Genomic DNA, 144,179 nt, shown 5'->3' on the forward strand with positions numbered 1-144,179 from the left:
GAGACTCCATCCAAACCTTAAAGTGCTCTTTGATTGCATTTTCTAGTTAGAAGTTCTTGTGCTCTGTTATAGGCTTGAAGACACTGAGTGAAATAATTTAAACGTATATGTCCGCTGGAAAAATCAGTAAAGATTGTGAATACACAAACCTGCATCCTTTTTCTGCTTTTTGAGGCTGTTGTTTGTTGTGTTGCTGTTTTGGGTTGCATTACATGGCAACATGTTATTTTTGTCCACCCGATGCAGATTCACTACATGCTTCCCCAGAAATGTGCATTGTTTTGATGTCTTATTCCAAAAGTCACATTTCCATATAGACCATAGTTGTTTTTTTTGTGCACATGCTAATTTTTCATTTTCATGGTATAACAACAGGGGTCCTCCGAAAAGTTTGAAAACTACCAGCACAGTGTTTGTTTTTTGGATTCCCTGTGGTTTCAAAAGTTCTTTTTCAAAAGAACCAGTTTGTGTTTCATGGGCTTTATGTTTGCAAGCAACTAATTAGAGAACTGAGATTACAACAGCAGCAGAAAAATAGATGCTCAGGGGCAGGCGATGTAAGGAATAAACAGACGAAGGGTAAATAAGTAAAGTCAATGCAAAGAAGAAGGTTTTATTGGTACTTTATGGTCTAAACAGAGGACACAAAAGAAGTGCCTCATAGATACTGCTACTCTCTTTCTCCTAGACTGGGATTCCTGGCCTAGTGACCTCTTCATGGGAATCCCCATTACTCAATTACACTCTGCGAGCACATGACCAGAGTGTCTAGAAATCAATGGAGAGCATCTGTCCCACTGAGATAACCGTTTACCCAGGAGATGCGTCATGAGCTGTCAAGCTAACGTCTAATTAATTAGACTTAGACCTCAACCACACTGATCTGACAGCATCAAGTCACAACTGGCGGTGTTATGTACTGTAGGTAGACCTCAAATGTCTGGAAACCCAGATGGTTGAAATACGGTGCCTATGTGGCCTATTTCTTTACAGTTGCACTCCCCCTTTCTGCTTTATGTAGTCGGACCACTGAGAGGCAAATCATTAGGCCGCAGCCAAGAAATCCTGACATCTGTTTTTTCCATTCTGCTCTTAGCCTTAGCTCATTTCGTCCGTGCTGTAACTCAGTAGCGCACGTTTTGCGAGTGTGGGCTATTCCCAGCTGACATTACACAGCTGGGCTGGCTTCTGGGCCAGCCGTTAGAAGTTACCCAGAGGTGCTTCTGGAGTTACACACAGAGAGGAGAGAGGGAGAAAGAGGGACTGAACTGATTAATCGCACCTTTTCAAAAATACTTCTGTTCTGTGTCGCTGTTCTTCACACATTTATGAAAACACACAGTCCAGTCATGATTTTACCGCAGCTCATCAATGAATGTTCATTGTAGTTGTTACTCAGTTGATAATGTTTAGGATGAAGACCTTGGTTAAAGTCTGCCCGTGTTTCCAATTAACCTATATTCAGTATGAGATTGCACACTGACTCCATTGTTTACTTTTGGCTTTTCTCATCTCTTCTTGGCAGGAATACATGGACGCCAACAAATGCATTGACGAGCTTCTCAAACAGCTTGAGGAGGAGCGCCGAAATGTCCGAAGGTAAGGAGGTTCTTAAGATTTTTGGGCAGATGTTTTAGTGCCTCAGGATTTCAACAGCTGCCTGCAATCCATTCCCAACCAGAGGCAGCAGAACAATGTTGTTGGTTTTGAGCGCGAGACAAGCTTTGTACGCTGTTCTTGAGAAATGCTTTTTGTGTTGGAAGCACACTAAAACGTGGCAGACAAAGGGGAAACTCTGGTCCCAGTGTGGGGCTGACTGGGAGCATTTCTCATGGAGGTCCTTTGGAGAGGATTTGCCCAGACAATGGGAATGAAGAGCTTATGGAGATGCCAATTTAATGACCTTGTCCCCTCGATGCTCCTATCGTCGTAGCCCTTCCAGTGATGCACTGCACCCACAGAAAAAAAGCCACAATTTTTTAAACTTCACCCTCTTTTGTACAACCCTCTCTCCATCTCAATGGAGCTGTATTCCCCCGGCTCAAAGTAATTTTCCCCATGAGTGAGCAGAGAGGGGCTGGGGGTTGGACACAGGGGATAGGGGTCTCAGGGTGGGTGGTTGGGGGGGGTGGATGACCACTGACCATCCTCTTTACTAGGCCAGGGCAGCCCCTTAATAAAGGAAGTGATGTGTAAAGGAATGACCCTCCTGTCTATGTCATCCCCACCCCTCTGTATAAGACAGGGGAGTCATCTTTGCTGACACCCAGAGTGACCTAACCGCCACTGAGAAAGACCGAGATGCCTGACCAGTGTTTGGGCCAGAGGACCAAGTGGTTTCAAAGCCATGAACTTGTACTGACTGTCTTAACCACAGTCAGCACGGGAGTTGATGTTTTACATTTGATAAATCGCTTACCGTTGTCATATTAACACACTACAACAAGTTGGTGAACACGTCATTGTGAGGGTGTTAGCGTTTAGCTCAAAGAGCCTCAGAGCTGTTAGCATGGCTGTAGTCTGGTTGATTTGTAGACTGTGGAAAATTGCTCATATACTTCATGAGCTGGAAGGCTTTTTTGGGCACAAATGTGAGTTTGTGGAGGTACAACATGCTGCTAATCGAGAAAGAAGCGTGAACGGAATTAACTTTTGACTCTAATGTGGAGTAAGTAAGGGTTGATCTGAAATGTTGACTACATTTGGTGCTATTTTAGTTGACAGGACTCCCTTCAAACTCTTTAATGTGCCTTGTAGACCTAGAGAGTATTGTACTCACAATGAAAGCTGGATTTACTTCCATGGTGTAAACTTACTTCAAACTTGAAGTGGGATTTGCCATTTGAAGTGCATCCTTTTAAACTGATGATCAGATAAGAGTCCATCACATGCTGGTTGGTGCAGGGTTTGTGGTTCATGTTTAGCTGAGGGCAAGTGCTAAATATCCTTCTGTCTTCCACAGGACACAGTGAGAAGAACGTCGGCACCTTTGTAAAGAAACCACCACATATGCAGCTAGTGCTTTGAAAACCTCTCGTTTTTAGAAACTACATACTACCAGGCAGGATTTGTACACATTTCTTTGGCCGATTCAGAGTGGCGACAGTGATAAATGACTTCACAAAGGCTTTTGTTCAGCTAAAACATAGACCGCAAGTCAAAAAAAACCGCCTCTTTCCCCTTATTAGGCAGCATCTCACGATGCTATAGATGTCTCCCTCCACCCATCAGAATATGGGGCCCATCAATCCGTCAGGAGGAGAAAGAGAAGCCCTTACATTCCTCTGGTTCTCTGCATCCCTACTTCATGACCCAGTGACCCACTGCATTCATGTCACTCATTGTACCATATTATAGGGTAGTTTCACACTGGTGAAGTACACAGATCGGACAATTATGACTTCTTTTTAAACCAGACCACTTTTTTGAGCGAGTAAGGTTGTGTTGTCACTCTTAAAAAGTTTGTAGTTTACGTTTTTTTACTGAGGACAGCAGCTGAAGTGAGCTTGGATTAATGCCAGCGAAAGAAATGAATGTTTGGAACACAGTTTTACAAAGAAGAAGTCAACTATAAACATCTCAGAGCCACATTTCAAGCCTACAGGTGGTCAGCATTTGTGGTAGATTTTTGATATCATTTAATACATGAGCTAAAGATCATTTTCAGCTGTTTATGTGTCAAAAACTGCTGCATCCTCAACATCCGAAAGCCCTAATGCATGCACGCACAGACACTCACACACAATCTCTCGCACTCGGTTGCAGCATCATTGCTCGGCGGAGCACAAAACCCCAGTGGGATGCTGGCCGGGCTTTCCTGCTCCCTCTATTCAATGTGACCACGTCCTTGACAGACGGAAACAAAAGCTCTGCGGCGCAGTGTCAACATCAGATGGCGCAAATCCAAATTTGGCAACATTAGATGCAGCGTACAGTAGGACGCTGACCCGGAGTTTCCAGTTATTCATCATGTGTCTGCAGCGTACTCTCATTAAATATGATCAAATGTCTTTTTAAAGGTTTACGATGTAATTAGGGGTGGCCTTAAAATGCTGGTGACACACAGTTGTACGTTAGATGTGTTGAGGAAAATTGAGTTCATTAAAGACTTCTGCTGAGTGACAGACATGTGTGGGAGGGACATATGGATGTTCTGCAGCGTTAAAAAGCATGACGGGCGGGGAGTGAGTTTGCATGACCTCTTTCTGACAAGCTGCTGTGTCAAGGCACCGTGACTGTGTAATCTTCCCTGTGGATTAAAACAATGTAGATTAGATTTTTTTTTTCCGCTCTATCTCTGCTTCCACCCATTCTCCCTCTCTTGATTTGTCACTGTGCTGAGCCGGTGTTTGTTTTTCCCTGAATCTTCTTTTGACCTTGTTTTGTTAGTGGGTTGAGCGTGACCAGTATCAGGTCACATGGTCCGAAGCTGGCCTCACCTGCCATTTTCTGCCTGCTGGAGCAGATGGCGCTTGTCGGTGACCCCTTCCACACCTTGGAGGACAAGGAGGGATGAGGAGGGTGGCCGGCAGGCAGGGGGCCCCCACGCAGAGCGACTGGGAGGTGTGGAGGGGGAGGCAGGGGACTCAGCTGGAGATCCACGGGGCTTAGGACAGGTTGCGTGAGCAGGCGGCTGCAGCTGCAGCCCAAGCCGAAAGGACATTAGCTGCGACATCTGCTGATCAATAAGCTATTTGTCATGTTCATGCAGCAACGGCGCTCCGAAGACGGCAGAGTTAGAAAGTGGAGGTCAGATCAGCTGTGCGCTTAGCTGTGCGATTATAGGTAATGGGACTTTCTTTTCTCTAAGTGAATTTGCCTGTGGGTAGAATTGAAAATTGACCAGTTTTGTCCAGCAACTGCTCAACATTCATTCCAATTTGCGGTCGTCTGTTCAGACAACGATGGATTTGAGATTTTGGATTATCGAAGACTGACTGAATGTGTTGTTCGTGTAATTTTACTTTTAAATGTCTGTCCTTCATCAGTATAACTCCCTTTGTGTCAGTCAGATTAGTTCATTCCAAATTTTCCTAATTGTTTAAGCTGTTTAAGGTGACAGAGCCACTCGTCACTTAAGTCAATACAAATGGCAAAAGTTGTTTCAACTGAAGTTTAAGACTTCAGAAATCTCTCAAAAAGCACTTGGAGAGACTTTGAGTGCTCCATTAATTAGTCAATTAGGGAACAATGATGGAGGAAAATGTCCTTGCGCTCCTACGAGGACGGCAAGGTCAAGTGAGAGAAAGAAATGTGTGAGTGAACACACGCGAGAGAAAAAGACCACAGGAGCACGAAGCTGGGAAACAGCTTTACAAATCTGGACCTTGCTGATGTTACTACAAGGCATATCTGGCCTCAAAGACGCCTGTGTGCTGCCAGCGGTCTGAGCAAGATGAAAGGCCGTAATCCTCAGCTGAAGTATGTGGCGAGGCCTGTTCTGTCGATGAGGAGGTGGATAGGGTTCAGCCTCCCGCAAACCCACCAACGCCCCAAGGATCTGCCGTCTCGCTTGGGCGAGAGCCATGCGTTTTACAACTTTAATTGGATAAGTTGTCCGGTCTAAAGCAATAATTTGATCACGCTAAGCTCCAAAGAGATCTAATGCACTCCCAAAGTATATTTGTGCGCCCTCTGAAGTGAATGACTTAGCCTAATCCATCCATTAGAGGTCACTTTACGGCCCAGGAGTCCTGACTCCAAAATATCTCAAAGGAGCAGCCAGTGGGTAAATAAATCAATCCATGAAACCTTCATCGGAAACCTTCAGGCACTGGAGGAATTTGGTAAACAGACCTTTTTGAAAAGAATCTGTGGGTATTTTGCCTCAAGATTTTATTTTCGCAATAAGAAAGAAGTGATTATAGCTTGTGGGGGGATAACGCTGAAAAATATGAGGCTTAAATAGGAGATAAGTGCGTCTCTTGTCCCTTGTGCTATGTGTAATTAGCTTGTTAGCATGGAGTAGCATCTTGTTGGTCTTCACTATGCTTGTCAGTGAGTGAGGAGTTAACTGCGAACTCCCCAAAGCAATTAGTTAAGGAGGTGACACTACTGGCGCCCCGTGACACAAGTCAACGCTTGCTAGTTTATCCCGGCGAAGATTCACTAAGTCTGTCTGGCTTGGGACAAACTCGTCTCCGGAGCCCTGTAAACGCCAGACGCTCCGGCCCTGATTCATGTCCAAAGTCCAGGCCCCGGCGAAAGTACATGCATCAGTTTTATGGAGCTTATGAGAGAAAGAGGTTAATCGAATGGGTTAATGAAGCCTTTTACTGACGCTGCCTCAAGGTCGTTTCGTAGCCGGTCGCCGTGCTGCATTCCCATGCACGCTGGGCAAGACTACTTAAGCAGTGATATGCTATGCCTGCCCCCCCCCCCCCCCCCCGCATTGCCTGCTTCTCCACATATCATTCACCATAAGCCTTCACGTTTCTTTTTTGGTGCATTCAAGGTTAAGTATAAAGCTAAGCAGCTGTCTACTGCACTTACTACTGCAGCTATAGTTAGCATAATGGATCTAACCTTTCCCTGCAGATATAGTGTTGTAATAAACAATTTTTGTTATTGCCAGCTGGGATGTAGCGGTTTCACAACATGGATATGCAGTGTTTTATAGGACTTGTGACACGTATTCTTGGCGTTTGGATTGAATGGGGGTATTATCTGCATTCCTCGAAGCAATTAGCTGTGTTTAAGAGCTGAGTCTTTTTCAGTGGGGTCTTGCATAATGGCTAATTAGCGCTGTTGTTTGTCTAAGTGAGTTCTCAGACACTCATTTGAATGCCTCGCACTGTAAGAAAAGCACTTTAATTATGCACTGGTTGAGAATATTGCTTTTTTTTATCTGATTTCAGTCACTCTGGCATTGTCAGTTGTAGGTTTCATTAAGTGAAGGTTCGCACAGCATTCAGGTCTGTTAACTTCACTTGAGCTCCTCTCCATTGTGCAAGTGAAAAGACTTTCATTATCAAGATCAGCTTTGGGAGAATGTGCTAGGACTCCTTTTGTGCTCATGAAAGCGTGCAGTTATTTTGTCTAATATGCATTCTGCACAGCGCTTCAGAAAACATCCTCGCATTTAGATAAGAGGTGCGATAGATCCTTTTTATTGTTGGTAGATCCTGTGTGGTTCGGATTGTTGATAGATCCCTCGTGGTTTTGGCTGGTGGAAGTCACAGTGGTTGCATCCACGCTATTTACCTCCAGCTCAGGGCACCTTTGGAAAACATCCTCTCATCTCTCTGGGGAAACAGGAAGGGGGTGAAAATGTGTGAAATTCACAACATTTCAGTCTTAAGAGGGTGTGTCCTTTTGAATTGTGAATCTTTATACAATCTGATTTCAAGTAAATGAAAGAAAGACACCGCTGGAGTAAGATAACTTCATGCAGTGCCATTGGATTCATAACATAGGTACAACATAGGTATTGTAGAGCAATCCAATAGATGTGTACAACAACTAACAGCCCCACTGGTGAGATAGAAACTAGCCACGGTATAACAGTCCTACTTGTTTAGCGTAATCACACGAGGAATGTTGAAGTCATTTGTTAAGATTTACTGAAGATTAATTAAAGATTAACTCCATCAGTGTTAATCCCGCTCATTCCCGTCCTGATGACTTTAAGAATTCCCTGCGTTGCACGAGGAGGAAAATCTCGCCTCGCTGGACCACCGTCCTCACTGCCGATCCGCCCCCATCCCCCTACCTAATGAAACATGACGGAGGTGCATTATCGCCTGCATTGTATTACACACTTCATCTTGCCACACAGAAGTTAAATGACACACATGCAGACGCTCACTAACACACACACACACAGTCTCTGGAGGGGCTCTCGCAGCGTGACCCATCATGTGATTTGCATCTGTCTGGGCGTTTGCCTTTTTGAGCGGTGTAGATCCTGAGCTTCTCGTGGGCTTGTGTTGAGTAAACAAACACGCTGCCTGTCTACAGCTTGGCATTTCCTTTGCTCGTCTTGGTGGGGAAAACACCCCAACCCCCACCCCCCCCTCCCAAAAAGAGTCTAGCCATGTTGACAGCTAAATATCTCCTGGATGGATTGCAACCATCCATAGTACCTCTGATGTGTTTCCAAATTTTACACCCGTTACTTTTCCTCAGTTGTATCAGACATTAAGTAGCTGTTCTCGGAAGCATGTCTAAGCTTAAACACCGCATACATGCTAATCGTCTTTGGGGTGCTGGAGAGACGGGAAGGAAACAAAGTTTTCCTTCTTCTTCTCCTGTGTGATTAAAGTCTGTCTCGGAACACACACCTAGACGGCGGACTGGTCGGGTAATGAGCTCGAGTGACGCATCCCCGCCTCCCCCCGGGCCGCTTCTGGCCACTCATCTGTGATGAAGCTGCAGGGGATTAATGTCATGGAGGGAAAGTGTGGCTGATGGCTGGAGCCTTGGACATTCCACTGACAGGATGTTTGTACATTCATGTACACAGAGTAACAAAGTACATTCAGTCTTACTACCTGGGTATTTCCTTTTTTTTATTGCATTTTAGAGAGAAATATTGTCATTTTCACTCCCCTACATTTATCTGGTGGCTGGAGTTGAAGATTTTACATTCAAACTGATATGATAAACTCATAAAATCTGATAAATTGCAGTAGATTAAAGAGCTCAGTTAGTTCCATCTGGACCAGCTGCAACATTAACATGCTGCTGACATGTTCGTGCATCAATAATTTAACACTCTGAAAGGGGAACTTCTTCAGAATTAGTATTTTTAGGCCATCTTTAGACCAAAGACAGCACTTTGATGAAATATGAACAATGACGTCCGGTTTGAATAATACATCCATGAATTTGAAGTCTTATCCGATACCAAAATACAGAACTTTCCCTTTAATAATTTTCTCTTTAATGTTGTTGATTGCGAGGCTTTCCATTTCATTTCAGTATTCTACCTCAAATGTGCACTTGCCCATATTCGATCCCCTGCGTCAGTACCCCCAAAACCTCAAAACCAAGTACATTTAGGTGACAGTACTTCTACTAAAGATGTGTATTGTCGCCGAAGGGAAATTCTTCTTGAAAGACTTGAAAATAATAAAAAAAATCTACTTGCTAAAACCCACATAAGCTCCCCACAATGCGATGTACATAAAGTAACAGGATGTGTACTTGTAATAGTATTTATACATTGTTAAATTGCTACTTTCACTTCAGTAAAGGATCTAAATACTTCTTCCACCACTGCACACATATTACCACAACCACTAGCATCCCTTTAACCCAGGCCACACCGCAGTTCAAAGGTGCTTACGCTCATACGTTCCCTTTGTGTGCACACGCACAACCACGAGCATCCCTTTCCCTCAGACCACCCTGCACCCCATTACAAATCCATATCGACCCGCCGTCCCTCGAGCCACTGTCCCAGCACCGTCCTGTCTCCCTCCCTACACCCCCCCTCCTCCTCCTCCTCCTCCTCCTCCTCTTCCTCCCTGTGGAATGCTAACCTAGCCTGAGTGTGTATGTGTGTGTGCACGTGTGTGTGACAGTGGTGGAGCCAGGCTGGCTGTGTGGGCGGCCGAGTGTTTCCAAACAGTGGAATCTGTCACTGACACCCCTGGCAGAGCAATAAGCAGCGCCTTAATGAGCTCAGCAGATCACTCAGCACACAGAGCCGACACACACACACACACACACACACGCTCATAGGCGCATGAATATTACAAATACAGACACACCAGCACATATATACACACACATATAATATAATAAATGGACTGACATGTATGTGCATATACTGTATGAACACAACCCCAAGACTGATTACGCACTTAAAATGGAAGAAAAGCGAAGCTAAACAAACAAACATGGCCTGTTTCCTGATTAGAGGAAAGAGGTGGGGGGGGGTTTAGAACTATTTCTGACATCGAACCCCGCAGACGAGAGCCGTCGCTCACTCTTGATCGAATTAGAGAGGAACACCGTCTTCAATATTTCTTGATTACGCCGCACATGTACGTGTTAGTGCTGACTCAGCCGTCCATTTGTCTTTTTAACCCAAACAGGACAAAAGTGTGTAACTGGTGACCACCTGCTCTGAGAATCGAATCACGCTCGCTCTATATTCAGATTTCCCTGCGAGACAGCTGCGCTTATGACAAACACAATTACCCCCTCTGCTTGACATTTCGGTCATATATGCAATAATCAGGCATCGTGAATCTTTCGCAGTTTTATGATGACAAATGGGAACGTGGCCGGCGGCTTTATGAGACATCTGATAACGAGAACCTGCCAATTTTTTTATGATCGCTGTTGAGTGAAGCCAGATTTCATGAAATATTCTACCTCCAAACCCTGCAAGTGACAACTGGTAGTGTTTATCTGCAGTCTTGCTCCACCTTCCCTCAACTTGAAGCCCCCCCCCCCCCCCCCGTGCCTCCACTCTCCAGCAAACTAATTTTCTCACATGGTTAGTGTCATTGTTCATTTAGGACATTAGTGACAGTGAATGTGGGGCAAAGTGGCAGCGATGGCCCCGGCTCTAAGTCAGCCCCGTCCTTTCTTTCCCCTCTTTAACTGAGCTCCTGTCACCGGGACCCTTTTAATTCCCCCTTTCACCCCTCCGGTGCCCGCCCCCTCTCGCACTGGTCCTATTGGGGAGCACACAATAGAGAGTGTCCCCCCCCCTCCTCCTCTGCCTCTTCATCCCCCCTTCTCATCTCCCTCGGCCCTTGCAGGCGTCCTGCCTGGTTGAGGTTGTGGGCTCCAGGCTGCAGTTTGTCACAGCCATTCAGCTGAGACTGATTGTGATTGCGGCAGATGGGCTGGAGCCTGGTCCGTCACTCGGCCCAGGCAGACCCAAGCACTTCTCTCTCTTTCTCTCTCAGCCTTTTTTTTTTTCTTCTCTGGCTTTCAGATTCTTCGCTCTCTTGATCTTGATTTCTTCCTCGGTTGTCCCTGTATGTCTTTTGTCAGCGCCTTCTCTTTCTTTCTCTGCGTTGTTTTCCAAAGGCTCTGTTTCCCCTGTCCAGATTAAAATGTGCAGCCAGTGTTTTCAGATTTAGTATGGATGGAGGGCCAAAACTGAGTGACAAAGATCTGTTTTTAAATGAGGGCCTCAGTAATCTTCAGACAAAGTGCTTGTCATAATGTTTAACAGCGTCTGAAACCCCATACCTTTCTGACAGTGGAATTGGGGGGCTGACCATTTTTTTATTAACTTTCCGAAATGAACAATCCAACAAGCGCAGCCATATTACGCAGTGATTGGCCAGGCGGAGCAGGATCTGAACTTTTGAGCTTTTTGCCCCACCTTCGCCCTTGGAAACAGGTATAAACACTTGGACGACACATCATACCTAGTTTGTGTGAAGCTTACTGAGACCTTCATTGTGGAAGACCTCTCTTTTTGTCATCCTTTCTGCCTCTGTCTCTAACTAAAAGAGCCCAGTTAGTGGAACATCACAAGCCGGCTGCCTCTTGCCTGTTCACGTCTCCTTGTTGGAGTTAAACCCCCCCTCGACACTAATGTCCCCCCCAAAAACCCCTCCTCCTCCTCCTTCATACAACCCCCCACCCCAACCTCGCTTCTCCTCCCCTGAGGAAAGAGCCACCTTCAGAGAGGCAGCAGAGCAGCCGTCTCCCTGAACACATGTTAAACGTCCCGCAAGCCTGAGGAGGAGGGACGCAGTCAGAGAGCTAGAGAGAGAGAGATAGAAGCAGAGACAGACTGAGGAGAGAAATATTCTGAGGAGAGATAAAGCCTGGAGGCGGGGTGGGCGGGGGGGAGGCACACAGCGCTGAGTGTGTGAAGAGGAGCCTCCGAGCGAGTGTGTTAGTGAGAGAAAGCATAGCGCAGAGGGAGAGCGTATGTAGCGTGAAGGAAGAGGAGAGGGAGGAAGCAGCGTCGGGAGAGTCAACGCATGTTGCCAGATTGAGAGAGACAAGGAGGGTAGAGGACAGAAGCTACGAGGAGTAGGAGGAGGAAAGGGAGGCAAGGATTTTGAGTGCTTGGGGGAACATAGAAAAGAGGAGAGAGAAGGGGTAGAGTAGAGAGGCAGGCAGGCAGGGAGCAGTGTAGAGCCGGCAGTGCTGCATTGTGGATGTAAACTTTATCGTCTGCGAGATCAGTGGGTCGCAGCTGCAGAGCAGGAGGACAGCGTGCTGGTGGATTACCATGTGTGTCCTCTGAATGCACCAGGATGCTGCATCTCCACCAGGGTAAGAAGCGGACAGTCGTCAGCATACATGACATAACAAGATTGCATTGTTTCTTCTGCAACTGCAGGGTTTTACTGTCTTATTCATTAATGTAAGTTGTGCTTGTTCGGGAATTCGGGGTATTTATTCACATGTACCATACTTGAATAGAATGCATACACACTCAGCTTTTGCTAGTGCATAAATCAAGAAGGTTTAATGATTTTTCCCCCCCGACTGCACCTCCCTCAGCCGTCTTTACTTTGTCCTGAGCTGCAATTTTCCTAATAATCCCCGGAGGAGGGAACATATTTCATATAGCAGCACTGTACACATGTGCAGGGGATGATGTCTGATTTGCACTGAGCCCGTTTAGCCAGTTGCAGGGGGAATCGCGTGTCCTGTTGCTAGTGGCAACAGCATGGGGCCGGGGTGCTGCGTAAACCTCTTTGATTCTGATTGATAACAGAAGGAAACGGATACCCGTCGTTTAAGCGGAGGTAAAACAATCGAGCGTTGCAGGGGATTTGTATGTGCAGGAATGCATGCTTTTTTAAGCAATGCTCCTTTTCTTTCTTTATCCTCGCTCTCTCAGGCAGATTAAGATTTTCTCCCACTAATCCCACACTGAAAAGACTGGTGTTGAACTGGGTGTGGATGCAGCTAAGTGGTGGAGAATATGGATTATGGGTATATATGATCAGCTTCTCTGCAGCTCCTTATTAATGTGGTGTGAAGTGCTGCAGCACTAGCGTCCATATGTCAATGTCACGACAGGTCAGGGGTCTTTCCTCATAGTCAGCTATATTTACAGTACGCAGAAAGAGGCTTGGATGCCTGCAACCCAACACACCAAGGATGCCAAATGTAGGATTGTGGACACTGGCTTTATATTTTTAGTTGGATTTGTTATCTCTAAAAACAGAACTGCAAGGGAACATGAAAATGAGAGCATGGGAGAGTATGGGAGGTATCATCACTCTCTAGCTGGTGTTGTCAAAATGCCAGAGAGAAATGCCATTCCATGTCTTTTTTTTTTGAGTTTGAGTTGAGGTTTTTGGTTTTTGCCCAGGGAACTGGTGCTTCCCAACACGAGAGCAAAAAATAGCATCTGCCATACAGTGGATGCTTTATAACTGGAAACGCCAACGGTTGTTGGCAGTCTAAGTGAGGGAAAGAGGCAACAATCGTCAAATAAGATGGTAAGCAAAATGTGTTTCCTCGGACGACTTTACAAATCTAACATTGCCTTATAGAGACCTTGCACCAAACCGTGAGATGCTCAGGCATCTTACAAAGTAAACCGAACAATCTCAAGATGGCCTGTGTCATCTACAACAAGCATGTGACCAACGACCCCTTGAGCACTAGTGTTTTGATCTATGACCTGAGGGAAATTCCCCTCTTCCATGATTGCACTACATGCAGCACATCATGCACTAAATGCACTGCTTGCAAGCATTTTAAGTTTGAATCTGTAATCGAGCAGCCAGGGCAGACACGCATCAAATATTTACTCAAATGTTCATGTTTTTGGATTGCTTGTACAATAACAATCACCATTACTGTACTAAGAGAAGGCTACAGTTTAGCCATTTGGTCCAGTGTCTATTCAGACAGTGTCCATTTAAAGCCTTCATTGGGAGCAGAGCAGCAGCCGGTGATATCAACCCGCCACCAGAGCAGATGTGTTGCTGCACTGGGCAGTGTGAGCCTGCTGCCCTCTGAAACCTACCTGGGGATTACTGGATAAGAGGATTGCCAAGTGGAGGGATTTGATTTTATAGAATTAAAACTGTAATTCTCTCCAACCCGACCGTGCTGCACTTGCAACCATTACTCCACATTATGTTCCCCCTGCTGCCGTGTTCTTGTTTGACCAACATGTTCCATTACTACATCGTGTGTCCTACATTTAAGCAATTTTGATTTAAAAGTCACGAGACTTTCGCTGTATGTTCGAGTGGCAGAAGTTGGCCTACATGTTATAGTAGGAAAGATGGATGTGAGAAGTTCCTCACTTTAAGTCAGTTGGTTTTACTACAGTGATGATTGTTAGCCTGAACACCGGCCCAGCAGATCATACTCACGTGTGCTTTTGTGTTTCCTTTCACCCCTCCATCTCTTGTCCGTCACTTTGCCTCTCACTCCTCCACATCCGACTTTCCCAACTTTTCCTCCTCCCCGTTCGTCTCCTCCCTGTATGTGGCGCTCTGTATTCGGTGACCCTCAGCTAACATATTGGGTTCAGGTCAAACTGAATTACTGAGGAATGTTCCCCTGTTCAATGGCCGGCCCAGTGGGCCTCAGCATGGGAGCACTTCCCCTTCATTGACAGCCAGGGGACTTTCATTTTGCAGGAGGAGGGGGGGGGAGCTCCTTCCAGACAACCAGACAACTTTCCCATATAATTCCCACTGTCTCTGCAGTGTTCACTGGTACCGTGGAGCCGTGAGCCAAAGCAGCCGCTTTAATGATGTGTACGTGTGAGGCACATCTCAGGATCTCGCCAGCCCGAGCCTTGTTGAGACGCTCTGCTCCTGTGACTGCAGGCCATCCAGCTCAATTAAGGGTGCTTTGAATGCATTCCTCCCCTCAGCCTGCTCTACATTTATCTCCCCCCACGAACAGCACGTGGGAACTCTAAAAACAGTCCTGCAGAGCTCTCTTGGGCTGGTATGAACCTGTTTTTGCAAATACAGCATCTGAAAAAAAAACCCACAATTGCTCAATAAAAGATTTTGACATTTTGCCAGGCTGTGCATTTGTGCATTCCCGTTGAAGTCTCATGCTTTGTGTTTCACTGAATGTTAACAAGTTGGAAATCCAGAAAAATGGGACTATCAGATGTCTTTTCTCTGTGTCTCCTGTTGGCTCAAGGTAGAGTAATGTCACTCAGGAAAAACATAAAGTTTAATGGTCCGACACAATTTATAACCAATAAAAGCCTTTTATTTGCTCGCTATCAATGGCTTATTGCATGCACTGACTGTTTTGCCTGGAGACAACGTTTGCCCAGACACCCTCGCTGACTGTTAAGTGATGTCATTAGAGCTGGGGCATTTTTGTGGTTTCTAAATGGATGAACTCGCTCCATGAGAGTTCAGGTGCGAAGAATCGTGGGCTGTTTTTGCGTTTACTGTTTTTATACTGCCTGTTTTCCAGTCAGAGCTGTTTTAAAATATGATTTCTCTTTGAGTAAACTTTTGTTTTCCCTTCATAAAAGCTCTTGCTTGTATCTGTCATATTCATGCCTTAAAAAATCCAAAGTGTTTCAGTTCTTGGAAAAATAAACAAATCCCTAAATTGGATTTGTTTTTTAGGTCATAGTGCTGCATGCCAACAGTTTACAAGATAATATGGTGTTGTCCTTGTTTACTAGACGGGGCCTTCCTGCTGACACACTTTCACAGTCGCATGCATCTCACAAGTTTTTAGATCAAAGCAGTCAAATCCCACTTTGTGAGCGTTCCCTCTTGTTTCATAATTCTTTCCCTGTCACGGTGATGCTTTCAACGGAGCAAGCTGTTTATGAGGTTGGAAAGGGGGTCAGTGTCGTATTTGAGGTTGTGCGGGGCGGGGAATGTCAACAAACTTCAGCTCCCCGCTATCGTGGCTGTAAATCATCGGATAATAGTGGGAGAAACATGCAGGACCTCGTCCAGTGGCTGGAGGTGTTGGCGCAGCTGGAAAGGAAATGGATAGAGGCTGCTGGAGAAGCTCACCTTCATGCAGTAAAACTCTTTTCCAAACACCTCTTTTGTTGTATTTAAGCTATTTAAGCCATTTGGTGCAACTCTTTACTTAGACTGAATTACAATGAGTGCTGTAACTTCTAATTACTTTATTGCCAGCATGCCAGAGTGCCAGAACGGGAATGCTATGGCAATATTCCTGAGACAACTGTAGGAACATGGAGGAGAGAATCACTGGGACCCTTTATCTCTATCTGTATATGTCTGTAATTGTTTGGGCAATTTTCAGGTTGTCTATCAAGTGACTGGAAGTTATAAGGCCAATCAAAATGTACTCACGACTTCTTAAAAAGAACTTTCTGCAGCACAAATTCAGAACGCAACAGCTGGCTGCGCTGGGCGGCAGCAGAGATGGCAGACCCGTGGTTTGAGTGCTCTTGTTTACGTACCTTTGTTTCTATTGTATGTGCACTGGCCATTTGTCTGCCTCTGTAAAGGGCTACTGTTTGCCCGCCTCTCTGAAAACGATGTGTTGACAGCAGGTGTAAAACACCCTATAGCCTTTGCACAGTCTCCATGAGTCAGCAGAACCTTCTAGTATTACAGTACAGTTGTAAATGTGAGTCCCTGTTCCCCAATTATTTCGACGCAGGCCAGCCAGGGTGTGAAACACAGAACAATGGATGAAACGTGTCTGCCTTTTTACCACTGAACCTGTCAAGGCGGCTGAATTTTATCAAATATATACATACGACAAAGCAGTGACTTTCTCCCAGAGTCTTGGCGGGTGGAGAAGCCTCTGAAACGGGCTGACGGAGAAATTATTAAGAGCTTTGACAGCAGATTGGGTGGGAACTTAAGGTGTGTATGTCGCCACAAGCAGCGAGTTCAAATCAGTAAAGACTAACAAACAAACAAACATGCAAGACCTCCGACCACGCCTTTCTGATGCTCTTGTGTGTTGGCAGAAGTCCTCCTGAATCAGAGAAACAGGCTTTGTTTATCCGGTCTGGATGCACCTCGCAGAACACAGGTAAACTCCTAAATCATGAGGTAATTGTAGTCCAGTGTGAAGGGTGCTTCACTTAAACTCAATTATGTGTCAGAGTGTGTGACTCAAGCGAGACAACCATCACTGGAAAAACCTAAACACACACACACACACAGAGGATTATTACCTGCTGGAATGTGAGGCTGGGAATGCCTTTTGATAAGGTCGATTTCAAAACAAGGTTTGTATGAAAGGGTTCAGACTGGCTCTACCTCTTGCTCTCTTGCTCTGTATCAACACATCTTCCTTCTTCCTCATATCTGGGGTTGTTCAGGTCCAGCAACAGCGCATCTTTTCCGTTTAAAGTCATCTCTCTTTTATGATTTGGACATAAAAAATTCAAAATTGTGTGTGAGTGTATGTGCATGTCTTTGCCAGTGTGTTTGTACATGTGTGTTCATGCATGTGTTCATGACTGCCCCTTGTGTGTTGGTCGTCGAGCTCCAACCTCATTCTTCATGAGCCGTGCTGGTGAGTAAACCCACCCGGCAGACAGACAGGCGGGCGGGTGCTGCGGCCATTTTTAAAGCACATCTGCTCATCCGCAATGTTTCGTTTCGTCTGGACAGGAATGCGTCTGTGGCTTGGAAACAATTGAGGTCAGGCCCTGCTCGCAGAATAAGAAAACATTTAGGGAGACAGACAGTCAGGCAGGGGTAATCCACGCTTGGCGAGCGCATTCCTCAGAGCTCAGGAGGAGTCTCGGAGGATTCCTCATGTCTGATTTCTGCTGCTTCAGAAGTTTGGAGATGTAGCGCACGCATTTGATCTGATCTTGGCCAACAAAATGATGCATTTAAATCACTGCACTCGCTCTGATTTTGTAGATAACTCCCTGAAGTTGTTTACATGTGCAAAGACAAATCATTTTAACACTTCCATCCATCATGCCCTCTGAGATGATGTCAGTCCTTCTTGTCAAAAAAAGGTGTAATTAAGAGATCCAGAGCTGAGACTCTGGTAAAGCACTGAAGGCTAGATGTTATCACAGAGGGAAAACATAAACATCTCAGGGCATCCAACATGTTGTTGACTCTTGCTTATCATGATCATCTCAACACCCAGTGTGGTGCACACGTGTCCAAACAGAGCCCAAATCCCGACTTCATACATTAAGAGGAAGTGTGAGTAAGGGTGAAGTTATGTCAGGGTGTTCAGATGTTTGTCAGGCGTTCTTGTGTCCAAATCCACGTAGGAAAACAGGTTTTTGTTGTTTAGGACTGTCGTGTCAAATGTATTTGTCTTAAAATACCGTATTTTGTAATCTTCACGGTAATGACGTGCTGTAAATGTGGTCCGGCATACAGTTTGTGTCCCCATACTGACGTAGTCCCCTAGAAAGATGATGATTTTTCTTCACAGCACACAGAAGAGAACACGTTGTTTAGAAATGTCCCTTTTCATAAAGTAAAGACATTTCAAGGCCACATGGCAGCATGAAAAGGCGTGTGTTCTTTGTGTGCTCACAGTAGAACCTCATCACATTTCACCTCGTCAATAATTGATGGTCTGCCGTGGTGAGGTAAGGCTCATTGTGCCTGGCTGGCTGGGTGTGTGGGGTGCTGACATGTGGCTGCTGCTTTTCCGCTGCCCTCCGGTGCAGACGGGGGCCGTGGCGGGAGACAGGAGGTCAGGAACCAGCTGTGGGTGAGGCGGTTGGAACAGGCCGCCGTTCAGCATCCATGATGACGCTTCTTGGTGATTGATTGGACCTGCCTAATGCATTGGGACCAATTGAACGGTCGCAGATGTGCGAGCCCCACCCCTCCATCGCCTGAAGCAGATGAAAGTGTTTACACTGAGGGCTGAAGCTGATTTTGATGCCATCTCGGTATTGAAAGGCTCATGAAAGTCTTAAGGAAACAACACTTTGATGATGTTGCATGTGTTATTAATACAAGATGGTGAGGCGGGACACCATGTTTGTTTAAGGGTGAAACCGAATGAGAATTTCCTGTAAAATCTGAGACATTGGAGCTGTGCAACGTGTGAAAATGGTCAGGTTTTGATCTAAAAATATAAACTTTTTAGAGCCTGAAGTTGACAAAGCCATTTTTCATCCCATGTCCGCTTCCCCCTCCTGGCAGTTGTAACTCTGTTTTCCTGTCAGGCTGGTTTGGATGTTATAACTTATCAAACGCCTCGGTAAGCTCATTGTCCCGCGCTGGGGGCTCGGCCGAAATTCTGGATCGGTACAGAAGGTTACATAACACGGCCGTAGGAGGATTAAGGATGGGAATGACCAGTCCGGAGTCAGAGCCAAAATGTAGCCTCTGAGCGGGATGCCCTATCTGTGCCACCGGGATTGCGTGCGTGTCAGAGCTCTTAACGCAGCAGGAGTGCAGACGCTAATACATAAATGCATGGCAGCTCTGCTCTCATCCAAACATTTATGCATCCCTGCCGGCCGCTCTGTGTACGTTTGTGGCTCAGAACGATTGAAATGTTCAGCTCCCCGTAAGCCTCGATGACAATATTGGAAAGACGGTTTATATTTATGCATCTTTTATACGTCCTGATGCGTGTGTTTCTGTCAGTCTGAGTAACTGCTGCAGGGAAAGAGCTGAAGCGTTATGTGGTGTTTAATCTGTTAACATCTTTCTCTCCAGAGCAGAGATTAAGCGCACTTGATAATAAGATGGTGTTCAGTACTCCGAGGGAAATAGGAAACCAAAACGCAAGAGACAGCACTTTTTTCCCCCTCTTTCATTATGTGCTTAACAACAAACAATGTACAATGGATTACAGCACCTGTATGGAGGAGCCGTGATAGCAGTGATGAAAACACAGCTAAACGTCTGTCTCCCACAATGCAGTTCAAAGCACATGGGTCCAACATGTCAGCTCAGGTTGGCAAATGCTCTCCGCTGTGATTGATCCTCCCTCAGCCCTGACAGATCGTGTCTTTGCATGCCGCCGCTGCCATGACGCTCTGAAGCAAACAGTCGGTGCGCTGTCTCAATGTGAGCGCTGGTGGGAGGGGGGAGGGGGGGGGCTGTATGTGTAAACAAGCAGCGGCACAAACTTACCGTATATTCATGTATAACTTTGATGGACGTATGCTAAACCTTACCTTGTGTCTCTAAAGTGTCCATTTTTAAGGAACTAGGAAAATCTGCCTTGTTTTAAAGGTCCAATCTGTATGTTTTGACCTTAAATTCCAGGTGTTATCTCATATAGTTGAAGTTGATGAAGGTCTCCGGCCTTCTGCGTCTTGATACACGACAGTAAACTTGAAAATGTGTGTGTGCGGAAGAGTTGGAGATTGGGGTTGTCAGCTGGTTTGGCCTGCTCCACTGAAGCTCGGCGGGACTCCCCTCTGCCGGTAAGGCCTCTGGTGCTATCAGGTGATTCCAGGTCACTGGGAACTGCTGGAGGTCCACGTCGACACTGCTCACGATTGGCTGCTGCCGAGCTTTATATTGGGGCTGAAAGAGGAAGAAAAACAGCGGAGGAGGAGGAGGAATGTATACACGGTCAACTGTCAGCTTGTGCTTTCATCACATGCTCGGATGTACAGGATGAAGGCGTGGACTGCGGCCTGGAATAATTCCCTTTTAGTCACAGTCAAGTGTGAAATATATACAGCGTGCACAGCGTATAGAGCCTGGAGATACATTGCTAGTGAACTTCCTGCCACTGTGGAAGCGTTTCTTCCTCTTTGTCATGTAAGTCAGCAGCATCCTTTTCTGGTTTATTACAACCTGGATCTTATATTTGTAGTTCTGGCCATCCACATACTACTCAACAAGTTTATTTCTGGGATCTAAACATGTGGCATAAAGAAGCCCGACATGGCAAGAAACACAAGCAGTCAGGTTGTGAACACTTGCCATAGTTGTGTGCTTACTTTTACAGATTTTACCTCCATGTAAAGTTCATATAATGTGGAAAAAGCACATCGTCTGACCGCTCATGTTTCTCGCCCAGTAAGACTTTTTATTGTGTTCCTAGATTTCACTAATTACTTTGGTGAGTGCAGTGTTTTCATAACCATTAGAAACAATGGCCATAACTACAAAAACAAGACCAGAGTTGTAATAAAGTGCAATTATCCTTTAAGATGAGGCATTCGACGACGGGAAACTGTGCACTCAAGAACATGTATGCTTTAGCGGCAAACGAAAACATGTAGACACATTAATTATGATGTTATAATGTGGCTCTTTGCATATCCGACAACAGCCCTTCTACGAGAGATGGCTCGAGATAAACTTTCCTGACACAACAGCCTTCGGGGGTCTGGCTCAGCCTTCGGACGCTCGCTCAGTCTGACTATTTCGAAAGGCCAGTTTACACAGCTGGTAGAAGTTCACGAAGTGAGCGACTGGCAAAACATCTCGATTCAATTGGGATTGAAATGACGAACTCGGAGCAGAATACGTCACTCCAAACATCTAATTCAGAATCTAGCAGACTCCTTTCTCGTGCATTGAATGCTGTTACATGTCATATCATTCGCTGGTGAGCATTTTGCACCAGAATACTGTTTTGACTACTGCGTGTGCCAGCTACTATAATTATGTTTAACACAGAATGTCAAATTGCTCTATATTTGGCGATGATTTTTCTCCGGGCGCAGTTGGCTCATGCTCCGTTGCTCCTGGAACATGCCTGTGCATAAGTGGCCTGAAACTTAACCCCTTACAGGGCTGACGCTCAGCCATAACACAGACTGGAGGAATGCCAGGCTGGTCGTGTTTAACAAAACAATATCTGCAGTGAGGAGTTCCAGAGACTTTTTGTTTTTTTTACCAGTTTTCCCTGTTTTTTTTTCTCAAGGTAGCGTAATGCTTTTAAGCTTGCAGTGTGTTGTAATAGGAAGAGACACATTGTGTAACAGGAACATGGGTGTATTAGTCAGCCTCAGGTGTGGAGCACGCAGTCACACACTTTCACACACACACATAAACAACACCTTTAATGAAGGCATGTCCCCACTCCCACACCCACATTTATGAGCCCAAACACACTAATGCCATCACACACACACACACACTAATACACACCCAAACACACCCCCTTGTCTCACAGCCTCGGCACTTTGCTTGACTTCCTCCCGGGGTTGTCACCGCCGCACCGTGTGTTTCACAATGCCAGGCTCGGCTTTGCCTAACTCACTCTGGTCCCATTAGAGGAAACGCAGTGGTGGGAATGGCTTCCAGCAGCAGCAGCAGCAGCAGCGTTAGCTGGTAGCTCAGCACACTCTTTTCAGTCCAGACGGTCGATTCATCCGTCAACCATCCCCCAGCTGTCTCTTAATCACCAGGGGTCCCCCCCCCCCCCGACAGGTAAGCAGCTCAGAAACAATGATGTCTTGTCAAAGGAGAGAAGACATTAGTCATTAGTTATTTTGGGGTTTGGGGGAGGTTGGCGAGGGGTTTGGGTGTCTGCTCCACTGAAGAAATGTGAAAAATGTGCAGGTGATTGTGATTACTTGTGGCTGTCTGCTGTATACGCTCCTTTATTAGGTCCCATGGCCCCATATTAGGTGGCTCTGAGTATGTGTGATGTATTCTGGTGAACACGGAAAGTCAAGAACAATACTTCAAACTTACACCTCAGCTTTACTCTCATACACAATAGATGCCCTGATTTTATTCTGGAGCATACTGTTTCCTATTTTGTTGAAATAGCATGTTTTAATACTTTTTTTAAACTTTTTTTTTATCGCATTTTCTGTAATATTTGTACCTCATATTCTTATTTTTTGGAAGCAGTATGTGAGCAACACCTGAGTCCAAGGCAAATTTCCTTTGGGACAACAAATGTCTCATCCTACCTTAAATATTTGCTAATTAAAGCGTTAATTAGCTTAATTAGCGACTTGATTAGCATTCCTGGCTCATGTGCCTGTTGACTTGTGTAGTACAACATTCAGAGCTCTGTATTTACATCCTCATGAATGCTAATGCAGAATTTGACATTAGAATGAACGGTTTTAGTCTTGAAGCAGCAGATTGTAAAGATTCAAACACACGTTTCGCTGCGTTTTCCTCCTCAACACATGTGTTGCACTTTCAGACACTCACAGAATGAGAAGCTGCCAACAAACAGCGTATATCTGTCGGATGCGGGCCGGGTTAGTCCTGCAGCGGTGTTTCAGTTGTTGTGATGCCTCAGGAGAGGCCATAAAACAGGCTTCTTTATTATCCATGCTAGTGTGCCAAGATTTATCCCATTAAAGTCTGGAATGCCCTCACGTGGGAGACGGATTGGACGCGCACAGTCAATTTCTTTGTTTAGCCTGCTTCACGTGTGTGTGTGTTTAAGGGAGAGTGAGTGTGTTATGAGTGTGTGTCTGCGTGTGAGGATGCCCTGCTTTTTGTTTCCTCTGAGCTATTTTTGCCTGGACAGAACTGTAAGCTCTCTGTTTTGCTTAGTTAGCGGACAACCCCGTCTCCTCACTGTGTGTGTGTGTGTGTGTGTGTGTGTGTGTGTGTGTGTGTGTTTGTTTGTGTGTGTTATCTGCTGATTTGCTGGCAGGCCCGTGAGGTTTCTCCTCTTAGGCAGAAGACAAAGACGGAAGTGTTGGTTTCTCTTATATTCAGTTGATATATTGACCTGTGATTAAGTATCAGATGATTGATGAACTAACTCTGGTGGAGTTTGATTAGTGTGTGTTTTGATGGAAAGTTTGAGAGCAGGTCTCTGACCTGACTGCCTGTGTCACTCACTAAACAACGATCACACGTCGACTCACTCTTATTTTCTCTCTTCCTTCCTCCCCTTCCTCCCCCTCCTCCCCTCTGTTTAGGGAAAAGCTGGCCGTGGCTCGCCTGCAGAGGGAAGTCGCACGGAGCAAGAGCGAAGGAACAATGGTAAAGTACAGTGGAGCTGCTCGTCCCCTGTAATCTGCGCAAAAAACAAGAAAGCCGCAGTATGCTCACTTCACACACATGCACACACACACACACACACACACACACACACACACACACACACACACACACTGTCAAGCTCTGCCAAGTCAGTGTTTAGTCTCTCAACACTTCATCAGTTGATCTTAGAGGAGACAGTTCTGGAGAAATGCTTTCGTGAGCAGGTATTTTTCAGCCAAACAATACCAACTGTGCAAGACATTTGCCAAAATCAAGTACAGTCTAAAATGATCAGAATTAATACTTAAAATGAGGAAATATCTGACAGAATCCAAGCAGTCAATGCCAACCTTCTGTGTTTGTCAGTTTTCGCTAATCTGTGCTGTGGAGAAACATTTGTGGAGATTGAATGTCCTGCAGGAACAAGAGGTATTCAGATGCATCAGGTTGTGTAACATTATAAAGCTGCAGCTGGGGCTTAATCTGTCAACGCTGCATTGTGCTGGGAATTGCTGATATTGTGCTTTCACTTCTTTTTTTTTTAAGAGAGCTGGTGTAAGCAGGGGAAAGAATTCAGGAGGTGGAGAACTGCTTGCACATGTGTACATAAGTGCAGATCTTTATTTGTGTTTACATATCTGTCTGAGCGACGGTGTGCTTACAGAACGTGTGTCTAAGGGAGGTCAGAAAGTGAAGAGTTGAAGCACGTGATGAAGCGGAGCTCAGCTGATTGCAGCCTCCGAGCAGAGGCTCTAACCACAGGCCCAGCTGTTTGACTGCACCCCAGTGACGCCTCTGATTCTCTTTATGGCAGCAGGCCTAAAGCAACAGCACACAAGGGCCGATGCACCGCGAGGTTTTCGCACTATTTTGTGTGGTTCTCTATTGATTCCTGAAGGAGGAATGCTTGTTTTTTTTCTTCTCGCCTCTCCCCCACAGTCGAGGAGGTCAGACCACGGGGTCAGATACAGAGCGGCGCCCCTGGAGCTCGGCAAGGGTTCAGCGTGTTGCTCAAGGGCACTTCAGCACAGCAGATTCTTGCTGCCATTGAGGCTTGACCTTGTGTACCAGAGACATGTTAAACTGTATGTTATGGCGTGATGGAGAAGGGAATTTACCGCGTGAACGCTGCTCGTGGAAAATCGAATTAGTTTTGCATCAGTTCATCAATGTAAACGTGACAAATGCAGAGTTAAAGGAGATAAGTGCAGCCAGAGATGGCCATCACCTCCAGGACTTTCTTGAACAGCAAGACACATCTGACTCCTTTCCCCCACTTTCCCCCACCTGCCCTCCTCTCCTGACCTCTTTGTGACTCTTCCCAGTTATGCATGTGCATGTGAAACACGAAGGTTCAGTGCTGATTTCCACTGTGAGGTAGATTTACTGCGGATGAATGGAATGCGTGCATCTTCCAGTAAACCCTACATATCACTGCATGACCATCCGTCATGTGAGCAGGGTAGTGTTGGATTCCTGGAATAAAACTGATCATTTTAGGTCACCTTCACACCTGTAGTTTGGTTCACGTGATCCAGACCAAAGAAAGAAACTCTACATCGTAGCCGAAGTCCAATAAAGCGTTTATTCTGGTGACTGACGGCAAGTCATGTTACACTTGACTTGCTTTATGGGTCCATTTGTCTTCTCTCGTGGTCAAAAAGAGGTCACACAGAATATAGGTGCAGCCTGCAGCTAAGACCCCGTATGTCATAAATAATGATGGACAGCTACAAACGGATAGTAGCTGTCAAAAGAGAGCGGGGTCTCTAAGTTTGAAGACCTGCCAAAACACATGAAGTAGAGCACGAGCCCGAGAGCGTCTTTTAACCTCTTTTCACCTCCAACTTGTGGCATTTGTGTTTCCGTGGTTACCAAATGATCTCCCTTGAATCACTTCCTTGATACTTCCCACAATTAGCAGATGAATGGATGACATTTTGTTTAGGATATAATACAAAAGTCTTTCTGCAGCACATGGAACAAACACAGGATCCAGTTCCACGTCGCTCTCGATTTGTGGTGAGGTTTTTCTTCTCTTTGGTACCTTTGTGTACATAACGTAATTCAGTCCACACCTCAAGGCTACGCCTCCGTGTGTCAGCACCTCCTCCTGTAACACTAACCTCGCATCCTCTGACCTCAACGTTGCCCAAGAAAAATATATCATTCTCCACGCTGTGAGGCTCGACTGAGGGCCCGGCTCTCAGACTCACGCGAGTGGATGACATGCTAATTATTACTTTAGAGGGGTGTGTCTGCGCATGCACAGGGCTGCAAAAGAGGGATGAGTTATCTGTGCCAGACAGGAGGAGGGTGAAGGGGGGGCTGGAGGAAGAAAGGGAGGAGGGGGATATCACTAAGCTCCATTTGAAATTGGGATTATCCCCGTTGGAGTCCCCTCGCACTCTCTCTCCGGCATTCCTGGGAGGCTTCGGAGCTCAGGCACGGTTCTTCAATGGAAATGAAAAAGAGACTGCTGCATCAAGGAGATAATTGTCAAACTGCTGGCGGTGTGGAGTGGGAACTGCTCACCAGCCACAGCCTGTGCCCCGCAGACCCCCACACCCTGACGCCCACTTCTATGCCCACTCGCTTCCCCAACCCCCATCTTCGCCTGCCAGGGGACTAACCTAGAGAGACAGATTAAAACAGCCTCACACTTTTGAAGTGGCTCTCCCCCTCCTCTGTATCTTTAACAGCCTCTGTTGCCTGCCTGGGTCTTCACTCTCTACATCCATTAGTGTCTTCTGTGTAACGCGATCAGAGAGGCAGAAAGCGGCAGTGCCACCCATCGCAGTCCTGTGCTGGTTGCCTCTGCTGAGCGGCTCCGCGGGGACGTGTTCTGCAGCACCATTACTAGTGCTTTGTGCGGGCGAAGAATGTGAAAGGCATCTTTATGATTGTGCAAGGCGCTGATACACACTGCTACAATTGTACGCCTCACGTCTCGCTTGCACAGTTACACAGCCGTGAGTGTAAATGAAAGAGCATTAACAAACACAGTTTACTGAGGAGCGTGTGTTTTAATTGGGTCTCCTGTTGTGAAACATGACGGCTACTGGCAGCGCAGAAGTACGACACTCTTTTGTTATGGATCTTTTGGGAGAATCGCATGAAACCATTTGAATAATTTGCCGGGCAATCGGCTCAGGGTTGGAATCGCAGCCTCCGCACAGCATTTCACCGCAAACATGACCACACAAGATGCAGCGGTGTGGTCCGACAACCACCAGATCTGTCTGTCCTCCACCACTGTTTGTTTCTTAAACTTTATATGAGGGCTTGGACATGATGCTCTTGGCCTGCTCCGCAGAGCGCCATCTTTAAGACTCTCACAAGAAAAACAGTGGATTTCCCGTTAGGTGTTTGATAGAGCACAGGTCATGGTTTATTCAGTTTCTTTCCAACAAGCCTGCCCTGTCTGTCTCGAGTCAAACCGCTCATTCACAGCCTCATCGCTGCTGTAGGTTTTCCCAGGAATTCTTCGCACCCCAACCCAGAGGCGTGGTGCAGGGCAGGGCTGCTCCCTGTCTCCCACTCTCTTTTGATGCCACTCTGAAGTGCAATCTAAGTCCGTCAGGGGCAGGATGCCGGGTTTCCTGTCAGGGAGAAAACAGAAGTGCACATGTAGGCTCGTAAAGGCAGCACTGCTGAGACTGCTGAGGGGGGGCTGGGCTCTCCATTAAAAAGGCATTTAAAACTGTTGGGTAAGATTATGACCACTGGAAACGGCTGTCTAAACAACATGTGAAAATAAACTACCTCGCTTTGAGAGAAACTGCCTTTATTTTTCTTTGGGTTTTGTGGGCGCTCTGTGATATCTGAGCTGAAACAGATACGAGTCTCACACATACAGATTCACACGCAGTTGATTACAGTGTTTGATTTGTGAAGCGCACGTATGAACGATAAAGGGAAATGTTTTTGCCTGAACTTAGCTTAATTGTGAAACTCACTTATTTAATAATCTGATTATTTCATGTGGGAAATGAAGTGAAGATAAGAATGAAGCTGGCTGTGAATATAAAATGGGAACGGGTGGCACAGTACGGTAAAATAGGCCCTGGAGCCAAAATAGGAATCAGCTATTTCTGTCCATGAAAACAGATTTCTCATGTGCTACAGTCTGCAAGATTGTATGTGACACAGTTTGTAACACGTCAAGTAAAGTGAGTGAAACTGGCTACCCGAGACGACTGAATGCAAATCATCTGGAGTCACACGGCCTTTCTCCTTTTATTAAATCAGACATGCCTGCTGGTAGGTCAAGGTGATTTCACGTCTTCTCAATAAAGATACAAATGTCTGAGGAAACAGCCCAGCGTCCCGACGGATTATGCCCATCTTGGACTATTCTTGGCCTGTTATCGGGGTGGTGGACGATCTTGTAGCGTGTAGCGAGATTTCAACATAAAAATGGTTTAATTAGTTTCTGGTAATTAGACCAAGGTATCACGGTTTATTTGACAATGATTTATTAATGCTTAAACTACCACAAAAAGCACCTTCAGGATCTTTTATAGTGTGCTTTCCGTAGATAAAGAAGGGTCGTGAGGGGCTCCCAGCTTTAAAAGCCTCGAGTCCTCATGGAGATCCACGGCTGAGGGACCTTCACAGAGTCTTTCTGACAGCTGTTTGGAGGATGTGTGACAGCGTGGAGGTTTGGGGACCAAGGGGGACTCAGGTGTTGTCTCTGCAGATTGGCCTTATCAGCCACGGACAGGGGCGAGGGCCGAGATGGGGGTCCCCCCAGCGCTCAGCACATTCACCGGGTGACGAGCGCTGACAGCCAGGCCCAAATCGCATCGTCTCTTTCACCCACTCTCCAGAGTGTGTTTGTGTGTGACTGAATGACTCGGGAGTGCGTGGGTGGGGTGGGGTGGGGGCTCCCTTGGCAATGATAAATGGGCCACTCATATGATTTAGCATATTCCTGGGGTGTGTGTATTATTTGCTATAGTGCCCGGGGCTGTCTCCGAGAGAAGTGGTTCACTCTAGTGTAGTGGCTCTCCATGATAATTGAATTGATGGAGCCCAGAGGGACGCAGGACGCAGATTTGTGGTGAATAAAACACAGTTTAAACTCAACCTTATTTCTATAATAAGTCATCTCAGAAGACACATGTTCCTGTGAGTTTCTCCTCGTGAAGAATCGTCTTTTTAATTACTCCTTGTCAAAGTAGACCAACATAAATGCACACTCTGCCTTCAGCGCTTGGTTTGTCTTGAGGGTGGCGTAGCTGACCTGGCATTTCACATACATTATGTGTGCCATGTGGCCAAATCCTCCTCATGCTACACTTTCATTTGAATTCAGGCTTGCTGATGAGCACACACACACACACACACACACACACACACACACAGACAAACAGCCATGTGCCATGTTTTATTTATGAATGAAGAACCTGCGCGGTGTATTGTGTCCCTGATGTTTGCTTTAGCAGCAAGCCAGAGATCTGCTCCCGGGCCCTTTGATTAGGCAAAGAGCTGCATCTGAGGGGGTTTCTGTGTAATGAAGAGATTATTGAGCCCCCCGAACTGTACCCCAAACCCTGCATGAACACACACGCATATACAGTTGCAGATGGATGACCTACAGAATCAGAGCCACAGCGCACATACACTTAACCTGATAGCATTACACTGCAGCTTTTCTTTTATGGGAGACAGCATTGCAGGCACAACAAGGAGAGGCAGAGGTCTCTAATTAATTTAGAGTCCTCTGTGGATCTTGGAGGGTATCAGGGGGGTTCGAGGCTTCTAGTAATTCAGCTCGGATGAATACCATTACCATCTAATGCTGTCCAATTACAGAGGCAGGCTTCAATATGGGCTCCACTGCAACTAATACAATTTTAGACATATGACTCGATATATAAATATATGGAGGAGGCACTCTGGGCTGCAGTACAACCTAGTGTATGTTAGAAAACTGCACACACACACACACACACACACACGTTCGGTGTTTCTTTTATCCCTGGTTTTTCATTTATTTCACCACATTTACTGTATTAAAATCAATAGCATCTCGCAGTCCATTCAATCTGTGGTTGATGTGAGACATGTTGATGGTGATAAATTCTGTCATATCCAGATGAATGCATCTTTTTATCAGCCAGGAAATGCAACCAGCCTCGCCTGTGACAGAGGTCAAATTTAATCCCGAAACACCCAATCTGGGCTTGTTTCAGATATATGGCTCAGTAGGCCGGTATAAAATCCTGCCTGTGCCATTTTATAGATTACTTGGCCTATTCCATTTGATATTGCTTTTTCCAACCGCTGTATTGTTTGTCAGAGCTGGCTTTGTTCGAGCCACCAGGTTTTATTCCAGGAAAATGTTGCCCTCCACAGGAGAAACAGGGTGGTGCATCTCATCCAGCCGGGGCCTTGACAGACAGTCAAGTGAGAGGATTATCTCCTCAGTCGTTGGATTAACTAAAGTAAATGTTCTCACAGAAAGTTGCCAAGCGTGTTTTCATCACATCCCATCTCAGTGTTGACTTTGGGATATCTTCCCAGGGCATTGCTGAAGGCGTGTTGCCTTTGGAGCTGGAGCTAAGGCTTATTAAAGAATATGCTTTCAATTAGCATACTCTTTTCCACAGGGAAGAAAAAGCCATGAAGTTAGTGTAGACAATAAACATTTCAGCTGAGAAAAACTGTAATGTATTGCTCGGGATTTCTGGCCACATAAAGATATGGTAATGTTTGATTTAATGGCTGTAGGCCTTGTTAAATTGCTGAAATTATATATTGAACAAAAGCAATAGAGGGCCTTTTACTACAACGCAGACCATAAATCTTGTGTTGTTATTGAGGTTGTTGGCGAGACTGTCAGCAGACACGTAGTGGTCGGTGGTTTATGCCTGGGGCGTTCGTTAGGCCATGTGGGCAACAAAAAATCAGGACTAAAGCTACTGTGCGAGAATCCAGGCCTGCTGAACAATACTGTACACATTAATACATGTGGTGCCGCCAAGAAAAGGCCTTCGTGCTTGTTTGCATTAAGGTGAAATTCAGCTGAACTGCTGGATGCTGGAGGTTGCACTTGTAATTAGCAGCTTTTTGCCATGTTTGTATCATTAAAAACATATTTTCCATCCTTAAGGAAAGAATGTTTTGTTTGCACTTTGCCATGTAAGTAAATATTAGTAATATGCTTGCAACATGCTGGAGGGATGACCTCCTTTACATGTTGCCTTTCTTCATGTCTGAGCTCATTTTTCCTTAAAGAGAGAAGGTGAAGAAGAGCCAGAAAGTCATTGGTTTTGGTCCAGTTATATAGGTCCAGCTCTTGGCAGGGGGATGCACTGCTTTATGCTTCTGTACGGCTGGATTTACAGCGGCCATTACTCCTGACAGGGAGAGCCTCCCCGTTGTGTAAAGAGCCGCTCCACATAGTAGCCATGAATTTATGGCCACGGCGAGGGCCAGAACTGGTTTTAATGGTGACTAGGGTTTAATATTCTCTCTCCCCGACAGATTCACCCAGTTAAAATCTGCTTTTGTGACAGAATTCCTGCCAAGTAACAATATGCTGTGATGAAATATGGTTGGTTGCATTCAAAACAATATGGTCACAATAAAAGATGGCAATTTTCTACAATGTTAGGTGTGTCCTCCAGTTGTTTTGATATTTTATTTTATTATTTTATTTTATAACTTCATAGTGATGATAACTGAGCAAAAAGACAAACATCTTGAGGATGTTTTATCTGTATGCCAATTTCATTACAATCAATGTCCCTTACGCATTCACACCACTAGATGTCCCCATAATGCTTGTCTGTTGAAAAGCACTGCAGCATCTCTGTAGTCTGAGACTGAATAATGACACGATCAGTGCTTAGCATGGAGAGGACGACTTAAAGAGCTCTAGAGTCAGAAAAAAAGTTATTCATTCTGTAACAGGCATCTCTGGGTTTTTATACGGACATATTCTGTATATAAATCTTCTGTGGCAGTTACTGATCTCTCCTTTCAAGGCAGATGATGTGTAGTATTTTACCAAGGACAGAATAATCCTCTCCTGAATTTAGAGCCAGAGAAGGACTTCTTTGCAGACAGCATTACAGTCACAATGACTTAACAAATGTCTCTTTGTTAAGCCAAACAAATAAGATGAAGTGCACTTCGTATTAAAGTGTCTTATTCAGCAATAACTGCACCTTGGTTTGCAAAAGAAGCAACTTTTTCCATTTTATTCCCCAAATGACAATCCAGTTAGTGTCTTTCACCTCAAACTCGTATCCAGTTATTTCACAATCTCGTGTTTCCGGCTGATATTCCTGACAAGATCGTGACAGATGGCTGATCACTTAAACCATCAGCTAAGAAAATGGAGCCAATTGCTTTGTCATAAATTGTCAGCGGCGAGAAGCTGCCAGGCTTCGTGTGGAGACTGCGAGACTAAGAGAGCGATCCTCACTCGTTTGCTCTGTCAGCTAAAATCCTCAGCCTCGCTGGTGGCGGTCGCTCAGAGCTCCTCCGCAACTTTGTCACTGAAAAACTCACTCGCAATGCCAGACTTCCCCCTCTGAAGGAGGGGACGTGCCAGCACAGAGCCCCGGTCTTTGAAGTTGGGTTTGAGGCGAGGACGGTTCTCTCTTGTGGGAGCAGATGGCTGAGGCCATCAGACAGAGAAGAATCCAATTAAAGAGAGAAAAAAAGAGTTTTCGTTTTGGAATCGTCTCTGGTGAGAAAGGACAGATAAAAAAAAACGGTTTTGTGATCTGTAGAGACCTTACACACAAGCGCCTCGTGAAGATGACTGGGTTAGCTCACACCAAACCAAACTTCAGACAAAAATATCCTTAATTCCTTAAAATATCCTAAGCACGACTAGGCTTTTCCTCCATGATGGTGTTGCAAGTAAGCCTCTCACTGATGGATTTTAAATACATCAAAAGTTAAGTCATATTCAGTCATAAAAACTACTTTTTTTTTTCAAACACCAACCAAACAACACTGTAAAAAAATAACATGCAAAAAACAGAGTTTGTGTGTGGAGGAAGAGAACAGGGAGCTGCTGCTGGTGAACAAGCTATTCAGAGTTACAGTAGCATTGGTGAGCACTTTCTATGGAAAGTGGGAAGGCTCAGGGGCCTCGATGACGTTAATGCGCCCTTAATGTGGCCGCGTGGCACTGAAATGAAATGAAAGGTAAGAGCAGAGAAAGATTGAGGAGACTCTGCGATGTTGTTTGACCTTTAGTGTGAACTTTCTGTCCCAGCGACAGACAGAAGAGGAGCTTCATAATGAACATTTCACAGTAACAACAAACTACGGAAGTAATGCCAATCTGGCAACTTAAATGTCATCGTGCTCTTATTCTTTCATTTTCTTTCACCCTTAAAGCATGAAAAAATCCAAAAGGATTGGATGTTTTAACCAGGATGACCTGTTTTGGATGTTAGACAAAAGAAGGATGTTTGGGGACTTTTTGTCACAGATGTTTTGAGGATCATGTCGAAACTTTGGGTTTTCACTTACCCTTTTCCAGTCAGAGGTCAGGGTCTGCAGCTAAACAGGGATCCCCTTTGAGCTGTCAGGTATTCAGGGACTTGTACTCAAGTATGGCATTTGACTTGGATGATCTTTTTTGAGCCTTCGGGCCACGCACCACGGAGAGATAACCGCTCTTGTTCTTGTGTCCACAGCGAGAAAAGCTGATCCACGAGCTAGAGGAAGAGCGACGTTTGCGACTGGAGAGCGAGAAGCGTCTCCGGGAAGTGACAGAGGAGTCCGAGCTGGGACGGGCGCAGATGGTTTCACTGCAGCACCAATTCTCCAGGTAAAATGGCCCGAACGCCCCGAGTGTATTTGACATTATTATAGGAATACAGTGACCCTTTAATCCTGTGCTAAGTTGTTTTTAATATGATACAGAGGATCATCTCATCCAGTATATGCTGGGATAGGCAGCCCTCTCTAACCCTGTGTAGGTATACTTACTCTAGTACTTGAGTATTTTAATGTTTAGATCAGATTTTAAATAACAGTCTACATATTAATGCATCAGTAACAATATTCCAGTCATATAATATATCAAGAGTCCAAGTCCCCTCAATGCCCTCCCTCAAAGATTTCACGTCATGATAATGGACATTGCCGCTAGAACTAATGGGGTGCCCTGGTGGCCGAGGGGTTTTTGCAGAGACCATGAACCACAACGTCATATCATTTCCAATCTCTTTACTCACTAAGTTATTAAATAAAGGCAAAAATAGGGACAATACATGTACATGTAGCATAATCACACAGAAGTCAGTGTTTTCTTAAAAGTTTCTGGAACTTCCTTCTTTTCTTTTATATTTGGCAGCAATTTAACTGCCATCAGCACTTCTGTCTTTATAACCTTAAAAATCAATATGGCGTTCTTGCTCTCGCCATTCCTTCGTTTCTTTGTTCTTGCCATTTTGTCTGAGTACTTTGGTGATATTTGTTTTGGCCACTTGACCTTATCATCAGCAAAAGATAGGTTGATGCATTACTTCTGCTTATAAAGTGTGAAGTGCTCAAACAATGCTCTTGTCATAACTTTAGTAACCTTTACTTCATGAATTTGTCCTCCACCTCACGGCTGCTGAGGTGTGACAGAGCAGTTGATGCCTTAATTAGGCGATAGGCTTTCAGCGCTTTACTTACCCCCACCCCCCCCCCCCCCCAAAAAAAAAAGAAAAAAACGAGTCCAGAGGATTTCACATTAACTGCTTATCTTCTCATTAAGTTGGTGCAGAAAATCCCGTACATTTTAATGGTCCCAGTGCTATAGTGCAGAAGAGGGCAGAGTCACCGCCAGGGGAAGAATCAAATATTTAAGAGCCGTTCCAAAGATTTATCACAAATTTGAAATGTTCCATTGATGCCTCTGAATTCAACTCAGTGGCGTTTCTCACTTAGGTTCAGCTGCCTAACATCCCTTTTGTGAAAGCCATTCCCTGCATCGCATTCATGCAGCCCAGATACAACCACAGCCTTTTACAGTTGACAAGGGAGCAACTCAGCTTTTACTACAGGGGTTAAGTGTCTTGCTCAAGGGTCCTTGAGCAGCGTTTTTTAAGGACATTTACATCCACTTTTCCTTTGTTTGGTACGTCAGTAGCAGTACATACAGGAAAGAACCTCTGAAATGATGATTTATAGGTAGTTTCCAGTTGGTATGACTTCCTGTTCACTCTGAGGTATATAAATCATCATGAAATCCTGTATAAACCTGTCTGAACCAATTTCATATTTCCAACACAGCTGGCTGCACCTGTCCACCTCTTCCGTTCGTGTTTTTTACTGTGTAGGATTGGTGGTTAGACATAAGTATCTCCCTGTCTGACCTGTGTGTGTAGACTCATTGTGTTCCCCGCACACGTTGCCAGGAAAAAGTGATAATATTTGTGGAGATACAGCACACTCCCTCCTGGAATAAGATTCTTTAAAGGGGGTGGTGGTGAATTAGTAGATATGGGAGCAGCAATATGAGAGTCGATGCCTTGCAGCCAGAGCAAGAGAATGTACTATTCTATTAGGTGGGAAATATATAAAGCTTGTCCCTGATTGGGTACTGCACAGGTCCCCACGGAGACAGATGAATTTGTCGCCATGGCAGGGGTCGCCCGGATGGATGGTCCTCATTGGGTGCCAGGCGACTGCTGGTGCTTTACCGAGACTGTTGCTCTGCAATATAGACAAAGATTCCATTATGTCCTCAAAAAGTGCTTATCGAAGGGGGCACGCTCACCCAAACTCCCCACCTCACTCAGCTGTTGCCATTCCAGCAGCGTTGCTCATTGTCATCATGCTGGATTGCTGTAATTTCCGTGCGGCGCGTCGTCAATGGTTTTGCGACTCCTGGGGGAACACGGGGTTCAGCTGCTTCCCTTCCACAAGTTACAAAGATATCTCCCACCGCCTCCACACAAACAAGCTAACAGGATTTCAGTCTCACTGTCAAAGTCTTAATCTTTGTTTAAGCGTTGCTGAGTGCTTATCTGAATGTGAATGAGTGAGCGAGCGAGCCGCTGCTCCAATCCGCCAACCTGTGAGCGTGGAGTGTGTTTACTCGCGTACCTGGCCCTTCAGTGGATTAACATGCTTACATGGCAGCCAACAATCGGTGGCTCTGCGCCCTGGTGGCAGATGGGACATCAGTGAGGTCACTTTAATTAGCGATTTACAAGCCAGCAAAAAAAAAAAGAAAAAAGGAAAAAGATACAGTAACTCGGTCATCCGGCTACTGAGAAGTGTCTTCCCATGAACCTTTGCCCCACTTGTCTGCTGCTTGCTCTGCTGTTTCCAGTTATTGGCTTATGGATATACCTCATGCACGGCTTCATATGCGTGCACGCTTACTGTCGGCCAACGGACGACTATTATTCGTGTCTCGTGCGGCTCGTGTTCTGCGAGACCTTCACCCATACCTCCTGATTGATTTCAGCTTATTTGTTGCGCATTAGGGGAATAGAAACCTCAGTGCATCAATGTGTCTTTTGAGATAACACCCGCAAATCATGTTAAGTGGACATCCAATCTTTTAAATAGACTGGGATCTGTTTGACCTCAGGCAACAATTGATTTGCGTGTTGCTAATTAATTGAGGTTGTGCTTTGAATCATGACGATGGAAGTGAAATCAGGCTAGTAACAGGCGTAGCAAATTGAATGATTAAACCCAGCCAAATATTATAGAAAAGATATCAAACATATATGCAAATGAGTGTTTTAAATGGATTTTTCAAACCTTGCCAAAAATAGGGTCCAGTCCGATTTAACTAAATGTCTTTTTTTTGGTTGCTCGGGGAGACAGAGGTGTTCTGTGATGATATGAGACAAAAAGGTAATGAGCTGCTTGTTAGAGTCGCACTTTATGGTATCACACACAGAAACACACACATGAACAAACAGGCATATCCTCACCAAACAGGAAAGATCAAACAGTCACTCCTGGAGCCAGACGAACTCCGGGGAATCTCAGCGTTCTTACAGGCTTTGTTTGTGTGTGTGCTTTGCCTCCGTACGTCCCTGTAACGAATACACTTGTTTGGCAGGAGTTGAATGTAAGGCAGGAATCGCCCAAAACTGGAACAACTGGCTTTTCTTTTTCTACTTTCACCCACTAAAAAGCTCAATTTGCCTGTGTTTTCACGGCTGAGATCAGAAAGTCTGCATTCCTCAGGTGACTGGCCATTTAGCTCCAGACGTAGGTGTACACACACGCTTAGATCCACTCCTCCACACACACACACACCCTCCCCCAACTAGCTGGGTTCTTAGCCTGGTGTGGGTCACATGCCCAGCCCCTCCTGACTTGGGTCAACCCCCCAGGGCTTCACCACCACTAACATGGCCTGCCGTCATTAAACTCCAGCGGATTAGTAGGAGACTCCAGCCCACAACCCAGCAGCCTCCTGGGCCCACCCTGGACGTCCCACAACTCCGTATGGGCAAGACATTTAAGAGCCAGGACAGGACTGCGTCAGGACTGGAGGAGAGAAAAGATGGAGTCACAACTGGGAGCAACACTTAAAATTCTGTCTTCTTGCCCTTCAAACAAATGAGAGCAGAAAATGAAATGAATTGTAGAGACAGAACTGTGATCCATCGGGTGCATTTGGACGTCTGTACAGCAAGGACGCTCTGAGGCCTTCTCCACATCCCCTCCCCTTCCTGTGTGGCCACACTCAGACAGGATGGCCAGTGAGCAGACAGGAATATTGGGGCCACTTGGGGCCCTACATGGCCTGAAGATGAGGGAGGCAGTTTTCAGGTAATGAGCGGGACAGTTTCATTTTGTCTGCAAACAGAACTCTTTTGAGGCAGTTTGTTTGATGTCACTCCTCTGCGTTTTGTTTTGCTTGCCATTCTTATCCTCTTAAGGTCTTTATTGTAGTCATTCCTCTGCCTGTAGTGCAGATTAGACACTTCTAGAAAGGGAAAAAGAGAGGCCCTTTGTTGGCTGCTGCTCATAAGTCTCCTCACATACATACCTTGGCATGCACAGAAGCTCAGGTACGATATCTTGAGGTTTGTGCTGCTTGCTTATTCTCGGATTTATCTTGTTCCTTTGTCACCTTTGTGCTCTTTAAGGCATTCAAGTTAAACCAGTTTGCAGAAGATAGTTTGGAAATAAATTCCTCTTGACTTCATTTGGCTCAGCCGCCGGATAACAGTCATTGTCACCCTCATCACATGTGCGCTCATCGGCAAAACCAGGGCGTTTACAGCCGCCCCGGTCCACTTGACTTTGAATCATTGCCGTCTTGAAGGGCCCTCTTCGTGGCAGGATATGGGAGACTTACGGCTAGACTAACAACAACAGCAGACGATGACTGGTGCCTGCAGATTTATGGCTCAGCAGCGTATTCTTTCTGCACATTACTCAGTGTGAGAACATGTGTGCATATGCAATGTTTGTGTATGTCGGCCGATGATGTAAACAGGAAAGAATGCCAGCGTTTTTTAAGTCTGGACGTGTTGTTTGGACAGTCACGCTCAGGTTGAGATCCCTCCACGGTCCGCAGAGTAAAGTTTCAGAACCCGGCGTGTGTGTGTGTGTACTGCATGCATTCATGTGCTACTCTCATTACCACCGCACTACTCTGGACTGCACAGCTGGACCGGCAAACACTAATACGCTCAGAGAGGGAGCTGAGTGATTGCACTCTGTTTGCAGATCAATGCCCTCTCTTCTAATCATCCAAGCATCCAGCCACGCCGGGACCAAGTGTTTTAATTTGGCGCATTTGAAATGGCCCCCCTGCAAGCCTTGGCGGCTGCAGGATTTCGCCAGATGAATCAGGCCCCTGTTCAGGACAACACATCTGGGGTCATTAACAAGATGGAGGGGGGTCAGTCTTTTGAAGTTACTTCCTTACTCCTGCCCAATGGGGACGAGGGCTGTTAAATAGATAATAGGTGTCTGGACTATTTTGGGAGCACCTCATATTTAAAGGATTTATTGGTCCATTTCAGCCACTCTCTATAACTTCCAAATTTGAACAGGGAATTATGTCTGATTGAACTTAATTTGGGCCGTTCTACTCTATCACTTGTACTGAATTACCAGCCCAAAAGAGAGCTTTGGTACCAAACTCCCATTTAAAAAAAAGCGTCAGTTTGCTTAATAAGCACCACGCTGGGTTTGTGTGTCAAAGTGCGACCTATGACTTGATTGTAACTATGTCAGACAATCACAAACACTTGTATATGCACCCTCCGCCCCGCTAACTTCTGCCTTGGATTAAACCTGCTGGTTATGATGTTTATAGGCATGCTGAAAGAGGTCAGATTACAAGCTTTTGCAGAAGTAGGGCATCTATCATCACATCATGATAGCTCGCCTGTTCTCTCTGGCTTGTGGAGCCGGTGCTCGCAGATTGTAGCCTAAAGCCAAACAGCATGTAATTCAAACTGACCTCATGGTTGCAGTATAGATTTGGTTGTAGGGCAGCTGCTCTGGTAGGCACATATACACAGCGGCTGATACTAAACTCTATTTTTTATAAACTTCTTCTTTATCTGTGAGTTATATAAGCAACAGAAAAGACATTTTAACAGAAAATGCCTCTCACATCTTTAAAGGGTCAGTTCACCCACCTACCTCTAATGGAATTTTGTTTGTGCTGCTTACAGCATTGAGCAATTACATTTACCATTTACCTGCAACATTTTCGTCCTGAAACAGTATCCCTGGATAGTCCTCAAACCTCACTATAAACAGTTTTAATTGGAACAATTTTCTGCCAGAGAAATAGTCCCTATAGAAACCATTCACTGTGTGTTCTGCAGGTTATTGCTGCTATTTTTCTATGCTTTGATCACCACAAACTAAATTCCTTTGACCTCTATTGTATTGGGGTGGAGGCAGAAATCTCAGAGATGGATACCTCAAAACCTGGGCACATAAAGCCCAAACTATCTGCATGGCTAGATACCACTAGGAGTAAGAAATTGAAAAAGGAAGGGTGGGCTTGTCAAGTTTGGTCTCAGTTGGTATAAAAGTGACTGGCAGTTGATGGCACCCAGTGTGACCTTCCAGTAGGGTTTACCGAAATTTGCCTACCAACATCATATCATCAATCAGATCTTGTCCCTTATTTTTGATAGTCCATAATACTCTCCATCTTGACCCACCTCCTACTCCAGCTTCCCAGTTCCCAAATGGCCCTGCTTGTGTAAGTAATGGTCTCCATGCTGTCATCATGACTAAGGTTCCCACTGGGATGTCTTCCTCAGTCTGTATCTCTGTCTCACATGTGGAGCACACATGCCTGTAGCCCACTGGGGAGATACAAGCAAAGGCTCCAGCGAGATGCTGTTGAGGACCAATGGCTTCCTCATTGCTAACTGCTTCCTTTGGCCAGAGGTGAACATGTGGGATGGCCATCATGAATTTGCACTCTAAATCCTTCCAAATGTAGTGGGACTGCTGGAGGGATGAAAGAGGGAGAACCTAAATCTGGTTCCCTCCATATGTCCCTTTTAATTCACGCTCTTTACAGACTAAACCTCAACTGCACCCTGTACTTCACTTCTGGTAAAATCATGTGATGATCCTGGAAAGAAGGCGTATTTAATTTTTAAATGTTATTGGAGAGAGTTTTCCTGTTTCAGTGAATTTTCTAATATCTTATTAGAAATGAAACGGTATTTAATATAAAAAAGGTCAATAAACCAATATTTATATGAATCATTTAGTCGTGAGTGTATTTTGATGAAGCCCTTTGATGTTAAATCAGCATCCTGTGCAAGAAAACAACCAAAAAAAAGCTCTTTGTCACAGCAGTTGGTCAACAAGTATTGGAATGAAATATGACTTTCAGGGCATACTAAATGCTTTGGCCTCTTGATCTCTTTTTCTGTGGCATGTGTGTCTTGTTGATAAGGTGAAAGGTCGCTCACGAGAGTCAGCGGTCATGAGGGCTAGGACCTTTGTAATGCTACCCTGTTGTAACATGCATGACTGATGTGCATGACTTTTATAGCCCTGAACTGTCCTCAAGGCTCTAAACTGGACCAAAGGGTTAAACCTAACCCTTTCACCAAAAGCATCTAGTTCAGTTCCCGGGAGTTTTCCTCTCCTTCATTTAGGTCACGTCTAAGAAAGGGTCTCCTTGCATGTTTTCTGCAAAACAGCTCTAAGAGGATAAGAGTGGCTTAGCGTTGGGTTAAGCTAGGCAATCACCCGGTGGGCGTACATAAGTGATTTGCTGGAAAGGAGTCTGAGAAGAAGAATGGAATATTCTTGTGCCAAAATGGACAGTTTTGCAGGGGCTCTGTGAGGTCAGATAAGGCGATTGTCGCCTTTCGATGCAGCAGTCACGCGAGGGCCCCCGACGGCCTCGATTCAACTGCACAACCAGGTGATTGTTCTCCCTATCATTTCAGCAGCTTTAGGATTTTCCAATCGTTCACCGGTCAAATCTGATTAGAGGGTCTCGGTCAACCTGAGCTTCTGATAGCACTGATAAAGTGAGAGTGTGACCAGAGTCAGACAGAGAAAAGCTGAAGCATCTCCACTGATCTCTGGCACTTTTCATCATTTGGCATTTGAGCTTCTCTCTTCTTAAGGTGAAATGTTAATAAGTATGTGTCAGTGTCATAAGCTCACATTATGCTGAAGCTTAAGCAAGTTACCATGGATTCTACAATGTTATCCTCATCTTGAGTATCAAGTCTTGTTTCCAAGTGATGTAGAAAATACAACATAGCAAAGGAGTGTGTACAGAAGGCCAGGCTTTTTAATTCAAAATATAGGAGCAGTGTAGCTGATATGCTGCTGCCAAGGAATGCTGGCAGCCCAGATATCCAACCATGGCAGGGGGGATCAGCAACTCCTGCTTGGTCCGAGCTGTGAAACATGCAAAGATGCAGGCGGTCATTGGCAGGAGAGTGATTACTGAAATAAACAAATGAGCGTCTAAAAGCTGTGTTAATGAAAAGAGGCACATTGGGAGAGAAGATGATTAGGACAGCGAGTTAGAAATATGAGATGGCACGCAGAGATCTCTGATCATGCCGGGAGTGTCCTGGCATGCAGCCTCTGTATTAGCTTTTTCTTGCACGGAAAGTGTTGATTTTAGTGAAGCCACACGCCTACATGCACACACACACACACACACACACACACACACACACACACACACACACACACACACACACTGGCTGACAAAACAGGGGGATCCCTGTCCTTAGTCGTGCTTCATCCCTGCAAGTCCATCCCTGATTCCCGTCTGATCCGAGACTACCGGCCTGCTTGGCTCTCAGCAGGGGCCCTTCTCCTTTGGAGAGGGCTTAACATGGGACATATGGGAAAGTCTTTGCCTGCCAGATCACTGTCTTTGCACAGGGCTAGTGTCGGATAATGACACACTGGAGACACGGCAAGTAGAAAATGAGAACAGGAGATCTGCTGTCAGGCTGACTCGGTAACCCGGCCACGGGACTAACCATGCTGTCTGTCGATTGTGCGAAAAGCACTCAGGCTTATATGATGACTGCATGGCCTATTTTAGCCTAGAGACCCACATTTCAGCAATAGTGTCTGGGTCACTTTATAGCGCTGTGAGAGCAGAGTGCTGGCTGTGCATTCGGATGTCTCTGCATATGGAGCTCAGGGACGTCTGCACAGTGTTTCTGGCCTTATTCCGAAAAAACGGCAGCGGTAAAAATGGAGAAAAAGTCAAGATGGGGTAAGTTTTGAGCTAAAATTGTCAGCTTTTGAGAGAGGTTTGGCGTCCTTTGATCATTTTCAGGTCTGTGAGGGAATGTGTCATTGAAGGCTAGAGCTGTGTAAAGCCACTGCAGTTCCAATGAATGGAAAGACTTTTGAATAAAACGCTCCTTCGTTTGAAGTGTTGATGTCATTGTGACTTTTGACAGCTAAAAGAAGAAGAAGAGAGAGGACGTTTCTCATATGTTAACCGCAGGTTTGTCAACCATTCAGCCTGAGACGACACAGTATTTCACCTCTAATTGCCCCGGTTTGTTCTGATGATGCATCACTTTGGCTCACCGTCACATCAGAGCTCTAGACAGCCGGCGATCATGAGTGTATTCTGTGTGTGTGTGTTTTGCGTTGGCCTGAAGATCGTCAGACCTCAGGCTGAAAATTGATTGGACCCTTAATTGTATTTCCTGGACTGCTGATGAACGCCGCGTTTGAAATTCAGCCTGTGCTGCGTGAGGGTCAGGGAAGTCAGAATTTGCTTGCGCCTCCACATACGCCCCTTATAACACACACACACACACACACACACACACACACACACACACACACACACACACATTCGTCCGTCCTTCCCTGAATGATGTTTTCAATAGGTCGTTGGAAGGCACTTTAAGATTAATCTCACTATCACACTGTGTTTTGAGTATAAAGTAACACTCTGTCGTCTGAGAGTTATATTCCATCCATCATAAGCATTTAACAGACTCTCTCTCACATATAAATACGTTTTAGGTGCCTGAATTTATGGTAATGACAAATTACACTGTTTATTTTATGGGATGTTTTGCTGGACGCTTGTCCCATTCTGTCCTTGGCTGAATTTATTGCTTTGGACTCGTACATTTGATTATTTAAATGTACTTTTTTTCTGCTTTTGGAATCACAGCACTTTATAACTGGAATTATTAGTGCTGTGCTTGAAAAGAAGTTGTATTCCTCAGTCTGTAGCTCGAAGATTTCCTGATGGTTACAGGTCTGAAAATAGCGATTGCAGAGCAGAGAGTACAGATGAGATTTATTTGTTTTATTTTTAGAGTAGAATAAATCTTCCTCCCAAATGGATCCTCAGAACCACCACTAAACTTCAAAGACTTTGTGAGATGCCATACACCTGAGCCTTCTGTGACAGGAAACTTTGAAATGGACGCGGTATGGAAAGCGAGGGTCAGTTAAGAAACATAAAGGGTCTCTTTCAGGTGTGCAAGAACGCCAGACCCTTCCCTCCTCCTCCTCCTCCTCCAGCCACAACATGAGGACGCAGGCAGGCCAAGGCTTCAAAGTGTTTTCTACCATCCTGCCACTCTGTAAAGCGAAGGTCAGTGAGGCCTTGGTCGTCACAGCCAGCATGCTGGGACGTTTGTCTGGAAGTTATGCGTTTTTGTATTTACGGCCACATCAGTTAAAAAGCAAGTGCGGATATCATTTTATTTAATTTTACATTTATTGCTTGGCACATATTTTCATTCATGCTGCATTAGAATCATTTTGTCACCATCTGTCGGCTCGCCCAGTGATATTTCCACTATTTCTCATTTCAGGTTTAATTTTAAAACTCCCACCTTTACATATTTATCCTGGCAGCTCGTTTCTGGACCAAATCAACAAAACAGTTAACAGGAGGGCAATGTGTGACTTTTGTAACAGTGAACAACAGTGAAATTGGTTAAAATCTTTTTTTATTGTGCAGTACAAAGTAGAAATATGTTTTGAACGAAATGGACAGAAGTGTGTTAGAGGTCTTAAACCAGAGATAAGTGTTTTTTTTTTATCTTTCAGGAAAATTGATGCTTAGCTCTGTGACCCGCATGTCATCATCATACACTTGAGTCACACACTGTGGCTTTATCTGTAGGTGGTCACCTGCCCAAATCCCCTCAGTCCAAGAGCTACCCCTACTTGCCATGCTGATCATGCCTGTCAGCTAGTCCTTGACCCGGTGTCAGCGTCTCCGGACTCCAAAGCTGTCTCTGTCACGTCCTCTTTGCTCTATAGGTTGTGCTGATTAAGGCCAGCATTTAAAGCAGGAACTGGAGCAATCTGCCACCAGCTCTGCCTGCCTGCCTCTTCAACTGTTCAGTCAGCAGCTAGCGGCCTGATTACAGCCGGCTTTAGGGCTCAGCCTGGACAGATGGTGTGGCTAGCACCGTCGTTACTGCCTGCGCTCACTCTCACCCACTGTCATACAACAGCCAGGGCTGATCAGTGGAGAACTACCAGGAAATTATTACAAAGCGTGTATAAAACATATGCATACCACAGTTGGTATGAATATACCATATTCTAGTTCTTAAAAATGTGTACAGCACCATGAAAAGTCCTAAAATAACAATAACAACTGATTTCTAACTAGTGAGCTTTGGAGATGCTGGTAGACAGATTTTGTTAGCTTTGGACAGAGCCAGGCTAGCTGTTTCCCCCTGTTTCCAGTCTTTATGCTAAGCTAAGCTAACTGTGTGAGAGAGTGGTATCGCTTTTCTCATCTAATTCTCTAAAAAAAAAGTGAAATATGAGCGTTTTCCAAATATGAACTTTTCCTTTGAGGTTAAGATTAGGCTTCCCATTGTCCTGGTAGTCCACACATACAGTTTCTGAATATTAGACATTCTTGTTTTGTACAAGTACATACACATTATAACTTTTGTAAATGAGTACAGGTTGGTTAAATGACGAGTACATAAGTCATGAGTTTGGGACTGGAGAGGAACTGACTGGGTGAATCCCACTCTAAAAATGTGCGTTTTCAACCATGATTGCCCATTTCAACTTTGCCGTGTGAGCCATTCCTTTGTTTTCCTTTACTGTGAATCAAACCAGTAAAAGAAGAAGAAGACAGTGTCATGAAATTCAGATGATTCCCACCTGGCATTGTCAAAGCCCTTCTTTTGTCAAGATGCTCCTTTCTAACAATGCCTGGCTGTCGCTCCTGTCCACCGGTGCTCCTGAATGTCACTTTTATCTTTTCATCATTTCGGTTAACATGAACCCAGCTGGGTCCGAGATCATCTTACGTAGTTTATCTGGTGCTGTGGTAGTCTTTCTTTTTTTCCTTACAGAATCCGAAACTTTATACATGTAGGGTCGAAGTTCACCCCACAGCTCGAGGGATAAAGATGACATGTGGCTCTTATTCAGATGGAAATAGGCAGAGGCATTTTCACACGCACTCTTTGGCACCTGTTTTGCATGCAGCCTGCAGTGTTAGCCGCACAAAATAGGAGCGCAGATTGTTTTGAACGGACCAGGCCTTGAAGGTCAAGGTCACTCGCGCAGTGTTTGCTGCTGTGATTGCACTTAATTCAAGCCATCATCAGACACACACGCCGCCGCACGCAAACACGCGGCAACACAATCACACACAGTAAGTCAGTAAGTACCATGTTTGCACATTTTGTACTCGATCTAGTCATTTGGATAAAGTGTTTTCCTGCATAGTGAACTGAGCAGAAGTTGGGATTCAATCCAAAAAATACCACTCATCCATCTTGTGACTCTGGCACTGATTCAGTCCCATTCTCTTTTCATTTTCACTGTGGGCCCATTTGTGGGTGTATGTGTGCATGCTGATGGAAAGTGTGAAAAAAGAAATTGCAATTGAAGGATGCAATGATCCATTTCAAACAACAAACATCTTATAAAAATTGTAAAAAAACTGCTTGAAAATAGATCCCATTTTAGATGTTTGCAGTGGTACCTTTGAAGCAGCTGATGGCTCATTTCACACTTTTACCCAATATAACCTTGAGGTCCTGGGTCAGGTTCATATTGGCTGTTCTACAGTCGAGATTAAAAACAAGGCACGTTTGGATCTTGCCATCAGGGTTACTACACCTTAGAGCAATGTGCCTGAGGAGTTCTGGCTGCCTAAAACAGCTTCTGGCAAAGCAGCAATATCTTTCAAGAAATAATGTCCCCGTTATTCCAGATAATCCACAGCTTTTGTTTTATTATCTGTTTGTCTGTTCCCTCTAGAACAATGCATGGCAGCGTTTTCTGATCTGACGCCACCATTCACTTCCAACACATTCGTATGTTTTATGGTTAAGTTTGGTTGGGTTGAGGGAAAGATCATGGTTTAGGTTCAAATAAGTAGTTTGTTAAGGTTAGGGGAGGTTCTCATGAGAAGAAGAATTGAGGATTTTGGGCTCTAGTTTTGAGTGTTCATGGGCATATACAAGATTAACAACAAGTAGGAGGAGGAGGAAGGGGATAGTAAAGTGCCTGAAGTGCCATTGACTTCCACTTATCTTTCGTTAGCTGCTACTCATCATAGCTAAAGAGAAAAGGGTGTCTCTGACAGAAATGCCACATTGATTGAGCATTTACCACCAAAATGTCTGCAAAGTATCTGACACATTATCTTCCCCTTGACTTGCCGTTTCATGTTTAACTTTAACACGATGCGTAACTTAACGCGCTGGTATGTGTTCCTGTGTGCAGGATGGAAGAGACGGTGCGGTCGCTGCTGCAGAATCAGGGCGTCCTGGAGCAGACTGCTGTGGACACGGTGGACATCATGAAGGCCTACAAGGTAAAATACCACCGCGACGTCTAGAGAGAGGGAAAAAATGCAACCTAAAGTTGGTTAATTGGTCAAAAAGGAATTGAATTATCACAGATGACAGAAAGGAGTTCACTCATGACATACAGCCACATCGTCCATTTACTCACTGATATGTCAGTAATCTTTTTGCAGGTGTAGATATCTTTGTTTGTATTTCACTACTCTTGTTTTTCAGCTCAGGGATCCACAGTGTTGAATAAAGCTAGACTGAGCCAAGGTGAAAGCCGTTCTTTGCTGACCCTGTTACATAATAGAAATAGCTGCTGGGATTGAACAGAGAGGCAGAAAGAATAAGAAGTACCACATATTTCTGAAGCACAGGGTCACCTTTGGGGTCGCACTCCACAATTTAGAGCTCAACATGTTTACACGGTGTTGTAGCGCTGAAATGCTGTTGCCTCGGTCTGTTTATCATCAGTGTGATGTTATTCACTTCCCCGTCTGAGAGCTTTAACTGTGGAGAAAATTTGCTTCCATGTGATGCATTCATTTGTAGACTTTGTGAAAATACCTCTCTAAGAGTTCATCCAGCATCTATGTTGCTTTACTGCTGCAGACTAATCTTTCTTTTATGTCACACGAGAAGCACATGATAACTTTAGTGCCCATAAAGACCATATTATTGTCTTTAATATCCAGCAGCTAAAACAAGAGCGAAATGCCTCCGGGGAGTGGAAGAAAAGGGCATCACTAATTCAGCAAGTGTGCAATAAAAAGAGTGTCTTCATAAATGGCTACATGCGTTCATCACTGTGAATAAAAGACAGAAATAGAATCTGTGAGTGATGAGTCCAAATAAACACTGTACAATTAAATGTCAGCTGCTTTGCTGCTTACTTCCCAGTGAGTACCAGAGGATCGTGAAACATGGATTAGCATCCGTGATAATAGACTGATATGCTATAAATTGTCCTGAGGTGCAAAAGCTTCATCATGAAAGTATGACGAGACAGCCCGGCGTCGGGAAATGAATACCGCGTATCAATATGCAAATAATGTTATCTGTGCAGGCAGAGTAATCCTTCCCTGGGTTCCCCGCCACAAACGCATTTTGTTGAGGAGAAACAGTATGACAAGTGTGATAGAAGGTGGACTTTGAAGTGGTGCTTGGATGCATACAGTAAACTTTTTCAACTCTGGGCACCTGGGTTCAATCCCAACTAATTCAGTATTAAAGTGAAGCTTTTCAGCAGCTTGATTTGTATTTACCCGGCTATATTCATCTTGAAATAGACAACATTTAAACTTTATTCATGCTGACACGTGCAGTATTTACTGTACTACATGTAGACATACCTTGCTCCTATAATCAGCAGTGGACAGACATTTGCAAAGAGAATAAACTTGGAGGGTTATTATGGTATTCCCAGCTGCTGTATAACTGAGCACCCTCCATTCCTACGCAGTGATGCACTCCTGCTGCAGCTGTATTCTGTGTATTCAGCAGACAAACTCAATAACTTGAAAGGGCAGCGTGAGGGACAAGGTTCCCTCCCCTCTCCCACTGCAGACTCTCTCTGTGGAGATTATTACCGAGCCCTTTAACGCTGTCTGATGAGCAGTCTCTCAGAGCAAACGGCAGACTTCACAGGCTAGCCTCGGCAAACAAAAGCAAACTTAAAACCGTCACTTTAAAGTATTGCCTCGAACACAATTGTCTGATGGAATCAAGTAAGATTGAAAACCTAATATATGTTCAGAGGAGATTGGATCAAGCTGAAAACGAAGCTCTCTGAAGGACATCATTTCCAATTCCTATTAGGAGGGAGAAGCAGCTTGTTCTCTGCAGCATTTGGATGTATAAAAGACGAGTTTCAGCCATCCATCAGTGCTGCTAACCTCAACTTTGTCCAGCACATTAACCATAGGTATCTTCAGGTCTGACAATTATCTGTCGGAGCTCAGCGGGGAATGAAAAATGTAACGTGTGCGCACGGCGATATATCACACTCTCACAGCTGAATAGTGACCGCTGATTCATTCACAGCACTGACTCCCACTCTGTTGATGCAGCTGTAGTAATAATAATAATAATAATACCTATATTGTTGCAATCTGAGAGGTTTAGAGGACAATATCACTCTTTGGCACAACTCATGTAGTCATAGATGGTCGCAAGTAGACGCTGCTTCATTTTAAGCAACTGGACCATCAAATGCCTTAAAGTATACAAAAATGAGACCCTTTAAATTGTTTTTCCAATATTCAAATTTAGATCCTTTTTTTCCCTGAATTCTCTCAAACCTTTGCTTTTTTTTAGACACTGAAAAAGTCAGTCCTCCAGTAGTTATTCAAGTGAAATGATCTGACGTGTTTTTAATGAACTTCTCAAAACTCATCAAAATATTCAACCTGTGACGAGCAGATTTGCTTCATTGCTTTATTTTAAGGGGTCACCAGCTGAAAAGGATGGAAACCTCTGCCAGTAAACTGTAAAACTTTTTTCTTGTGAGATACTGTACAGCTATAACTGCCCTCCTCTAAAAGCTATTCAAATGAAACTGAAATCAGTCTTTAGTTGAACTGCTGTCAACTCAAAGACATATTCAACCCGTGAAGAGTGTTTATGGTTTATGTTTATGGTTTATGTTTATGGCCTCTAGTTTAGTCTATAAAATGCAGAAAATGCTCATCATACATTCCCAGAGCCCAAGGTGACGTCTGCTTTTCTCCTTCCAACAGAGCACAATCCAAAGATATTCCATTTGCAATGATATTAAACAGAAAAACCTTTTGCTTTTTAAAGTGACTTTAAAATCATTGTCAACTGTTATTTTGTCTCGGTGAATAGACGTTCAGTGAATGAGTACATAACTTTGAGGCTCCAACGATTCCCTGAAAAAGATGAATAATCTCATGAGTGTGTTGTCTGTTTTTGCAGTTTGGTGCTAGACAGTGCCTAATTAGTAGCTAATTATTACCAGTAGTTAATTATCACAGATGCTAGGAAGCCAAAAAAAAAAGAAAGAAGAAAAGAGACTGAGAAGAAGATAGCTGGCAAAGAGACTGAGAGAGAGTCGGATACACTGTGAGGGCAAAGACGACATGAGAGCACATGAGAACATGAAAGCCCTCAAGGTCACTGCCACTCTTTGGAAAACAAGTGAAACATGATTAGGGATTAGGGGATGTTTTGGAGCTCTGTTGTCAAAGCCGCCTCCCTGTTGTCCCGTCTGCCCATCTGATCCTCTCCCCTCTCTCACTTTCTCCTTCCCTCTGATTTCTGTCTTTCACGGCTCCTTACCCGTCTCTTTTTTCTTTCCCGCATCCTGCCCTGAAACATTTGTCATACCTCACTTTTGAGCGCTTTCCTCCCATCTGCTCAGGTTTTTTACTTGCCAAATTTCTCCTTCCTCTCTCCCTCTAACCTCGTCTCGTTGTCTGTGCGTCAGGATAAACTCTCAGAGGAAGTGCAGAAACGGCGTGATGGCCCCGGAGAGAATGGCTCCCTGCCGGCGACTCAAACGGAGCCAGACACCGGGCTGCCGCCGACCGCCGATGCCGATGCCAGCCAAGCAGAAGAGGACAAAGACAAAACCAAGCCCCTTCTGGAGCGCCTCAAGGCCCTGGAGGTAACTGCTTCACCACCACGCTTTTCTTTTCTCTATCTTTACTGCTTTGACTCTCCCTTTCTTTCCCTTCTCTCTACCTACCTTCTTTCCGCTTTGTTCTTCTTCGCATCCACACTTGCAGCCACCCCTGGCTATCCTTTGTGGCCAGCCTGTCTGCCAGTTGTCAGAGTCTGAAAGCATGACAGCTCATCAAATTCTCCCGTCTTCCTCGTTTGGAGAGCAAAGTCATCCTGTGAGAGTCGCCGCGGGGGCCTCAGGCTGTACTCCAGCTTCGGTTTGTTTTCCTCTGCGCTCGGGGGATTTGAGCTACACTTCACCGTGAGCCCCGAGCAACAGCCGAGGCGGGAGCACAGCCACGGAGATCCGTGCCGATTGTTTTTAGAACGAAGCCACCGGACACACATCCTCTCAGATCTCTTCAGCAATTAAAGCACTCAGACTTAATTAAATGACCACCAGTCTTCCCCTACTCATTCCCAAGTGGCTCTTCACGTGCAACTTTTGTAAGACAGGTTGATAATAAAGCAAATGATGCCAGAGTTCAAGAAGCTGACTGACATCCACATCTAAAGTACCTGAAACAATGAGAAGTAAAGCCGTATTTAGACCTTAGAAGTTGTTCTGTCTTTTTTGCCAAAATTACACGAAAGCCTCCCTGATAGAAAATAGACCCCAATTACAGCAAAGTGGCAGGTAATTGCCTGTTGCTCCTCAGCTGTAAGTTATCTTGGGAGACTGGCAGGAAGTGTGGTCAGCCTGTCCTGGTGATCCGTCCGATGAAGCGCATTACCCAAACATTACGTTTTAAATGGTTTTATCAGAAGTTATCATGCTGTTTTATTCCATTCTGCTGCGCGGGTGATGGATGCACCGCCGGCTAGAGCAGCAACAACAAAGCAGAAGCAATACATCACTGCCCCGCACTGTGCATAAACTCCACTGACACTAAGTAAGCACTGCCCGGCTCTTATTTCTCCAGCTCAACTGATACTGTTCATTAAGTTGGCAGGCACGCACTGTGGTCTATAACTGGGGCTTAAATGAATCCACACAGGCTGCGGGAGAAATGCCTGTTGGTCATCTTGCTTGTTAAGAGACGAGAGCATAAATGCTAAAATTACCACAGAAGATCATTTACTAAAAGTGCTTCATCATAAATCTTTAGCTTAGACTACATTTAAAACTGTAAACCAGTAGTAGGAAGTGAACTCGTAAGTACTTTTATATTTTAGCTCATTGTTTTGGTCTCTTTCTCCAGTTAAAAGCTCTTATAAACCAACTGCACGCTGCCTGCCCAGCGCCAACGGCAGCCACACGAAGGTTTGGCCTCGCTGGTGAAGAAGTGGAGCGTTTAGCAGCTGAAGAACCACCAACTATTTTTGGTTGATGGAGATGCTGAATGTGTAAACAGACAATTGTTTGCTATTTTTAAGATTACAGTATTATTTTTTTTATATAGTAGGCAAAACTCACTTAACATTTATAGGTTTTAAATTTGTACTTAGTCATTTTTTCATCTGTGAGGCTGCTGGAGCATGTTGTGGTATGATAATAATAGTGGTGTTGTACACAGTAGTATACCAGTTCAGACAGGGTGCCATACTGAAATATCTCAGAATATGATTACATGCTTTGAGTGGGTGGGTTTTGAATCAATATCTTGACCACATCATCTTCCTCACAGAGCTACATACACAAACGTATAGGTTTATAATACAGTTTGTGTTTATATTCTGGTCTCAATACCAACAACGGACTTTTTTTTAAATGTTTATATCAATTACAAATGATTCCTTTCTCCTGAACTACTTGTTGTATTTTAACAACGATAGAAGAATATGTTTCCGGCATGCGTCGCAGTAAACGGGCGTCCAAATGACATTGGGATTGCATTTCAGCTTTTAAAGGCTTGTGTGTCACTGAACAATAAAACTGCAATAAAATTGATATCAGGTTAGAGGAAACAAAATACCACTTAAGTTGCATCTTGTAACTATGGCCCGGAGAGTCAGATAACACTTGATACTGCTACTTCAGTTAGAAAAAAGAGCTATTGTGGAGGCGTCGCGCTGACTGAATCAACACAATAAAAGGTGATGCCTTTTAGTTGCTAAGAAAAGATTTCATCGCAATCCATGACAGGAATATGGTCCATTGGCATGTTTTAATTAGAGACAATGATAAATAAGATGTCAAGGGATTAAAGATATCTCCTAAAAATAGAAATTCCATTCACAAGCCACACAAGCTTTCTTTAATGATGTCAGTCATTCGTTACGTTTAACATAACAGCATCCTAGGCTTCACAGCTTTAATTAGTCAGTGTTTCTTCTCAGGTGGCGTAATTGGAATGTTTTGGGTTGTAATTATGCTCCCCATGTTTTCATCAAGGGATTGGTAGTTTCTATTAAAGGGCAGAGGGCGAGAGAAGCAAGGCCGACTGACAGCTCCTAATATGCTGCCTGCCGCTGACAAATTGGAAACTCCAAGAGATCAATAGGTTGCCGCCTCATCGCTTGGCAAGTGTAGGAGATATTCTTATTAGGTCCAAACTCCAAATGGCTAGCTGCCGCCCCAAAGTTCAGCATCATAACATCCATCCCCTTGACCTTTTTCTCTGCGGTACTTTGTACATTTTTTATTGGCCGTCCTGGTTCACTGTTGATATATGACCTTTGTGAAGCAAGTCTCCTCTTAGCCGCGGCTCGGCTTGATCGCTACTTCTTTCTCCATCGCTGTTGCATCAAACGTAACAAAGTCAGTGCAAAGTTTGTACACACTGAATGCATGTGTCTGACTGTGTGTGTTTTCTTTACAGGAGAGGAATTCTGCCTTGGCCTTGGAGAATGAGAGCCAGAGGGAACAGTATGAACGCTGTCTGGATGAGGTGAGTGCGAACCTTGTTTATCTTGTCTCACTCCGAGGCACATCCAAGGGCGCCGTATGACTCGCCAGATGTTTTGCTTACCTTGAAAAGTTCACGTGTTTGTTGAATTTGTTCCGACTTCATGTGAACAGAGTGAGTAACACTGTTGAGCGATTGATTCATGTTTTTAATGAGGTCCTGCACGTTGTGTTTCCCACCGGTTGGCAATCTTCTTTAACCACAGCTTGAGAGAGGCGGCGGTGAATTGTTGATATTAACAATTAATTTAAAAAACAGGCGCTAAAATCTCCCATATCTCACTTTAATAAAGAGGCTAGCATGTTTCAGCTTCGCTAAGCTAAACCAAGCTGGCTAAAGTCTGATTTATGTAAAAAAAACAACAACCAGGATGCTTGTTGTTTTCATGCTTTTTGAAGCTCTCTGTTGATGCTCGTATAATAACAGAAAGGCCAGAGAGGATGTTTTTCTGCTCTAGCTATTGCTAACAGCACTTAGCTGTACATGTGCACCACCAACATGCCTGTATTCTCAACAGCTTGTTGTTATTTGTAGTCGGTATTCATTTTGTAGAAAAGAGTCCAAAATGCGAGCTGTTAAATAACCTTAACTCGATGTGAACTGGTGTTGCTGAAGCAGCGCTTTACGTAACAATGGCACTTGTGTGCCCTCTGGTTATTTGTGAGAGCTTGATAAGTGCTGTTTAGGGAGCTGCATGAGGGGAATAAACCAGCCCGGCTCCAGGAGGGGGGAGCGCTGCTACGGGAAAGCGTGTCCAGCAGGGACAAGTTGCCCAATTTGTCCTGGAACCAACCGGCTCAGCAGACTGAGCAGATCTGCCGGAGGGCGGGAAAGACGGGTGAGAGGAGAAGGGGGAATGAAAGAGGAAAGGATGGAGAGGGGGGAGGAGGGAAGGGGGAGGAAGAAGATCGAAAGTGAGTGATAAAAAAGAAGGGGAGGGGATTTTGAGACACAGCTGCATTAGAGTTTGCGTCCTCCATGGATTGTATTTGAGATAAATTCAGTCCTCGTCCCTTTCTGCTTCCCTGCCCTCATTAAGATGGCTCAACCAACTCAGCCTCGTTGTGTTTACTTGTCAACTATTTTCCTATGTGGTTGACTTTTGTGGAAGGAGGGCTTGGTAATGATCCTGTTTGGATGATGGGGGCTGTGTGTGCCTCTCAAACAACTGCACGACTGCCTGAGGTTTGCTTTGTAACAGAAGGGATGATTATTTTTTTATGTTACATCAGCTGCTTGTCTACATTTTAGTGTGTGGGCACGCTCATTTGTAGTTTAATCACTTGTGTCAAATTCTTTGTCCAAGAACCATTAAGTCTGGTTTTGTTTGATCCTTCTGCCATTTTACAAGAGGCAGATCTGTGACTAGCGGTTCCAGGATCAGGGCTCATTTCTCTCCATATTTACTCCCATCTCTCCTCATTCAATAACCGAGAGCGAGTGCACTCAAAAGAGCCGATGTGGCTTCACACGGTATTAATGAGCAATCAATGTGCGGTAATCGGAGCTGCTTCTCCATCGGTGCTGTGGTCTGAAGTGCCAGCGGGTGTTCGCCGCTGTGAGACCAGAAGCCTCTGCTTCTACATCAACCTGCCGCTGTCAATACCAGCATTAGGAAGTGAGAGTTCAAGATTGTAAAACGTGTGTGTGTGTGTGTGTGTGTGTGTGTGTGTAAAAGAGACATTATATGCACACACACACCAGACTCCAGGAGAAAAATCTGTAGTTTAGTGTTCCATTGTGTTCACTCAAGCTCATAATAATTCATCTTATGTGTCAATTGGCTGAGGAAGTGCGGCGTGAGCAGCGCAAACGTGGTCTACAGAGGCCTGTAAGGGTCACAGAAGATCAGGAAGACCTTATCACTGTGCCGAAGCAGCCAAATTACATTCACTGACGCCTTGTTTTTCTTCCTTTCTCTGTCTGTTTAAGGTTGCCAATCAAGTTGTGATGGCGCTTCTCACCCAGAAGGTTTGTTTCTTATTTCCATGGAAACCATTTTCCTCCTCCTCTCAGGTCACTTTTTAACAGCGTTGCCTTTATTAAATGGTGAAATCTCGCATTATTAAATTCATGAGGCATGTTGACGATGATGAACATGATCACAATGTTTGTATACCTGAACACATACATTGACTGAACATCTCGTACACAAGACAGCATTTTCCTGACGCGTCCTGTGTTTCTTCTCGCTCAGGATCTGAGAGAGGAATGTTTGAAGCTGCGGACTCGAGTTTTCGACCTCGAGCAGCAGAATCGGGCGCTGGGTGTTTTGTTTCAGCAGCGGATCAAGCCCGCCTCGGACATGCTTCTCCAGGTACGCCACCCACTCAGAACACACTTTGAAAAACTTCTGTAAAGGCCGGTTTGAACGCAAAAGATCCACAAGCTAAATAGCAGCACTAGACCTATGAGATATCCCTTCAGATGTTGTTATGTTTATCCATACCGTACTCCTCTCAGTGTAAACCTGCTTGCTCACTCTCAGCCTCCCCTGCAAAGAAGCAGCAGCCCCTCCAGTAAACAACCGAGCGCTTATTCGCATGCATTTGAAGTTGTTTTTCATTTGAGTTGTTATTAAACTGCTCTGGGGTCTCAGCCGCAGACAGGGGGCTGCAAAGTAGACTGTAAATACTTTGATTTAGAATACAAAAAAAAAAAAAAAACCTTTCACATCAATCTTTATCAATCTTTTTCTCTCCTCAGAAGCTGTTTTCTGGTCTGTTTTTCTGTTTTAAAGAAAAGATAACGGAAACATAGGCCTTCAAGCACAGATCTGTTGCAGTCGTTTTGCTTTGTTTATCATGCATGATTCAATCTGAGGTTGCATACGTGCAGTTTTAATATTCGTATTTTTATAGTTTCAAGTTGAGGATTCACGCATGCACCAAGGACTCTCTGGTGAACCGGGACGTACATTAAACTTCCTAAAACTATTTAGGAAAGCTTCTAAAAAGGCAACCTTCTCCCCAAATGAGAATAAAATATGCAGTAAATGTATGCCTCTAATGCAGCTTTGACTCTGAGAAATGTTTGCAGCACTACAGCTATAATCTGCTACATTAGGGATGACTTGTCTCCTTCACATCCTGCAAAAAACAACAACAAAGATTTGAACCAGCAACCATCTAGTCTCTCTTCTGTAACCATCAGACAACAACCACAGTACTTATATTCTCCACAAACCCAACATTCGCTTATTTGGGGAGACTGAAAATTGCCTCGGTTCATCTTTTTGGTGCCTTGGAAAACACCAATTTACTGGAAAAATGTCTCTGTGTGCATTCCAGCTACTTTTTAAGGTGTAATTATGAGAGAGACGGACCTGCCACTGAATGCTTTCCCCATCTATTGTCAACAGTAATATAGCATTGCAGGGCAATAAGGTCAGTTTGCAAAGTAGGGTTTCACATAATTGTGCAAACTGCCGCGGGGCTCCTCGCTGTCAATATGAAAATAGCGAGCTGCCAGAAGAGAAGAGAGGGAAGAGGAGCTGTCAGTGCATCCAGACGAGAGGAGGGGATGAAAAGAAAGGAGGCAAGCAAGGGTAGATAAGAAGGGGAGGACGGGAGGGTGAAAATGGAGAGAGATGAGATAGCAGAGAAGCTGCAGAGACAACAGGGAGGTAGAAGTGAAAAACTAAAGGCGAAATAACAAGAGGCAGAAATGGTAGATAAATAGAGGAAAAAAGGAAAAGAGTAAAGAGAAATAAAATGGCTGTGGGTGTGTTGTAAAGCTCTCTGTCAGGTCCGGCTACTTCCATCGCCATTATTGGACAGGCAGGAACATTGTCAAGTGAAACTGCAATATAAAAGGCTTGAAGAGGGATATTGATGAAACCGCTGTGGGGACCAGGAGGTGCAATCTAGCTGCAGACGCGAATTAAGGCCGAGACTCTGTGTAATGTGTTTTTCCTTTCATATGATTCATTTGAAAAGAAACGAATACGCAGCTGAGGTTATATATCCGTTGATTTGTATGTGTGCGCGTCCACATTTTGACACTCCCCAACAGTGACGTAAAAGTACGCTGCGGCCTTTAAACGTGTAGGTTTTCCCACTGGAAAATCATTTGTCTGCCTGCTCAATATTTAATAATGACATTTTCACCATCAGCTGGTGATTCAGTGTGAGAATTAATCATGATGTGATCACGCTGCTCCGGATGTTCTGTGCGCCCATTATGAGCTCTGCAGTCGTGTGTGGGAGAGCTGTTAAAAACATCTATATTTATCCTCGCCACAGGAGACTGGAACTTCTGACAGTATGTAATTCAGAAATGTTTTACTTACTTTTATTTATCTGACATCTCGCTTCCGTTGATCGTGAGGAAATTAGTTTTGGACGCCGCAATGCAGTTGCACAATAAATTGTAACGAATAAACCAGTAGCACACATCATAAAAGTACCAAATATCAAAAAAGACAAATGGCATGTTAAAGCAATATTGAGAAGATCAATATCACTCTCATGTCTGTACTGTAAATATGAAGGAGCGGGCTAACTTAGCTTAGCACAAAGACTGGAAACAGAGGGAAACAGCTAGCTTGGCTCTGTCCAAAGGTGATCAAATCTGCCTGCCACATCTACAGCTTCTAAACACTTCAGTCTTTGTACGAATTAAACAAACAAGACGTACTGTGTTTATTAGTGAGCTTAAGAGGTGCTGGTTGGAAAAGTTTAGGAAAATCTCTCCAAACATTGTCATTTTTCTGTCCAGCCTCCATAATCTGGATAAGAGAGGCGAGAAATGGCTAAAAATGTTGATACGCTCATCTGAGTTTCCTTCAATTATCACCATGTGCTCAGAGGAATGAGCTTACCGAGCTGCAGCATGCGGTGCAGCGAGGGATTTGCAGTCTCTGGATTTTGCCTCTCAAGCTACATACTGCCCTACCTTAATGGTGGAGGTTGTGGGGGCCATGCAGCCATCATTTCTTTTCTCTCCTGGAGCCTCAAGCAGGGGGAGACTTCATCACCCACATGAGTGTACTATTTCCCATCGAGCTCTGGACCTTATCAGCAATTAGACGTTCTCCAGTTCCCCCGTGGGCATCTTCAGTTTCTCTGATAAAGAATCATAATGCTTCTGATGGTGGCTACACCAGTCGAGCACCTTCACATGAATTGGTTTGATTCCAAAATTGTCACGTATTCATTTCAGAAAAATCTGACATTTCACAAAAAAAACCCAATGATGGTTGTTTTCTCAAACCATGCACTGTTTGCAAGCCAAGGGAAAATAACTGGTGTGCAGTCTCGTCCACTTATGCTGCTTCTCAAATATGACAGGCGAGTGGCGACTGAGTCTCCCATTACTGGGACAAATGCTCAGTGTTTCCTGAGCTACCTCGGCGCCCCAAGGACACAGCGTGAGCGCCGTGACCTCATTACTGCTCATTATCATACTTTACATGCAATTTTACAGTTTGTATAGTCAAACGTGTGCTGCTGCATTCGGCTAAAAGTTTCTGTAAGAGGTAAATTAGTTCAATTGTGAAATTTGCAGAGCGGAACTCTTTTGAGATATTGAATGTTTTTAAATAGAACTCCACATATCTGACATCAGTCTTGTCATATTACTTGTCATATGGCAGCTGAGCCGTGGCTGAGTGTAGCTGGAGCTTTAGGAAAAGCCTTTTATTATGAGTCAGACATACAGACCAGGTCGTGCAGGCGAGTATCATGTATTCAAGTGGGTGTGTATGAATTTATGTGTGAGGGTGCCTGTCTCTTCTCTCTAACTGCTAGTCTACCTGCTGTTGTGCGTGGACGTGTGTTGCAGTACCGTTCATCCGATGAGTTTTTGACAGCAGGGTGCCAATACTGATGTATCTGTTTGGAAGCTGCTATTCTGGGCTGATTTTCATTATCTTGAAATATGACCACCGTCAAGTCAAAAACAACAGAGAACAAACGCAGGAAGCCTCGTGCTTTTTCTTCAATATGACGCGAGAATCTTCTCCACTGGCTTCCAGGCGAATGTAATTATTCCAGATGTTAACTAATAGTTCATTAAGGGCCGCATTTTCATGACATGTCACAGTCTTACATCATGCATATATAATATTATCATATTTCACAATTAACATGTTTGACTTTCATCTTGTCCTTGATCCTCAAAAAGTTCAAGAAGTGTACACGCGGCCTTGTCATCTATCGTTTCCTTCAACTATCTTCCCCCGTGACCCTGTGACACTATTGACTGAATGCTTGATGAGGATGCTGAGGAGGTGAAATCCAGCACCCTACGATAAGATCAGAGCCTCCCGTGACACCTCCGCCACTCCCATCCCGTGTGGACAGCAGGGAGGCTCAGCGATGTGGCATCAGGGCGGCACAAATTTCAATTTCATGACTTTAAAACCGGGATGCAAAGCCATCTGGCACTAGTAAAATTAAAACTAAAAATGGCACTAATCCAGTTTAATCCAGTTTTTCATTTTGAAAGAGTGATGCCCATGAAGCTTTACAATGAATAGATCAAGCACTTCAAAACTAATAAGTACATATTGGGTGAAGTCATCTATGAGACTAAACATTGTTGTCATGGTTGAAAACATTTTCACAGCCTAATTTTGAAAAACTGAGAAATCCTCTACAGATACTGAGCTGCCACTGAACCGAATCAAACCATGTTTTAAAGAGCCCTGTGCAGGAATGCAGAGCTTGATGTTATATAAATCCTAAAAATAGTAAAGAATACTTATCCTTATCTCTGTGCTGAAAAAGAATTGAAAGTGAGCATCGATCTGTTTCCATGGCACCATTACCACCTCGTCACTGAAGGTGAAAAGTCAGTCTCTTTGTAAGCTTATTCACAAGCTCGCACTAATACAAAAGGAGGCTTTTTCTTTGGATGTGTTGCTGAAGGTTGTGGAGAAAAAACGTTGGACGCTTGTGTTTTGGCCACAGGCGACGCTATGCAAGTTGTTTGTTCTTCAGAGACAAAAGAAGCAGTTAAGTTTTGGTATCATTAGGAGCTGTTGTCTTTCTTTTACGCCCAAAATGTTCAGAGGACGTCTTTCACAACACCCACAAAAAGACAATACAGATTGTCAGCAAAGAGTTTTATGGAGTGCAAGAAAATTGAGGATGAATCTACCATTTCTTTTTTAAAATGTTTATGGCATTGATGGAAAATCAGAGCAGTTGGTTTTCAAAGCTCAGCCTCGATTTGCTGAAGGTGACATTCACTTTTATAACATGCGATTTTCTTGATAGATGTTTTTCAACTGCAGGTACGCAGCGTGGGAAGTGCATTTCATTTTAATGATGAAAACCAAGACTGAAATATATCAGTACTGAAATACGCACGTGTGTATATACATATACTCCCCGAGTGAGCATTAGTTTTACCCTTGGCAGGAAATGCAGCATAAGATCAAGTGGTCTGTTCCAGCATATTTCCAGTTTAAGTTAATTTGAGCACAGGGAACCGAGTGTAATTAAGTTCTGAGATTAATACGTGGAAATGTATTTGGTATTGTATCCTTCCCTCTTAAGCACATGAGTTAAATAACAGAAGAGACTGCAGACTAGCATATGAATAAAAAAAATCAAAGGAATCCCTTACTCCCTGATGCAATTATTTCCTATTCACATTAGTTTTTTTCCGGATGATGACATTAATGACTTTGAGCGAGGAGTATAAATCAGAGCTCAGCGTGGCGCCAGTGGAGGGAATCTGATGGGCACTTCGGCCTCAACATGCTCTACAACAAATTTTATTTTTTATTTTCTTATTTTTTGCATGCATTTGTGTTAAAAACATATTTCAGGTGTTAACTTTGATCAAAATTTGAATGAGCCGTATATTGAAGATGACTGGGAAGGAAAACAAAAAAATCTCCTCACCATTCTGCCGCTGTATCAATCTCAGATCAAACAGCAAGGCTCATTTTAATTTGTTGAAATCCTCGAAGTCAAAATTCACTCTGGTGTGTCCTTCCTTTTGCCTTTCAGAAACTCCACTCTCGGATCATGGATTTATCTGCGGCAGATTTGCTTCTGGAGCCAGAGAGGAGCAAGGCCTTCCTGCTTTCCAGGAATACAGACTCTCCCTCCAATGTAAGCTTAAGGGGAAACATGCAGAATGTATTATCTTTTTTTTTTGTTCAGCCATTTGAATCGTCCAGGTAGCATAACCGCACCCCCTGCACCCCCTCAAGAAATCATTACAAGATATTAAAATACAGACCTAACTATCTGAAGCCGTGACCCCTCCTCTGCTCTCAGCAGGAAGAGCTGGCAGTATCACTTGGCACTAAGAGGAATAAATCCTTGTCATATTACCAGAAAACCATCGATTGAGACTTGCCTTCAGTAAAAATGACTCCATAGGACACTGTGGTAGATTAGTCATCTTATGTATTATGCATTAAGGACTGAAAATGAGTTTGCTCCATTCTTTACCCTTGTACCCCTCTGAGAATGCCACCTGATAAACTCGAATGTGTGCTTTGAGAGCAGAAGAAGTGGGAGAAAATGAAATAATAATGGCCAAGACGAGAATTATAAATCATCTTGCGATCTAAATGTGCTTAAGCACCACATCTCCTTAAATAGGTTTTGTTAGGTGATACACACAAGTGACACTTAAATATGAGATTAGTGAAATAGAAACGGGGACATATTTCTTATCTTGCGTACAAGAACTTTTTAAAACAGATTTCTTTGCATTGTCAGATTCTCTGCAGTGAGATGCTAATTGGAGAAACATCTGCCGTGTTGTGATGACTGCACATGAATATTTGACTGATGTTGAATTCAGTTTGAAAAATGAAGTGCCTTAGCATCTTTAGGAAACATTTCCAGAATATTTGATTGGTTTGTCAAGTTAAATGTCTTTCATCACAAAATGAACAGCAAGATAGCAATTAGATATGCCACACTACCTAACAACTTACACATCAAATACTCTTGATGCATAGTCACAGGAAAATCGTTTTAAGCTAAAGAAAGAGCATTTAGGTAATACTTAAGATTAGAAGAAGAGTACTTAAGAATTACTTAACTGCTGTCTTAGTTGAAGCGGGGATTAGTGGTCATTATCTGACAGATCTGACATCTTCTTTATCCCAGCTTCTCCAGAAAGCAAGTTTACACATTTTCCCCACCTCAGAAACCTGTACATAACAGTAGAAACGAGGCTTTGCAAGTTATTTCACTATAATGTCTCTTTTTCTTTATCTCGTAGGAGTTGAATGGAAAGGCAGGTCTCCCTGTGGCCAAGTGTCTGAGCCAGCTGAGTCTGACAGTGCCAGCCCCTGTATACCCACGCAGCAGCTGCAGCAGTAGTGAGTTGTCCCTGTCAAGTGCATGCAGTGAATTCTCCAGCGGCTCGTACACCTGGAATGATGGACGCTCCTGTGGGAAAATGGTAAATGCAGCTTTACTCTATAAAGACACCAATTCCACAAAACAGCTCATCAAGATCCCTTTTAGATGCTTTTTTAATGTCTTTCTTTTGAGACCTTAATTAATCCCTCATCTTACTATAAGAATGTTTTGACTACGACTCCAAATGGAGGTAAATACCCTTAAAATAATTCAGAAAAACATAGTTTTCATATTTAAGGATTATGGTGCACAAACACCACTCAAGACAGATGCATTCTGAAATAAAATAGTTTGTCAGCAGTATAGAATTAATCTTCTTTTACCTCTTTATTTGCACGTGAAATATAACCGTTTTAAGATGATTATGAGAACACGATGTACATGAAGTATGTGAGCACACAATATAATATGATTTGTGTGAGGTTGACCCACTCTTCTTCTTTTTGCCCTGTAGTCATCTCTGACCTGGGAGAAGAGGCTGAGTTTGGGTTCGTCAGCCCCTAGTAATATCTGTGCCACCCTGGAGGAGCAGCAGCCCACAAGGCACAAGGAGAGCCACATACTAGAGGGACTGAGAAAGCTCCAGAGGAGGAAACACAGAAGCTCTTCTTCTTCATCCAAGGTCTCCAAGTCAGACTGCATGAACTCCAATGAGGGAATCTACTCTCTGGGTATCAAGAGTAGCAGTAAAGGGGTGTCCAAACCGACCCATGTGGGTAGACCTTCAGCTGTCGGGGGCAAGAAGTTCTCTTATGATTCTGATGATGCAGATGATGAATTGGCACATTCCAGTCGTGGAGATAACATCCCCACCAAGGACAGCTGGTTTTACTGTAAAAGGCTCTCCCACAGCATCTCAGACAGTTTGTGTAGCTGGGAGGGGAACCAGGACAGTGGAGGTGGAGGTGATGGTAGCTCAGGTCCTGTGGCTATGAAACACCCCTCTGGCTATGACTCAAAAGAGCGCCCTGAGAAACTCATGAGTTTCATTAACAGTTTTCTCCCTGAGGGAGGGCGGACATCAGCTTTTACTAAACCATCCAAGCTACACTTCATCCCTTCTGACCCAGAGGGTCCTAATCACCTCTCTGATGTGGATGATCCAGAGGAACTCAACTCTGAGTCCAGTGACATCCGAACGTCCTTCAGTCAGCCATCAGCGCAAGCAGAGAGGGACTCCAAGAGAATGTCAAGAGATGCTGCCAAGCTGCTCACACAACAGTGCTTGCGAAGAGAGCAGGGACGCACCCAGTCTGCAGATGGGAGGCCCAGGCCTTTCAGCGTAATTAAGGAGCCCAAAGGGGCCAAGTGTACCCAGTCTGAGGAGAGCATATTGGCGATATTTGATGCAGAAGGAGAGCCTATTGAACTTTGTGCTCAGAAGCTCACAGCAGGTACTGGGCCTCGGAATGACTTTCAAGGCAGCAAGGTAGTTGCTGATTACACAGAACTAGTGCCCCAAGAGAGGCCGACAAGGCAAAAATCAGCAAATGCAAGGAACTACACTGTTCTTGAATCTCCAGAGAAGCCATCTGAATATCAAATTAGGACTAGCAAAACAAGCAATAGCAGGGAGGGAAGTGCAGAGAGGCTGTCAATGCAGTTGACTCCACAAAGGAAACTAATCAAACCACCAAGCAGCCGACCTACTAAAGGTCATTCCATCCCTCCCATGAACGATTCTGTTGGTCCCAAGTCCAGTGGTTCAAAGATACCCGGTCGTAACAAACCCTCAGGATCTCCATTGAGATTGTCTAAGGGCTCCACTACTGAACCAAGTAACAGTGGAAACTCAGGACCCTCTAGTCAGGAGAAATCCCCCTCTTCTCCTACAGTCAAAATGTCCAGGTTCATCAAGACACCAGGAACCTGCTCACAGAGCCCAAAGGCGGTAAACTCTAAGCTCCCCAACAGGGCCGAGTGGAATAAGGGCTCCTCCTGCAGTTCCCCACACCTCTCAAGGAGACACCTGGAGTATGCTGATAATGGTGAACAGCCCACCAGAGACAAACACTGTGAAACCAGCAAAAATAAACTCAGGTCCCCTTCTCCTCCCCCTCCCCCTGGCCGCACCACCTCCTTACTGATCAGACCAAATTATGAAGGGTCGCCTCAAGCACATAAAACATGGGTGACTCAACCATCTGCACCAACCACTGTGAGGGGCCCTCCCCCAAGTTACCACACCTCACTTGTACCAAATATGCAAAGTACGCTACCCATCAAGGATAAAGACTGTTTAGACTTGGATGCAGGCTACGGGACTGCACTTGCGCCTCAGAAACTGGTCGACAAAACCAGTCAGCACCTTCAAAAGTCCCCCGCCATGACTCAGACACCTACTAAAGGCACTTCGAAGAGGATGACCACGAAAGACTACCTCCCTCCAGCAAACTCAGGGTGTGCTCCAGAAACTGAAAATGCACCTAAAAGCTCAAAGAATGTCCCTCCTCCCTACAGTGCCCTCAGAGGGTCCTCACTTCAGAACTCATTTGCAAGTAAAAGAGGATCAACCCATGAAAATGTCCATCACACAGTACAGAAGAACTCTATTAGTTTACCTATATCGCTTCAGGACACCCCTCAAGGTAAAACAGAACCACAAAATGGTAAAGCTGTAGTCAGCCCACCCAGCTCGGTCATACTTTCCCCTAACCCGGCAGAAAAAGCCTCAAAGACCCGCATCCCAATGGGGTTTAAAGCATTTTTAAAATCTCCTCCAAGCCATAAAAATAGTTCATCTATACCTGGCAAGCAAGAGAAAGATCATATCAACTCAGTCTCCAAGGAGACTGTGACTTCAAATGTGTCTACCCAGTGTGACAGCTTGCAGCCAGTGTACAGTATTGATTCACCACCCAAGATGTCCATTACAGAGGGGAAAGGTGAAGTTCAGTGTAGGTTACTGGAAGAGGAAGTACACCCTGCTGTGTTATCAGAGGAGGGGGACGTTTGCGATAAAGGGAAAAGGAGTAGTCAACTTTTCTCTAGATCCATATCTGTTACTACCAAACCTCATCTAAAGCCGGCCTTGGGGATGAATGGGGCCAAAGCCCGTAGCCAGAGTTTCAGCACCAACTACATTGAGAAACCCAACATCAATGTTCTCGATGGACCGGGAAAAATCAGAACTCAGATCATCACCAACTCAGGTGAAAGGGGGAACTCTTTGTCAAGACAGAGTTCCTTGGAGGTACCCAGTGTTGGGTTAGCTGAGAGCCCTGTCCATTCCCCCAGGACGAGGCTTAGCCACTATGGAGGCATGACAGGGTCAAATAGTCACAACATCATCCCTGAGAGAACTTGTAAACCAGGCTCCAACGGTGAGGGGTCACAGGGCACAGTGAATGGGGAGGCAATCACCTCACCTTCTCAAAAGGAGGTGCGGAGCTTACCCATCAGTGATCGGATTGGTTTGAAAAACACCCGTAAGCCAGCAAAAGTAGCCTCTCATCCACAGTTTCAGCCTCCGTCCTCTTGTGTCTATAACTCGGAAAACCCAGTGCGAGAGGCAGGAGGCATAGCAACCACCCCTAATGAGCCAGACTTTAACAGGGAAGCCAAAACCCAGACAGACTCGCCAAGCAAAGCCCCAGATATGGACGAGAAAAAAATCAGCCCAACAGTCTGCACTATTGAAGAGAAAGTCATGATGGGAATCGAAGAGAATGTGCAGAAATGTCAAGAACAGGAAAAGGTCGCTGCCAACGAGACCAAACAGAAAACGGGCCCCTCTCTGGCAAACTGGTTTGGACTCCGTAAGAGCAAACTTCCAGCTCTGAGTGGTAAGAAAGCAGACTCCCCCAAGGGAAAAGAGGAGAAGAAAGAGTTGAAGATCGGATCCGTGCTTGGAGGCAAGCAGATGAAGTCTGACAAGAAGAAGGATAAGAAGAAAAATGATAACCAGCAGAGAGACAGTCAGGAGGTGCAGAATCTGTCTGAGATGAACAACAAACTGAGCTCCATCATGGACCACTGCAACAACCAGATGGGTCAGATCGCCAGTCAGATCCAGTGTACGACAGCCTTTATTGGCAAAGACCAGTTTGTGAAAGAGCTTCTTGGCAGGTGGGTGAAACAACATCTTTGTCATCAAGAAAATCAAGAATGAATTATCCTTAATTGATCGGATGCTATGCTGATTACGTCCCGTCACTGAGTCCTCTCAGAGTTGTCTTTCTATCAAGTGAATCGGCACTAAAACAAATTGATTGTTATTAAATTAAACATGAGGCATCGCTGCATTGAACCTGTGTTCAGAGAAACGGATAAATAAGCAGCACAAACAGCAGCTGTCTCTTTGAGTTATGACTCCACTCCAGTGAGCATACAGTAAGCAGTTAGACCAGCATCCAGACACATAGTCAGCACACTTTAGCATCTATAAGCCAGGAAAGCTCCACATTTCACACCCCTCACTTCATAGATTTGCCACTTCAAATCAAAGATAACAGATTTTCATCCAGAGTAACTGCAAACAATCACTTGAGACGGAGCACTTCATGGAGGTTGTTAAACATTTGATGGTATTTCTGTGTGTGTGTGTGTTTCTGTGCATGTACACGTGTTTGCGTGGACATTCGTGACGTGAAAGAGCAGGTCGATGCAATTTATCAGCAGGCTCACATTCTACCTGGCGAGTTGATAAGGGAGGAAACCGGCTCACAGACATAAAAAAAAAGATCAAATCTTATTTCCTCGCAGGAATGCTGTGAAGGGCAACTCTGTGGCTGCATCGCCAGCTGGGATCTCCACACCCAAGAAACACAGCGAAATGAAGGGAGATGTGGAGATCTGTCCAGATACTGCGGTAAGTGAGCAAACATGCCACCATAATAGAACTCCACTGACTTTATTATAGTGGTGTCTGTGTCAAGCTCTGCTTGTTTGTCTCTGACTGTGATTGGACAGGCTGTTGGCACACACACATACATGCCAATTCCCTTTGGTTTTCACACTTGCACAGTACATATACTTATTCACAAACACGTCCACAAACCCGCCGCCTCTTCAGCATCAGATCTCCTGAAGGCTTGCTATTGATTCACATTGTGTTCAGACTCTGCCTACAATCCATCGCCTACTTTTTCATTATGTACTCAGGCCAGTGTTTCCACAAGGCTGACGGTGTTTAAACTATATCTCACAGTGACAGCCATCAGGCCAAACGTGTTATACAAACTTAATCTACGCTTCTCTCAACCGCTATATCCCGGCGCTTTGTAAGCAAAATGCTAAATAATGACCATGTGGACTTATTCCTGATTATCTGTCAGTCAAAAGACCAAAAAATGATGGAGAGGCTTTGTGCTTGAGAGAGCTGGAAAAAAAGAGCAATAAAAAGCAATAAAAAAAGAAAGTAAAAGGAGCGGGCTGAATGGAGGAAGAGAGTTACAAAAAGAGAGTCTCGCTGCATAATGTAGGAAATTTAATCCAGATGATGTGGAATTTTGATAACATGGAGGAGCCCCTTATCGCAGGCACTCGACAAAGGGGCCATTTAATACCATCCCCCAAGCTTTCTCTCTATCTTCTCCCCACAGAAATACAACAAAAGAGGGACACTTTATGACCTACAAGCTCCCGCTCTTGAACCACCCCAAAACCACTTTTTAAAAAAGAAAAAAAAATAACTCAATTAAAGTAAGGCAGGAGAGTATGCCTTACTTCTTTTTGAGCAAAGCCTTAAACATATTTCACAATGCCAGAAGCTTGTCTGTTAATCTGAAAAGTCATAAAATACACGAGACTGTATATAAAAGATCCTTTCAATGCCACTTCTCTTCTGCAAATTGCTTCAAAGGAAGCTTCATAAATATATATTTTATATAATGTAACACCGTCTGCAGACAAAGGTACATTTGGATTCTAAAAGACACTTTCCTATACTGTATATTATGGTATATTTTTTATATTATGGTATATTGTAGCTGCTTTTTGATGTTTGTATCACCAACATGCGCTGTTTGATAATATTCTAGACCCTTATAATGACTCAGAAGATCAACCTGAGGGCTGAAAATGAGGAGGGACGCATCCCAGACACAGCTTGTCAAGACCACATGATAGGTAAGCTTACTGTTCGTCTTAAAGAGACATTTCACTAAAAACCTGTGTAGTACAAATCCCATAAAAATGAAACTAATCTTGTGTGAAATATTCCTTTTTTTTTATCTTTGTTCTGTCACTTTCACGACTCCAAAAGCTCATGTTGTCTGTTTTAAGCCACTGAGTTTCATATTTGCAAGTGTTTACCTCACCCAGCACAGTGTTTTCAAAAGGCTGTCACAAACCATCACCAATCAACCAGTGCAACAGAGCATTAACCCATTTTACAGTTGTGATTTCCTGATGTGATTGACAACTCAATTCCTTCGCCAACTAATTCGCCTCGCTGCCAGACTTGCCATTACTGTGGGGAAATAGCAGCGGCCACAAACAACATGTTGACAATCTAGTCAGGTGATTGATGTGCAACCGGGTGATATTTTACAATGCCTGAGCAGCTAAGGAAGATGATTGTTATCATTCAAACTTACACTGTATGTAATTCAGCGTGGGGAAGGAGAGGGTGTAATTGCTGTTCGCTGGATGTGGAGTGCAGCTTGTTTGTCACTCAGCGGGATATTTGAGAAATTGTCTCAGGGCACCATCTCAAAGGTCGAAATGACGTATCTCTTGTAATACAGCACCATAGGCAGCGTGAATCGAGATGAGCTGGAACTCGTCCGTTTTTATGTAAGTTGGAGTTTTAGTCTTTTAAATTAGACATCCTTTTAAAAGGTCCTAGCTTTAAGAATATGCCATTTTTGTAAAAGTGAATATAGGTTGAAAACGTTTCTCGTTCATTTAAAGCTGCTATAACAATGGATTACCACTTGTATGGAAAAGGGGACTTCTGATTCAACTCTGCAGCTTTATAGCGACTGCAAGTGTTTTGTTTTGTTTTCTGGCCCTCGCTGCTCTCGTTATGTCGTTTTCAGCCCCAGCAGGAAGCTGCTTTCAGAGAAAAAGCTGTAAAAAGTTAGTGACTAGCTAGAGAACATAGTATTACCTGCTTATTGTTACTAACTGGCTGTAAAAGTTGGTTATTTTACTGTGGATTTCATAGTTGGCACCATTTCTATCCTAAATATATCCAACTTTACAACATCCAGTTCTTACACATGATTAAACTTAATGTATTTTGGCTGAGTGTTGGTGGAAGTAATCTCTGTAGAACCAGAAACGGGTTCTCAACTTCACTAGTTTTTGCAGTTTGAGGATTCAGCTAAGAAGTAACTCATCAAAACATGTTAAGAAATAGTTTTGGCTTGAGCCACTTTCCACGGAGTGTGGACATGAGCTCGTGATGAGTCACAGCCACGGCGCCCAAAATAAAATCGCTTAATTGTTTCTGTATTCTGATTAACACATTGCCTTTTTTTAATATTCTGCCAGCTAAGCACTTCCAGACAGTGTGAAATAAATATTTCATAAAGGTTTCAGCGGCAGCGGCGGCGGCTCATTGTTCCTCCGCGCTGCTTTAATGTCACGTTTTTTCCAAAGTGCAGCATTCGCAGGCCTAATGCCAGACAAACACATCAATCATATAAATAGTTTACATCCTGCCAGTTTATGATGCGAGCAGCTTGAAAAAAATCCATTGCTGAAGTTATGAATGTGGGCTTTGAAGTTCACTCCATGCTGGTCAGTCGTTGTATATGAGAGGAACTTCCCTCGAGGCGGTATTTCTTCTTGTAAAGAGCCAATAAATAACATTTTGACTCATCCCTGTGAGCCCATTGCACAGAATGACCCTAATATATCTGCAAGGGTTTGATGGCATTGTTGATCAATACCAATGATTCAGCAATTACTTCAGCGGGTGCTGATGTTTCTGGCCTCTAACTCTCTAGTCTTTACTCTGACTCATTGTAAATGATAAAAGCTTCATTCTTATCGAAACATTTTGATACTCGTCTCTACTGCGGAAACTTTTGAATTTGAGTCAATCGTCAGACTGCTGACACAGAAATATCACCTAGAAAGGGTTGTGATCGTTAGTAATGATTCTTTCCTTTCCCTCTGACACCTCCTCATTGCATAAAGCCCATTTCACACTGTGGAGGCATCAACAGACCAGCTTCCCCCCCTCAAACCCTAGAGGTGAAGCGATAGGGAGCTCATGAAAAACTAGATTATGTCCAGTTGTTGTTGCCTCTGGGTAGAATTACTGTGGACCTTGTTATAGTTTGGTTGTAGAGGGCGTTTTGAATTGCCAGGCTTGGCATTCAATTATACAGCTGTGTAATCTATGGCTCTCTCCACCTCCACAAATAAACGTGTGTAGTTCTTTGTTTGCATGTCAACTACATCACGCTTTTTTGAGACTGTCCTCAAGCGACTCCCGGCAAAAACGCGTACAAATAACAGGCCATCTGTCCTAATGAACACGGTGGATGTGCACATCCAAACACTGAGGACTCACTTTCACAGGTCCTGTACGTGCACTATGGTGGATGGTGTCAGAAGCAAGTCAGATAAAAGCTAAAACTACACATAAACAAGAACATTGAGGGCGTGCGCTCAAGTATTGTTTTGTCAAGAACTCTCTGAAACACACTTAAAATCCCCTCATCTGTGAATTCATTGGCAATACTTTGACATTCAGAGACACAGTAACAGGCTATCCAAAGACAAAATGGATCAATAGCTTTAGCTTCAGACCCAAGAGTAAATGTTTTTAGGATTAAACTGATTCTGAAATGTACCCTCCTCGCACACTCGTTTGAAGCTCGGCTGTAATGCCCAACTTTTATTCACAGAAGGAAACGCTCATGAGCAGACTGTGTTCGTGTTCCCTTCGAGACAAGCCAATGCAGTTCAGAGGCAGAGTCTGTCAATACCGATCCAAAAAAACATGTCAGAGTTTTCACTTACCAATATTTTGAGAGACAGAACTAGTGGCTGCCGAGGATTCAGCATCTCCAAGGCTGACAGTGGAAGATGTAATGGAACTGAGTTTCAACCTAAGTTTGCCCACAGCAGCTCAGAAAAACAAACATGAAACATTATGAGCCTTTCCTACAAATTCCATCTCAGCAAAAAGATGCAAACCAGACATAATTAGCGTAGCCGATGTAACTGTTGCCCATTAGCGTTCACAGTTACAAGGACCTGGGCTGAGCCGAATGGCCGTCCATCTGTTCCACCCTGAGTCAAGGCTCTGCAAACTGTGGTTTCTAAACGGCGTCCATCTGTTGCTGCTTGCTGTCGTTTCTCCTGATTACGACCCAGCATGCCCTCTGATGAAACCGCGGAACATGTCCTCGGGTTGCTGCTCCGTTGTGTGTTTTGTTCAGAGTTGCTGGCAGCAGGTGCTTTCTTGTGTCATATCGTATTAGAGTTGCTACTGTGATTGTTGCAAATGTTTCGAACGAGAGTGTCTGATAGGAACATTAGGATAAGGTGCATCAGGATGTAGCCACTACCAGCTATTCACTTTTCATTTCTAAAAATGCTGTCTTTTCTCCCTCCTCCCACCGGCTACGTGTTACTGAACCTTCTACAGATGCCCTCTTTACTCACAACCCTTTCCCTTGCATGTGAAACCGAAAACCTTCCTTTCTTTTCCTGTTGTTGTTCCCAGCTTCTCCCAGACATCACGATCCTCTCCCTGTCACTGTAGGCTCCGGCTGTCAGATGAGGACCCTGGACAGCGGGATCGGCACCTTCCCCCTCCCTGATTCCGTCACCCGGGCCAGCGGTCGCCACATCCCTAAATCTGAATCCAGCCCCGAGTCGGTGACCGCCGGCTCCTCTGAGCCCCCCTCTTCTCACCCAGACCCCTCACTGCCTGATGTGAAAGTGCCTTCCCTCCCAAAAACCCACCTGCATGCCCCTACCAGCATGGGTCACTCCCTGTCCGACCCCACTGTGACCTGCAGCAACAGCGCACAAGACACCCAGAGCCGCCTGCCCAAACTAGCAACTTCAGGTAAGTCAAGTAGCAAATGTTAGCATGCTAACACCTTAAACTGTGGGGGGGGGGGGGGCACTGCTGAGCTCTAAGACTCAGAGGCGATAGTCATCAGTGTTTAGTCCTGTCTGCCCTGTGCAGCTACTCTATTCTACTAACCACATGGCCCCGCATGACAAAGAACAACGCCTTTGTTGTCTAATTGTTTTCTTCAATCAAGGCCAAAGGAGGAAGATAGATTGAAATGCGTGTCTGTAAAAGCTTCCATTATCATGCTAGATGGCAAAGTGCCAGGCCTTGAAAGCCTCAGACAGCTTGTTTTACCTTTCGGAAGGAAAGTGAAATATTGAGTGTCACTGTACTTTATGTTAACACGTTTTCCTCCGGAGCGCTCAAGGGCTCCAGACAAGCAGACAAGAGGAAGTTGTTTTGTTTATTAGACTCTGATTAAAACAAGAACCTTGTTTGTTCAGCTAATTCTGAAGCTAATGCATCAACACTGACATCTGATACTCAGCTGAGATGACAAAGGGACTCTGTGTCCTTACGTAAACTCGTACACTCCCTTGCCCCGAGGAAAACTGGCAAATGCAATTAGATAAGCATGTCAACACGGCCATAGATCATAAAGCGCCGTCTGGCTCTGTGTTCACAACAGAAAGGTGGTGGGTAGGATGCAGTCAGATGGCTGATTAAAGCTACAATAACACACAGAGATGAGTGATCACATCCGGGGATTTATGCTTGCAGGACATTAGCCTGCGTCTATTTCACCTCGGTGCTGCTGCGGCACTGCAGAGGAACGAGTTGATTAAAAGCGCATATTCTGTGCATCTTTATCATATGTTTTACCCCTCCATCCTTTCTATAAACGTTACATAGGATCACAAAGCTTAAGGATGCCAGAAAAGCGGCGACGTCTCCCTCATTGTTTGCCTCCTAATAGGCGAGAGGAAGGACTTTTATGATCTTGATGCAGACTTTTTCAGATGAAGCAGAGCATTGGCCAAAAGCGGCCTGTTATTGTAATGCGGCTGAATGTTAAAAGAGACAATTAAATTGGCGTCTGTCCGAGACAGCAGTAGGCAGAGTGATAATAAAGCAGCGCTCCGTCATTTGGGGCCGACAGATGAAAGCTGTTATATCTGGGCTGCCAGGAGTCATGGCTGGGAACAATCGCAGGGTGGACACCATTAATGTTTGATAGCTTGGATATTGTGCAGCTCCATTCATACAGGCAGAAAATGGATGTGTAGGCAGTTGGATGGGTTTCGGTTGAATGGATGTGTGAGATGTGCTCATCCTGCGTTTCATCAGTCTGTCTGCCGAAGGAGAGATTGTCACTTTAGAAGGATTCAAATGATGTTTTTCCTCTTCTCACTGTCTATGTGCATCACATGCGGCGAATACAAGACAGTTGTGTTTCCGTTATTTACCGTACAAATTTCTCTTTTGTCTCTTTTGACTTTCAGATGCAATCAGGACAAAGAGGTTGAGTCTTGGTGCACCACACAGCAACATCTCCACAGAGGACTTAGAGAAAGAAACAGGGAGGAAGATGAAAACCAAGGACCATGAAACGCCCGGTGTAAGTCCTCATTCCAATATAGGTCTTAAATAGTCCAAATAAATCAAGAAATACTGATTTCCCTAAATCTTACACACGTCCTCACATCTAAATCTAAATAACTGAGGTCTGAAAAAAAAGTGTGAATGTTTTGAGACTCAAAGATACTGCAAAAGTTGAATTATTAAACACTGTTACATGCCAACCTTTGGCTGACATACAGTTCTGAAAAAGTCTATATTTGATAGGACTCTGCTTTTTGTAACTGTGAACAGGAACGAGCCCTGCAAGTGTGCACGTACTCTGGGAGCAGCAGCAGCAGCGACACCGAGACCGAACCTGAGGGACCCGGGAGCACTTTGGGCTCACCACAGAGGACCCTGATCTACAGAGCCAAGAAGAGTGACTCAGGTCTGGTTCAACATTTGAGTCACCAAATAATTATGAAGTTCCTTCAGTCATTTTAAATCACATATTTTTTATTTTCTATTAAAACGAATTCCTCCGTCCGCAGTCGACCAGAACGAGGAGACCCTGAAGAGAAGCAGCGTGGAGAAATCCTTGTCAATCATGGACTACTACCAACACGATGTGTTCTCACATCTGGAGAAGGACAGCAGGAGGATTTCCCAGTACAACTTGTTGCACAAAGAGTCATCCCTCGATGGCAAAGCAGGAGACAGACTCAGTGTGAGTATTTAAACAGCTCGCCGTTCACAGCTGATGCTCTCCAGGCATGCTGCTGGTTCCCATCAAGCATTTTATTGGTCATTATACCCTTTTGTAATATCCAGGAAGCTGCGCAGGCACTTATTTCTTGCTTTACTCACTTATTTGAAGACACTTATTCAGATATTTAACATGCGCTGCTAACTGGTGTGAGAGGTTCTTGCTTGCTGTAAGTAAGAGGAGGATTTGCATGTAATATATTCAAGTTTTTTGTTATGTTAGACTGACTCCTATTGATCGCTTTGCCTCAATATATCATTTGAGGGCGGTAATGCGGTGTGCCTCATGTTGATTGTTCTAGAATAAATCAATTTCCTCATTTCACGGAGCCCAGTGGTGTCAGTTTAAAGCGATAAATGCCAGCCAGCTCCCAGGTGTAGATGTAGGCAACTTTATTCAGGATGAAGAAATGTGTGTGAGGTGAGCCAGAAAAATAGCACCTGCCTCAATGAAACTCTTCCCAGGATATCAACACACACTGTGACAGGGTTTGCATAATTTCTTTCCCTCGCAGCAGAGGCACGAAGATGAATAAAATGAATTTTCAACTGTTCCTGTATGTCTTAGACTTCGGCAAGGAGACTTTTCAGATGGTCAGAGCGGGTCCGTTTGAGTTGAGTCAACTTTACCTTTGAAATACATGAACAAATTCGCTAAACTCCAAGGTTTTCTTATCTACCGTTGGAATTGTTTGCAGATTTTCATAGAAAAAGCCGCCTAATTGCTTTCGATCGCGTCGCCCTCTTGTGTCAGCGGGTATTTGCCTACCAGTATTTAACACCGCTGAATGACAAATGAGAATCAGAGACCATGAAATGGCCTCCAGCCTGCGAGGCCCGGCTCTCTGGCACAGCCAAACTCTCCTCTCTTACGCTGCTGCCGCCCCAACACCCACCCTGACACAAAAATCCATATTTTGAAAAAGAAAGGGATCTGACTCAACACAAGCTTAAAAAAACAAGTGAGTCTTTATTCAGTGTGTTTTTTTATTCTTGACCTTTAGTGTCCTTCTGGAACTCCAGGATCACATATAGACTATTTGTAAAGCATTTATGCCCATGAGTTAGAATAATTATGCAGAATTTCTAGGTGGAAGGTGGAATATGCTAACCACTTCAGCTTTCATTAGCACCATTATATATTAAAATTTTGTTTTGTAGGACTGTAACAAGGGCAGCCTCCTTCTGAGCCACGCTGCATGTGTGAAAATGCTTGCGTTTCACCATTATCTTTCATTATCTACAAGGAAATGACTGAATGTTTGGCAACAGGGTGATTCAGCAACTAAACACCGCTGCTAAAGTGTCCTTGAGCAACACTTGAGCAAGGCTGAATCCCTCTCCAAGCTCCAAGGGTAGTTTTCTGTAGCTGACTCCACAATCTGACCTCCCCAAGCAGAAAGAGAATTTCAGTCATGTATTATATTATTGTGTGACGCAGAGTCTTTGTTAAACAAAGCAGAGTTGAGTGCTCACACTTGAACTTGCAGCGAGAATCGCGTTAAAGAGAGATTTTCTTTCCGATTCTGATCCGAGTCCCGGAGGAGAGGCAGCGCGTCGAAACGGGACGTTCGGCGCGGCGCTGTGCAACCAAGCTGCAAGCACAACTCCATTAGCTGTCACGCAAGAGACAACACACAAGCAACGACGCTCCGTTTGTCTCATCCTCAAACCTGTCTGTCATTTAATTGGATGCGGTAGGCTACGTCTCTGAGGGTAGTGGGGTAGCCTGTGGTCCTTACAGGGACTCAACCAAAAACTGAGAGGTCAAAAGTTGAACTCCCAAAACAACCTGGCATCATGTCGTGTCCTGTCAAAACATGCCTGGGCCAGCAGTGCATTTACTCAAGAACAGTTTCATACTTTACTTTAGCACTTTCTTTATACTCAACTGCATTGTAGAATATTGTATTGTTTCTTTGCAGATTAATATTAAACATGAAAAACACGATCAGTTTAAAAACATAGCGCACCCAACTCCACCAGCTACAACACTAAAACTTTCCAATTATTTAATGCATTTACAACATATGTCCAAAAGTATGTGGACACCCACGTCCCTCATGCATCTAAATACCTATTCCACCAAAGTAACACAAGATACTGAACCCCTAAACTGGACTCTTGCTGTAGCTTTTTTCTGCATATTTTATGAGTGTGATTACTGCAAAAAAAACAACGTCATCTGGTGGAAACCAAAATCTGCTGTAAGAATATTTCAACCTATCTCCAAAGGAGCGTACTTATAAGAATGTCCCAGAGTGTCTGTATCTTAAAACAAGAATAGTGATTTTCCAGTTTCTGTGTTGGAAACAGGTGTTGTGTTTTCATTCTAAGCCAAAGTTGATTTAGACAAAAACCTCATTCCTAAACTGTGAAGCAGCCATAATGATGGATGACTGCTGTTGAACCCATTTACCCTGCATTATTCTTTTGAAAAAAGACAATCCATCTGCGTGTCGTCACCTCGCCTCCCCCCCTCCTCCTCGCACGTCCGTACCTGTGCGGCCGCTGTTGCTTTCTGTCGTGGCTCGGGAGCTTTCGACTCGGGAGACGCTGACATTGGCGGCAGTTTGGGGAAGTTTGGTGGCTGGTAGCGGGCCTGTGTCAGAGCCCGGTGATTTAAGCGCCTTTAATAACCTTTCACAAACACTCAGGAGAGTGATGTAAAGCTCAGCGGCTCCCATCAGAGCCCTCACAGCCCGCTCTGGCCTCCCATTCATCATCCTGACAGCACCTGACAGCCCTGCTAACGGCGGCCCCCGCCCCCTTCTCCTTCTATCCTCTCCTTCCTCCGAGTCTCTCTTTCTCCCACGTGTCTTCCTTTCAGTTTTGCCTCTCTCTATTTCTGTCTCTCCCGTACAACTCTCTTCGTCTGTTCTTCTCAGTTGACTTCTCCCGCTTTTGTTCTAAACAGTTTGCCTCTGTCCTTCCATTTCCATCCATGTCCGTTTTTTTCTCTCTCCCTTGAATTCCCTCCCCAAACTAACTTTTCTCATTTGTTCGTTCCTTTCCTGCTTACTCACTCTTTTCTTTTTTCCTGTTTCCACCCTTTGCCTACATGAAGAAGAAAGAAATTGCTGCAGGGAAATAACAGTAGAACTTTTGCCAAGGCGTAGCATCTGTGAAATTAGAGGGATTCCTGGGGTTTATGTGACCCGGGTCCAAAACCAGTGTACAACAAATCAGCATGCACAGCATCTCCCTGAGCGTGGAACAGCTTGTTACCTTGAGCAATGATTACATGGTGAGGGAAGGGGAACGTTTCAGTTCCAGACATGTAATTTGAAATAGGGCCGCTGGATAACCGAAACTGTATCAGTGTACAAATAGAAATCAACAATAGGAATATGTGCTCTCCTTGAGTTGCTGTCAGACTGATAGCAGCAGGAGTCAGAGGGAATAGACCCAGAAATAGAACGTCTGCGATCAAATTATTCGCACAATCACGATGGCGAAGACGTCACATATTCTGAGACAATAAACATCTTTAATTAGCATGTTTTTCACCATTGTTTTCACCCGTTACAGAGTAAATTCAGAATCAGTGTTAGTCTCCACATTATTATGGACACAATGTGAATGGCGTGTCATGCAGTTGAGATTCAGATTGAATAACTTTATGTCAAAATTCTAGTTTTCCAATTACCTTCCTTCCTCCTAACTTGATAGTGACCAAACTGAACTTTAGATGTGTCGCCTCCAGGAGACACAAAGCATCGTGCTATCATCACAATGGGAATTCACTGGCCATAGAGCACAATGTAGTCTGCATACACTTTCACATTTATTGAAATTTGACATGAATAGTTTCTATTAACCATTCAACGGCCCTGTGGATGTCATCTATTACACTGAATTTCCAGCAGATGGAATAAAAAATGTTTAAAAAGTTGTTGTAGTATTGACAAGAACAATATTTGTCACTTTCTGATCTGCTGTATCATGCACACCTGTTTCTATAGAGCTCCAGTAATCATTTCTTCATTGAATTTGGTGCCACCTGTGGTTACCGTGGTAACAGCAAACACACGTCAGGCAGCTAGTTTGTCAGAAATACAACAGAAGAGCCAAAAATGACCATGTCTTATTTAGTAAGGTCAGCGCTAACCTCAGTGGCTGAATGGCAGACTCCGCCACTACCAATAAAAACTACTAAAAATAGATAAGTAATTACTAAATTACTGAAAGAATTGCAGACAGAGATCAAAACATAAAAAATGGGATTTGATTTTATAATTTAAGTCACAAACATCAAGACAGAGAGAAAAATAGAAAAGGAAAAAATACGTCTTTCTCAAATAACAATAAAAGACCCTTTCAACAAGCTTTTGTAGTGAGCAGGCCTTTAGAGTTTAGACATCCCATTACTGACATGTGATGCAGAACCAATTGCCGATTTGGCCCCTCGTGTTTTCGAGTGGGAAGCTCTCACTGAGACGTCTGCCTGCAGCCTCAGTTATGTGTGCAGCCATCATTTCGGCTGAACCCGCAGGTGGTACAGAGACCTGCACCGGGAAGGTTCGATCTGCTGGTAATTGTGTTCCTCCAAAATCAAATCCAATCAGCGATAAGACAGCCGTTCCCTTTCTTTCTTTCTTTCTTTCTTTCTTCTTGTTTCCGACCAAACGAGATATAGAGGGGGGGGGGGGGGGGAGCTGGCTGAGAGAGGCAGGACCTGAGGACCGTTCTTCACTGTCACGCAGCTCTGCTAATCAATGACCCCCATCACGTCACGCACTCTTTCTCTTCCCGAGGCCATAAAACGACGATTTCCATGGCTGACAATGATGTGACATAAAAACGGCGGTGTTATGTGTGTGGGCGTTGAAGTTAAAGTCTAATCTGAATTCAACACCTGTGCTTAATTTGGGCTCAACCTTCTGCACCTGCAAAAAAAACCTGCTCAACATTTCAGATAGTATGTGAGCCAGATGTCCTTTGGGCACAACTTTTTGATTCCGTCTTCTTTACAAATGTATTGTGATTGTGCCCGCTGAGAAAGGTCACAGCAGTGCACATTAATGGGGTTCGGTGGGATTTTTGGGTGGAAGGTTGATTCTGCATCACAATGCGAAACAAAACAAATCACTGTATGAGACGATTGGGTATTTTTCACGGTTAGTTCAACCTCCGAAGTTTTTAAGAGATTGTAAATTGTAAATTAGCATCTTTCTTTTAATTCCTCTTTAAACCTCCTGGAAAGATCCTCAATGAACCAGAATTGTATGCACGTATTAGACATGACAAAAGATGATTTTCTTCTCCTCCAACTTGTCAGCCTCTTATTGTACAGTACCAGTAGTTCTCATACTTGGCTCTCTTGGACTCCCTAATCACAGAATAGGTTACACCTGGGCTGGCAGGTGAATGCAATTAACTAGCTGGTAGGAGAGGAAACCAACAAGGCCTCAGGCCCGTCAGGAACAGCACTGAGAACAACAATCTCTATTGTTTTTACTCTCTCCACCTACACATGCAGCCCCGACATACAGCTGAATGAAAAAAGTTCATGCTGCCTTTGTAGAACTTGTCAGAAAGCGTTGTGGAAAATGCAGGAAAGTAGCAGGTTAGGGAGGAGTACATTTCTGATACATCTTTGAGATACTTGAGATACTTTCTCCAAATTAAAAGAAGCTTTACAAAACAATAGACACAAGAACAGTAAGATATTATGCAGACGATAGATTATTGTAGTGCAACATTTACAAGACTATTGTTTAAAGAAACTAATGTGCAGTGTTTAGCTCGCACGGACCCAAATGAGCAGAACCTTCTTCGAAATATTGCATTTTTTCTTTGGTCTTTGGTTGGGTGACTCACGAACTTGGCAACTTGTAAGATCAAAGAAAGCCTGCAGGTTCCATCATCATGTAGACGTTTTTAACACTTTAATATACTATATCACTGATGCAGCCGTGTTTATGTGCCTCTTGTGTGGAGTAGTTCTGGGTTTAGGTCTGAGGGGAGATACACCTCGCAGCAAAATGCTAAATGGTCCAGGTTTGGAGCCTCCCTAGAGGTTGCCTGGACCCTCCAGCTATTCCTCTGTGTACATACCCCTGCAAAAATTCCTATGTAGATAACTGCTCTCCCAGGCTGTAATCGCTAAAGGAAAATTGCAGCTACCCAGAGAATAGTGTTTACAGCCTCTGAGGAGGAATTTAGATGCTGATTGCTACAGTAACTAGCTCCCTAAAGGGCCTTTTGAGACAAACAGTACAGATCACATAGAAAACTCAAGTAGTTGGCACATCATAAACAACAGCTGACTATTTTTAGCTTTACAGTATGTGTTGTTTTGTTTTCCTCCGTAGGTCATTAGCAATGACCTGTCGAATTTAAGCCGAAAGAACCAAAGAAGCGGCAGGTTAATGAAGACTTCTGCACTTTTGTTGTTGAGTCTAATCGCTGCTGAGTTGCCTAAAGGCATGAACCCCTGAGAGGCCAACAGAAGACACACTAAGACCTAACATATTAAAAATGTTCAATTCTAATACCTTCTGAACTGTCACGACTCCCAGCTCATGTAGCCGCTCTAATCATCGGCGCAGTCAGGATGAAACTGCTCCTGCTAATTGAAGCAGCGTTAACAGATAGCAGCTTTAGACGTAACATTTCCCCTGAGTAACATATTCTTGACTATGCTAATTTATAAAGCAGACTGCCACAGGCTGGACAAAAAAAAAGAAAAGAAAATACATCATACAGCACAGTTAATATAACAGGGAGAGTGGGTGAGCCCAGATGCCCAGAGATGCATGCCTGCCAACACCCAAGACATACATTTGGTCCTTGAGCATGATAAAAATCTCAATATAGATCACTGTCATGCTCTCAAGCGGCGTCAGTCTTATTGCTTTGCAGCAGAACCCTGCGAGCGAGATGAGTTTCATGGTGCAATGGCAGACTCACTTCTGCGCTTGGTGTTCGTTGTGGTTCTGTGAGTGTGGAGTTACACGGGCGTGTTTACAGTGCAGGACATTCACCATCAGTCAAATCATCCTTCTGTCCCGTGAATGAACGTTTTTCTGGCCTCTGCTGATGCGTGCTCCTCTTTTCTCCGCAGAAGGAGATTCCCATGGAGAAGACGGCCGTCGGTGCGAACCAGCCGGGCTCTCTCGACTTCTCTCTGGAGTCCCTGAACAAACTGAGCGACAGCAGCTCCAGCAGCGGCAGCCTGTATCCGGACGTGGGTCTGGGCAGCCGCCGAGGTGACTGCCATGCCGACGACGCCGGGAAGAGCGGGGAGGACTGCTGCAAAGGGGACGAACCCTCCTCCTCCAGCTTCTCAAGCAAGCCTGGGGCGGATCCCGTGGGCTCCCTCAGCGACTCGCTGTACGACAGCTTCTCCTCCTGCACCAGTCAGGGCTCCAATGACGTGTAGGGGCCACGAGTAAGACGGCAGGGCTGTAGCGCTAGAGTCCAGTCTATGTCTCGAGTAGTTTCAAGTTCTTGGCCACTTTTTCTTTCATTTTCAAGTTCCCTTCTTCTTTTATTTGGTTGTTGAAGGGTACAGTAGGCCTCTGCTGAACCTTTGGACCCCCGTAAGCATCAGCTTTTGCATTTGCAAGTAAAAAAAACAAACTCTAGGACTTGTTCTGGCTTTGGTCTCAACCCCCTTTGGATCATGCCTCGAAATGACTCAGACTGGACTAACGTGGTCTTGACTACAGCCCTGACCTCGCTACATACAACACGAAGCACTTAGTGGAGCCGGAGACACGAGGACGATACCTCAACACCAAACACCAAACCGAGACTTTGAATAGTTTGACTGTGGGTGTGGTGGACTGGACAGCAATACACAACGTTGTCTCTTTGCAATTGTTAGTTATCTTTTTCCCCATGCTGGGGAACTTCTTATCATTGCACTGTAACAAATACTGTACAAAGTTTGTCAGGAGTGTAAAGTGAACGATTATTCAAGCCGTGACGAGCAGGGCGTCTTCTGATGGGCAACATCGGTGTGTAGTTTGCAGCACAGTTGTTGCTTTGATTGCATTCCTGTTTGCTAGGAAACTAGATTTAAACCTAAGGTGTCATTTTATGTTTGCTGCTAAAGTACGTTGCCCGTTGAAAAATTGCCCATGTGGAATCACAACCCGTGATAATACAGCTGGTTCATGTTTGTCTACTTCTTTTTTGATGCAATATTTTTTTAACTACATTAAAAAATCACAACAGGATTTCAGTTTTCTTTCATTTCTGAAATGATTTAAAAGGTAAAACCTGTTGCCGAGCTTTGTCTTTGTGTGTTATTTTGAGCAGTTATGCAGCCGACAACTGCAGACGAAACAGAAAATTGTGAAAAAATGTTCTTCAAATGGCATGAAAGTGACCATTAATCTGAGAAAACTCATCTTTAGCAGCAGATTAACGATGTTTCCATGTGGTACATGAACTAATGAGATGATTTTTTTCAGTGTCTGACTGGTACACAGGTGCAGCAAGCGGCCCAGTGTCACCGTTGGTAGCTCAGGGAACATACTGGACTAATGTAGATTGTAAGAATTAAAATGCCGCCATCAGGAAATTGTTGACAAATACAAAAACACTCAGTAATCTTTGGCTTTTTTTTTTTTTTTTGAGTTCCTGATGCAAAACTCCAGAATCCAAACAGTCTAGTTCATAGTCTCATGTAGCGTAGCATACCTGAACTCTCCAAACCTCAGTTTCCTTTCATAGTTGTATATTATGTTGTATATAGAAACCGCTATAAGTTAATATCAGAATGGGCATTGCTGATTGATATATGCAAATGAGAAATAAAAGGATGTAAATTGTTTGCTAATCATTCAACCAAGGTTTTAAGTCTACTGTTTGAAAATGGCATGTTTCTTTTCTTACAGACTTCTTGTTTTTAAAAAAAATAATAAAATCTTTATTTTGATCAATAAGAGCTAATACTAAAATATTTTATCACTTTATTTTAAAGACATATTTGAACTTGAGGTGAAGTTATGCCAAATCTCTATCTGGAATTTGACCAGCTGGTGCTAATCAACAGAGCCGACTGTGTGTTTCAATTTTTCTATGAAACTGTTAATATTGTATGAAGAGAGTCTGAAGAGGACTTCTGTATTTTTCTAGATGTCCAGTATTTATACCCACATTTTGTACTGTCAGACTGTAGTGTGATTGTCATGCTTCACCTCTCTCCTTAAATGTTCCTGGTTCCTTTGTAAAGAGAAATGGTTACCAGCAGTGTTACTTTGGTAATTATTATTAATGTTATTGTTATTATTATTATTATTATTATTATTACTGTGTGCAATTTTGTCTGTTACACCAGACTTTAATGCTATATTTTATGTAACTATTTCCTAAATAAATATGAGAAACTATTTCCTATTTCAAACCGAGCTGCGACGTGTGTGTGTGTGTGTGTGTGTGTGTGTGTGTGTGTGTGTTTTATTTGCACAACTCATCCTCACGCCTACATGCGCGTGTGTTTTGGAGGAGAACCCCCCCCCCCCCACACACACACACACACACAACCGAAATATTTCACCCCAAGGGCGTCGCGTGTAATCACCGCTCCCTACTCACAGTGTGTCAGCGGGAGGGGGGACGCTCCGAGCCGGCGACAGTTCGCTCCAAGACTGCGCTCCGGTCGCTGCGGAGGGATTTATAACCATTAGTCCCTTGATGGGTAATTATGTGCGTATAAATAAAGGCAATTAGTTTACGCGCGCTGGGCTGATTTCTCTCTCTGTCTGACTCTACATGCAGCCATCAGCCCAACGTGCTGTACTGATCATTTAACACCCGTCTCTCAGAGTTGACGTTTGTATTGTGGGTATGGTTTGATATGAATCTTAGATGTCAGAGGAAATTGCCTAGTCAATAATAAGTCTATAATATACTTAACATGCGCTAATCTACCATGGAAACACTCAAAGAGTCCATACAATGTCATATAAAGGTCACTAAAGTCAGCGTTGACTGCCATTATATTATTATAGAAATAGGAGTCATGAAATGGAAAAAACAAATAAATACATCACAGCAACACAAATGTGAGCTGTAAGTCCCAAAATACTACTGGAATACTCTTAAAGAATACTACTGTCGGGGAAGGTAATCATATGATTACTTGAAGTATTATAGGGAGTAATTTGTAAGTGAAAAAAGTACCATCAAACCAAAGTCTTTGTAGAATTATAGGACTAATTGTAAAGGTCCTAGTATATGTATATATATAATAAGAAATGTGTGATATAATGGGACATTGAACGCACCAGAGGTTGTCTCGTGTTAATATGAATTCACTGAACTTTTCCAGCAGTAACGTTACAGACATGTCATTGAATTTTAATATAATAATAATAAAAGTAGAAGGTGCCAGATATCTGTGTAAAGTCACTGCATCTGTCGTGGCCACTGCTCTGTGATCAGTGCATGAAGACGAACTGAGATGTGGAAATGCCAAGTGTGAGCTGCCGTCACGTGGTGCGCTCTGTGGTTTCTGCGCTCTGGATGAGTCTCCAGTTGCGCTGGAGAGGAGACTCTCTCTCACTTTGCGGAGCTTTCGCTCTCACCTCAGCCGGCCGAGAGGATGAGCGGATCCGTGTCTGGGCTTTCTCCGCGGCGGTTCGTCCTCCGTGCCCCCGTCTGAACGAGTTCCTTTGGTCGGATGTTTCCCCTCCGAGCGTCATTTGGGAGAGAATGCGTCTTCTCGTTTTTGCGACTTTATTTGGAGTCCTTCTCAACGCAGGTAGGTGCGAGTTGGAGAGACTGCGGCCCCGTTTCAGTCAGTCAGTGTGTGTGTGTGTGTGTGTGTGGGGGGGGGGGGGGGGGGGGGGGGTACAGTGTGGAGCGCATGTCCCCAGCTGGTCTGCAACAAAAACAAGTTCTTATATTGTCATATGTGCTAAACATTTACTTCTTTCTATCTGCGTCCGTGCGCAACAGAGAGGCAAATATCAAAATATAAATGTGGTTATTTACACGTATTGTGTCCATGGCACAGATCTTTTCAACCATTGAGTCTCAGGATATATTGTTCCACAGTGTTTGTTGTGATGGCACTACATTTAGAGAACAGACCCACTGCCTCTTGGAACTCATTTCTCGCTGCGTATGTGAAGTCTGTGCCAAAGATCGGACTTCCAGATCTGAATACTGTGCAAATATGTACTCGCCGACTTTATACACTTTTGGAAACAACTTAAAGAACATGGAAAAATAATAATAATGGGAAGTAATTAATAATCATGTTGCGTTCTGGGAGCAGTGCTGGACTCCTCTGCGCTGTTTTGGCACAGATGGAAAGAGATAGTGACACAGATTTAAGCCAATAACACTCTTAAACCTGTGATAATCAGTTACAAATGAGCTGTTTGTGTCTTTTTTCTGGTTTGCTTTGAATGGGGGGGGTTTCTTCCTCCCAGTAAGTGTTGGTGAAGAAGGTGAAGATGCTGCTTTTTGTGCCATTTTGTTCTCTTCTCATATGAGGAATTGTCTGTTCCCAGAGCTGTTTCTACACCTGAGTCTGTTTTTTTTTATTACATTATTTAGCTGCTTTGTTGAGCCCACAGTGATCGTCAGAATATATTGGTTCTGCAATTATTCTACAGGAACAATATCCTAAAAGGATTTGGTTTATTTTTCTTATCATCCTCTTGTTTTTTGTGTTGTGGAAAAATAGATTCAGAAGAATTTTCTAAAACAGATAAGCTGTGCGTCGGGCGCTGGATTTTGCCCCCCAGTGCGACAGATACTCCCAAGAATGAGAAAGTTCCTTGTTATCACAATCCCCCTCCAGGTGATGGATGGAGGTTTCAGGCATTTGCTTGGTTTAAAGTAATTAGGCTGGGGGTTGTGATGTTTTATGTGGACCTTTATCAGTTGCATTTGATGGCGCTGTCCGGGTTGAGATTAATGTTTGGTGCCATTTCAATAATTACACCACTAATATATGTCAGTGGGGACGGATTGCCTGTGTGGGATATTGAGGAAAGAAAGGGCAGGCGTGTTTGCAGGACTTGGAAGTTTTTGATTGAATGACTCCGTGTGAAGCTGCCGTGATGATGCTATCTTCGAGAAATAGTAATTGAACCTGGCAGGTATGGTGTGTATAACAATCTCGTGTGCCAATTAATGCTGACTTGTCTTATTATAGCAATAAAGAACGTCTTGAGAGCAGTTTTCACCCTCGGCTCTCTATGAAAAACATTCAGAGGTTCAATAAAATGGATAGACGTCACTGTTGCCTGTGAAGCAAAGAGTTGCCAGTGAAATATGTCATGTACATTGCAAAGGAGGCACAGCCAGCGTATTATCTGTAAAAAATCATCCTGGGACTCGGTCATAACTGTCATTTAAGATGTCAATTTTAACAGTGACAGCGTAGTATAGACTCTTTAGGCGTCAGAGCTTGATTCCTCAGTGTTCACTCAGATTAATGATGAATGTTTTAGGCAATAAGAGAAGCTCGTCCAGGCTTCTTTAAAAGTAGAAGATGAAATGTGCAAAAGCTGCGAGGAGCGTTGTGTATCGTGTTTAAGATAAGACGTGGTAGCAGTCAGTTTTTATTATCTTACGGGATGGGAAATACATGTGGGCCATCAAGTCCCTCTTACAGGCTTGTTTGTATTGTAAATGGAGCTTTATCACCTATAAATATCCATGGGTTCAAAGGGAATTTAAAAGGACCACTGTGTGCTTTGCTGTGTTTTTCTCTGTTTCTTTATAGCTTATTCTCACCTCTCTGTGTGAATCTATCACCTCTGTTGACACTCATGAGACAGCCTATAAAAACAGCTGAAAAACACCTAAGATTAGACTTTGGCGAAGGACTTGCTTATGTGCTTTGTAAAGTCACAAAACCTCGGAAGTGCCCCTCTGCTAGCGGGCGTAATGTCAAAACACAGTGCAGAAGATAGAGAAGACAACATTGCACTCTCATGGACTGCTATTAGTCTTGTTTTGAGCTGCAACACCATCAAAGGCACTCGCACAAAGCAAAATCCATAAAAGCCTCTGCTGCTTGACTCCAGGAAAACATAAAGAAGAAAAATAATGTACAGACTGGACTCACAAAATGTGTGCAACGACAATATTGTGAACGAATGTCAGTAATCCACTCTGCACACAGGAAAAGACGAAAAATAATGTATTGTGTCATGACAGGACAACATGGGGGAATGACTGAATCAGTGACATTGAATTAGTGCAAATATCATTCTATCTTTAAACATAATGTGTTTTATATACAACCAAGCTTTCTCCCTAATCTCAGAACAGTTTGTAATTTTGGGAAATACGCTTGTTTGCTGAGAGTTAGCTGAGAAGATCGATACCACTCTTGTGTGTACGGTACGCCAGCTAGGTTAGCTAGCTTAGCTAAGCTTAGCTAAACTAGCTAACCTGTTCCTGGCTTAGGCCTACTAATTTTTACTCTTTGGTTTTTGTACGGATTAAACAAACAAGTCATAACGTGTTAATTAGTGAGCTTTAAAAGTGCTTGTAGGTGGATTTTTGTTACTCTCAGACAGAGCCAGGTTAGCTGTTTCCCCCTGTTTCCAGTCTTTGTGCTAAGCTAAGCTAAGCTAACCGGCTGTAGCTTCATATTTACCGCGCAGACATGAGTGTGGTATCAATTTTCTCATCTAAATCTCGGCAAGAAAACCAACCAGCGTGTTTCTTCAAATGTTGAAGTATTCCTTTAACCAAAATGTTTCTGTACCTAAGATGTGTAAGCATAAAGCTTTGCACAAACATTTGAGCTTCACATTTTATGCCGTTTTCTAAAATTCTGTGATATTTTATTCACAGTTGTAGCTCAAACCTAATTCTTTGATTATTTATCTACAGTATTCATCTTGAGAACTCCATCGGGATCAATTATGCCGCTAATGATTTCATGTTTTGCACTCTTTATCCTGGTGCATGGTGCAGGAGATGCCCTTCAGATCCAGTGCTACCAGTGTGAGGAGATGAAGCACAATGACTGCTCCACGCCGGAGTACATCGTCAACTGCACCGTCAATGTACAGGACATGTGCCAGAAGGAGGTGCTGGTCAAACCCGATGGTAAGGGACAGTTTGTAAATCTGTAGATGGCCATGGTAGCTCTCTCACTGCTCATGCTTACGACCCATTTTCATTCAGTTTATTACAAGCAACGCTGTGCCTGCTGCTCTAAAACAGATTCCAGTGAAATTTCGCGGAAGGTTAGACCACGGGCCAAAGAACAAATCTGGATTTCACGAGCAAATTCAAGTGTATTTGTGAAGCAGCATTTCATACTTCAGCACTTCACAAGATAACCTTTCCTGTCGTTTTGAGTATGATAAAGACAAAAACACGCTTTAAAGAGGGACAAGATAAAAAAGGAGAGGGTGGGCTGTCCTCGTTTAAAACAAGAAAATGAAATAGATGTTGCTGATTGATAAGATGTATAAATTGATATGTGTATTTCTACTAGCATTTAATGAATTTAATAGGACGTTGTAAGATACACAATGTGGTTTATGAACTCACTTGAATATCTGACACCCATGATTGTCAATCATGTCAAAGGTATTTTGGTGCTGATACGGATCTTTATGCATCCTTGGGTGGAGGTAGAGGCTCTCTAGGTTTTTATATTCCTTGATGGGATCCAGGACAGAGTCAGTGAAGATTGATCGTTGAGGATGTAAATGCTCAGGCTGGGTCAGCCAAAAGTAGAATATCAGGCGTTCCTATTTATCCGTAGAAGAAAGGTGACCGTCTGGAAACCAAAGACGGACCAGAACACAGCACTTTGAAGTTACACGACCTCTGAGCATTAAGTTTTATATCATCGACATTCAGATGAGGCTGGGCAACATTATTAAGTCACTAAGTACCCGCAATTTTCTTGATGTACAACAGGGCAGACAATTAACATAAATACTGCCGTCTCAACTGGGATGAGCTGGGATGCTGTGGTAAACAAGATTGTGTGGAAAACAGCGGGTCAAAGAAATATCACTTTTAAAAGGATTTTTTGCTGTAATGTGACATTTATTTCAGGTCATGCAAGCGCAGCCTTCATAAACAACAGATTAAATCAGCTGCGATGTTTGCACCTGTTGGCATTTTCTCTCTTGACGTTAAAATATCAAATAAGATATACTCGACTATCCCTTTTTCCTCCCTCCAAACACCTTTTAATCCTCATACGTGCGACTTACTGACCCAGCAGAAGAGGCCGAGTAGGTCAAAACAATCTCCTGGGATTTTCAGTGTAATAGGCATTGTTATCTGTTATTTTGTTCCTTTGCTCAGCTTCAGGGACGGAGGGAGAAGCATTGATTGATGTGTGGATAGACTCGCTGTGTTACAGATAGCTCAGGCTTGCAGACGGAGAATCAGACTGTGCAACACATCAGTGTTCACACAAATGTTTTCATGTTCATGCTCACTTTTATATGAGGCATCTCGGTAAACACTATCTCACTGGACCACTTTATTCAGCTCATTCGTCAAAGAGGAGAGTTTCCTTCAGCTGCTCCTGACACAACATTAGATTCATTATGTTCTGCATTACAGGAAATAAAGTGGTTCAGCCTGGAGGGCGCCGACTTGGCTGTTTGCTAAAGAGTTGACGTCTTTCTTTAGTCTTTTCGTCTTTGACTAAAAGCAACAACACATGAGAGAAAGTATGAAGAATGGATTAAACAGTGTTTATCTGCTCTTCAACAAGCCCCAATCATTAGCATGTGTGGCTAACTAGCCGACTACCTACAGTAGCAACCGAGTGTTACATCGAGTCCAAGGCACGTCATGTATTAACTAGATTGCATTCATTTATGGGGTTACAGATTACGTTGTAACTGCAGATGTTCTGGCCACAAGTTAGATGGGTACATTTTCAGTCTATTGTTGAAGCATTTACTTCAAATTCAAAAGCAAAAAAACAGCTTGAGGTCAAGTGTTGTGAAGGTGTCTTGATGGCTAAACTCTATCTTGTAACAGGTACAAGTTTCAATGCCTGCAACAATAGCTTTCTGTGATGTCCTTGAGTAAGACACTGAACCTGCGATGCTACAGATGTTTATGCTTTGCCTCGTCAGACGCAGTAGCTGAGTGCTTAGAGGACAAAAAGGCTCAGCTTTAGATATTTCTCCTCCATCATCAATAAAAAGCATTCCCAGATAAAGGAATGTTCTGCCTACAGAGATTGAATTTATCTGAATTTGATTTAATCAAAACTTTTTCTTGTCCAGTAAGGGGAACTTAGAAAACACAAGACAAATAACACAACAAGAACACCAGATAAATGATAACATACCACACATACAAGCATATAAATTGAAGCAACATATACCACACTGACAAACATCAGTTAATTAGAGCAGACGGGAAGTCAATAGCTCCATAGCCCTATAGTGCAATAAAATGCTGCAGCATTGCAAAACACAAGGCTCGTATATGTTACATCTTCAATCTAAGCAATCTAATTACAGCAGGAGAAAAGACATTTTCAGTCTGATGCAAGATGCCCAACATCTCAAACCTGGCTGACTGGCCAATAACTGTACTTTCTCTGTCAGGACCCACTTAAATATTCAGAAAATGCAACGCTCTGTTTTGTTTTGCAGGAATACATTATCGGAAGTCCTGTGCCTCCTCCGGGGCTTGCCTCATCGCCTCCTCTGGCTACCAGCAGTTCTGCACCGGCAAGCTGAACTCAGTCTGCATCTCCTGCTGCAACACCCCGCTCTGCAACGGGCCCAGGAGGAAGCGCCCCATCCCTTCGGCGGCGACTAGCCGGCCGCTTCTCCTCTTCCTCACCTTCTTCCTGCCGCTGCTGACACTCCTCCCTGTGACGTAGACTGAGGATCCCATCGCATCGCCACTGTACAGTTTGTTTTCTTCAGTCCAAACCACAGAAAAGAGAGAAACCTCACTTTGTTGCCCTTGTTTTTGGTTCATTTAGGTTGACACGGCCCAGTTAGAACTAAATTAGGGCTTGTAAACAGAATTCAAGGTAGAATTTTTGCCATTTTAGAGATTTTGCCATGTCCATAAAGAAACAGTTTGGTGTGGATGACCTTGACTGGTCTGCACAGAGCCCATGACCTCACCCCCCCTCCAACACCTTTGGGATGAACTGGATAAGGCCTTATCTTCCAACATCAGTGGCCGATCTCACTCAAGCTCTTGTGGCTGAATGGGAGCAAATCCCCGCAGCCCCCAGACGTTCAACAATCACACACGGGTGTGACGGTAGAGCGTCCTCACGGTTTTAGCCATGTGGTGTTGCTTGGAAAAGGACACAAACCTGCATTTTCAGGCATCTCGGTGCACGTATTTGTTGCCACAAGTGATATTGTTCCCCCCTTCCACAAATCAAAATGCTTAATATGAATGCCTCCTAAATGTCACACATTATTTTGAAAGCTGGATGAACACATCTTCTGTCCTTTTTCTGTCCCAGGTGCACCTCGTAGCCGGGACCTGCGATAACTGCTGTGATATATCGAGGGAGCAGATTTGGACACCACACATGCTTTGTGTCTCCTCAGCGTCATGAAAAAACTGTTAATATGATCGATATAACACCGTAACCACTGAAAATGACTCGGGAGAAGTGGAAGCATAACCAGCTTTCTGAATCATTTATTGCTCTTGTTGCCGGAGAAGGACCAGCCAGTCTGCAGCCGAGACGTCTCTCAATTTCTTTGCTTTTTGTGAAGTGGAGCGTTTTGTGAGGAACCTGCTCTGAAGCTATTTTCTGGTTATTATACGCTGTAAAAGGTACTGGTAGAAGTTATTGTATGAAATTATATTTTTAAGCTTTTATTTTGTGAGCTTTATTTGACAGCACTGTTTCTTGTTAACGCTGTTGCTATTGTTGCTCAGAATACACAGATTTTCATATTTTGGATTGAGACAGAACTGACATTATGAACCCAAAATATACTTCTCATATGTGATAATGAAGAAGACGCTTTGATTCTGGCAAGTAAGAATTGATTTTTTTTTTTCTGAGCTCACTTGCAACATATTATCTATCATATATATGCATATTTTCCACTGCCGCACAGTATTAATTGACATTTTGTGATGCTGACTTGGTTTTGGAAAGCTTGTTTGTGTTATTGCTTATTCATCCTCAATCATGACATTTAAGAGTTGAGTCTGGCACATAAGGTGCTGATTTGAGACATGAAATTAGACATTAATATTCCATATATTCCTTCATGAAATTAGATATTGAACTGTCTTAGAGCTGAACTTGTAAACACCCTGTACAATTAATTATAAGATGCATATTACATAGACATAGTGCAGTGTAAGAACAAGCTAAAGTATAAGCACAAACACACTCTCACTGGAGAAATGCTTCAGGGTTATATCAGCCATGTTTCCCTTTTAAGTTTATATTTCTTCACAAGAATTAAACATATGCCCAAATCATAGCTAGTATTGCATGTAGCCAAATACTGCAATTTATAATCTACAGCAATGAAAAGAGACTGCAGGTTTATATTTCTCTCCAAATGATTTATTTGTTCCATGAAGTTCTATTTCACTGCAATCATTTTACTGCTTTTTGTACAGTATTATATTTAAATGTAGTGAATGTGCTGTAACAACAATGATGCAGACATTCTCTAACTGTGTTTCAATGCCACAAATTTTATTATTATTGTTATTATTATTATTAAGAAAGTGCTCTGAGGTTCCACATGAATTTTCATTTCATTTATCGTTTTCATATAAAAAAGAATGTTGTATGTTGATCAATATTATTATTAAGACTTATTTCAGAGCATCGTGCGACTGTTCTGGAAACAAAAAATGAGATGAACCGTCCGCTAAATGTTCATGGCAGTTTTTTGACTGGTCTTCTGTGAAGAGTAACGCTGTATTCTGCTGATGTGTGATGTAAATAAATGTTGCAGAAAAGCTGATGGATGGTATGTTTTCAGTCAGTAGCAGATGCTAACGTTGAATAGCATCCAGAGCAGCATGTTTGCTCTAACACCTCATGTAATAATGTAATAATTGTCAAAGAAGTTTCCCGGAAAGAACAATATTTCAAGGGCAGCTGAGCAATTTAAACCAAAGTAAATACTAATGAATTATTCAGTATTATTGGAAACTTTATTCTCCATATACGTCTGTAGGCTTTACTGTAGACAAATGCAATATGTTCTGCTGACTTGCTGTAAAAATACAGTTATGTTAGCAATTCATTGGAATTAATTAATTGGAAGTGGAACACTGTCTCCGTTTTCCTTATTAGTACCATTAGGAACCCGTACATTTACAGTTATAAGGAAATAATGGGGCTCCACTGTTGACTGAATGACAGAACATGTTAACACCTTGTCCTTCATGCTAAAAAGCCACATAAGACACATTATTTGATTCTGCAAAAGGATTGTTTTCACTGCAGCAGCCTCCACATGCAGCCTCCCCCACCCTATAGAGCTCACCATTAGAATTCACCTCACCTCAGATACAATGCATGGACTCACTGCTGGTGGTCCCTGGGAGGTTATTTGGGCCTAAATGCTCCCCCCGTGTCTTTAACCTTCACGCAGCCAGGCTAAGGACTGCGTGGAGCCGGTGTTTTATTGAATTAGCTACATTTCAGTACGCTACCATCACTCAATTATTCATCTATTGATTATTTTGTGCATTGTGCAACCTCTGTGGTTCAACTGAGTATACATGTTTATTTCAGACATTTTGCCTTCTTTTGCTACGATTTAAGCATTATTGAGTTTTTCAGTAGTATGAATCCACATTTTCTTACTGTGCATGTGTGTGCATTTTCTATCTCTGAAATACTGTCATCGACCGCCTGCACTGAGACTGATAAAAGCCTCATATGAAACAGAAGATTAAGGTTTTGTCAGAGTGTGCAGAGAATACAGATTAGATATAATCCACTCTGCATTACACCATTTTTACAAAAGATCCTTTGGTCTTGTGGCGTCAACACCAGACTCCAGTAAAAGTCAGCTAATTTAAAGTAAAGGTGTAGAGGCCTCAGCCATAGATTGTGATATTGAACTACTCAAGATTAAAGAGAGAGACAGAAGTTGGCGGTCCAGTTTTGGCTGTGATGATCAACTTGTAAGTGTCATAATAGTGTTTCCAAGTAACCATTTTCAATGACGTGCCTAACAATGCAGCGGTGCATTGTTAGAGGCACAATAGAGCAGCTGCCACTGGATGAGTCCTGCAGTCCACAGTAAAAAAGATGTACAGTCATTCTGCAGAGAGATGAGACACATGTTTCAAACACAGCTATGTTCATCACAGTGATATCAGCTGACTTAAATGATGGAGCTAAACCTCAGTCGTGTCGATTGCAGCTTAAACTTTGGGCTATTAGCAGCAAAAGCCTCCTGCAGTGTGAGGGCGCGCCTGTATGACAGGGCATCATTAAGCCATAGAGGAGGAGGAGGAAGGAGTCAGGACTGACGATCAGAGAGGGGAAGTGCAGACTGCAGATCTCCCGGGATTAAGAAGCAGCAAAAACAGGAGATTATTAAAAATAATAAGGCCCACCTCTGCCTTGCTCTAATGACGTGCGCGCAAACACAGTCATATTAGAGCTCTGCCAGTGGAAATACTTCAGTTGATGAGGGACCGCAACTCATCTGCGGTGTTTACTGTGCAGGCTAAGAGTATAGGAAATGAGGGGGGGATATTGTCTGTTCTGGTGTGGGCGGGATTTGTTTCAGGTACAGGCAGCAGGACTCGCAGGGGACAGCAGGATCAAAGACCTCCAGAGAGTCAATTAGTCCGGCTTTATACATACTGCACATTGTGTATAGCTGTCACGAATCAGAGCTGCTCCACTTAAATGCATCCAATCTCATTTATTTCCATTAGTTATTATACATGAATCAAATATATTAACCCAAGCATCAATAGGCATCTTTCTGCTATTGATTAAACTGCTAAATTAAAATGAAATTCTATTGAATGGAATATTCCATTAAACATATTACATTGGATATGAACAAGCACGTATAGCTTCAGCAATTATCCTAAATCTGATGATTTAGCAGTCAACCTGATACAAGCTACTTCACCAGACTGTATTTTCACTCCAATCCACTTTGGTGCCGTAACACAAATCTTAATTCCAGTAAGTAGGGCCAATAAAGAAAGGTAAACACAATTAAACCCCCACCAAAGTTACAGCGGTGCAAAGGGGAAATTAATCTGCGGCTGTGGGAAAGTTAACAAGCATCCGACTAGTGTTAAACACATTGCACCTCTGCAAGAACCAGCGAAAATGAAACAGAACTGGCTTGTAAAAGCCCCTTGTTACTCTGATTATTTCAGTCCAGGAAGGCTGTTTTAGTAGATGTAGTGGCGGAGGAGTCAGCGGAGGTGGGGGCTGCACCGCTTGAGGCAAATCATTCTGTTATTACAGTAAGCGACTGGCTCAGGATCAGTGGCTGTTTCTTAAAAAAGGAGAGCACTGGTGCCCTCTAGTATTCAAAACAGTCAGACACAGGAACATAAAGCACTTGCAGGAACTGGCAGCTGATTATATAATGACAGACCTCAGACCTACCTGAGTTAGGTCAGAGGGTCAGACGGGTTATTTCTTATTTCAATCGTCAAATTGTCTCCCTTTGATATCTAGAAGTGTTACATCAGAGGCTACTGTACTTCCTGTAGATCATCAAGTACACGTTATGTGTGTATATGTGTTTACAACAAGTTCAGCTCAGCTGCTTGTCGCCATTTTTGTGGTAATTCTTCACTACTTTCTTAGTCCTGCCCACGAAGCTCTGATTGGCTCCACTGTTTTCTGAACATGGATTAAAGTGGCATTTTGTGCCACTTGAATGTGGCATTTTGTGGCATTTTGTGCCACTTTAATGGTAAAATGTCATAAAGTCAGCACACTAGCTGGCATTAGCAACAATAAGCTACAGGTCACACCAGACCGAGTGAGGCTCTCGCAGAGGAAGAGAAGAGGAATATTGTGTTATTTTATCTTGCAAAGGTTACACAGTCCCCCTCTAATGAGCTCAGACCTCTTTAAATCATTTAAAGGATCTGAGCTGTGGGCGGTGATCCAGAGGTCTGGAACGCCAGGATTAGATAAGATGAAATGCGATTTTTTAGTCTCTCTGTTATACTATTGTTCTTGAACTTTAAATAACCCACTCTCACATTTCTCTTTAATCCAATTTAATTTCCATTCCCCCTTCTTTTAAACAAGATTTCTGTTGCTTTAACTCCCAGTTGAATGCTTTACTTTTACTTTTTATTCCTCTCAGTGGACTTTGTAAACTCAGAAGGATAAGAGATTTATAAATAAAGTTCATTCTTATTGGGACTCGCCATAATAATTTCCTCCTAAGACCACTTTTCATTGTTTTATAATTATTATGAGATGATGTTGGTGCTCATAAAGAGGGGACAAAAGACACCACTATATCCCAGCGATGTAAAAAGAAAGTCCTTCTTTGATAGCCGGCTCCTGGCGAATCTTTGCTCCAGCACTGACAATGTTGAAACAAATCGCTTCACCTAGTGTTCTTGATGGAGAGTTTCCATCAAGTGGCTCAACAGCGAGCAGACAAGGACTGTTTCTATCAGGTTCAGCAAAGCCGAGGGCTTTTTCTAGGAGAGTCAGCGCGGTGAAGAGGCTCTTGTGTGAGTGATGAGGCTGCCTGAGGACAGGGGGCCAATGTTCCCAGGCCCTGGGATTGGCTCTAATGTGGTGAGGCGCTCAGAAGCCAGAATCAAGCCCTAAAGCTCTTTCCTGCTTATATATATATATCGTCTTTATCAGCGGTCCTCCGTGCAGTCGTGGAGGGGGAGGACCATTTTGTTTTGCCTTTGATGGCACCTAAATCACTGATATCATCTGGCCGAGTGGTAAAAAAAAATGGAGAATCACTGTAAAAAGACTATTATTATTTTTAATAATTTATTAAAATATTTTATTTGTATTTTACTGTATATGTGTACACAATACATAGGATATAAAGCATTACGCACAAGTCCTACAAACAAAATGTGTTGCAAAAAAAGTTTCCATTAAAGACGTCTTCATCTTGAGGAAGGAAAATATAAAGAGTTTTAAAAAACACTCCAGCATTGTAGGTGGCGGTAGTGCACCTTGAACGCTAGAAGAAGAAGAAGAAGAAGAAGAAGAAGAAGAAGAAGAAGAAGAAGAAGAAGAAGAAGAAGAAGAAGAAGATCATCTCCGTTCACTAGGGGGCAGCATTGTGCCTTTGAAGCTGCTGACTCTGCACTAGAAGAAATCTCACCGAACCCGGAAGCGCCCCCGAATCGGCCGTGACTGCTATTCATTCAGGCTGCTGCGATATTTAGATCGGTTACTATTAAGATATCCGTTCATATCGGGCGCCTGATATATTTGCCTGTAGATAGATTAAAAGAGAGCAAGCATGGCTGGTCGGCTACCGGCTTGTGTTGTTGACTGTGGCACAGGGTAAGTAGCCAAAATACAATGCTAGCTAGCGTTAGCCTGGCTTTCTATGCCCACATAAGCGGCTGTCAAACTTCCAGCTAACGCCCCGTCTGGCTGTTTAGCCTGAAAGGTGCTAACGTTACTCAGCCGCATCTGTTTACTTGTTTATTCTTATGTTGTCTGTAAAACCAGGTTTAGTGCTACAAATTAGCACGCCAAAGTGTCCGACATGTTTATTTAATCTGCTTTCATGGTCAATACTGCTTTATCATTGCAATTAGCTGCTGCTAGCTACTGATGCTAATGTTACTTCCTGGACAATCCTCACAGCAGAAAGCATTTTATCCAGATTATTTCTGCTGCTGCTCAGTTTACGTAAATGTCTAACAGTTTAACCAAAAGGAAGCAGCTGTAACTAAACCTTTGTTCGTATTTTGTTTCTCTTTTTAGGTACACAAAGCTTGGTTATGCAGGAAATACAGAACCACAGTTCATCATACCATCATGTAAGTAAATAAAGAAACGCTCAAAACACGAATTTGATTTAAATTATGCTCATTTTTAACTGGTGTAATGTGTAATAGGAATAATATAATATATATGAGTGTAATACAATTATTGAAAGGTTACCATACTGTTAATTGTGCGTGAGGTTATTATTTTAACATTGTTAAACAACAACAACACAACAACTGAATTTTTAATTTCAAAATATGTGAAACAAAAAATGAATTGAGGAATCATCTTTTATGATTTGCCGCCTGATAAGACGTCAGTTTCAAGTCGACTTCCTTTTACCTCACAGTCCGATGAGATAGACATCAGCGAGACAACTTGACAAAAGCAAAACTTCATCTAAAGTCAGAGATCTCTGTGTGCACTGTTGCGTTCAGGTACACCACCATTAGCTAGAGAAAGAGGTCGGTTTAAAGGTTTCCCTGAAGACTCAAAGCTTTGTTTTGTTATATGAGTTAGGTGGCAGTTTTTGTTTTGTTGCTCATTATATCATTTAAGGGCTATACTTTTTGGTGTTTTGGCTATTTCTCTTTGGATTATAAAGAATTGAATTGTATGTTGTGAGGACACAATATACCGTATATTAATCCACAGCTGAAAATAGTCCCCAACAAATGCACTTTTTATTCTTATTTGAGAAAGAATTTGAAACTACAGCGCCCAGAAATTACTAAACCCATGCATTTGTACCATTTCTGAGTTTACATCAAGTGAGTATCTGTTTTCAGTGAAATAGCGTCACATTGTTTTGATCACCTCCAGGTATCGCAATCAAAGAATCGGCCAAGGTCGGAGACCAGGCCCAGCGCAGGATGATGAGGGGTGTCGATGACCTGGACTTCTTCATCGGGGACGAAGCCATCGACAAGCCATCATATGCAACAAAGGTAGACAGGAAAGTTGAAGTCTTTTGTCTGATTGAGGCTTCACGACGATGTTGACATTTACACTGTTTTCATTTCCAGTGGCCCATCCGTCACGGGATAGTGGAAGACTGGGACCTGATGGAAAGATTTATGGAGCAGATCATCTTCAAGTATCTGCGGGCAGAACCTGAAGACCATTACTTTCTTTTGGTAAGACCAGAGCTGTATGCATTATTTAGTATTTTGAGTTACAACCTCAGAAACAGATCAAAATGGCATTGAGACAAGTGAGGAGCAGGCAGAGTTTCTTTCTTTGTATTATATTTGTTTACTAAATTGTCTTATGTAAGCCATTTCCCGTTGTATCAGTCTGCAACATGTATTAAACTCTATCATATGTGACCAGAGGTGTCAACGTTTTGCACATACAAGGACTGAAATTGTGTCAAATTCACTCTAAAAGTGGCTTAAAGTCGTTGCTGTATTCACATCAGTTTTCTGCGTCCCTCTCTCTCCAGACAGAGCCCCCCCTCAACACACCAGAAAACAGAGAGTATACAGCAGAGATCATGTTTGAGTCGTTCAACGTCCCGGGTCTCTACATCGCTGTCCAGGTAAGTTTCCAAAACAAAACAGCACCTGAAAGTATTTACACTTGCAATACACAAACAGTCTCCCAGCCAGAGTGACAACTGGAAAAGCCTTTCTGAATGCTGAAAACATAGAATTAGCTGTGAATCAAGAAATCTCTATGGCCTTAAAGTACAGTTCCACAGCACTCACAGCTACTTGAAGCGTGTTTGAAACCAGACTTGCGGGCTGTAGATAGAATTAGATGTCACTCATCTGATTCAGAGGAAATGCCAATTTTCACTTCTCCTTCTTTAAGTAATTTGATATGTATCCTGCTCAATGTCGTCATTCAGTGTTTCTAAAATCCAGAGCGTGAATACTGTTAACTGAGGCCTTAAAGCAGTTTTGAACCAGTGAATCCTCATTAGCTTAGATTAGACAGTATTATTGACACATTATTTGAAGTAAAACTTGTATTTCCTGCTTCAGGCTGTCCTGGCGCTGGCTGCCTCCTGGACATCCAGACAGGTGGGAGAGCGGACTCTGACGGGGACCGTGATTGACAGCGGAGACGGAGTCACACACGTTATCCCAGTGGTAAGCGTCACTTCTTCGGGATTGTCTTTTTGCTCTATTCCTCGTTCTCCAACCCTGAACTCGTGCACCTTTGTGTTCCAGGCTGAAGGCTACGTCATCGGTAGCTGCATTAAGCACATCCCCATCGCTGGTCGAGACATCACGTACTTCACCCAACAGCTGCTGAGGGAACGAGAGGTGGGGATACCTCCGGAGCAGTCCCTGGAGACGGCGAAAGCTGTCAAGGTCAGAGTTCTTTTCTGCGTTTTACACCACTGTGAAATCTTTTAGAAACATTAAAAGCAAATGCTAATAAAGTGCTAATATTTACCAACCCCTCCGGTATTTGATGGTTTACAGTAAAGTGACAAGACAGGAGGAACCTCAGTGAAGTGAATTTGTGTATTTGCTGTGTAAAGCTGTCACACAGGATCAAATATCAGACAGAGGCTGTATTGTCGGTTGCATCGTCTGTTTCTGTATTGAAACCTGCATAAAGAAGGCCCCATAAAAGGAAGCGATACCCTCAACAGAAGATACTGGTTGTGTTAGTGCTGTGTGGTCCCTGTCATGCATTTCTCAGCCTGACCACTAGAGGGCAGAGAAGCTACAGAAGCGTATGACTCACAAGATGTTCACATTGCGTTCAACAGTGCTTTTCCACAACATTGCTAATAGCATCCTAAAAGTTGCACTGTGGTGTTTTGTGCTTTCTAGGAGCGGTTTAGCTACGTCTGCCCCGACCTTGTTAAGGAGTTTAACAAGTACGACACAGACGGCTCCAAGTGGATCAAACAGTACACGGGCATCAACGCCATCTCAAAGAAGGAGTTCACCATCGATGTTGGCTACGAGCGCTTCCTGGGGCCTGAGATCTTCTTCCACCCTGAGGTATAATAGATCCATATATTGTGTTCAGCGCCTCTATTATCAGCTTCTCTGCCTGTCTCTCTTTGATGCCATCCCCGAAACAAAAGCTGATTTCTCGCCTTGAAAATTGTTTGTCTCTTAAACTTTTTTTCCTATTTGGTCTCGTCCAGTTTGCCAACCCAGACTTCACCCAGCCGATCTCAGAGGTGGTGGATGAAGTCATCCAGAACTGCCCCATCGATGTCAGACGTCCACTGTACAAGGTGAGGAAACACATGCCTCTACGGCTGCTACAGCTGCCCTAACTGTCACTGTCTGAGTCTGTTCACGTCAACGTCTGCCTCCTCCTTGTGCCGCAGAACATCGTGCTCTCCGGAGGCTCCACCATGTTCAGGGACTTTGGCAGACGCCTGCAGAGGGACCTCAAGAGGACTGTGGACGCCAGACTGAAAATGAGCGAAGAGCTGAGCGGCGGCAAGTTGAAGGTGAGGAAATATGACAGAGGACGTAGACGAAGATCCACCAACCCTGTTTCTGAAAAGAGAAAGGCGACAAAAGTTTCCTCTTTTTACTTCAAAAACATTTACAGGAAGTGGTTTTGTGTTTTTTGTTTTGATATTGATGAAACCATCCTGTTTTGTTGCAGCCTAAGCCCATCGATGTGCAAGTCATCACTCATCACATGCAGAGGTACGCTGTCTGGTTTGGAGGATCAATGCTGGCGTCTACTGTGAGTATTAAAACAGTTTTCAGCTTCTCTAACAACACATCATCACCATCATCCCTCCAACAGCTTTATACAGATTGTTTATATCAGAAAATAGTTGAAACGTCTGAAATAAAGAGCAAATGTCCCAAACTTCGGTAAACTCACTGTCATGCTGTTTGAAACTGTGAAATGTAAAGGGGGCTGACTCTGACCTGGACCTTTTCTGTTACGGCAGCCTGAGTTTTACCAAGTGTGCCACACCAAGAAGGACTACGAGGAGATCGGGCCCAGCATCTGCCGCCACAACCCCGTATTCGGAGTCATGTCTTAGGCGTCGGAGGGAACGCATTCAGCGGAGGCCGAGGAAGAAAAACGGAGGGGAGCGGCGCAAGACCTCACATGCTGTAGAAAGTCCCATGAGCCTTTGCACGGATGCTCCGACAGAGCGACAGTGGACCAAACAAACTGCCAAAAGAGTGGCAAGATCCTCACCAATTAGAGGAAAGAGGTGACTCAGCCCAAAGGATCCTCAAATAAAATGTTTACTGCAAGTAGGTTAATAATAGGTGATAAATCTTTCATTTCTGCGTGCCTCGTATATGTACTTATAATATCCTCACAGGGTTGTAATATGTAAGTAATCAACATGAGTCCTGTATAAATGCACCTCTCTGTGTATATGGGTTGGGTTCTTGCGATATGTTATATACTCTAAAAAAAAAATGATGGTTGTTTCAGGAAGCAGGACATCATTTTCCTCAAACTTCATTGAATGATCATTCAGTCATCAGACAGGTGCAAACATACAAGACATTGTTATACAATCACCAGACGTACTGACCATTCCTGATTTTCTTTTCTCTTTTGTGTCTCTCTCTTTTTTTCTTTTTTTAAAGTCGCTCAGTACCTGGAAGAAATATACATTTGAATTAAGATTATTAAAACGAAAAGTCAGGCATTAAAAAAATCTAATATTAATCTGTTCAAATAATCTTTCCCAGGGTTCACTGAGACAAAGTCCTGTCGTCTTTTCTCCGCTTTCCTTTCACCTTTTTATTTGTATTAATCATCTCTCGAACAACTTGTCTTGGAGAAGAAAAAAAAAAAGGTTGTATTAATATATGAACATGCAGTTTGAATGACTGTTGTTGGACCATCACTGTTGCCTAGATCTCAGTTATACTGGATAGCCTTGTACTGTACCAAATCTGGATTTCAATGCTGGCATTCCAATAAATGCCAAGGAGACATTTCTACAGTTGTGATTTCTGTTGTTCAAGTTTCAAGAATTACATCTTACGTCCAACATGGCTGCTATTCTCAACACTGCTATTTCTGTATGAGTGGACCCCCCCCCACCCCCCCTCGTAACTGAATCCCTTCAGACTGACCAGCACATGATGCAAGAGTTTATTTTCATTGAAGCAGTTCATGCGAGGCGTCATGGTGGTCGAGTAGAGGACACGTGGAAATACAATTCAGCCAGTTGGTTTGAAATGGCAGATTTTCAGCTGTAAGGGAAACAGACAGACTGAGGCATGCCTCCTGCTGAGAGGCCGAAGGTGCTCCTCTTCTTGGCTTTGTTCTTCGGAGCAACAGGGTCCCTGTTCACGCTGGCCTCCTGTGGGACGGAGTACTGGCTGCTGGCTGCCGAGTCCTGCGGCCGGCCAGAGGACAGCTATGGAGGAAGAGGCTTGAGAGGGAGGAAGAGCAACGCCGAGGTATTTCAAAAAAGAAATGTGTCGGAACAATTAAAACAATAAGGAAAATAAAATCAATAACAGAGTAAAATGAGATATTACGGCCACTTGCTTAATACAAACATAACCCAACTCCTTCAGCCCTTCCCAGCCCTGACACCTGTCTTAAGTGCTGGGACGATCATTTTATTGTGTTCACAGCCGAAACCAAGAGTTGTATATAACGATCACGTGGTGTTGTGACTCATCAGGCTTCAGACGGTGCGAGGATCTTCCATGAGGGTCTGTTTTGGCGCTGCTCTTTCATGGCTCCTTCGAGTGAATCCTCTATGTGGGACCTCTGGATCTGTAAGAACCTTCACTTTGCAGTCATGTCAGACTTATATTTGGCAAACAACAGCGTGACCATGACTTCCCTCCCGTCAGTGAATCAGCCGCCATCAAAGGTCTGCCAGGCAGCCTTCCTCTTCCCGTTTCCTGTGAATGAGCCAATGAGATCTCAGGTGGAGCCACATGGTTTACCCACAGAACCGTATGAACACCACTCTGCCATTGGTTGGTATTCTCTTCTCTTTATTTTTACATGACAGCGCGTTCGGATCTTTCATGAGGCCTCATTTTTCCGCCTCTCTCAGTTTTCAGGACCTTCTGGAGCATCTTCCTCTTCACGGGCTTGACGGCCGTCTTCATTGGTGGATTTGTTGTCGTCTGTGCCGCCCCTCTGGCCAATCACAAACTCTATAAAGCGGGCGGGGCCCTTCAGCTCTGTGGTGGTGAGGACAAATAAGCTAAAAACCCACAAACCTGAACGTTTCAAATTCAATCAAATCCCAGCAAAAAGACAGAATACTAATGAAAAGTAGTGTGATACAAACAAGTTTGTTTGTGTTTTACCTGCTAAATCTCCCACACATCAAACTCTAAAAACATGTTTTAGAAACAGCTTAAAGTTTGACAGAAGTTTGGTTTGCTGTTGGGCAGAATCCTCTCGTGCTTACAGCTTCTTTCTTTTCTAGGCAGGAACAAGGCAAATCTAAAGTGACTAAATATGGCTTTTAATTGTGTCGGAAAATGCAGTTCAATGTACTTAAACAAAGAATTTAAAGTGATTTAAAAAATGGCATTTTCCTCTACAAATAATGTTGGATTTTTAAAAATATGTATTTTTCTATTATCTTTTTTTTAACATCTAATTCGGCTCTAACAATAATAAACAAAGGAAAAGTCTTTTTAACGTGAACAACAGTCACTGATTGTGATGGTGCCTGATTGCCGGCGGCTGCTCGTCAGGTAACATCGCCGTCAGCTGGGAAAAGTCTTCATGAGGTCCCTCTGCCTGAGTTTCCCTTCATAGTTTGGGGGAAGGATGGGAAGGTTTCCCACAGGTTATATTCTACAGACATCAACATAGTTAACAGTAATCTTTTGGAAAATGTTGAAGCTGCCCTCAAAACATTGCTAATAATGCCGTAACAGTTCATTCCTGCCAAACCATAAGAATGCAATCGCTGTCTCAGACCATAAATCAAATGTCTTGCCTAATGTCCACACAGGGACTATTTTTGAGCCAACAAATGTCTCAAATTATTCTCTATGTAGAAAATAAGATTAGTTCAAGGTCCAGGAGTGACTTTTAAAGGCTGCTCGTGCAATAATGTCACTCTTACTTGATGTCTTATGCTGTAAAGACGATAGTCAACTTATAGTGTGTGTGAAGTTTGACATCCAACCACCAGGAAGCAAATTAGAGGGTTTGTGCTGCAAATGAATGAAAAGAAACTGACTCCAGATCTGCTGGTCTCGACAAAGGAGCAATAAAATGACGACGATGAAGCAAGACAAACAAAAAACAATGAAGTGAAAGATTGAATAAAAGGACTAAACGGTGGTTAGAAATGATATTTAATAACATTTACACAATATTTAAAAAATCATTTACGATACAATCAAAGCCGGTTTGTTCTTTCTGTAAAAGGGTCGAAGTGTTTCAAAGGACTACGTGGACTCTCAGGGTGTATCCTCTCTCCGTGCCTCAGGCCTGTGTCTGCTGGCAGTGGTGGTGATGTATCTGATGTGGGTCCAGGTCCTGGACACTCTGGAGCAGTTCGCCCGCCGTCAGAGAGTCTCCGGCTGCCCCTCCTTCCACCTCAGCATCCAGCACGGTCCGTCATTCCTCCTGGCCCCGGTCGCAGTCTTCTTCTGCCTGCTGGGCGGCCTCCTCTTCCTCCTGGTTGGCCGGAGTATTCAGGGGACACGGCTGGATAAAAGAGACAACATTCCTGAACTTCCAGCGTCTGATGTTTAGCTCTTAAATAAAGTTCACCACTTCATCAAGAGTTTACGTTCTACTTCAGCACCTTCAGTACACATTTATTTAACAGCTTGAAATGATAAAATTAGCTCCACCTCAACCAGCTACAACATTTAAATGCATCAATAACAATAATCCAGTGACATAATTCAAACTCTTAGTTTATTTATCTTCCAAAACTTATGTTCCACTACAGCCCTGGAATAAAGTAGCACAATCTTGCTCATCTCTTGCTGACATAATACCAGTTTTAAGGAAGCTGGGCGGCCACTCACACAGTACAGTGATAACTGAAGGCCAGAATCACAGATGTGGATCTTTCCAATTAGTTCCATCAGCGAGGATAATTGGAATACTTAATTTGAAGTTGGTCATTATAGGATTTCTTTTCTAATCGATTTTAACAGATCCCATTGTGATTAATACTCCAATACTCCCGCTCTGCTTTTATTGTAATTGATAAATCAATTTTGATGTGAAGTGGGGGAGATGAAGCCTGCCGTGGCTGCTGGTGTGTACGCTGAAGGATTGAGAAGATTGAGTGTGACCAGGCCTGCCTGCCATTAGGACATCAGGTTGAAGCTCTGAAGTATTGGGTCAAAGGGACGGAGATAATAATAAATTAGACTGTCATAATCCATTTTCTGACAGGAGGGCCACTTCAGGGACGTCTCGCAGTGCGTGTAAAACACACAGCATCCACTAGAGGACAGTGTTGTCTCAGGATAATGTTTTGGAGTTTATTCTAACCTCATTAAATCACTTTTAAAGCCCCTACAATGATGTCCGACAACACTACAGCGAAATGCAAAGTTGCAGTGCTCGCGTCAGATCAGGCCTACAGAGGACGGAACCAGGAGAAAAATTTGTAAGTGATAATTAATTCAACTCCTGTAATTTTCCTGACAAACAATAGAAAATGATTTTTTTCCCCCCCTTCAAGTTCAGTGTAGTTAACATTATATTAGAAGGAGGAGGGGGTCGTGGAAGCCCACAGTCACACCTTGATAATTGGAAAAGGCAAACAGAAGTGAGACCTTGCAATGATAGTGACAAGAGGAGAGAAAGGGAGGGGAAAGAGGGGGAGGGCAGGGAGAAAGAGAGTTGACACTGCTCATCAGCAAGTCTTTCAATATTCTTTCACGTCTGACGCTCCTGTGCATCTCCATCCCGTCTCCTCTTAATCTCCGCTGTGAACTAGGTGAGTATAATTACACCTGAGCATGTCACATTCACTTCCCCGGCCCTCACCGTGTTTCAACATCTGTCACCTCCCCTCCCTCGTCACACCGCCGCCGCCAACAGCCAGCGCAGTCATGGGTTTAAAGGGCGATCTTTATTTTCTAATGAATGCGAGGAGATCCAGTCATATCACTTGGTTTCAATCTTTGAAAGCAGGATCGTGGCAGATTCATTACTCGGGTCCAGGAGTGGATGTGGTGCTGTTGTAGCTGTCAGCCTTGGCCTCACACACAGTATATATATATATATATATATATATATATATATCCACCACTAATAGTGCTTTACATCACATCATCACACTGGGTCTTTGTCCTCAGTAGACAGATCTGTCCACAGCAATAACAGGGCCAACAAAGACATCCGAAGAGGCAACTTAAGACACCGCAACTCATCTCATTTATGCTTTTAAAGAGTTCAATTTAATTCCTCACTTGTTTTGCAGTGTCTTGATTCCAATTTATGAAGAAACAAATTCTTATAAAACCTAAATACGTTCAGGCCAGTCAAGCTCACGCTGCAGCCGTATGCACGGAGCTGCAGCCGTATGCACGGAGCTGCAGCCGTATGCACGGAGCTGCAGCCGTATGCACGCAGCTGCAGCCGTATGCACGGAGCTGCAGCAAGAGCAAAAGGATCCAACAGTGTTAATCTGCTAAACTGCAATTAGCACATCATCACCTATAAGTTTGTAGTGTTAATGGTTGTGAAAAGACTATAATGAATGTATACTTTCAATACTCTACACTGCAATACAATAATAATTTCTCATGCCATCTACATGGATCATCAACTGGTGATGCTGGTTCTTGTCTGGGACACGCAGGCTAACGCTAGCCTCAGTGTTTTAGCGTGCATGTAGCCGTCATGTACATGTTTAACACGCCTTTCACAATCCTTTTTTAAAACGACGGAAAATCAAGAATAGGCCTCCAATCAATTTTTTCTTCTCTTTTGTAAATATTTTTTTGAATCTGTCAACTTCAATAGTTAAAGAATACCAGTTCCCTCATCTGGAGATCTGTAAATCTGAACATGTGTAGGCCGTCTGTGCTCCAAGCGATCCTAACTATACTATCCTAACATGGAACTATAGAGAATACAGAGGCAGGTGCAGGTTAATGTATGCATATAATGTCCCTGAATCGAGCTCAAATGATGGTGTATAAGGATGTTTCTACTTTCACAACATAAAAACAAATATAATGAGCAGCCGTCAAAAGCTGGACACAACCTTTTCTGTGATCCCACCGCCTTCCCTGAACCTCCCCCTGTTCGCTCTCCGTGTTGGTACACTCTGCTCTACCTCCACATTACCCAGAGGCCAACCCAGGGGGCTCAATTATTCAGGCCTTTGCTCAGCCAAGTAGAAGAAATTAGCCTCTTCTCCTGAACCAAGACCTTCTAACCGGCACCAGGACCTCGGGCTGCCTCTCTGACTAGCATGACCCCCTGTGACTTCCCTCTCCAGACCTTGTTTTCCATACATATGAGCCCGAGCTGGCCTGAGCCACGCTTGGCTGCCATATGGGCTCTCCTTGCCCCGGCTGGCAAAGTGGGCTGGGGAGCTGCGGGCTACAAAATATAAAAAAAAAACACCCCCACACCTCCACAACCGCCGTGCACCACTCCTGGAAGAGATGCTGGTGTCCTCGGGCCAACGATGCGCTCTTACTACAATTCAACAAAAAGTCTGAGATGGTGTGCAGCTGGACTGAAACGTGTCATTCTTTGTGGCCTTTTAAAAGCTGCGATAACAGAAGCAATATCAGAAATGTAATTCAGGAACAAGACGAGAAGTTGCGTAACCTATGGTCTACATTTCAAAGTTTCACTGCAGGTCAATATCTAAATGAGCAATTACGGAAAGGAAGAAAGTTATATAATGAATTCTATCATGACAGTGTGTGTTCTCAGGGTGTAAGGGCAAAGAATAAAAGCCTCTCATCCTCCTTTTATTCTTCTCTTGATCTTCTCTGTAATTTGCCCTATTCTTCTCCTTCATTAAAATCATTTCTGAGTCACAGGTGATTCCATTTCCCATGTCTGTGCTGACAGATCCTCCTCTCTCCTTTTTCGTTTCCCTCTTCTCCTCCTGTCTGTCTTTTCCCCACCTTCCATTTCATCTATTCAAGCCAGTCAGTGGTGGATAATGAGGTCTGTGGCCTGCCTGCACCGCGCTCCCTGACTCTCACAGTACAGTACGGGTTTGATACAGGCAACCGTGGCCAGAAATACACAACAGTTAAAACATATTGTACGTTTTGTTGTCCCTTTGGTGTCTTGAGGTAGACCATGAAAAGTCAGTTGGCCTGCAGCCCAGTGTCCCTCGGAATAACAAGCGTATTAGTAGAATCTGCACCTCATGATTTACATCCAGTGGCCAATGCTAGAAGTTGCAAGCCCTTCGTATAGCGAGGGGGCTAAAGAGGAAGGTTGGGGGGAGGATGGTCTGACTTTTATGCAACAAACAAAAAGATAAAATAAATTAATCTTTGTCCAACCCTAAGCGTAGTTTATTTGCCATAACCACAGTCTTTTCCTAACTTCACTGCCGTTGCCATGTGCAGAAACTGTATTGAAGAAACCAAGAATTTAAAAAGATGTTGTCCAATTGAATGTAATCTGGGGTTTTACAGGATCGTCCAATCAACATCGTTGCCTGGCTGTGGGGTCGGCTGCACAAATGGTTTTCGGTTTTGCTAGCTTGCTAAGCAGCAGCCGGAATCAGTGGTAATAATAACACACCAGCTCTGCGTCAAGACCACCAGGAGGAAGCAGAGGCAGTTTGTGCAAAATAATATATTAAAATAAATCAGTTTCCATGAGCAATTATTGCATCTTATCTTCCTCAGTAATCCAACTTTCCTCCCCTCAGCCAAGTGAAAACATATTTGCAATATTTGGGTTTCCTGGAAAAAAGGATGTAAATATATTCACTGTTAACTTGAAACAACAGATGACCAAATGCTAGCTGCTGCTATCTTAGACGCTGTCGCGAATCAGATGTGTGACAATGCTGTTGAATTGAACAATGTTGTTCTTACATGCTATATCTACGTTTACGTGTGTTTTCACACTTGTTTTTCAAGGATTTATCATCCAGGAAAATGTGGGGGCCGTTAACCCCCCAGTTGCTGATTTTAATTGGATGAGATGGCTGCATTTCTACATTAAATCCTTGCCAAATGCAGCTGTGATATACAGGCAGTGTAGCGACTTGCGTATGTGGTTGTGAGTGGACCTCAGACCCACCATGTCTGGCTAACGGGTTACATCAGGTGGATTCAATTTGAGCGCTTAATCCTTTGTCTTATTTCATATGACGAGTGAATATCCCGCTTACAGCCTGTCTACACTGCCTTCCCTCCTCCTCCTCCTCCTCCTCCTCCTCACAGTCCACTCTGTAGTCTCTCCATCTCTCCTTTATGACAGGCCCCTTACCTTGTGACTACAGATACCTGGGAGCTGAAGGCCTTATCGTGGCGAGGGCCAAATGAGGCACAGGAGGAAACGATGGCTTTTTCTTTATCTGTGGCCCCCCCTCTCTTCTCCAGGCCACTATTCCATCGGGTCACTGTGTACACTCGGAGAGGTGAACCGATTCCATTGAACTAGTCCACCACCTTGCCTCACCTGGGCCTCGTAGCTCCAAATGGGCTTACCCCTGTTTCTATTTTCTCCCATCTATTTCCTCTCTTCCTCATCCCTCGCCCCTCTTCCAGAAGGAAACGATCAACACCGTGTGCTGGAAGAAGAGAGCGAAAGACGGCGAGAAAGATTAAATCCAAGTTTCTTTCATCCATGAACGCTTTCATCTCTTTTTTTTTTTTTTTTTTTTCCAAACAGAGGGAATTATCAGCACCGCAACCGACACAGGCTTTTGACGAGGGTGATGGCGCAGAAGGAGAAGAGGGTGGTGGGGGTTGGCGGTGGAATAAGGGAGGAGCAAGAGATGAAGAGGAGGCGAGGGACGGGGTGGGAAGTTAAGAGGTTGTCGATTGGGGAGGGGGGGATCCACTTCCCGTGCATCCTCAGTTTATCTACTGAAGACCAGGGGTGCTCGTCTTTGTCTCACCTCGCCATTTCTTACCTTTAGAGCATTTGATATTGAATTACTGCCCCCCTCCCCCCTTAAAACACCATTAGGAAAAGTCGGCGCACTCCTCAATATCTCAATCCGACTTATGGATTGAGGAGTCAAAACAAGCGGGTGAGCGGGAGGCCAGCAGACCTCAGCAGTCGAAAAACACTGACTTACTGGCGCTAAAGGAACAGTGCTAATCCACCCTTCCCAAAATGTAACCAAAACTAAATAGATGATTTTTTTTCCCTCTCCCCTCCCTTCTGTGACACTTGGCATGAAGTCTAATCTCCACTGTTCTGAGTGTTTTTTCATTAAATTTGTGTCAGGACTAATTTCGAGGGGAATGAATACAGATGTCAGGATGCCATCGAATCCCATCGCGGGGCCTTTAATGAGATAACAGGCTTTAGTCAAAGAATTAGCTCTATTGAAAAAAAAAAAAAAAAAATGAATGAGATTAGTTCAATGGGATGTGGATGCAGAGTGGAACGGGGACTTTGGCTGTCGAGAGAGAGAGAGGAAGAGAGAGGGGAGACCAGAGTCATATCAGACCTGCCCTGCCAAATCACAAATCTATTTCCGACACTGGTATTAATTATCAAACTAAAGCTGCTGTTGCATATTGATTCATCAGGGTGCGCACTTGTATTATCTCCTATTAAGCAAGAAAAAAAGGAGAGATTATATGAAGCCTTCGGGGGGCGTTTTATGGATCCTGTGAGACTGTTAAACCATGTCACGGACTCCAGAGCAACAAGACAAGCTCCCTGTGTTTGTGTGTATGTGTGTGCGACCCTGCATCTTATGTGGGCTCGAGTGCACTCTTAAGCTTTAAATTTGATTATTTTGGTGAACATTTTTCAATTAGTCCTACAATCATGGCCTTGAATATATTTCTGTGCACCCAAATGTGTCTGTGAGCAAACATCTTTATGTATATTTGAGACACAAGAGCAGATGGTGATATTTAAAGCTCAATGAGGCAGCTGTGTTATATGTTGGCAGCTCCAAAAGGCAATAAGTTGCAACTTTGATATGAAGTCATGTTGCAACCAACAGTCTGAGGCCCTCTCCACATAGTTAGTGGTATGAGCTACAGGCACAGCGGGGTGGGGCACAAAGCACAGTGTAGAGGCACAGTGGAGCGTAGGTTTCTGGTGAAGTGAGACAGGCTTACAGGCAAAATACCGCTTTTCCGCCGTCCGCACTGGATGCTAACTTGTCTGTGTGCTATACTTCATCCCAGGCTCTGCGCGTGCACGGGTTCATTCAATTGGTTGAGGGATATGCAAGCAGAGAATGAATATAAAATTATGGGGACTTTAAGACTGCAGTTTGACATTTCTCTGTACGTGAAATCGTCCAAACCAAAAGCGAATGACGGGAGCTGAAAATTCGCTTCACTTTCTTTGTGCGAATTTGACTATTTGAGAAGACTGTGTTGATTCATCCCAAACATGTACCAAGTGTACTCACGTCAGCTGTACGCGAGCCAGGCCATGAGTGTTGTAGTTTGCTTGTGTGTGCGTTTTGTGCGGCAGTTCAGCCTCCGACTGACCTCAGAACTCACCAGAAACTCCACTTCTTTCTGTTATTTCCCTCCAGTCTCACTCCTGTTTCCTCTCGTCTTTGTACGTTTTATGAGGCAGATTCATTTAGCCCCTGGATAAGTACAAATTCTTCGCTCAAGTTGAAACATTTTCGACTTCTGTGGTTGAGTCTTCACCTCAGTTCATGGCGCCCGAGGCTTTTTTTCGCACCCACTCGTGTCTTTCCATTAACTTTGGATGCAATCGTCCTGCCTCTAAAATTCACCTCGCGTTCTGTCTGAACGCACGGTAATGCAGGGGCACTCGGATGTCCACATCTCTACAGTTGCTATTGTGCTTAAATTGTGCCGATTCCTAACTAAATTTGCATTTACCACAACTTAAATTAAGCACACCAACCCTGAGACCTTTGGGGCCCTGGGGCTGCATTGTTACTCAAAACTTGTGCAAAGAAATGTCCAGGCTTGACACCAGAATTTAATTTCAGCAAACTGGAGGAATTTACTTCTGAGTGAAAGAGGAGACTACATTTTCCGATATAAATCTTTGACTATGCAGTTTTAAATGAAAGGTGGTTAAGCCTTCAGCAAGCCCGTGTTGACCTCCCAGTGTCTCTTTGAAAATGGCAATGACTGAGTCCGGAGGCGAGAGCAGATATGCAGCAGTTCCACAGTGGGAGTCCACGTCCTTTGAGTCAGGCTGACTGCTCTTTAAGCAGTCAGTGATTCAAAGAGTGACTGTAATGGGCAGCGAGGCAAGCTCTGTGTAATAACACCACAACCATCGTCTTTTATTTCTCACCAGAAGACAACCGAAGAGCACGCAAGGTGTGAAAAAGAAACCCAATGAAGAGCTCGTCTACTGCCGTCCGACGGAATGATGAATCCATTCACGTTGACCAACCTGTTCCCAGAGGAAGGGAGGTTTCGCACCTCGCATCAAACGAGGATTGTTGGACGTAGAAGCCGACGCTCGGCATGCAAAAGCCCTGCTTGAGATTATCAGCAGAGGAGGTATATTACATAGTCACTGTGACCGGTGTGGGTGGTAGCCAAAGTGTTGAGACACACACTTCACAAATAATGAGACCTCCAACGGTGTGACACCCATTTCACACATGGATGGCATCTGTGATTGGGAAACACATGTTTGTATTGATGTATAATTATGAGCATTGAGTTCCTCTACTTCCTCTAAGTTGGTGGAAATGACTCTGTGGCGTGTATGATTGAGTGTGTGTGATAGAAGAAGACAAAGAGAGCAAGGGAGAGAAAGTGTGATGGAGAAAGAGCATCAACACCCCGCTGACTGCACTCAATCACTTTCTTAATTATACAGCGAGAACACAAGTCGCTGTCTGTCCAGAACCAAAGTCACAAATTTGTGTGCGAGATATCATCTTCGTCTTCTGTGTCACCTCCTCACTTTCCACCGTCTAGTGTTCAGGTGTTACACAGGTAGCGAAGCCGGAAATATAGTGATTATACAAGAGGCGTGAAGATTGGCGTTCGCCCCGCAGTTGTGATTGGGTGCGAGCAACAATTCTGCGACTGTGGGTGTCTTTCGCCAGAGAAGAAGAAGAAGGTGCGACAGAAACAAACAAACAAACAAAAAGGAGGAGCAGAGGAGGAAACCTGAAAGACTTAGAAATTTAAGGGCGAAGTGGGATGGAAATGGGAAGAGAGACAGAGAGATTGGAAAGGGGGAAGGGTGGCGGCGGTTAGAAAGGGAGGAAGTGGGTGAGGGGGAGGGGTTGCATGGGGGGGAGGCGTCGGGGAGGACGAAATGAGACCAAATTTTCTTTGGCAATCTCCGTGTTCCTGCTGCAGGTGCTGGGGCCATTTCACTAAAGCAGGGCCAGACGCGAATGTCATTAGTTCCTGAGCCCCAGGTGAATTTGCCACAGTTCCACATGATTAACCCAGATAATTGTGTGTTGATAGCGAGCATGGTCGATGGAATACAATTTTCGGGCCCAGATTCCTAAACAAACAGCTCAGCAGCAGCAGAGCCAGGGAGACGGGATAACGGCGGCAGCGGCGGCAACACTTGTGATGCCCGCTGCGTTCACGTACCGAGGTTTACAAAGAGAGAGAGAGAGAGAGAGAGAGAGAGAGAGAGAGAGAGAGAGAGAGAGAGAGAGAGAAGGGGGGTGGGAGAAGCTTCTTGAAGAGGTGGGGGGGAAAAAGCCAGGTCAGCCGTGGGTGACACTAAGAGGAAGTGGACAGAACATTTCATTCAGTTTCATTTAATTCACTCCTGTCGTTTTAGACATCAAATGTATCGTGACTTTGCAAAAATACAGCAAGATTTGTGTCTACTAGCCGGGATTTTACAAATATTAAGGTCATGAGCCCAAATCCCCTTTGCCCAAAATACTTACATCACAAATAAATGTTCTAAAATCCGGATTTTTCATCGGTTTGTCATTTAGTTAACTGCAGAATTATATTGTCTATAGTTTTATATCTCAAAATGAAGATTTAAATGCTGTTTTTAAGTCACATTATCACCTTTTTACATTGATTGATTGATTACATAGATACACAGCAACATAAGCATTCATTTAGTCTCGTGTTTCTGGCCACCTGATGAATCTGATGAAAGTCCAGTAATCACTCTATCTGGCTCTTTAGCTGCTCCATTGTGTCCACTAGCTGATCGCTAACTTTCTGGAGCTAAGGGTAACTGCAAAGTCGGGGGATGAAAACATTGATTAAAGCTGCTTTAAATACATTAAATGTGAAAGTAAATCTCCCCAAATTACACAAAGAGTTTGTGCGGATTGTCAGTTTTTTTGCCGTCTGCACTCGCCCTTGCAATTTGCTTTCAAACAGAAGTTGCTGAGCGAGCTTGAAAAGCACGATACCTACTGTATATTCTCCGGCTTATTCGATTTATGGCCCGATGTGCCGCACTGAGGAATTCATCAGCAGGGTGTGAGAATTAGCTGGAGGTGAGAGACCGAGCTGAGTAAACACGCAGAGGATACAAATACATACATCTGAGAGGTGAAGAAAAGAGAAACTCGGTGGTGTGAACATACGATATTGTATTTTCTTTCATGATTAACTGTACATGTCTTAGCCTGTACAGTGAGACCAAATCAGCAGTCTGACTCCCAGGACACACACCGGTTGAGAGGTCTACAGTAGGCTGAGGTTACATGGATGGTGCCTTCTGGGCTTCCTCAACAGTAATGCAATTTCCCATAGTGCCTTGGGGTTGATGGGACATGCAGGGGAATATGTCTTTTGGTCAGAGACAATCAGATCTTTTAGTTTCTCCATAAGAGTGAGTGTGTTGCCTTCTGTACACACACACACTACCTCTTGACCTCACACACCTTCAGCGACGGTCGAAATATTCAGATTGAGTAAAAAGTACAATCTGAAATGTAGTGGAGTAGATGTATAAAGTAGCACACAATGGAAATACACAAGTATAAGTATCTCAAAATTGTACTTATTAAAAGTACAGAACTTGAGTAAACGTACTTATTCCAGTAAATTGACTTTCGGAGGAAAACATCTGTTTTGCAGTGGTTTATTGGTGGTTAATTGGCTAATTTAATTTTAACATTAAACACCATAAAACTGTGGTGTTTATCAGCTGAGTAGTTAATCAAATGTTCCTTTTGGAATTAAATAGCAGCAGAAGTTCAGCAAGCACGTTGAAGAAAGTCAGACTCCTGGATGACTTATCGTGAGAGGAGTGAAATGAATAAATGTTTCTGTGAACAAAACCCCGGCTCAGTCTCATTGGTGCTAAACACCAGCACCCACTGTCTTTTGAGGCATAAAATGAGGATTGCATCAGGTAAGAAAAAAGAAAATTCAACCTGTTAGACGCTGACAACACTTGTTTTACGAGAGGTATGCGCCTTAATCTTGTTTTTAGGCACACGCGTGCAGCCTTGAGTCCCAGGAATGCGGCTCCGTAGTCTGCCAAGTGAATTCGTAAAACATCATCAAAGAAGAGGCTGAGGAGAAAGAAACATTGGGGTTTGTGTTCCCACCAGCAGAGAGATAAAACAAGTCAGGGCGCCAGGTATGGAGGGGAGGAGAGAGTGAAGGAGCACGAGAGAGACTGGCAACAAGGAGAGAGGAGAAAGAAAGAAAAGAAGCGGAGACAGCCAATCTCCCTGGTGCATTCTGGGAGTTGAACCTGGCAGGAGAAATTAGCGGCGTGCGCACTAAGTGGAAGGGATAATCCCTCTCTGACGGAGAGGAGTGCAGAGCAGTGCAGCAATGATCCCTCCTGTGTTCCTGTGATTTTTAGGTTCCAGGTTTATTTATTAAGAGGATAAGCCCTTCCTCTGTATGCAAACCTCGGAGGCAAGAGGGGTCGCTGTCACTCTGATGCCAACACGGTGTTGATTTGAGGGTCTGCTTCTTGCCGTGATGCTGGCTGCAGGCCCAGAAGAGGTGTTCACTGGAGCTGGCTTCAGGTGGAGTCAGATCCCCAACAAATAAACTTCATGGAAACTCAGATTACAGGGCAGACTCCAGCAAAAACAAGGAAGCTGTTTCTTGGACGCTTGATGATTGATTGAATTTTAGAGCTGCGACAGGAATGATAAGTACAGGTCCATAAAGAAGTGGTGTCCACATACTTTTGACCATGTTGTGAGTGTAGAGGACGTGAGGAAATAGTTGCCTTTCATAGCCATTTGGATCTGCCAATATGGTCGTCAGTTTCTTTTTAAGTGACCTTTGTCCTTCAAATAAAGATGATGCCTCACTAATTCTCGGCTTGTTTCGTCTTTTTGTAAACACACCAAGGTCAGCATCCACCACGTTAGAGTAGGAGTGCTAATCTTAAATCACTCCCACTTCCAATATAATCTTGTTTATGACACACAAAAGGTGAGTCGCCACACAGAGCAGCGCGTCAGTAAGAAGCATGCTGACAGCAAATGTGTTCAAAAGGATTCATACACAATAAGATAAGCATCAGTAAGACACACAAGGCGACCAGCTGTTCTGTTTCTAAATGCCCAAAAATGTCAGATTTGGACAGACTTAAAAGATAAGGCCCTCCTATACATGTGCATCCCACTTACTCCGTGTTGATTTAATGATATCAAAGGCTAAAGACACAAGATCAACCCTCCTACACACACCTCGTCAATAGATTTTGCTCTCCGAAAGTGTTGTTTTTTTCTGTACAGTACACAAGACATGGCAAGCCACTGTATAAATTATATGACAAGAGAGGAGCACTAATGAAAAATGAATGCATTGCTTGGCAAACACAATCTATTGAAACTGAAAGAGCGTATCAATTGCATAAATATGTTTTACCAGCATTGTTTTTCATTCTGTTAAGAAAGTAATGACATCAGAAGCGGTGCAGCCTCAAGTGTCTCAGGAGAGTGTTAGCATACTCGTGTCTATCTGTCCATGTCTGCTCTTGATCACTACAGCTACAGAGATCAGCTCTGTACTTGTAGAAAGTTTGAGAATGTTATTATCTGCCCAAATGGAAACATTATTCAGTGGAAATGATGTTGAAATAACAAATGATTATACAAACACTTCCTTCCCCTCAAACTTCAGATACATATTCATGCTCTGACGGCCTCTTGCGTCCCCCCCCCGTTGATGAAGCGATATTTAGTTTGTATGAAAAGCCTGCAAGCCAGCTCCACTCATGTGAAATGGCGAGTGAGTGAAATAACATTGTTTTAATGAAATGTGACAAAACTGCTTCATCACAAATTACAGCCACCTTTTTTTTGGGGGGTTTTTTAGCCAGAAGAGAAATATCACAAATACACTGCTCACATCTACATCATGCTAATATTTCTAAAGATCCTGCCAGATTTGACAGTAGGTGGACCTGTATGAGGTATAGATCCACCACGTCTGGAGATATTCGTCCTTGCAGGGCTGCTGAATGCATTCAAGTGTTTGTTTTAAGTGCACAGTACGCCTCAGTTTGCCCCATTCCTGTTCTAGGCCAATCTTTTCTCCGAGCGAGCACTCGCCGATGAACATCCCTGAGCTAACGAGCGCCTCATCGATTCGTTCAGGACAAGGAGAGATAAGAGAACAAACAGGCTGAGAGGCAAAGGAGGGGGATGGTGGTGGCAAAGAGAAGGAGGCAAGAAGAAGAGCAGCAAGTCCCAGGAATTCAGACAGTCTTCGCCATGTTTTAGAACCAAAAGGTCTTCGGTTGGTTCCACCTGCAAATCGCGAGGAGATCCGCATGAAACACCTTATTATATGTTAAATGTCAGGGCTGTATCATTAACAGGCTGCTCACTTGTATGACTGAACAATGATTCACCCGGCTGGAACTGTTCCTGGTGACACCGAAGTGTGGTGTTCGTGTCACATCACCACTGTACCTGTGAGGAGCATTCACGCTGCTGATAAGTTCTTAATGATATCATCTCTCTGTTCATCTGCAGGGAAGACTCTCGCTAACAGTGAGCTGAAAGAGTCTGTCTCACTGAGTGACAAACTTTTTATTTCAACTGCAGATGAAGTAAAAACCACAAAGGCGAGCTGAAAACTTAAACGGTGCCACAACTGTACTGTAAAATAACATAAAATGGGCCTGAAAGTGAACATAGTTTGGTCAGAAGGCAGCAACTGGGCATGTAAACAGCAATTCGTGTCACCTAAATCTAATTTTTGTGCTTTTCCCCTTACTCAAACCCTTAATTTGCTGTCACATCAGTACCGAATATTCACCACTTCTTTCATTGATTTTGATAGAAGCCTGTGTAAGTGATGAAATCAAGCCTATTGGAACAAAGTAAGGACTTCTGTGTCACTGGCACATAGTCAATATTTTTGACAGAACTCATCATGCTCACAGTGTTTGATCATCTTACTGGGATATCGAAGCTGTTTTATACACTAGAAATGGCTCCTAGAAGAAAATGAAGCCTGATATCTAAAACTACAGTACACCTACAGCATGTGGGCAAAAGAAAATGCAAATGACTCAGATTTAAAATATAACCAACAAAATGATTAAAACTACAAACCTCCAGTGGAATTATTTTCTCCTTTTCCCCATTTAAGTGGATGTAAATTAATTAGTACTACACCTTTTTTGGAACATGTCGAACCTGATCCTTCCATTATGCCACACACATCCACAAAAGGGAGTTAAATCCTTTGTAAATATCAAACTAAGACCTCCCAGTCACAACAAGGACTCTCCTTGATAGCTGTCTCACAAGCATAAGCTATCAAATGAGGCGGGTTGCTTGTTTGGGGGTGGTGGAAGGAGGGACTAGGATGAGGGCCAATTCTTCTTAGTGTCAGCGATAAAAATCCATCTGATTGAAATTGCAGGCCATTATGATATGAGGAGTGGAGTGCTAGAGAGATGGGTAGAGACGGGGAGAAAGAGAGAGTGGCTGCACAATTGCTGAGGTGCTCCTTTCTTTTCATTTTCAGATGAAAGCTAATTACGCGGCGTGGCGAGGAGACGGGGCGGCGTGCACGATGCAGGAAACGGGGAGCCGAGGTGGTTAATTGGGGTGTGTGATTACACAGGGCTGTAGTTAGAGGGAATTAGGCAACAACACACTCGGCAGCACAGCTCATCATGGGGAGAGTGAAAGGAGCAGGCGATAACGCTGATATCCTCCTCACTCAGCAGACCCTGCCCTGAGATCTGACTCTCAGATTTAAAGTAAAACTACAAGCCCTTTGGTTCTCTCCTTTGGTCTGGTTACCGCACTGTTCTTCTTAGAGGTGACGAAACGTCTCCACCTGGAAACAAACCACTGTCTACATAACAACTAACACACACTGAGAAATAAAAACACTGAACAAAGGAAGTTCACCATACAAGGTATTAAATAGGCAATATTTTGATTTCAATCTGGTACTGTCTAAGAATAAGTAAGAAAAGCATTCAGTACTTTACAGTCTTGTATACTAAATGTCACAGATGCTCAGCCAATATTCTGTCCGACGTCATCCAGACGTACTAATATTTATTTATTATCTGCCGTTGAGCAACTTCAGAGGAGCGACTCAAACCATCAACCTTCCACTTACAAGACAATTCGCTCATCTTGAAGTTCCTGCCAAACTTTGAACCCCACCACAGAGAACATTTGTATTGGAGGCCTGACATAACTGCAGCCTCACTCTTACACGGTCAAATCAGCCGTAGAGGAGGATGACCTACGGCACGAACCCTTTCTCTCTGTGAGCACTATCGATGACACTTCAACGACCCGCACTCTAAATTTCCCAACATTATCTCCGTGCTAGATGGTCTTTATTGATCAGCGTGTTATTCAAAGTGTCTCCCTGCCTCTCCACGTAGAGCCTTCTCCTTTTATGTCGGAGAACAAAAGGACTGACCATGCAAAGACGTCGGAAGGGTGAGTTAAGGGAGCGTTCGACTGGGTGTCCCTGGTTATAAGCACAAAGTTCTGCCAAAGATGTATTTATGAGGCTGAACAGAAGGAATCGTAACACCGGGAACATCCATCTTCCTGCGTCTTTATCTCTTACCCTCAATAGGTTGCTCTGGCATCACTCAACTCTGGTCAATACGGATCACCTGTGAATGTTTGCGGAAAGGGCTACATACATACAATAGTGCCTTGGCAAACCTTCAAAGTCTTCTCTGTTGCTAACCTAAAAAAATATTTGTATACACCAAAAAGAGCGTCTGAAAATATGCTGTCGTGGTTGATCCTTTCTGTAAAAATGTTTTAAAAGTTGTTTCCACATATTTTATTCTTATTAGCACCCCTGAGGTACCCTTGAGCACGGCCCTTAATCCCCAACTCTTGGAGAATTGTGCATTGGCAGGAGACCTCCAACATGATGGCCAGAAGCACTCTATTGTCTCTACAGCTACTCTACATGTGTGATGTTGTGTGATCTTTGCATGAATATGAATCTCTGCCACTTCAGCGCTCTAGTGCCCGGGTCTTGCTCTTCTTCCTGTTGTGTGACCTGGCTGCTCCTTTTCCTGGAGGCCTGTTGTGTCCGGTGAGCCCTCTTGACCAGCCTCAGTGACCTCTTGTATCAAAGCCACATGTGCAGAAGAAGTAGCTCACATCAAAGGCAGAGCCTCACGAAATTAAACCGTGTGTTGTCACCGAACGGCCATTCGCCTTTGAACCCCCCCAGCACACCCAGATCTGCGTTACAAAGCTTCAATTAGCCAACATCAGAACAATCGGCAACATAGGAAGCGGCGGTTTCCGCCTCCTTCCGTCTCTCTCATCGCGGGTCTTCTTGATTCACGGACGCATTGTTATTGGTGAATTTATTCCTGTCTAGTCAGCTGCTGTTATTGTTAATCAATCTTAACCACCCACACGGTGATGAAGGTAACTCACAGATGAGAGCAAACACAGGCAGATTAGACTGAATGTGCTAGAGGCGTTCACCCTAACCCATGAAAGGGCGGTTAGCGTGATGCTTAGGTGCAGCCGTTGTGGGTTGTTTTTGGAGTATTTTTGATTGAATGGATAGTATTCAGGGGAGGCAGGAATTAAGGGTAAGAAACAGATGGGTGGCACGTGTGTCAGGTTCAAAATCTTGCAGACAGCGCTGCACCACAAGGAAACTCTGCAGCTGTTTGAAGGAGAAGTGGCGCTTGGGACGTACACCAGGAAAAAAACAAAATGAGTAAAAGTACAAAACGGATATTGTTGCCGGTATGTGGAGAAAAATCTTGGATTGCATTGTTCCTGTTTTTTCTCAGGGAACTAATTTTGTACATTTTCCAAGAGAAACACACATCATTAAGCAGACAAAAGGCAGAAAACTGGGTCTTGGCTGACATAGACCTTGAACACAACTGCAGTGTACATGTGGGGTTGTGGTGTCGTGAGATAAACGGCCACTAGATGTCACTCTAAGATGTGATAAAAATCTAAAGCTCTTCCTGCTTTGCAAGCGTTGCTTGAGTACATTGATTCTCTAATGAAATATCAGCAAGTTGTGGGAGTACAAATATTAATGAAAACTATCAAATACTGTGATTTAATCCTTTTGATTGAACACGTGTTATCCTGCTGATCTAAAAAAAAATACTTGATAGTGAAAATGATAAAAGGAAAAAAAGCACATAAATTAAGCCATTTTTTTTTTAAATATTAGTTTTTCTTAAATGCTGCTGTTTTTAACACTCCAGAGTTTACACGACATCACTTTTTATGTCCGAAAATCTTATATGAATCTCTGCAAACACAAAGTGGACAATTGTCCGAGCTAATATATACTGTCGTAATTCAAAATACTGTAAATGTTTATCTTTATCTAACATTTAACGCATAAAATACTGGAGGAAAGAAAACAAACTGTTGTCACTGCAACATTCCCAGATGCATAATTTGAGGTTTAATTTAGCTGTTGGTCAGTTTCTAAATGGTGGATATCTCATTTTGAAACAAAATAGTGTCATTTTGTGTTGGCCACTCTAATAAAAATGGCTGTAAAACCAGATGCCTTTATTATCCATTTTTACTCCAAACCACCTAGTGCTCACAGTAAGCCACCTCTCCTCAACAGATTGCCATTCAATCTAATTTATGCAGGGTAACCTTTTGTAAAATGTCCATATGCTTGATATGCCTCCCTTCACACAGGCGTGTGCTAAGCAGCTCACTGTTAACACAGATGGACCAAACTGCTGCAGAAATTGAGGTGAACATCTGTATGGAAGGGATCTAATGTACCCTATTGCTATTATATTGCTGTCCCATATGGAAACAATCCTCAGTGTGTGTATGAAATAGGAGGCAGGCACAGTGTGCGCTAAGTCAAATGCATGGGGCAGGCGAATGCTGTTCGCTTGTGCATGCAGTCAAAAGAACTACATTTATCTTTATAGCTCAAATGTCTACTTTTTCAAACGCCGTGTCTCGTTTTGTTAAAATAATTTCAATTCTTTCAGTATCTGGGACGTATGTTTTAATAACGTTCTCTCACTTGTATTGAGTGAGGGACTATTTTGTGTGACAGCCAGTGATGATTGAGTTCAAACATCTTCCCCTCAGAAAGCTGACTCAAGGCGTACAAAGGCCACTGATGAGGTAAACGAGCTCCCCTCTGCCCTATAATCTCCTTGTTTTGCTGCCATTCTGAAAAAGACATTTGAGGGGCTCTTTCCCTCTCCATTCACTGTCACATTCACACTTTTTTACCTCGCTGAATGAGGATCCCTGTGTTACAATTTGGCCAGGAAATTATTAGGCAATAGATTCCCTGATATCAGGAGACACTGGGCAACTATGAATGGCAGAAATGGTATTATCTCAGCCTTGTCAAGGAGCTGCAGGTTTCAAACTGCCAGCTAATGAGTGAATTAATTCAACAAAAGCAAATCATGTTTCTCTCGGTCTCAATGGCAGCCTCGCTGGGAAAAATTCAAAGGGCATTTCTTCAGGTGACATGTCATCTTGGAGAGAGGATAGTGGGTAAATAAACAGAAAGAGAAGGAAGCGTTTACAATTTAAATAGGCATTAGTAAGTCATAACCCTCGGAGCACGTCTCTCATTCTAGCTCCCGAAATCCATATTTAGGATTCACCAAATTTAATATAATAAATGCACTGTTTATAAATTTAGATAAACCCATGTGACATTTAAGTGTAATTCTCATTTAAATGGGACACTTTGCCTCCAAGTCAGCAAATGTGTTAGAATAACATGAAATCTGCATTCTATTACACACACAACGAGTGCCATTGAGAGCTTGTTTTACATAATTTCACTGACTGTCTGAGAAAATGAATAAACAAAGAATTATGTAAAATGTTGTGATCTGAATTACTGAAATAATGCACATGATTAGGATGCGTGTAGGGGGGTGGTGCGCTGGCGCTGGCAGTGTGCAGAGTGTTGGTGGAAGTAAAAAGCAGCGCAGATTCAACAACTCCTGTACCAGTGGAGAAATTAACAGACCCACATAACTAACTTCCAGCAGTCAAGCACTATTTATTGCACAGTAAACTATACATTTGGTGCTGGATTCATATCAACTGCAGGCTTGGTGGGGTCTTTATTGGCCTCTAATATAATATATTAATATATTTTAATATTTCTGAGGTCTCTGATGATGGTAATGTTATCCAAACAAATGCTGTTATATGTAGCTTGCTGCATCATCTACCTGTGTAAGTCCTCTGTGTTGTCGGCTACTGCATCAAGGCGATATCCAAAACAAGATGATTGAATTTTGCCATTGGCCCGCGCTGCTGTTTTAATGGTGATGCATGGATTTTCTTTAACATGCTGCCAAGGGACTCACATTAGCATGCCATTTAGAACCTGCATTCTTGCCTGAAATAACACTTATTGCATAATATCCCGATGAACAAGCCCCGGTAATACACCACAATTAAGCTGGAAAGCGTTTTGCATCTGCCAGCCCTCCACTCCCCACGATTATTTGGCAGTAGGTACACAAAGGGTTATGGGCAGTCGTTTGATGGACACACAGGCCTTTTGATTTTTAATTGTAATTGTAATCCTCTCCACTTGAGGACTTGGAAATGCATCGTTTGAACCCCCCTCCTCTCCACACACATACACACCACCTCCCTCCATCCCTCCACCTCTCTACCCCACCACCACCTCCTCCTCCTCCTCCTGTGGTGGAGATGTGGAGTATTCAACGGCTGCCCACTTCTCGCCGGCGTGTAGCATTAAAAGGTGTAATCCCACTGAAATGTAAATCACAGTTCTTGAAAACAAATTACGCACAAAGATAGCAGGGCAAGCACTCTATCAATAAGGCATCAGAAAGGGCCCTCAGTCTGTGTGTGTGTGTGTGTGTGTTTGTTTTTTTTAATATATATATTTTCTTTCGGGGGGCCAAATTGCAGCAGACCTGTTATCAGGGGTAATGGTGAGCTGTCACCCAAGCCAGGTTGATTACAAGGTTATAGTAAACAATCCCGTCTGACTGCTGTGGACAGACTGAAGGGAGGGACAGATGAGGAGCGCACATCACATTCATCAAGCAGATTTAAACGAACGCTCAGGGCTTCGATGGTTGCCATCACCGGCTCCCCCGTCTCTCTAACTCATGATAATTGCCCCTATTTCTGCGTCTCCTCTGGTGATTTTTCTCTGCAGACCTTCACTTAGTTATCCCATCTCTCCATCAAGCCGGTTGTACTATTAGGAGAGATGAAATTTGTGAAAAGTGGCCGTCAATTTGTCAGCTGCTGGGTTTCAAAAAAAAAAAGGATGTTGAATATTGGAAAAAAAAAGCTCCATCTGAAAATGATGGTAAAACCTGATGAGACAGAAAGGTGTAAACGGGCGATAACTGATAGGCACGCCGAGCAAAGGCACGCTGGTAAAGTGTGACATCTATTGTAAGATTGACTGATTTGACATGTCATTCCGCTCAACATTTATTTTCTCGCAGTCATAGACGTATGTGATATACCTGCAATGTCGGAGACAACATTCATTTCCTGTTTGAAACACAGCTTTCACACATGTCTTCTCTTCAAATCTGTCTTGCCACTTTCCACTAAGATGTGTGTAATCTGAGGTTGTAGTGCAGAGATAGCGTGTATTTAAGGGGAGAACCAGCCCCCGGGCCTCCTCGCTTTGGCATTTCTGCCTTCAACAGTGCCATTATTGAGCTCAATCAGCTCCTTGTTAGTGCCAAAGTCATTCAATTAAAGGGAGCCGGAGAAACAAATTTGCGACAAATCGAGCTCGTTGATGTCCTGTGAAGTTGAGAGAAAGGTGGGGAGGTCGAGGCAGTCGGGAGGTTAGGGGAGCGAGGATTCATTTCGGCGAGGCTGCCCCCGGTCCTGAGTTGGAGTCCTGATAGTAAAGATACATATAGGCTGCCGGGGTAAGAGGCCAGGCTTTCTTGGGCCTTCTCCATTAAGGGGCGGGTTGAACAATCGTCTCCGTTGTTCGGGCCGGGAAAGTGATGAGGTTGCAAATGGAATCCCGCAGAGGGAAACAAAAGATGAGGAGATCGTTTAGTGCAACCGGACTCTCAGGTAGGTGCCCCTCTTGGACACGTTAATTGATCTCATTTGTTACCTATACCTGCCCGATCAAGCTGCTATCATTGCCGGGTAGTGGACTTGGGGGGGCTGCTGGTGTCATGTCCTGTAAGGATACAGTAATGATAATGAAGACAAAAGAATGGATGGCATGCGAAGACAGTAAACAAGGATAGGAAATGAGTAAGAAAAGAGGTGAGATGCAAAAGAGCGAGGAGGAAAAGTGAAAGTGAGGAGAAAGAGAGCAGAGGCGAGGGAGAGTCCGTCGCTCTAGTCTTACAGGCTTCATTTCACTGCAGCTCCGATGGGCCCTGAAACTAGACACTCCCAAATATCCCAATTACACCTGCACTTCTTGTCCTTTTGTAATGGGAATTCTGCTTTTTTCCCCCACCTCCCCTCCCTGAATCTCTGCAAACACAAAGTGGACAATTGTCCAGCATGGAGCTGAGACGACCTGCTCAAACATCCATGTCTGTTTTACTGGAGGCTGGCGGATCGGATGTGCTTTTAATGGCCCTAATTGGACACTGTATTAGTCTGCAGTCATGTTAGTATTTAAGTATTCAATTCACATTGAATACATTTTGAGAGTAAATTCCTGCCGTCTTTTGGTCCCAAATGCTGTATATTATCTTCATTAGACAGTAGAGGAACTGGCTTACAAATGTGCGCTTTTCCCGTAAAAAGCCACGAGACATCAGGGGGCTCAGAAGTCAAAGTGAAAAATAAAGCTCCAAAGGTCCAAAATAGTGAGGAATAATTGATGATTTTCTTGTTAAAATGAGAGTTTTGGCAAACCAAGAAGACACTGTGATGGCTGATTTGTGGCATCATTAGTATTCCTATTGGTCTGCATTGCTATTTGTGTTCAGTTCAACCTTTTTATTATCCATTGAAAGTGATGTCCTGACTATGCGGAGGCCAAGGAGGCAGAGGAGGTCTCTGAGGACTTTACCCGCAGTGTTTTCATGAGCTGATTTGCTACCTTCTGGTTGAGCGATGACGTGCGTATCCTCTTGCCCTCAGCGAGACAAAGCGCAAGTTTGTTTGTTCAAGGTCTCCCGAAAAGTGAGTGTGCGATCTCTAGCTGTGCTCTTTTGTCTCAGCGTGTCTGTTGCAACTTCGCCCCCCTCCTGCCGGCATGTCTTCTGAGCTGGCATGGCAGGGTGAGAGCTCTCCAAGCTGCCCGCAGCTTCTCATGCATCCTGTGTGGCTGTCACAAGACGAGATGGGCGCCATTCAACCCAATTAGTGAAATCCACTCTGATGTTGGGAAGAGGGGGGAAAAAAAAAGAGGAAGAAATCAAATTTTTATTTCGCCCCCTGTCCGTCATCTGCCAATTTCACTGGAAGTAAGAGAGTGGCACCAATTAATGACCGTGGGCCGGAGGCGGCACCAGCACTGGCACAAGAACAGCATGTTTCAAGCGTCGGGTGGCATCATGCAAGGCCTGCTTCTCTACCGACGCTAAAGCAAATGAAATGAGACTAATAGGGAGCTCGTTTCCAGCCACTGATTAAAAGGCCTGGGAGCTCCTGAGGCATCGCCTATGTCCAGGTCTAGGCCCGGCATCACGGGGCCTTCACATTGCTCCTGTAATGTCATTTTGGACATCAGCACGTCTGTCTCCCTGAGGTCATCCTTCTTCAGACTCTCTCGTTTTGTTTGTTCTGCAGCAAAGGCGGGCTAGGAAATCTACACTTTCCTTTGGGGTGTTAATTAAGGGGAGCATCCAAAATTAATCAGCAAATTCACTAGGGCGAAGGGCGATGTGTCTGAAGGCCTGGAAACAAAGTCCGTGAAGCGCCCGCGGAGAAAGGAGCCCTCGGCTATGGCCAGGCAGAAAAACAAGTGCACAGACGGCGATCTGACACAAAAATTCATGTAAGTATAAAATTTTACACTCATTTTCCCTGTCAGCTTGTCACAATGAATTATAAAGGTTGATTCGCTTATCTGGCTAAGGGAGATCACACACGCCCGGTCATCTGAACACCATCATATGGTCAATGTCTGCTGGTGGAGACCTGCGCTAACCACCAAGCTAAAGCTACATCGGTAGGACCGCAGGAGGTCGGCCGCTTCTCCCGCTCGTATCGATGAATCTCAACCAAGAGCGTGCAGACAATTTCAGAACAATGCGGCCGTTCTGAATTCAAACTGCTCCCATTGTTTTGGGTTTCTGCCTTCAGTAAAGAATTTTCTTTTGCAAGGTTCAGCCACTTCCTTTCTCCTTTCATTCACCTTATCCCCACTTTCATTACACCAGCATACTTAGATAACTCTCCATTTTTGTCTTTCAATTTATCTTTGGAGTTTTTTTGCCACATTCTCTAATTAGCACAGTGCCTGCAGGCTATTTGTGACCTTTCCATATGTAAATAGATGGATGCTTCCCTCCCTCTCCCCTCTTTTCTCCCCCGTTCTCTCCCTGCCTCTGACTTGCAGTGACAGGATGAGTGCAGTCAGAGTGAGCCAGTGCTCATGTGTGGATGGATGACACCACTCAAGGCATGTTTGGCAGCGGCTCCGGCGATATCAGGGAGCGAGGTGTTCGGGAGCGTGGTGATTGACAGCTGCCAGGTGTGACACTGCCAGCCTGACACAGTGTGTAGCAACTGTCTCCTGTCACTTCCCCTCTCCTCATCGCCCCTCGCGCTGAGGCGCTGCGTCACTCACGCCGTCCTCTAAGCCCTCTCGCCCAGGGTGCTTCAGCTACTGTGCAGCTGGAGTGCACTAACTGCCGAGTGCACTTCGGAGAGGCCTCGCCGCTCAACAGCTATAGTTTCTTGATCTGCGACAGGGGTTTGTTTTATCCGTCAGAGTAGTTATTTTTGTCAAGTTGATATTGACTAGTGGTGGGGAGAAGCCAGAGCTTTCAATCTGTTGAAAGTTTGTTTCTATAAAGAACAAAAACTTCCTTCTTTGTTGCTATAATGAACCAAAGTCTTCATAGACTGCGAGATCTGACACGTGAGCAACACTTACACACCAGAATTGGTAGATAACCTTTTTAGGCTCTGAATGCATCGAGTCAGCCTCAAAGACCTAGCACCAAAAGGCCGACTGATCCAAGGCCTCAAGTTGTCTTGCGCCTTTTAAAAGCAGCGATGGAACAAATTTACACAAGAACGAGACAAGAACAAGTACTTTGAAGTACTTTGATGTACTTTGAAGCCATTATCTTGCAAGTATTTTGATAGTTTAATCTAAATGATTGATCTAAATGCAAAAATGCAAAAACTAGCAAGCGATGGTCGTCCACAGACGTTCAACAACGCCCAGCGGTGGGCCCGCTGCAGCCGGCAGTCGACTTGGTCGGCAAAAAAGTGACATTTTGAAGGACGACAATACAAAAGGTCTAATGTCAAACATGGAGCATCCAGTGCAGCTGCACAAATGAATTAGGTTACATGGAAAAACATATCAAAGGACGTTGTGAGTAGCCAACACTGGCAAAGCCCCTGCTGGGTTTGGGGTATTATTAACAATTCCTTCTCACAACTGAAGTCGAGTTACGTGCAAGTTAATGTAATTCAGCCGTAAACTGGTGTCAGGACCCCAGTTTGAATAATGGGCTGCCTGGCTACTCACCAGGCTTCGCTCACAGAGGCAACTTTGGGGAAACAACATGAAAAGAGTACATATGAAGTTGGTGAGACACCCTGGCTGCTGGAGAACTTTTCTCTGACGCCAAAAATGGAATACGCTGCCGGTATGAATCCCAATATGGGTTCTTATTCCTCAGAGACAATCCAAAGTGTTTTTTACTCACATTAGCATATATTACAGAAGAGGCAGCTAGATTGCCAAACCAGATCACTTTAAAAGACAAATGCATGTAGCGAATATGAAAGTGAACCCTGTTATTATGGCATATTAATTGATGATAATCTTTTGTGCCAGTTCACCACTTAGAAACGGGCGATCTCTGACCTGTGCTGGTGATAAATATAGATACAGAGCGGGAGAGGGAGCCGATAAACACAAATGAGTGCACGCACACAAAGCAAATAACTTAGGAGAGTTGTCATCCTCTGTGCACACATGCCGCTCGCCAGACGAGACAAGACACAGCAAGTAAATACAGCTGAAATATATGCGCCATAATTGTTTTACACAGGCATTACATTTAATGCATGAATAATGTCTGCAAATGGCAGGTCTCTTCCTTTCATTTTCCAGAGAGAAGTGTATTTACGGACTGCTGGTGGTCCCTGGAGGCCCCCTGTCCCCCCCTCAGCAGTATTTAATACCTCTAAAGTGCATAATTGCTGATCAGAGAGTCTGCGATGCTCTGTTTGGTGTGTAAAGGACTTCTTTCAACAAGGAATGGAGAAGGGAAGGGGGAAGGAATGCTACACCTCTGGTATCATGTGCCATATTTGTTCACTGTGGCTGGTGGTAGCAGGGACAAACACAACGGCAGAGTGGCTGTCTCAATAGCAGGCTGGTGTCTCTTTACCTTGGTCTTTTTGTGCGAGGGAACAGGCTTGGTTGTCGTGTAGCGCTGGCGAACCATCGGGTGCACAGAAAGCCACTTAATAAGTAAAGGCTCACAGTGTGATTCTGATCTGGCATGGTGACCTCTAGAGAGGCGCACCCACAGGCTCTCTGTGTCCCTTGGTGTCCATGTCCCCCCCAACCACAATGGATGGCGGGGACGTGACATCAACATTATTTCCTCCCATTCCCTAACCGAGCACCTGCTCTGCCACCACCACCACAACCCCCTCCCTCCAACCCCCAGAGTGGTGTCCCCGGCCAGGGCCAGGGCCACGGCACATTCCAGCCCGACACTGATGCGAGGTGACCGGACTGGGCGGTTCACACGGCCCCTCCAGTGGCGCTGGGGCCGCAGCCAGAGTCGCACGCAGACAGCTGGAGGAGACGGGAGAAGAGGAGGAGGAGGAGGAGGATGCAGGGCACAAACAGCCATAAGAGAGAACAAGTAGAGTTAAAGTTGACAGGTTCAACAGAGCAGCTGAATGTCAGTAACAGCAGCCAAAGCAGTGCTTGAAAGTTAACAGGAAAAAACTTGTAGAAGTGGTGACGTGTGAGGTTCATGTGCTTTTATTTTGGTGTTGAGTTTGCATTGTGATCAGTTTCCTCAGATTTGTAGTTGATAAAGTTTGTGTATCTGTACCTTTTCATTTTGCTAAATATCCATTTATTCCAAACAAACTGCTGTTCCTGCTACATGACACCCATTACTTCCTGTTAACCCAAGGAGGATTATTTTTAGGCAAGACTGAACTGAAAATTACCACAAATTTGTAAAAGCCTTCGTTAATTTGCCGTGAAGTTGTTTTACATGTATGTACAGTTAGGATGCACTTATATTTCAGTTTTTAAAGCTAAAAATCTAGCTAATGTACTCTCAATGCCGAGTTTAAACAAGAGGACAAGACTTGTGATTTACTTGTATTTATTTTTAGTTTTAAATCTAAAAACTGCACACAGGTTGAGTTTTAATGTATCTGTCAACAGTAAGGATAGCAAAATGAGCATTCATAATTATAATTTACGAAGTAGCTTTTCTGCTAAAATGTCAAACTTTCAACTCTCCCTGTGCTTTTGTTTTATTGCAGGTAATTCACTTGAATCTTGAAAATCGTTCGTCTCTCTGCTGTTACTGTCGAATAAAGAGTTGTTGACTGAAGAGGATGATCTTGAGAAGAGGATAAAACATTGAGAAAGTGGCGCGCTAAAGTAGCGCTTTGCACTGATTCAATAGCGCACTTAAATATTTGCAATCAAGGGGGTCTATTAATTATTTATAGAAAACTCCAGTGTTCACTTTTTGTCATTGTTGAAGTTTTAAATGAAAAACAAATTAAAAATTGTCATTTTTTTCTCAGAAGATTCAGCTTTGTGGCCTTGCTTGAACTCCAAAAAAATGTATTTGAATAATTGATATCTAATTAATAATAATGATGATACAAAAGAAACCCAAGCTCTGTGTCTTCATGAAATAATAACTACTAATAATAACTAAATAATAACCGCTCTCAGAGATATTCTGTCACCCCGACAAATATTTCACTCCTTCTCGAATGCGAAGATGGGTAGCTTGTTCTATCAGCAAAGTGTTAATTAATGAAAGACAGACCTTCTTCAGCTGCACATATGCAGGCGTAACCCCAGCTCACACACACACACACACACACACAGACGCAACCTTATTAGCCGGCGTCCTTATGTGGGACCACTGTTTGTGGGTGAGCCGTTGCTCCACTTTTCTTCTTTTTTTTTTTTGAAGGAGAAACGGAGAATGAAAGAGAGAGGCCTGAAATAATTTGTTTAATTTGGAGCAGCTCCCAACTCAGCAGGTGAGAGGAAGGGGGAGAAAGGGGGAGAACGAGAGCGTGTGTGTGTGTGTTTTCTTTTTGTGTGCCGGTCTTCTCATCATACAGGAAGGGGGGTGGTGGGGGGGGGTTTGGTGGCAGATCAGGGTCTCACTTCACTTGCCCCAGCTGCAGACCCTCGGTTTGTTGGTTTGGGTCATGATGACATGTGGAAAGCAACTACCCCCCCCGACCCTCCAGCACCCCCCCCCCCCTTTTCCTCCCCGACCCCGCCACCACAAACCCAACTCCTAATTATCTCTGAATAGCAATTTTATTGAACCCTAATTTGTAGTAATGAATTGTGATAGGCGGCGAAGCAGAGAGAAAGAAAAGAAAAACTTCACCCCCCCCCTCCACCAACACACACACACACACACACACACACACACACGAACACACACCTCCCTTTGTTAATTGTCCGGGCACCCACTCTCACCCAGAGCTGTTGCTGGTAATCAGTGTTATTCTCCGTCTTTGACCCTCGCTGACCAGATAAGATGTTCATTCTTCAGGTTTAGTTACATAAGAACAAATCTAAAGGGGGGGGGGGGTTGACTTAGAGATGACTGAGAGAAGATCTAGTGATTCATTTAGCAAAGCTTAATACCCTTTGGTGGCTGGGATTTGCACCACAACCCCTGCAATAACTGCTTTTTCTGCAGGTTGATGGCAACAAAAACCAAGCAGCAAACACTGGTGTGTTGCTTTTTCATCTGAGGGCCCTCCGGACCCCCGATCTCTCTTTTGGCAGCGCTCGATCACTTGAAAAGCATGCGAGTGAAGCGGTTGAAGGGCACTCGAAGCCGAGGCTGCAGCCGTGGAAGAGGCGGTGATTCAGCCGGCAGGGATCGCCGCAACGGGACTCTCCGTCGTCAACGGAAACGAGAGTTCTCATCAGACAGGCCCGGGGTCACGGGGTCAAAACCAGCCGGCCCCCCGGTATAGATGAGCCTCTCTTTCTCTCCGGCGCTACATGGAAGTCTGTATGAATGGTTTTAATTTCTACAGCTCAAACGTGTCCTGAGTGCACGTAAAGGGGCTTTTCTACGCACACATGATGCTGTTTAATGAAGACATTGTTAATATCATTAAAGTTGTCGAGTTGATGCATCACAGACGTGCTTGGTCTCGATTGGCTCACCCCTCCGACGTTCTTACTTGCTTGAATTGAATTGTGCACATTTGGAACTGGTGATGAGTTCAAGTGGGACGGTCTGACATCCAACATTTGGAAGATTTTTTTGAAAGAAAATACATTGAAGTTTTTTTTTTGCTTTTTGTAAAAGCGAAAATGGAGATGAACAAGTGATAAACAAACAGAAGCAAAACTGAACATTTATTTGAAACAAATGTTCGTTTTGATGGCTTTTCCACCATGAAAGTCAGCTGTATACATGTTGTAGTGTTTTCTTACCACTGACTGACATTAGTGCATTAAAAACCAAAGCTGGATCACCAAGTGGGAAAAACTGGCAACTGCCATTGGACCTAAAATTGGTTTTGGTCATTTCATTAATTGCAATTTGTTAGGAACTAAAGTGCAATTATTTATTTTTACTTAATCTTCTGGCCCTGTTTTGTAGAGGGGCCTTGTGTCAAAATCTAGTTTTAATGATCACACACTATGTATGTGTCCCAACAGCAGTTTTGTACTCTGGGCCCCCCTAAAAGTCATTTTAAATGCCTACATTTTTTTTCTTTCCCACCTCATATTTAATGCCCCAAAAAAATAAATCCTGGAAATTAGCAGTAACAACAGTTTGACTCGTTCCTTCCCACCATACGGACTTCATCTGACTGGTCCTCATTCAGTTTCATTTAAAAAAACAAAACATCCGTTTAGCTAAACCGCATTTATTTGCAAACCATATCCCAGAACATTATCCCGAGCTATGTAACGTCTGAAAAGAAAACAATGAATAATATGGGGGCAAAAAAAATAAAAAATCCCACTAATTTAAACACTAGCTTTGTTTCTTTTTCTTCCTTTTCTTTACCTACCCGGAGCGAACAAAGCCCCACCGTTGCCAACTTTCTCCCCATGATTGGAAGGGATCTCCAGCCTATATCTGCTCATACAAACACTGTTTGCTCTGGGCTTCCTGTCTGTGGACTTACATTACAATGTGTAGATTTAGAGATTGGGAAACTAAAGTCGCCAGGCTTTTCAGTTGGATAACGGCTTCCTCTCTCTCAGACCCCCCCCCCCCCCCACCTCCTTCTCCAGCCCTCTGTCTGTCACACTGTCGTCCAATACCAGATGGTAGACGTTCAACACGGAGCGCAGCACCGCTAAGCTAAAATACCTGATTACAATTCACCAATACAATTCAAATATCATGGGCAGGCTTAAGGATAATTCCTCGGTAACAATATCATTTATTTTTTTCCCTGTTCCCTTTATCCTTGTTTTACTGGGAGAGGAGACTGCAAAGCCCTTCCTCAAACAGATAAAAGAAAAGATAACCTTTTTTTCCCCCCTTCTTCTTCTTCTGTCCTCTTCCTCTGCTCCTGAGGGGATTATTTATTCCCTTTTTCCCTCCCCCTGTGATCTGAAGCGTTTTTCATAAAGTGCCAATAAAAATAAAACCGATAAGAAACTAATATTTTAACAACACTTTGCTGCACTTTAACTCCAATATTTTAGGGAAATAAGTCGATAAATAATTGAGGTGAAAATATTTATGGGATGTAAATCGTGCCCTGGCTGACATTTTGCAGTCATGACAATAATGAATGAAAATATTATGCCAAATTCATATTTATGCTGTTTATTCATATTTGACAAATATATTCAACTGCAGCACAGTCATACATATACATTGTGTTCTTAGTACACTAATAATTAGGCTTCACATTAGTGGTGACATATTAAATAAACCTAAGGGCAGTTTTACTTTATGTAAAAATAATAATAAATACAGCTCTAATATAATTTAACATTCTTATTAGAATTTTATATAATCTGATATAACCTAGAATTAGACATCCATATTTTAAGTTATTATAGAAGAGTAATAGTTTTTGTTTGTATGACTACAGATTTAGGCAAAAATGGAAAATAAATATATTATTTTATTTTACACATTGTGGTCGATCTCACCTTAAAATGAACACTATAAATACTTAAATACTATATATTAAATACTACTACAAATACTTTTTTGGATGCTGTTTTCTGTCCTCATTTGTTTCCTGAACTTCTTTATTATATGTGAAATTATTTAGCATTTCCACTTGTATCATATACTCCGCCAAGAGGGTTGCAATTAACCAAATTAACTGTAATTAATTTACTAATAATGTTGTTTTTCTGGTGTTTCAGTACAAATCAAATGTTTTGGACTCATCCAATTTAATAAACAGTAAAATTCATCAGTCATTTGCAGCACCAAAGTTTCATGATAAGCATGCAAAACAATAGTTTTCTACAATGCAGCATATTTTAGATAATCATCCTATAGTACGGACTGCATCTGCTCGCTTTGCTTCATGATAATAATATCAAGTAATGTTAGAGATGGTGAGGTCAAAAGTCATTTATCATCCTCATAGTTAGTTATAGTCATAGTTATTAACAATGTTCACACAGGAATATAGTAGATGGTGCTTTTAAATTTATTGGACTTCATTCTGTCACTGCAGAGGGACTTGGCTGTATATGAGGGTGGGGCGTTTAAGCACAAATTAAAATAAATAAAACGTGACATTTTTGCCTCTCAAGGTGAACACTTGTACCATTACATCGCAGGATATAATCGTTAAAATGTGATTCACAGGAACAGAACTCTGCCAGCTACTCTCACAGAGGAGATAAAGTTGTTTTGTCTAAACGGCAGAGTGAATCATTTCCACTAAAAATGTTCAGCATAAACCTAAAATAATCTTATCATAATCTTTATGCCCAAACCTGACTTTACATTTTAAAAGAAGCACACAGACTGAGGTCCCGATCAATGTGACCCCCAACCCTGTAGCGCCTTTTTGCTTCCAGGAAACACACAATCTCAACTTGTCCGTGTGAAGCCTAATACGCATGCAGTTATTCACAACACTTAACTGCATGTGTCGCTGTTGTGATGCGGAAACCTCATATCTCCAGGAGTTGGGGGGGGGGGGGGGGGGGGTTGTTTTCAGCTTGACCCCAGCATGCATGTTTTTAAGTTTATCCAGCTGGTTTGGAAAATGTTTTATGAATCCAGGGGTTATAGGAATTTCCCATCACCCAGAGGAGCATGTAAGCCTTCAAACGAACACACGAACCCCCCCCCTCCCTCCCCAAATTGGAGTTGGGAGGTTTTTCAACTGACAGCAGCAAGAGAGAGAGAGAGAAAGCAGCGGTTGCTCGCTGTTTGGAGGCGAGTATGTTATTCTTCCATGGCCAGAGTGTGTTTTGCGCTCAGAGTGTGATCTCTGGTGTGGGCAGAGGTGCGTCTAGCCGCCCACACCACTGGCACTCCTGCCCATGTAGCACCCATAACACCAAACCATTAGTGGCATGGCAGTCTACCCACATCTCAACCACCTTCATTAGTCATTCAGCTCCTTATTTTTGTTTGGTTTCCCCTCTGGCTCCTAATTAATGCTTAATCGAAACTGCTGAACTGAGCTGGTAGAAAATTCATGAATATTAAAATCGACCCTGACGTTTTTTCTCGCTTTCTCTTCCTTTTTTTTTTCTCCTTTTTTTTTTTTTTTTGTTGGCTTGTCGACAGTAGTAGCCAGGCGCCATTTATTTTTGTTGCTGTCAGAGATTTAAGGCGTTGTGTTTCTTTTCCCACTTTTCACTGTTGTAGCAATGATGGAGGACAGTCGGCAACAGAGTCGTGTTTTGCCAATTTCCAAGTGAACCCAGAGAGTTTTTCCGTGTCACTTTGATGCATGCTGTTTCAATTCAGGGGCCACTTGAATGTAGTTTGATAGAGGCCTGTAAGTGGAGCAGACAGAAAAATCATCTGGGCCTGAGACCCTCAAGATTGCTATAAGCGTAAATAGATAAACACGACAATGTAATAGCAAATCCCTCGATGCCTTTCGGATATTTCCTTAATTCACAGAGAAAACTTGTTAAAGAAGTTTTGTTTCAAATCGCATCCTGTAAAATAGATTTCTATTGACCCGTGCTGACAGGGCTGTTTGCAGACTGGAAGCTGTGCGACACCCCACACCCCAATATTAGTTTTTTTTTATACGTTTTAAACTGCAGCCTCAGCATTAGATCTGTTACACGACCAAGGTTACCAAGTTCTTTTCCTCTCAAATCTCCTCAAATATTATATAAAGGATTAAAGGAAGCTGTTTCCAGGCCTGAAACGACATTCAGAGAATTCTTTGTATGATGAAAAAAAGGATGTTTTAATATTTAATATAATTGTTGAAAACTTACAATGCAGTTTAGTCGAGTCCCTTGCTTCCGCCAAAGTTTAAAGTTGTGATTAGGTTTTTATTTTAAACTCTATAGCGATCTTGATTTGCAGTGAAGCATGCAAGGACTTACAAATTAGATACGTTAACAAATTTACAATTATCCAGTTATTCATGCAGCTTACAGAAGATCACTTCTAAATGTGTTTTCTTGTTACCTCTAATGGAACATGATTATTAATGTCTCCTTGGAGGACGCCCTGTCAACTCTCTTTGAGGGGAGTTTGGGAGCATAAAATCATTTAAAAATATACACTAACCACTGCTGTTTATCATATTTTATTAAAAAATCTGAATCCGAAATGAATTTGTTCGACTGCACAACTTTTTCTCCTCTCATTATTCAAAACCTTGCACAAGATGTACTTATATAATAATATATGATTGCTAAAAAGGCTTCACACGACAACACAATCATGTTGCTCTTTGTAAAGAAACATGTCTATATTTGTTGAGACTAAATTGATGGTGGCATTGCAGGCAAACCAAATTGAAATCTTGTGACAATTTCTCTGAAGTTACTCAAATACAATTTGACTTCTGACAAGGGGATGCAATTTATAAAACAGAACATGCCATCAGTGGAGCCCAGCATTTGCATAATGAGGATACTTCCATTTCCGCCAGCAATGTTTTTGACAGCCTCTAACTAAAAGCCGCGGTGGAGAGGAGTGAGAAATGTCGATACAAATAATCCAGAAGAGGCAGAAAGAGGGGCGATCAGGGCAGCCACCGGATCCATCAAAGAGCTGGCGAACAAAACAAATGTAGTTTGGCAAAAAACAACAACAGTGTGCTCAAGCTGCAGTGATGCTAGGTGACCCTGGCAGAAAAGGGACGGAGGGGCCTTGTGCCCTTAGCTACAGCCTTGACTTTGAACGCACCGGAGAGGAGTTGGACCGCAGGAAAAACTACTCCAGAGGTTGCTCTGATAGGTTGACAAATATGACTGAACTGACGCTAATGCCATGTAGCTCTTTTGCTCTAATTGTTGATTCAATTTGCTAATGACTAATTTGATTTAAGTGGCAGGCACATCTCCATGTGTGCAGGACATGGAGAGGAAAAAAAAAAATGGACTGGAGGTGGCGTGATGGCTTGTCACGCAAAGGCTGCTCGCCTATGAATATTCCATGAGAGTTCACACTTAATTGTTTCTGATTTGTTTATTTTTTTCAATACAGTGCTTTAGCGCACACTCCATCAGTCCCTGTGTTGACACCCCATGCACCGCCCCCCCCCTCCCCCTCCCTCCACCCTACCCTGCCTCCCCTCCCGCTCATGCCACCCTCTCCTCACCATCCCCCACACTTTCACAAGTGGTGCTCAGATGTCCATCAAACACAGCAATGAAGGATCACTATAAGTTGTTGGAGCCTGTCAACAAAAGCACTCTACCACTTTGTCCCCCCAGTTCTCCCTTGTTGAGCCCGCTGGAGATCTCTGATGTGAAGGAGCAGATGAATTTCTAACCAGACATTTTCGGGGCCCCTATTGAGCGCCGCTACCTGTTGCCAATGCAAATGGATTCCAACTCCGAAAGATCCAAAGGAAGCACATTGTTCCACCGCTGAGTGTTTGAGTCCACTTGCGTGTTGTTTGCCTCTTGGAGTGGACGTGTTACTTCGGTTAGATCAGGAATAAAAGTTGAGCGTGACCCCGCTGTTGCACTCCGGCGCTGCGTTCGGGTGCGAGCGGCAGCACATGGCAGTTCAAAGTCTCTCCGGTTTCCAGCGGTGCCGACAGAAACCGTGAGCGCCAGAGTAAACGCTTCGACGGTGAAAATTGTTTGTGCAAACGTTGATATAAATGTGTTCCAATATGGAAACTGTAACATGAGGAGAGAATGAAGACGAGAGTACTCACCCACATGAAAGCCATGAGGGACGACCTCAGACGGAGCTGCTCTCCTCTTGCTTACTGGGAGCTCTGGCGTCCATCCGTTTGTAAGCGCTCCAAGCCTGTTGAGAGTTCTCCTGTAGGTTTTTTTTTTTTTGCCCTCGCTCTCTCCGATACCTTTTGTACTCGTCTTGTTCTGGCCGGACTTGCAAGAGAAGCGAATCTCTTTCCTTTTTGCCTTTTATCCTCTCCCTTGATGGGTCTTCTGAGCGGCATGACTTGCAAATCACGCCGTGATATTGAATGGGATTGACATTTTCAGATGTAAATACATAGAATATTTCGTATTTGGTAATGGGCGATGGAAAGTGGACGGAAGTCTAATTATTGTATAATGATATTTTTCCCTCTCAGATCTGCCGGGGCCGGCGAATGTGTTGCTATGGAGATTATGAATAAATATGGCCATGTATTTATGTATTAATTCATCTGTGTGGGTATTTATTTGGTGTTTGTTCATGTATTCATTTATTAATTTATACATTTGGGTCGTTGTTTCGTCCGGACAAACACGGCCCGCTGCCATACGAGGAGCTTCCCTCTGAGTTTGTGTTTGGAATCGTGTCACCGGAAGTTGGAGGGAAGCAGCCAATCACATGAGATGACACGTGTTTTAGGACTTTCCCGGGAAAAAAAACGACAAAAACTGACAGAAAGAAAGACAAACTTTACTAATATCTATAAGTTTTGTCTTCTTCCTCTTACTGTTGCTGTTGCACAGCCTGGATAAATCCGAGGCAGGCCACAGGAGAGTGACAGTTTAGGGCAGTTTATATTAGTATCGATAAATAAACATTATTTAAAACATCTGTCAGGCCCGGTTAAATATCCTCGGTGTGGTTCAGTAGCTTCACCAACCCAAGGCATCGAATATTTAATTATTGTACTAACTGAATAATGAAAAAGTCAATTTCCAGACCGACGCCCCGTATGCAGAAGACAATTGCATTTCTAATATCTGCATGTGAAATCTTCCTCACACACCCTCCCCTTCCCACGTCCCGTCTCGATGCCTCGCAGGGCTGCGGAGCCTCCTGCATTACCATAGCTCTCTTCCTGACTAAGTCTGTTCCTCATATTCACTTGTCGTGGCTAATTACGTGTTTAACCCTGTGCTGGTGAGCTTGTTTTACATTCAAATTTATGGGGACCTTGCTGATCTGAAGGAGCAGGAATGAGCGGGGACACGACGGCGAAGATCAGTCTTCTGGTAATTGATTATCCTCTTAGAAAAAGGGACAGCTTCCAGAGGGCTGCCGACTCGGAGTTGTTGACCTTTGACCTCTGACTGGGTTGAAAATATAAAACGCAAAGGTCACAGGTGGATGGTGGGTGGGGGGAGTTTACATTTGCATTTGTACATTTGCAAAACGATGGATTTACTGTATTTACTTTTCCTAAATCTTGACATTTTTCAGGGGGCTACATTGTGTGCTATTATTATTATTATTATTATTATCATTATTAGGATTATTATTATTATTTGTCCTGTAATGCGATTTGCATTTTTATTACCAGCAAATGCAAATACTTCTGTTTTCATATTAACACGATGCTGTAGCAATAATGTTCTGATCTTGTTGCTTGTGGAATAAATAATTATGCACATGTTGTCAATATTTACATTTCCACTGTTTAATTTAATTCTAATGGAAGTCCCTGGGCGATACGAGCAGCAGCTAATAGAAGAGAAATGATTAAAGCTTTCTCCATAATAACCCTGCTGAAACACAACTTTCTGTACTGTAATCTAATGTAGCATTTCAGTTTTTATAGACTACGGCAACTTTGATCACTTCTATCGCTGATTTAATTTCCCGATGTAATTCTTCAAACCCTCCTTAAAGGACATCTTCTCTGGTTTTATTTGTTTAGGAGCTAAATAAAAAGAAAACAATTGTTTATGTGTGTTCCTGCATTGTAAATAAACTCCTTGATGTGTGTGTGTGTGTGTGTGTGTGTGTGTGTGTAACAGCTTGGACTCTTTTTTTAATCATTGCCACTAACCCTCTGCTCTGTACAGTGGTTCCATTGTGCTGTAAGCACTGTGTATGGTGTGTGTTTGTGTGTGTGTGTGTGTGTTTGGCATGCAGTACCAGGCCGGGTCAAAGCAGCTTAGTTCCGATCTGTTGGGTGACCTGCCCGAGCCTCGCCGGCCTCACTGACCCGCATGATTTCATTATAGAGAGGTGAGGCGCATGGCCTCTGCACACACTCACTCACACACACACACACACACACACACACACACATAGAGGTATGTGCATAAATACAGTTAAGGCATATATACGTACACTCGGGCGAACATCCACCACACAGCCAGACAGACGTTCTCTTGTAGTCTGTATTCCTCACAACGAGACTTTAAATGTTACTGAGTCGAGTTTTGATGATTTTCGTGTTTTTCACTTGAATTCGAGGACAACATAAAAACAACGTTGTGTTTCTGAAATCTTTAAACATTTTGCAGATACAGTACAAGACAGTGACGACATGATACAACACCAACAACAGGCTACAGTATCCGGTCCATTCAAAATTACATTGACAAAATGCCAAAAATAAGGTTGTATTTATGAAATCTTAAACATTTGCAGATAGAAAGCAGGAATGACATGACAACACCAAAAACAAGCTATCAGGAAGCAGACCGATCTCACAGTCGCATGCAAGTTGCAACTAATGCGTTCATTTCCTAGAAAAACATTCCTGGAAATGAGTCATTTAACTGTCACCAAAAGCAACAAGAACGTATTGATCCTCAGTCAACTTTTCACGATGAGGCGACCATATAAATACATCTTTTAAAAACTCCTTTTATTTAAAACATATCAGAATAAAGGCCAATTCCTGCTATTTGGCTTCGACACACACACTTAAACATACTCTTGAAAGCAAAATCCCTAAAATCCCATGAAGACATCCTGCTGAGAGTAAACATTTCTTCGATCTGTTTCAACATGGATATGTGTGAGTGTGTGTGTTGAGGTTGCTGGTGGT

At 43.7% G+C, this 144,179-nt stretch overlaps 4 protein-coding genes across 6 annotated transcripts; all 4 read left to right on the forward strand.

Annotated features, from left to right (window-relative positions):
* The first annotated feature begins 12,105 nt into the window (after positions 1-12,105).
* On the forward strand, positions 12,106-83,303 carry LOC139306823 (nck-associated protein 5-like). Its single transcript, XM_070930777.1, has 18 exons — positions 12,106-12,201; positions 23,684-23,747; positions 33,419-33,552; positions 46,917-47,007; positions 50,433-50,612; positions 53,431-53,499; positions 55,450-55,488; positions 55,715-55,834; positions 61,482-61,586; positions 62,716-62,898; positions 63,313-66,926; positions 67,563-67,668; positions 68,840-68,927; positions 72,529-72,837; positions 74,292-74,407; positions 74,662-74,797; positions 74,901-75,076; positions 82,184-83,303. The coding sequence occupies exons 1-18, from the start codon at positions 12,173-12,175 to the stop codon at positions 82,499-82,501; spliced, it is 5,877 nt and encodes a 1,958-aa protein (XP_070786878.1). The 5' UTR covers positions 12,106-12,172; the 3' UTR covers positions 82,502-83,303.
* A 2,482-nt stretch (positions 83,304-85,785) lies between these two features.
* Positions 85,786-91,924, forward strand: LOC139306895 (ly6/PLAUR domain-containing protein 1-like). Its single transcript, XM_070930856.1, has 3 exons — positions 85,786-85,834; positions 89,020-89,154; positions 91,692-91,924. Exons 1-3 carry the CDS (start codon positions 85,786-85,788, stop codon positions 91,922-91,924), a joined length of 417 nt encoding a protein of 138 aa, XP_070786957.1.
* A 6,402-nt stretch (positions 91,925-98,326) lies between these two features.
* On the forward strand, positions 98,327-103,885 carry LOC139306487 (actin-related protein 3). 3 transcript variants are annotated; one of them, XM_070930358.1, is made up of 12 exons: positions 98,327-98,542; positions 98,972-99,027; positions 99,800-99,924; positions 100,003-100,113; positions 100,422-100,517; positions 100,966-101,073; positions 101,155-101,298; positions 101,770-101,943; positions 102,093-102,185; positions 102,282-102,407; positions 102,569-102,652; positions 102,867-103,885. In XM_070930358.1, exons 1-12 carry the CDS (start codon positions 98,499-98,501, stop codon positions 102,960-102,962), a joined length of 1,257 nt encoding a protein of 418 aa, XP_070786459.1. In that variant the 5' UTR covers positions 98,327-98,498; the 3' UTR covers positions 102,963-103,885. The 3 variants fall into 3 exon arrangements, with proteins under 3 accessions (XP_070786459.1, XP_070786460.1, XP_070786461.1); XM_070930359.1 differs by lacking the exon at positions 102,282-102,407; XM_070930360.1 differs by lacking the exons at positions 102,282-102,407; positions 102,569-102,652.
* Positions 103,886-104,033: 148 nt separating this feature from the next.
* Positions 104,034-106,648, forward strand: LOC139306874 (transmembrane protein 182-like). The gene is made up of 5 exons (XM_070930837.1): positions 104,034-104,352; positions 104,583-104,679; positions 104,758-104,886; positions 104,967-105,104; positions 106,368-106,648. Exons 1-5 carry the CDS (start codon positions 104,170-104,172, stop codon positions 106,634-106,636), a joined length of 816 nt encoding a protein of 271 aa, XP_070786938.1. The 5' UTR covers positions 104,034-104,169; the 3' UTR covers positions 106,637-106,648.
* Positions 106,649-144,179: the final 37,531 nt, after the last annotated feature.

The sequence above is a fragment of the Enoplosus armatus genome, chromosome 24, assembly GCF_043641665.1.
Source record: "Enoplosus armatus isolate fEnoArm2 chromosome 24, fEnoArm2.hap1, whole genome shotgun sequence".
NCBI classification, from domain to species: domain Eukaryota; kingdom Metazoa; phylum Chordata; class Actinopteri; order Centrarchiformes; family Enoplosidae; genus Enoplosus; species Enoplosus armatus.

Bases quoted from the DNA above. Each gene is read 5' to 3' on its own strand.
- LOC139306487 (XM_070930358.1), top strand. From the start codon at position 98,499: ATGGCTGGTCGGCTACCGGCTTGTGTTGTTGACTGTGGCACAGG. The intron at 100,114-100,421 runs GTAAGACCAGAG...CTCTCTCTCCAG, and splicing joins AAGACCATTACTTTCTTTTG to ACAGAGCCCCCCCTCAACAC. The intron at 101,299-101,769 runs GTCAGAGTTCTT...TGTGCTTTCTAG, and splicing joins AGACGGCGAAAGCTGTCAAG to GAGCGGTTTAGCTACGTCTG.
- LOC139306874 (XM_070930837.1), top strand. From the start codon at position 104,170: ATGCCTCCTGCTGAGAGGCCGAAGGTGCTCCTCTTCTTGGCTTTGTTC. The intron at 104,353-104,582 runs GTATTTCAAAAA...GTGACTCATCAG, and splicing joins GGAGGAAGAGCAACGCCGAG to GCTTCAGACGGTGCGAGGAT. The intron at 104,887-104,966 runs GTTGGTATTCTC...CGCCTCTCTCAG, and splicing joins TGAACACCACTCTGCCATTG to TTTTCAGGACCTTCTGGAGC.
- LOC139306895 (XM_070930856.1), top strand. From the start codon at position 85,786: ATGCGTCTTCTCGTTTTTGCGACTTTATTTGGAGTCCTTCTCAACGCA. The intron at 85,835-89,019 runs GTAGGTGCGAGT...TGCATGGTGCAG, and splicing joins TGGAGTCCTTCTCAACGCAG to GAGATGCCCTTCAGATCCAG. The intron at 89,155-91,691 runs GTAAGGGACAGT...TTTGTTTTGCAG, and splicing joins GGTGCTGGTCAAACCCGATG to GAATACATTATCGGAAGTCC.
- LOC139306823 (XM_070930777.1), top strand. From the start codon at position 12,173: ATGCACCAGGATGCTGCATCTCCACCAGG. The intron at 68,928-72,528 runs GTAAGCTTACTG...CTGTCACTGTAG, and splicing joins TTGTCAAGACCACATGATAG to GCTCCGGCTGTCAGATGAGG. The intron at 75,077-82,183 runs GTGAGTATTTAA...TTTTCTCCGCAG, and splicing joins AAGCAGGAGACAGACTCAGT to AAGGAGATTCCCATGGAGAA.